Raw genomic sequence first — 144,179 nt, 5'->3', positions numbered from 1 at the left:
ACGTAAGACAGCAAAATCGTCCAGTGGTAAAGTGGTTAAAACGAAGCCGCACATTTTGTCAAAGAGCGCCTATCTAACCCGCAGGCACACTCTGGCAAATAGACGGTGAAAGCTGAACACCTCTTCAGGACGCCTATGTCTCCTGTGACCCAACTCTAATCAGTGAAAGCATCAACAATATACTACAGAATATTCACTCGTATATCTGTATGGTTTGTTTGAACCACTTCCCAATGACCAGAATTTGAATCTGCAATGGTTGATTTGTAAGGGGTAGGTCTGCGTGCTTTGAATGCAGCCCGGCCCCCTCCCCCACGCAAGGCTGCGATTCAGATGACCAGTTTGAAAAGCTGTTTCACGCTAGTTGGGTTAAAAGCACTGACGCCAGCAGAAGAGACAAATGGTGGGGGGGAGTCTGGGTCAGGGCATGGCTGCCTCCAGCCTCCGTCTGCAGGTGGAGAAAGGTTATCTAAAGTGGACCTTGCATGAAAATCCAAGGTCCCCCTATTAGGTTGTCTCCACACTCAGATTATTAATATATATCATTATACATTGTATTATACAGGATTTATATAGCGCCAACAGTTTGTGCAGCACTTTAAAAGATAAAGAGAGGAATACGGTTACAATGGACTTTTACATATTTGTTTTTTTGCAATCAACAAAATTTCTGCGAGCTGCTCATATGTTTATTTATTACCCCTTAGAGCCGGTTCACACTAATCCAACTCAAAGTCTCCCCGACTTCAGGCGACTTGGAAGACGTCCGTGCAGCGCGACTTCATCGCGGCTTGCAAACGACTTCTCATAATAGAAGTAAATGCAAGTCGCTCCGACTTCGCCAAAAAATAGTGCAGGAACCTTTTTCTAAGTCGGAGCGACTTGAGTCGCTCCGATTAGAACGGTTCCATTGCACAGCATTGGAAGCTACTTGTCAGGCGACCAAGTCGCCTGACAAGTCGAAGTAGTGTGAACCGGCTCTTAATGGTTTAGCATGGATATTTGTATATTGTTTGACAGGTACAATACAATTCAAGACGAGGGACCTGCTCGTGAGAGCTAACAATCAAAAGCAAGAGTCTCCAACGTCTCTAATGGAAGGGCAATTTTACTGTCCTTTGAATTTTGAGGGGCCGGACTGTTGGAGTAGAAAATGTCCTGGTGTCAGTGGGAGTAAACAATGTCCTCCGTGCTAATAGTGGGAGGTATAGTGCCCCATCAATGGTGTCAGCAGGAATAGTGGCCCACCGTTGGTGTCAGTGATAGGAAGAGTGTCCCATTGCTGGTGTCAGCAGGAGGAATAGTGCCCCATTATTGGTGTCAGTGGTAGGAAGAGTGTCCCATCGCTGGTGTCAGCAGGAGGAATAGTGCCCCATCATTGGTGTCAGTGGTAGGAAGAGTGTCCCATTGCTGGTGTCAGCAGGAATAGAGGCCCACTGTTGGCGTCAGTGGTAGGAAGAGTGTCCCATCGCTGGTGTCAGCAGGAGCAATAGTACCCCATCATTGGTGTCAGTGGTAAGAAGAGAGTCCCATCACTGGTGTCAGCAGGAATAGTGGCCCACCGTTGGTGTCAGTGGCAGGAAGAGTGTCCCATTGCTGGTGTTAGCAGGAGGAATAGTTCCCCCATCGTTGGGGTGGGTGGTGGGAAGAGTGTCTCATGGCTGGTGTCAGCAGGAGCAATAGTGCCCCATCATTGGTGTCAGTGGTAAGAAGAGTGTCCCATCGCTGGTGTCAGCAGGAATAGAGGCCCATTGTTGGTGTCAGTCATAGGAAGAGTGTCCCATCGCTGGCATAAGTGGTAGGAAGAGTGTCCCATCACTGGTGTTAGCAGGAGGAATAGCGCCCCATCGTTGGTGTCAGTGGTAGTATGGGCGTCCCATCACTGGTGCCAGCAGGAGGAATAGTGTCCCATCATTGGTGTCAGCAGGAGGAATAGTGCCCCATCATGTTAGTGGTAGGAAGGGCATCTCTTCAGTGGTGCCAGTAGGAGGAATAATGGCCCATCGAAGGAGTCAGGAGGAGGAATAGTGGCCCATTGTTGGTGTCAGTGGTAAGAAGAGTGTCCCATCGCTGGTGTCAGCAGGAATAGAGCCCCATTGTTGGTGTCAGTCGTAGGAAGAGTGTCCCATCGCTGGCGTAAGTGGTAGGAAGAGTGTCCCATCACTGGTGTTAGCAGGAGGAATAGTGTCCCATCGTTGGTGTCAGCAAGAGGAATAGTGTCCCATCATATTAGTGGTAGGAAGGGCATCTCTTCAGTGGTGCCAGCAGGAGGAATAATGGCCCATCGCAGGAGTCAGGAGGAGGAATAGTGGCCCATTGTTGGTGTCAGTGGTAGGAAGAGTGTCCCATTGCTGGTGCCAACACAAGGAATAGTGGCCCATCATTGGTGTCAGTGGTAGAAAGAGCGTCACAAACAAACAAAAGATTTCCCAGCACACTTACCAGCCAGCCTGCAAAACAACCAAACTGACCCTGTCTAACAGTTTACGTTAAAAACAGAGGGTTTTGTTTGCACACATTTGCAAATATATGCGTAATCTGCAGTGGCCACGACAAGGCTCCTCTGTAAACTGCGGTCCTAACTCATAGAACATATAGCAGTGGATAGATTAGGGGTAGGTGTGGCTGGAGGGAGTCAAGGCACAGGGAGACGTGACGCCCAGCAAAAGCACACTGCACATGAAGGGCAACGCACATCACAAATTCTTCCATGAGCACCAACAGTGTAAAAATAAAAAAATAATTAAAATTTAAAGTGCCCCCCTACCTCCCCGGGCTTGCGTGCAAAGGCGAATGCACATGTTGGCTCCGCATATGCACATAAACAACGCTCGTCCCAAACATGTGAGGTATCACCGCAAACGGCAGATCATGGGCAGTAATTCTAGCACCACACCTCCTGTGTTAACCTAAAGTGGTAACCTGTAAAGGCTTTTAGAGCGTCGCCTATGGATAGTAAAGTTTTCATTGTTTGTTGTTGTTGTTGCACAGGCGTGCTCAACTTGAAAGCGTGACATGTTTGATATCAGTTGAACATCATCTTTTATATTTTACATAAAATTAAATCTGATTACTGTAGTAATGTCACTGGTCCCCCCAAAAGTGTCAAAAATGTCAGTTAGGGCTCTTTCACACGGGCGATCCGATCAGATCCGCCTGTCAGTTTTTTAGGCGGATCTGATTGGATCCTCCATGCAGCTCTATGGGGCAGCGGATGTCAGCGGAAACACCTCCGCTGACACCCGCTGCTGCCATCCGCATCCGATCCTGTCCGTGAAATCCGGACAGATGGAAACCCTATTTTTCCATCGGATCGGATGAGAGCGGACAGGCGGTCCGCTCTCATCCGATCCCCCATAGAGAGCAGCGGGGGGCTGTGACACCTCCCTCTCCGCACTGCAAGCGGAGACGGAGCTGTCATCTGCCGGCTCAGCGGGGATCGGCGGATCGATCCCCGCTGAGCAGCACGGATCCGCCTACAGAGGCGGACCGTGTGAAAGAGCCCTTAGGGGTCCGATCTGTCCCCCGCAATGTCCAAGTCCCACTAAAAATCACAGATTGCCGCCATTACTAGTAAAAAAAACAATAAAAATGACATAAATCTTTCCCGTAGTTAGTAGACGCGATAACCTATGCGCAAACCAATCAAAATACGCTTATTGCGATTTTTTTTTTTACCTAAAATATGTAGCAGAAAACAAATTGGCCTAAAATGTTAAAAATTTTAGATTTTTACATTTTTTTTTTGGGAATGTTATATAGCAGAATGTGAAAAATATATTTATTTATTTTTTGTCGCTCTTTTTTTGTTTATAGCGCAAAAAATAAAAATCGCACAGGTGATCAAATACCACCAAAAGAAATCTCTATTTGTGAGGAAAAAAGGAAAGCAATTTTATTTAAGTACAGCGCTGCATGACCACGCAATTGTCCGTTAAAGTATCGCAGTGGCGAATCGCAAAAAATGGCCTGGTCATTATCCTTCCGGGGCTGAAGTGGTTAATTGAAGTACTACAAGGGAAGGGAGTAGAAGGATGAAGCGCTGTGTCACCTTTAAGTAATAAAAGCTGTTTTTTCATCAAGTGAGAAAAATCTCAATTAGGCATAGTTCCTTAAACAGCGGCTCCTAATCCGCCCCCAACCACCACCGACCGATGATTCATCCAAGAGAGACTTTCAGTAATCAGCTCTGTGGCCTCCTCAGCCATGACCTGCAAACAGCGTGATTTACAGAAAATGACCCCCCTCCAATGCTAGCAAGCCCAATTTAAAGGGGAAGTACAGCGTATATTCAGTAATCTTCTATATTTTGAATCATCATTGCAATGGTTTCTCTTCTTAACCACTTCTGGACCGGAAGGATTTTCCCCCTTAACCACTTAAGCCCCGGAAGATTTTACCCCCTTCCTGACCAGGGCCTATTTTGCGATTCAGGACTGCGTGACTTTAACGGACAATTGCGCGGTCGTGCGACGCTGTACCTAAATGAATTTGACGTCCTTTTTTTCCCACAAACAGAGCTTTCTATTGGTGGTATTTGATCACCTGTGCGATTTTTTGATCATGCGCTATAAACAAAAAAAGAGAGACAATTTTGCAAAAATAACAATATTTTTCACATTTTTTTATATGAAATTCCCCCAAAAAAAATGTAAAAATCAAAATTTTTTAACATTTTCGGCCAATTTGTTTTATGCTACATATGTTTGGTAAAAAAAATCCCAATAAGCGTAATTTGATTTGTTTGTGCAAAAGTTATCGCATCTACAAACTACGGGAAAGATTTATATAATCTTTATTTATTTATTTTTTTACTAGTAATGGCGGCGATCTGCGATTTTTAGCGGAACTGCAACATTTGTGTAAAGAGTGGTTCCTGCGCTATCTTGGAACATAGGTGTGCGCAGCCTATTGCATTAGGGTGTGCACCCCAAAGTTTAAATACACATGCATGTGTTTGCCTACATGTATAAGGCCCCGGTACATTACTCTCCCTGCTGGCAAAGTGAAATAGAAGTGTGTGGCACTTCTCTTATGACAGAGCAGGTCCGAGGGAGATCTTTCCCATCTCCTCACTGGCAAACAGAGCGATAATGCTAATGTGCCCTAGGTGATTAGGGTGTGCCCAGGCACACCCGGCACACCCTGTGCGCACGCCTATGTCTTGGAAGGGAACTGCAACATTGCGGCGGACAGATCGGACCCCTAACTGACATTTTTGACACTTTTGGGGAGACCAGTGACATTACTACAGTAATCAGTGCTATACATATGCACTGTTACTGTACTAATAACACTGGCAGGGAAGGGGTTAACCTAGGGGTGATCAAAGGGTTAAGTGTGAGCCTAGGGCAGTGTTTTCTAACTGTATGGGGGAGGGACTTACATATACAGATCTGCAGATTCAGTGTAGCGACTACTATGTGGTTGAATTACTAAAAGCAAATAGACTGTGCACTTTGCATAGTGCAGTTGCCCTCTGCAAATGCAGTTGCTTCAGAGCTTAGTAAATGAAGTAAAGCTTCACTTTGCAAAGAATACCCAATCATGTGCAAGGAAAATAAATAAAGAAAAAACAGAATTTCTGCTCACACATCATTGGATGATCAGCTCATTTACTAAGCTCGGAGCAATTGCTTTGCAAAGTGCACAGTCTATTTTTAGCCCGTGACTTTTAGCCCATCTTCGGGCTGCCCGTAAATGCCCTTTACGGGCAGCGGCGCCCGTAATAAAGATGTCAGAACGGGGCCGCCACGCAACTGCGCATGCTCCGTTCCGAAGCCTGTCGGAAAAGCTCGCCTATTTCCGGCTGGACGGGCACATGCACAGTGACGAACTGGCGACGGTTGGCGCCTTTTTTAAAAGACAGTGACACTCATGTGAGAACTGGCTGGGGTCCCGGGGACAGAGAAGGACAGTACTGTAGGGGCTGAAGTGGGGGCAGAAAAGGACAGTGCTTTGGGAGCTAAAGGCAGGGAAAGAGAAGGACAGTGCTCAGTGCTGTGGGGGCTAACGGCAAGGGGCAGAGAAGGACACTGTGCTATGGGGGCTAAAGGCAGGGGGCAGAGAAGGACACTGTGCTATGGGGGCTAAAGGCAGGGGGCAGAGAAGGACACTGTGCTATGGGGGCTAAAGGCAGGGGGCAGAGAAGGACACTGCTATGGGGGCTAAAGGCAGGGGGCAGAGAAGGACAGTGCTGTGGGGGCTAAAGGCAGGGGGCAGAGAAGGACACTGTCCTATGGGGGCTAAAGGCAGGGGGCAGAGAAGGACAGTGCTGTGGGGGCTAAAGGCAGGGGGCAGAGAAGGACAGTGCTGTGGGGGCTAAAGGCAGGGGGCAGAGAAGGACACTGTCCTATGGGGGCTAAAGGCAGGGGGCAGAGAAGGACAGTGCTGTGGGGGCAGAAATGGACAGTGCTGTGGGGGCAGAGAAGGACACTGTGCTATGGGGGGCTAAAAGCAGGGGGCAGAGAAGGACAGTGCTGTGGGGGCAGAAAAGGACAGTGCTGTGGGGGCATAATAGGACACTGTGCTGTGGGGGGCCAAAGGCAGGGGGCGGAGGACAACAGTGCTGTGAGGGGCTAAAGGCAGGGGGCAGAGAAGGACAGTGCTGTGGGGGCAGAAATGGACAGTGCTGTGGGGGCAGAGAAGGACACTGTGCTATGGGGGGCTAAAAGCAGGTCGCAGAGAAGGACAGAGCCGTGGGGGCTGAAGTGGGGCAGAGAAGGACACTGTGCTGTGGGGGGCTAAAGGCAGGGGGAAGAGAAGGACAGTGCTGTGGGGGCAGAGAAGGACAGTGCTGTGGGGGCAGAGAAGGACAGTGCTGTGGGAGCAGAGAAGGACAGTGCTGTGGGAGCTGAAGTGGGGGCAGAGAAGGACAGTGCTGTAGAGGGTATATGAAGGTGGTGTCATGGTCTTACCTTCTTGCTGTTCTCCTTCGTTTGACATGTGCTGGCGGCCATCTTGGTTTCTGGGTTTCTTGTAGCCTCCTACCCTGCGGCTCCTCCTTCCCACTGGGAGGAGCTGGATGCCTAGCTCATATATATAGGAGGTCTGTGGCTTCAGTTCCCTGCTTGGTCCTCCTGAGTTCACATGCTTCTAAGACTGCTGCTGCTTCTGGTTCCTGTTCCTGGCTTCGTCTGACTACCCTGCTGGTTCCTGATCCTGGCTTCGTCTGACTACCCTGCTGGTTCCTGATCCTGGCTTCGTCTGACTACCCTGCTGGTTCCTGACCCCTGGCTTCGCAAAAGACTCTGCATCAGTTTCGCCATCCGTTTGGACTTTTGCTTTACAGCTTGTTTTTCAATAAAGCTTTCTTATTTTCACTTATCTGTTGTTGTACGTCTGGTTCATGGTTCCGTGACATTAGGACCAAGCCATGAATTCTGACGGTACAGGGCCATCCTCGCTACCAACGCTGGTTGCCAGACTTGATCAGCAGGATCACCTGTTGGGTCGGTTCGCCGTGACGTTGCAAACCCTGCTTGAACGCACGGTACCACAGGCCATGAATTCTGACGGTACAGGGCCATCCTCACTACCCTCGCTGGTTGCCAGACTTGATCAGCAGGATCACCTGTTGGGTCAGTTCGCCGTGGCATTGCAAACCCTGCTTGAACGCACGGCTCATTTCGCTCCCGTTGCCGATGGGTCGGTTGTCGCTCCTGGGCCTGCTCCTACTGCCGCTCCGGTTGTTGCGCCAGAGTCTACCCCGACACCTGTTGTTGCGCCTGCGGTGTTTCGGGGTATGTCCGGTTCTGCCCCCCTTCCACAGCGCTTTGGGGGAGAGCCAACTCAGTGCCGAGGTTTCCTTAACCAGGTGGGCATTTATTTCGAGTTGCTGCCACATGCCTTTCCTACTGAGAGATCAAAGGTGGGCTTCTTAATCTCGCTGCTCTCGGACAAGGCCTTGGCCTGGGCCAGCCCTTTATGGGAGAACAACAATCCGGTGGTTGCCGAGTTTTCCGGTTTTGTTGCTTCTCTTCGGAAGGTATTCGATGTGCCGGCTCGGGCTGCCTCTGCTGCGAAGCTCCTTATGTCCATCAGACAGGGTTCACGATCCGTAGCTGAACACGTCATTGAGTTTCGTACCCTGGCAGCAGAGGTGGGCTGGAATAATGAGGCTCTGGTCGCTGCTTTCTCTCATGGTCTCTCGGATGCCTTGAAGGATGAGGTTGCAGCTAAGGACCTACCAGTGGACCTCGAGTCTCTTATTTCTTTCCTGATTTTGATTGACACCAGACTCAGGGAGAGACCTTCCTTTAAGGAGAGTCTGCGGAGGCCTCCTAACAGATTGGCGCCTACCTTTGTTGTCCCACCCGTGCCTCCCTCTCCTCCCACGCCTCCTGGGGATGACTTGTCTGGGGGTGAACCCATGCAGCTGGGGTTTGCTCGCCTGTCCGAGGGGGAGAGGGTACTCCGGAGACGCGAGGGCCGATGCATGTACTGTGGTCTCGGTGGGCATTTTCGGTTGGCATGTCCGAACCGTCCGGGAAACGCTCGCACCTGAGATCCTGTCGGGGGCAGATCTTGGGTGGAGTCTCCTCGTCCCCGGTTTCCCGTGTTGACAAACCACTGATCACTGTTGTCCTCTCCTGGGTCGGGGGCTCGGTGACGACCCAGGCGTTGGTGGACTCTGGTGCTGGTGGTTTGTTCATTGATAGTGTGTTCGCTGCCGCCAATTCCATTCCTCTGCAGGCTCGAGGTTCTCCTCTGGCTCTTGAGGCGATAGACGGCAGACCCCTTCTGCCGCCACACGTGACTCATGAGACCCTTCCAGTGGGGTTAGCCATTGGTGCCGTCCACAGAGAGTCGGTCTGCTTCCAGGTTATTTCGTCTCCACACTACTCGGTGGTCTTGGGGTACCCCTGGCTCCAGAAGCATAATCCGATTTTCGATTGGAGATCGGCCGAGATCCTCTCGTGGTCACCGCAGTGTGGGGCTAGTTGCATCCATGGGCCTGTCAAGTTGCTGTGTACTTCCTCGGACTCTCTGTTGCCCCCTGAATACGAGGAGTACCGGGATGTATTCGATAAGGTGCGCGCGGTTGCCCTACCTCCGCACCGCCCATACGATTGTGCCATCGAGTTACAATCTGGTGCCGTTCCTCCTCGTGGCAAAGTCTATCCACTGTCGGTAGCGGAGAATGAGGCCATGGAGGAGTACGTGAGGGAGGCGCTTTCACGCGGGCACATTCGCAAATCCTCGTCCCCGGCAGGGGCTGGATTTTTCTTTGTGAAAAAGAAGGGCGGTGAGTTGAGGCCTTGCATCGATTACAGGGGTCTCAATCGCATCACGATCAAGAACGCTTACCCGATACCCTTGATTTCCGAGCTGTTCGATCGCCTTAAAGGGGCCACGGTCTTTACCAAACTCGACCTGAGGGCGGCATATAACCTCGTAAGGATCAAGGCGGGCGATGAGTGGAAGACCGCGTTTAACACCAGGACCGGTCATTATGAATCCTTGGTTATGCCCTTTGGGCTGTGCAATGCGCCCGCAGTCTTTCAGGAATTCATCAACGATGTTTTCCGTGACCTGTTGCAGCAGTGTGTGGTGGTCTATTTGGATGACATCTTGGTATATTCTGAGTCCATGGAGACCCACATTCTGGATGTCAAACGAGTGTTGCAACGGTTACGAGAGAACAAGCTGTTCGGTAAGCTTGAGAAATGCGAATTTCACCGATCTCAGGTAACCTTCTTAGGTTACATCATTTCCGCTGAGGGGTTCTCCATGGATCCTGAGAAGGTTTCGGCTGTCTTACAGTGGCCCCAGCCCAGTGGTCTTCGCTCCCTGCAGCGCTTTTTGGGCTTCGCCAATTATTATCGGAAGTTCATCAGGGACTTTTCCATGCTAGCCAAGCCTCTCACGGATCTGACCAGGAAGGGCAGTAATTCCCAGGTCTGGCCGCCCGAGGCCATCCGAGCTTTTGAGGCTCTAAAGTCCGCCTTTGTGTCAGCTCCGATTCTGTCGCATCCCAACCCTGGGTTGCCCTTTGTCCTCGAGGTGGACGCGTCTGAGACGGGAGTAGGCGCCCTTCTGTCTCAGCGTAGAACACCAGAGGGTCCTCTGCTTCCTTGTGGGTTTTACTCCCGGAAACTGTCTTCCGCGGAGTGCAACTACCAGATTGGTGACAGGGAGTTATTGGCCATCGTGCAGGCTCTTAAAGAATGGAGGCACTTGCTCGAGGGTTCGGTGGTTCCGGTCCTCATCCTGACGGACCACAAGAATCTGACCTACCTCTCTGAGGCCAAGAGATTGACACCACGTCAGGCCAGATGGGCTCTGTTCTTGTCACGTTTTAATTACGTGGTCTCCTACCTACCCGGTTCCAAGAACATCAGGGCGGATGCCTTATCACGGCAGTACTCCGACCTGTCCAGGGAGGAGTCGATTCCGACTTCGGTCATACCTCCGAATCAGATCCTGGCTGCCATTCGCACCAGCCTGACCTCTCCCCTGGGTGAGCAGATTTTGGCGGCTCAATCTGGTGCTCCCTCTGGGAGACCCAACGGCAGATGTTTTGTGCCTGAGGAGTTGCGCACTCGGTTATTGCGAACCTACCATAACTCCAAGACCGCGGGGCATCCTGGAAAGAATCAGCTGTCCTGGGCTGTTTCACGTCTGTTCTGGTGGCCTTCCCTACGTTCCGACATCGCCGCATATGTAGCGGCATGCTCCGTTTGTGCCCAGAGTAAGTCTCCTCGGCACCTTCCGTTGGGCCTTCTGCAACCCTTAGCCACCGGGGAGCGCCCATGGTCACACCTGGGGATGGATTTCATTGTGGACCTCCCTGCATCCCGAGGCCATACGGTCATTCTCATGATTGTGGATCGGTTTTCCAAAATGTGCCACTGTGTTCCTCTCAAGAAGTTACCCTCTGCACAGGAGTTGGCCACGATTTTTGCCAGGGAGGTCTTCCGGTTGCACGGTTTGCCCAAGGAGATTGTGTCGGATCGGGGGAGTCAGTTTGTGTCCAGGTTCTGGCGCGCCTTTTGCTCCCAGTTGGGGATTCATCTCTCCTTCTCCTCGGCCTACCACCCTCAGTCCAATGGGGCCGCAGAACGATCCAATCAGGCCTTGGAGCAATTCCTTCGTTGCTATGTCTCCGATCACCAAGACAATTGGGTTGACCTCCTGCCTTGGGCTGAGTTTGCCAGGAACACGGCGGTGAACTCTTCCTCTGGGACGTCTCCCTTCATGGCCAACTATGGGTTCCAACCTGCCGTGTTACCGGAGGTATTCTCTCCCCAGGATATTCCGGCTGTGGAGGATCACCTTTCCGTCCTACGTGCTTCTTGGGTACAGATCCAGAGGTCCCTTGAGGTCTCTGCGCAGCGCCAGAGACTCCAGGCTGATCGCAGACGAGCGCCTGTTCCTTTCTACCAGGCCGGAGACCGTGTATGGTTGTCCACCCGCAACCTCAACCTTCGAGTGCCCACTCCCAAGCTGGCGCCTCGCTTTGTTGGTCCCTTCCGAGTGCTTCACAGGGTAAACCCGGTAGCCTATGCCCTTGCGCTTTCTCCTGGCATGCAGATCTCCAACGTGTTTCATGTCTCCCTGTTGAAGCCACTGGTGTGTAATCATTTCACTTCCTCGGTTCCTCGGCCTCGTCCGGTCCGAGTGGGCAATCGTGAGGAGTATGAGGTGAGCAATATCCTGGACTCACGCCTGGTCCGCGGTCGGGTGCAGTTTTTGGTTCATTGGCGTGGTTATGGTCCAGAGGAGCGTTCCTGGGTTCCCTCCGCAGATGTCCATGCTCCTGCCTTGCTCCGAGCCTTCCACGCACGCTTCCCTCAGAAACCGTTCTTTACTCCGCGGAGGAGGGGCCCTTGAGGGGGAGGTACTGTCATGGTCTTACCTTCTTGCTGTTCTCCTTCGTTTGACATGTGCTGGCGGCCATCTTGGTTTCTGGGTTTCTTGTAGCCTCCTACCCTGCGGCTCCTCCTTCCCACTGGGAGGAGCTGGATGCCTAGCTCATATATATAGGAGGTCTGTGGCTTCAGTTCCCTGCTTGGTCCTCCTGAGTTCACATGCTTCTAAGACTGCTGCTGCTTCTGGTTCCTGTTCCTGGCTTCGTCTGACTACCCTGCTGGTTCCTGATCCTGGCTTCGTCTGACTACCCTGCTGGTTCCTGATCCTGGCTTCGTCTGACTACCCTGCTGGTTCCTGACCCCTGGCTTCGCAAAAGACTCTGCATCAGTTTCACCATCCGTTTGGACTTTTGCTTTACAGCTTGTTTTTCAATAAAGCTTTCTTATTTTCACTTATCTGTTGTTGTACGTCTGGTTCATGGTTCCGTGACAGGTGGGCAGAGGAGGACTCTGCTGTGTGAGGGTGATGTAAAGGGTGGCAGAGGTGGACACTGATGTGGAGGGTGAAGGGGGCAGATTAGGACACTACTGTTGGGGGGGGGGAATGGGGGTGTCTTCAGCCTCCGAATACCTCCTGTACCATGTCCGTGCATCCTCTGACCACCTCCTGTGCCATGTCCGCATCCTCTGACCACCTCTGGTATCATGTCCACAGCCTCTAACCACCTCCTGTATGATGTCCGCAGCTTCTGACCACCCTCAGGTAAGTGACAGCGCCGCCAGGCCAGTCTAACGGGGGGTCACTGATGTAAGGGCTGGGTGAATATAATAATGTAAGGGGGAACTAAGATAAAGGTTTCCCCCTTATAGCAGGGAATCCCTCGCCCTTATCTTAGTGTAATTAATCTGCGGAAGGTGGTCTCTGGTCACCAGATTCCCCCCCCCCCACATCAGAGTTCCTGATATTCTTTTCTACATCAGAGTCTGCAGGATTCTCCCGTTACAGTGCAAGGGGGAACTCTGTGGACCCTGATGTAAAAGGGGGCTCTGATGTAAAGGAGAATGCAGTGGACTCTGATATAAGGTGGTTTCTGGTCACCAGAGCACCCGCTTACATCAGAGTCCCCCTTAAATCAAGATCTGCAGCATTCCTCTTTACGTCAGAGTTACACTGTAAGGGGGAATCCTGCACACTCTCATGTATGGGGGAACTCTGTGCTGGCTGGGTTATATTAATCTGACCTTCATGTAAATGGAGAAATATGGTTTATGACTTTTGTTTAACTTAAACACATTGCTAATAGCACTATCTACATGTTTATAGTTTAATTATTCATATTTGCACGGTTTAGCACTGAAAACGGCTATTTTATGTACATTTTTGTAGTGCCAGTAAAAAATTGGTGCCGTCCGTAAATTTTGGCATTCTGCCAGTAAATTTTACTCTGGGGGGTTGGCAACACTGGGCTATACACTCTAGAGATTGAATGTTATTCATTAAAAAAAAAAAAAAAAACAGTGTGAATGGGCAAAATACACTAGATGGAGCAGAGGAGCATAGTTTTATCCTATGATACTCAGCGCCATCTAATGGCCATAATACAGTATTTTCCCCATTCACAACTTTTTTCTTCAATGAATAACATTTGCTCTGCAGAATATAGCCCGAGAACATTTGATTTTACTCCATATACTTAGAACAAATTTACAGTTTCAATGGACAAACAGCTGTGCAATTGTTTTTTAAAACTCTACCCCCAAGTCTAAGATGGGAATTCTCTCTTTAGAAAAATGTCCTCTTATTTCCTGTTGATGCCCCAGGGATATTTCTCTGGTAGGACACAGACAACAAAAATCCCCAGATAAGAGTTTTAATTTTCCCTTATTAATTTAAAACGAAAAAAAAAAAATAGTTTTGATTATACATACACAATACGGTTGATTTACTAAAGGCAAATAGACAGTGCACTTTGCAAAAATGCACTCTGCAAGTGCAATTGCTCCAGAGCTTAGTAAATCTGCAGAATCTCCGCTGACTTCCATCATCCAATCATGTGCAAGCAAAAATGCTTGTTTTTTTTATTTTCCTTGCATGTGATTGGGTAATCTTTGCAAAGTGAACCTTTATCTCATTATCTCTGGAACAATTGCACTTGCAGAGGGCAATTGTACTTTGCAAGGTGCACAGTCTATTTGCCTTTAGTAAACCAACCCCCACTGTGTTTGTTGTTTCCTTAAAGTTCATTTAAATTTACCCTGGTGACAACATTTCAATGATTTCACTGTTGATCGAACAAGGTTGTCGCATTGTTAAAGGAAGTGAATCAACAGGTAATAAAACTATGTTTTAGGTCAGAGGCGGAAAAAACTGCTGTATTAGCCCCGGTTCACACGCCGCAGGTCGCCTCCCATAGGGAAGCTGCGGACCCGTTCTAATAGGAGCGACACAAGTCGCTCCGACCTAGAAAAAGGGTCCGGAGCTTCTTTGGGGCGACCAGGAGGCGACCGCCATAGACTTCGAAGTTATGAAGTCCGTGGCGGCCGCTCCGAGGTAGCGGCGCGCTGCTCGCACCGCGATCTCGGAGGTCGCCCCTGGAAGTAGCGTCGCAGTAGTGTGAACCGGCGCTTAAAGTGCTGTATAACTAAAGCAAAAAATATAAATATATATTTTTGTTTTGGATAGAGTGGAGAGGGATTAGAACCCCAGTCAAGTTTTTATCTCTGCCTATGCCCCTGTTAGGGAGATTCACCCTCTCTATTTGTTCTGTTCACCATTATCATTGAAAGTACAGTATCAGTACACCCCTAAGGGAAAATGTCCAAATTGGGCCCAATATTTTGTGTGGCCACCATTATTTTCCAGCACTGCCTTAACCCTCTTGGGCATGGAGTTCACCAAAGCTTCACAGGTTGCCACTGGAGTCCTCTTCCACTCCTCCATGATGACATCACGGAGCTGGTGGATGTTAGAGACCTTGCGCTCCTCCACCTTCCATTTGAGGAGGCCCCACAGATGCTCAATAGGGTTTAGGTCTGGAGACATGCTTGGCCAGTCCATCACCTTTACCCTCAGCTTCTTTAGCAAGACAGTGGTCTTCTTGGAGGTGTTTTTGGGGTTGTTATGTTGGATAACTGCCCTGCGGCCCTGTCTCCGAAGGGAGGGGATCATGCTCTGCTTCAGTATGTCACAGTACATGTTGGCATTCATGGTCCCCTCAATGAACTGTAGCTCTCCAGTGCCGGCAGCACTCATGAAGCCCCAGACAATAACACTCCCATCACCATGCTTGGCTGTAGGCAAGGCACACTTGTCTTTGTACTCCTCACCTGTTTGCCGCCACACACGCTTGACACCATCTGAAACAAATACGTTTATGTTGGTCTCATCAGACCACAGGGCATGGTTCCAGTAATCCATGTCCTTAGTCTGCTTGTCTTCTGCAAACTGTTTGCAGGCTTTCTTGTGCATCATCTTTAGAAGAGGCTTCCTTCTGGGATTACAGAACTGCAGACCAATTTGATGCAGTGTGCGGCGTATGGTCTGAGCACTGACATGCTGACCCCCCACCCCTTCAACCTCTGCAGCAATGCTGGCAGCACTCATACGTCTATTTCCCAAACACAACCTCTGGATATGACGCAGAGCACGTGCACTCAACTTCTTTGGTCGACCATGGCGAGGCCTGTTCTGAGTGGAACCTGTCCTGTTAAACCACTGTATGGTCTTGACCACCATCCTGTAGCTCAGTTTCAGGGTCTTGGCAGTCTTCTTACAGCCTAGGCCATCTTTATGTAGAGCAACAATTCTTTTTTCAGATCCTTAGAGAGTTCTTTGCCATGACGTGCCATGTTGAACTTCCAGTGACCAGTATGAGAGAGTGAGAGCGATAACACCAAATTTAATGTTCAATAGTTTTTATTAAAGATTTTACAAAAGAATATATAAAAGTAGGAAATTGGAACAGCCAAAAAGCCAAATAAAAAAAAGGTTATGGCAACATTGTACAAACATGTCAATAACGGATAACACCAAATTTAACACACCGACTCCCCATTCACCCCTGAGACCTTGTAAAACTAACGAGTCACATGACACAGGGGAGGGAAGATGGCTAATTGGGCCTACTTTGCCATTTTCACTTAGGGGTGTACTCACTTTTGTTGCCAGCGGTTTGGACATTAATGGCTGTGTGTTGAGTTATTTTGAGGGGACAGTAAATTTACACTGTTATACAAGCTGTACACTCACTACTTTACATTGTAGCAAAGTGTCATTTCTTCAATGTTGTCACATGAAAAGATATAATAAAATATTTACAACGATGTTAGGGGTGTACGCACTTTTGTGAGATACTGTAAAAGAAAATCCCAAATTTTGGGTTGGCCTCAGAAAAGTAATAGAGGGGAAATCTTCCAATGAGTACATTAGTTCTGGTGACCTGGGGGGGGGGGGGGGGGGGTTCACAGGGAATTCCTTTAAAGGGGTTGTAAAGGTTCATTTTTTTTCTAATAAAAATAATAAATTTGCCTGCTCTGTGCAAAGGTTTTGCACAGAGCAGCCCGATTCCTCCTCTTCTGGGGTCCCCAAATGGCCCTCCTAGCTCCTCCCCTTCATCGGGTGCCCCCACGAAAAGCCACTTTCCATGGGGGCGCCCGTGTGGGTGCGCTCCCAAGTCCTGCTGCTGCATCCTTTTACACAGACAGCGGCACTTGGCCCCACCTCTGCTCCCGTGTCACTGGATTTGATTGACAGCAGCGGGAGCCAATGGCTTCTGCTGCTATCAGTCTGCCCAATGAGGAGAGAGACAGCAGCTGAAGCCACTGGGATTGTGTACATCGCTGGATCGGATGGGTTCAGGTAAGAAAAAGGGGGGGGGGGGGTCTGGGGGACAGCTGCAGCAAAGAAGGGTTTTCACCTTAATGAATAGAAGGCATTAAGGTGAAAAACTTTGAGACTTTACAATCACTTTAATTTGCAAGAATTTCCTCTCACTTCCTGTTTGGCCATGGAACACAGATGGTGAAAAAAAAGAAAAATCTGACAGAGGTTATAACCCTCCCTTGCTCTATCCAAAATGAACAAAAAGGTTTTGCCGTTAGTTCTACTTTAATCATTTGTCTGGAGTTCAGCTCCAACTCTGCTGTGCAAAGTTCAGTTTTGCTAATGACAGTTTGTTTTATTCATACAAACGCACTTTAACCACTTGCCGACCGCTCACTCGAGCTCTACTGCGGCAAAGTGGCTCGTTCCCATCCAGCGACGTAGACCTACGTCGCTGGACTCCTCCCCTTGTGGGCGGCACATGCGCACCGCCGGAGGCTCGCTCCCGCTGTATTCAGTCACAGCGGGAGTCGGGCCAGGGGAGGAGCGGCGGCGATCGCCGCTGCTCTTCCCCGATCGTCGGGGAATCGAGTCTGGAGATCCGCCCGCTTGCGTAAACAGAGCGGGCGGATCTACTAAGTGACAGACAGTGACAGATTGCAAGGTTCAGCATAGCTGAACATGCGATCTGTCCCTGTGTCACTCAGTCACCTCCCCCCACACATGTTAGTAAGCACCAGGCATACATTAACCCCTCCCTCTCCAATAAAATTAACCCCTTCCCTGTCAGTGTCATTTTTACAGTAACAGTGCATATTTATAGCACTGATTACTGCAGTAATGTCACTGGTACCCCCAAAAGTGTCAAAAATGTCAGTCAAGGGTCCGATCTGTCCGCCGCAACGTCGCAGTCCCGCAAAAAAAAAAAAAAATCGCAGATCGCCGCCATTACTCGTTAAAAAAAAAAAACACCAAAAACGACAGAAATCTTTCCCTTAGTTAGTAAACGCAATAACTTTTGCGCAAACCAATCAAAATACTCTTATTGGGATTTTTTTTTACCAAACATGGGTAGCAGAAAACAAATTGGCCAAAAATTTAAAAAAATTTAGATTTTTACATTTTGGAGGGGGGGGGGGGGAATTTCATATATAAAAAAATGTGAAAAATATTATTATTTTTTCCAAATTTACGCTCTTTTTTTGTTTATGGCGCAAAAAGTAAAAATCACACAGGTGATCAAATACCACCAAAAGAAAGCTCTGTTTGTGGGAAAAAAAGGACGTAAATTTAGTTTGGGTACGGCGTCGCACGACCGCGCAATTGTCAGTTAAATTCGCACAGTGCCGAATCGCAAAAAGTGGCCTGTACGTAAGACAGCAAAATCCTCCGGTGGTAAAGTGGTTAACCACACGCCGACCAGCCGCCGCCTTTATACAGCGGCAGGTCGACAGGAAACGCTGTACCTGTATGGCGGTTTGCGGGAGCGAGACGCTGAGAGCAATTCGTCAGCGGGGAAGCTGAGACGCGGGGCCCCGATCGCTCCCTGTGGAGGGAGAACGGCGGTCTGCTGTTGTAAACGCAGCAGATCGTTGGTCTCTCAGGAATCAGCATAGGGCTCCTGTTCCTCCTATTTAGGTGTAGCATGACCCCTTGAGGGCTGCTGGTTAATAGGACTTCCGCTGCACTCCCTGGACCCTGAGAAAACTCCGACCCGCTTGGCACTACAGGTTCACTCTTGACACTCAGATACCAGTGCAACTGTTTACTGGAACAAATCAAATGCAACAGGCACAGGAATAACACACCAGAATATGTGGTCCATACTTGCCAACTGTCCTTTTTTTCCTGGGACAGTCCCTGGAAACAGGATCCTGTCCCAGGTAATTTATATTGTCCCTGGAATCGCCTGTTAATCAGGCTACTCGTAAATGTTACGCAGAAGTAGTGCAGCTGAATGGGAGAATTATTCCAACTCTGCTACTGTGGCCTTAAGTTTGAAATTCCCTATAAACTGATAAGTAGGCGAGATTAATTATGCAGAGTGGGCGGAGCTTCAGGGAAGTGGGTGTGGTAATTGATAGCTGTGCTGCAAATTGTCCCTGGAAATTTTTTTTTGATGGTGGCAACTATGGTGGTCACAGAAATAGGATGTTAGTTTCTTAAATCCCAATAATATATGTGGGATCTGGGAGACAAACACCAACACAGATTAACCACTTTAGCTCCGGAAGGATTTGCCCCCTTTCTGACCAGGCCCTATTTTGCGATTGGGCACTGCGTTACTTTGATGGACAATTGCGTGGCCATGCGACGCTGTACCTAAATGAAATTTAAGTTATTTTTTCCCCCACAAACAGAGCTTTCTTTTGATGGTATTTGATCACCTGTGCGGTTTTTATAATTTTTTTTTTTTTTTAAAAAAACAATAAAAATGACAAAAATCTTTCCCTTAGTTAGTAGACACAATAACTTTTGCGCAAACCAATCAAAATACACTTTTTGCAAATTTTTTTTACCAAACATATGTAGCAGAAAACAAATTGGCCTAAAATGTTAAAAAATTTGGTTTTTACCTTTTTTTGGGGGGAATTTCATATAAAAAAAATGTGAAAATATTGTTATTTTTGCAAAATTTACGCTCTTTTTTTGTTTATAGCGCATGATCAAAAAAATCGCACAGGTGATCAAATACCACCAAAAGAAAGCTCTGTTTGTGGGAAAAAAAGGACGTCAAATTCGTTTGGGTACAGCGTCGCACGACCGCGCAATTCTCCGTTAAAGTCACGCAGTGCCGAATCGCAAAATACCCCCTGGTCAGGAAGGGGGTAAAATCTTCCGGGGCTTAAGTGGTTAAACATTTTTTTGTTATCTTGTTTTACTTTTTTTCTTTTTACGTACTGTGATCAGAGCCGTGTAGTGTCACCATAGTGACCAGGATTTCTTTATTTATCTGACTGCTTATTACAGTGATTACCTGATCACTGTTGTAAGCAATCATTTTTGCGAACGGTATCCATTCATGTGCCACTGTGTATTATTGTGATAGCTGTGATTTCACTACAGCTATCACATGGTGCCATAGGTGTGCACAGCATACTGCAGGGGTCTTCAAACTACGGCCCTCCAGCTGTTGCGGAACTACACATCCCATGAGGCATTGTAAAACTCTGACATTCACAGACATGACTAGGCATGATGGGAGTAGTAGTTCCTGAACAACTGGAGGGCCGTAGCTTGAAGGCCCCTGACCTGGGCCATAGAGACGATCAGAGACGATCTCCTCTTTTATCACCTCTGTGACCAGCCGGCTGCACCGTTTCTTGGCCATGCCAGTAAAAATGGTAAGCACGAGAAGCATCGATGGGAGGGGTGGACGGTGTCAGTAGAGCACTGGATGGTGTCAATAGGGCAGTGGATAGTGTCAGAAGGGCAGTGGATGTTGTCAGTAGGGCAGAGATTGGTGTCAGTAGGGCAGAGATTGGTGTCAGTAGGGCAGTGGATGGTGTCAGTAGGGCAGAGATTGGTGTCAGTAGGGCAGAGATTGGTGTCAGTAGGGCAGAGATTGATGTCAGAAGGGCAGTGGATGGTGTCAGTAGGGTAGAGATTAGTGTCAGTAGTGCAGTGGATAGTGTCAGTAGGGCAAGGGATGGTGTCAGTAGGGCAGAGGATGGTGTCAGAAGGGCAGTGGATGGTGTCAGAAGGGCAGTGGATGGTGTCAGAAGGGCAGTGGATGGTGTCAGTAGGGCAGAGGATGGTGTCAGTAGGGCAGAGGATGGTGTCAGTAGGGCAGTGGACGGTGTCAGTAGGGCAGTGGACGGTGTCAGTAGGGCAGTGGACGGTGTCAGTAGGGCAGTGGACGGTGTCAGAAGGGTAGTGGACGGTCTCAGTAGGGCAGTGGATGGTGTCAGTAGGGCAGAGATTGGTGTCAGTAGAGCAGTGGATGGTGTCAGTAGGGCAGAGATTGGTGTCAGTAGGGCAGAGATTGGTGTCAGTAGGTCAGAGATTGGTGTCAGTAGGGCAAGGATTGGTGTCAGAGATTTTTTTTTTACAATTTCATTTTTTTTTTTTTTACAAATGTTTTAGGAGCCGTTAGGGGGCTTTGCTGAAACATCAGGGGTTTAAACAGGGGGAATCTGCACCAAACAGGGTGCTTAGGGTGTGCCCAGGCACACTCCTATGCATGGTGCAGGTCCACTGTGATAGGCCCCTGTACTATGTGATCACTGTAACCAATCACAGAGATCACAACAGTGCATGATGAATGGCTATGAATGAAAATCATTGTGTACTATTAACATGTGATCACTGTGATTGGTGACAGAGATCACATGGTACCGGGGCCGGCTGGTACAATGATAGGTCTTCCGCTGTGTCTGGTGGACACAGAAGGGTGACAGATTGCACCTGGAGGACGTCTTATTCCCCCCCAGGATAGTAGTGGGTAATACACACCTCCCAACATCTTGAGGTGGAAACGAGGGACAACTATTAGCAAAAACTATATAGGTCTAGGACACACCCCTTCCACACCCCCTTAACCACATCCTGCCTGGCCTACAGCAAAATGACAGCCAGGCGGTGGCTCTCCCCCTCTGAGTGGATGTCATATGATATCCTTCAGAACGAGCCACTCATGCATGATCCCCCCTCCCCCGGGGGCGCACAGGGAGGCGATAGGTAGTGTGGTGTGCCGCTCCGACACACTGCATCTCCAATCATGGTAAAGAGCCTATGAGCCTCTTTACCATGTGATCAGCTGTGTCCAATCACAGCGTAACCAGGAAGTGTTGGTTATCGGCATTCCTCTATTCACACTGACAGGGGGGATCTGCACTGATAATCACTGCATTAATTAACATTGCAGCCCCATCAGTGATGCTCAACAATGATGCCTCTCAGTGATGATCATCAGTGCCAAACATTTTTCATCAGTGCCGCCTATCGGTGCCCATCCGCCCATCATTAGCGCTTATCAGTGCTCATCAGTGCTGCATATCAGACCCATCTATCAGTGCTGCCTATCAGTGCCCATCAGTGCTGCATTTTAGTGCCGCCTATCAGTGCCCATCAGTGCTGCATATTAGTGCAGCCTATCAGTGCCCATTAGTGCTGCATCAGTGCCACCTATCAGTGCCCATCAGTGCTGCATATTAGTGCCACCTATCAGTGCTGCATATCAGTGCCCATCAGTGCTGCATACTAGTGCAGCCTATCAGTGCTGCATATCAGTACTCATCAGTGCTGCATATTAGTGCTGCTTATCAGCACAGGTGTGCACAGCCTATTGCATTAGAGTGTGCACCCCCAAAGCTTAAACACGTATGCGTGTGTGTGCATGTCTATATTTATATATATATATATATATATATGTATATATGTAGCAGGATTTCCAGGCATTGGGCCTGATGTGGGTCTGCCATTGCTAACGGTAACACTTCCAACGCATTTAAGCTGAATACCCCAGTGTGAGAGCTGAGACAATGACCATTCCGGCATCTTTGGTTTGTGTTGTTTATTTTATAATGGGGATGGGAGAAGGGAATGAGTGGGATACTCCTCTGGCTCAACTAGGTTCAACTGGGACACTTTGTAGAAAAAAATGCCTGTTAGCGCTGCCCTGGCGCCAGCTGAATCCCGACCAACGCTTCCTGGCGCTTGAAAATACAGTTTTCCTGAACTGTGCTGAACCTCCGACTTTAACTCCTTGGTTAACTCAGAAGATCCAGGACTGTAGTAACACTTGACTGCTGGCACTCTGTCTAGCTCAAAAGTCATGCAAATGGCTCCCTCCAGCCCTTCACTGACTGAGGTAGCTCCTTGTCACTGCTTGTGCTGCTGCAACCCTTAACTCTGTACACTGCACACTTAACTCTTCAGGGCCCAACCGCTGGCGCCCCCTCTACACTTCAGGGTCCTCTCACTAGGCACCCCCTTTGACACTTGCAGCTCCTGGATCCCTGAGACCTTCACCGGAGTGGTCCCCTCTACACTAGGCAGAACCTCAGGGGCAGTTCACAGTACTCACGACCTTGGAATGGTTTCCTGGAACTGAACCCCTCTATCTCCACTGGTCCTCGGCACACCGGATCCTCTCTGCAGCTCAGCTCTCTCTGTACTCTCAGGCAGCCACCTGATCCTTCTGATAGGTGGAGAGACAGCCGTACTCTTCCTCCTGGACTCTGCTTCCCGCCAAAGACCCTGCGTCATGCATTCCCCTCAAACTTATACCCACTTCCAGAACCCTTTGCAGCAGAATCTGCCTTCTGGGGTAGATACAGGCCTGAATGTGCCTCTGATTGGGTTTCCTCCACTGCCCAATGAGAATCCTCTCACAGAGCCAGTGGGGAGACTCCCCTCTCAGTAACCACACCTGGGAGACATGACAGCCAGCTGAAATCATGGCCCTGCTGTTAGGCAGCCAAGGCCCACTATGCTTTGCCTAGCACCTACCTTGTAGGGTGCTATATATATATATTCTGATAGTGTCAGAGTAATGGACAGGGTCAGAAGGGCAAGATTGATGTCCGTAGTTTTTATTATTTTATTTTTATAGTATTTTTTTACACTTGTTTAGGAACCCCATTCAGGGGCTTTGGTGAAATATAAGGGGTCTAGACGGGGAGTCTGCGCCACATGGGGTGATTAGGGTGTACACGCCTATGCTTATCAGTGCTGCATATCAGTGCCGTCTATCACTGCTGCATATCAGTGCCCATCAGTGCTGCATATCAGTGCCGTCTATCAGTGCCCATCAGTGCTGCATATCAGTGCCCATCATCAGTGCTGCTAATCAGTGACAACATGGGAGTATAACTGGGAGGTAGTTGTCACCCTGTAACAGGAAGTGTCTGAGCAGAGTCCTCTGTGGGAGACTTATTGGTAAATCTAGAACAACTCTGCCATGCTTTTACTGGTCCTCTTCATATACTGCCTATTCCCCACAACCCTGACCCCCTCTATACCCTGACCCCCTCTATACCATGACTCCCTCTATACCCTGACCCCCTCTATACCCTGACCCCCTCTATACCATGACTCCCTCTATACCCTGACCACCTCTATACCCTGGCCCCCTCTATACCCTGATCCTCTCTATACCATGACCCCCTCTATACCCTGATCCCCTCCATACCCTGATCCTCTCTATACCCTGACCCCCTCTATACCCTGATCCCCTCCATAACTTGACCCCCTCTATAACCTGACCCCCTCTACACCCTGATCCCCTCCATACCCTGACCCCCTCTATACCCTGCCCCCCTCTAAACCCTGATCCTCTCTATACCCTGACCCCCTCTATAACCTGATCCTCTCTATACCCTGATCCCCCCATACCTGACCCCCTCTACACCCTGATCCCCCCATACCTGACCCCCTCTACACCCTTATCCCCTCCATACCCTGATCCTCTCCATACCCTGACCCCCTCTATACCCTGGCCCCCTCTAAACCCTGATCCTCTCTATACCCTGACCCCCTCTATACCCTGATCCCCTCTATAACCTGATCCTCTCTATACCCTGATCCCCCCATACCTGACCCCCTCTATACCCTGACCCCCCTCTATACCCTGATCCTCTCTATACCCTGACCCCCTCTATACCCTGATCCCCTCTATAACCTGATCCTCTCTATACCCTGATCCCCCCATACCTGACCCCCTCTATACCCTGACCCCCCTCTATACCCTGGCCCCCTCTAAACCCTGATCCTCTCTATACCCTGACCCCCCTCTATACCCTGACCCCCTTTATACCCTGGCCCCCTCTAAACCCTGATCCTCTCTATACCCTGATCCCCCCATACCTGACCCCCTCTATACCCTGATCCCCCAATACCTGACCCCCTCAATACCCTGATCCCCCCATACCTGATCCCCTCTATACCCTGATCCTTCTATACCCTGATCCCCTATACTCTGACCCCCTCTCTACCCTAACCCCCTCTATACCCTGGCCCCCTCTATACCCTGATCCCCTCTATACCCTGACCCCCTTTATACCCTGGCCCCCTCTATACCCTGATCCTCTCAATACCTTGACCCCCTCTATCCCTGACTCCTGATCCCCTCTATACCCTGACTCCTGACCCCTTCTATACCCTTATTCCTGACCCCCTCTATACCCTGACTCCTGACCCCCTCTATACCCTGACTTCTAACCCCCACTATATTCTGACCCCCTCTATACCAACTCCTGACCCCCCTCTATACCCTGACCCCCTCTATACCCTGACTCCTGACCCCCTCTATACCCTGACTCCTGACCCCCTCTATACCCTGACTCCTGACCCCCTTTATACCCTGACTCCTGACCCCCTCTATACCCTGACACCTGACCCCCTCTATATCCTGACTCCTGGCCCCCTTTATACCCTGACTCCTGACCCCCTCTATACCCTGACACCTGACCCCCTCCATACCCTGACTCCTGACCCCCTCTATACCCTGACTCCTGACCCCCTCTATACCCTGACTCCTGATCCCCTCTATATCCTGACCCCCTCCATACCCTGACTCCTGACCCCCCTCTATACCCTGACCCCCTCTATACCCTGACCCCCTCTATACCCTGACCCCCTCTATACCCTGACTCCTGATCCCCTCTATATCCTGACCCCCTCTATACCCTGACTCCTGACTCCCTCTATACCGACTCCTGACCTCTCTATACCCTGATTTCTGACCCCCCTCTATACCCTGACTCCTGACCCCCTCTATACCCTGACCCCCGAACCCCCTCTATACCCTGACTCCTGACCCCCCTCTATACCCTGACCCCCTCTATACCCTGACTCCTGATCCCCTCTATATCCTGACCCCCTCCATACCCTGACTCCTGACCCCCCTCTATACCCTGACCCCCTCTATACCCTGACTCATGACCACCTCTATACCCTGACTCCTGACCCCCTCTATATTCTGACCCCCTCTATACCGACTCCTGACCTCTCTATACCCTGATTCCTGACCCCCCTCTATACCCTGACTCCCTCTATACCCTGACTCCTGACCCCCTCTATACCGACTCCTGACCCCTCTATACCCTGACTCCTGACCCCCTCTATACCCTGACCCCCTCTATACTCTGACTCCTGACCTCTCTATACCCTGATTCCTGACCCCCCTCTATACCCTGACTCCCTCTATACCCTGACTCCTGACCCCCTCTATACCCTGATCCCCTCTATACCCTGGCCCCCTCTAAACCCTGATCCTCTCTATACCCTGACCCCCCTCTATACCCTGATCCTCTCTATACCCTGACCCCCTCTATACCCTGATCCTCTCTATACCCTGATCCTCTCTATACCCCGATCCCCTCTATAACCTGATCCTCTCTATACCCTGATCCTCTCTATACCCTGATCCTCTCTATACCCTGATCCTCTCTATACCTGACCCCCTCTATACCCTGGCCCCCTCTAAACCCTGATCCTCTCTAAACCCTGATCCTCTCTATACCCTGATCCCCCCATACCTGATCCCCTCTATACCCTGATCCTTCTATACCCTGATCCCCTATACTCTGACCCCCTTTATACCCTGATCCCCTCTATACCCTGACCCCCCTTTATACCCTGGCCCCCTCTATACCCTGATCCTCTCAATACCCTGACCCCCTCTATCCCTGACTCCTGATCCCCTATATACCCTGACCCCTTCTATACCCTTATTCCTGACCCCCTCTATACCCTGACTTCTGACCCCCTCTATACCCTGACTCCTGACCCCCTCTATACCCTGACTCCTGACCCCCTCTATACCCTGACTCCTGACCCCCTCTATACCCTGACACCTGACCCCCTCTATATCCTGACTCCTGGCCCCCTTTATACCCTGACTCCTGACCCCCTCTATACCCTGACCCCCTCTATACCCTGACTCCTGACCCCCTCTATATCCTGACCCCCTCCATACCCTGACTCCTGACCCCCCTCTATACCCTGACTCCTGACCCCCTCTATATTCTGACCCCCTCTATACCGACTCCTGACCTCTTTATACCCCGATTCCTGACCCCCCTCTATACCCTGACCCCCTCTATACCCTGACTCCCTCTATACCCTGACCCCCTCTATACCGACTCCTGACCTCTCTATACCCTAATTTCTGACCCCCCTCTATACCCTGACTCCTGACCCCCTCCATACCCTGACTCCTGACCCCCCTCTATACCCTGACTCCTGATCCCCTCTATATCCTGACCCCCTCCATACCCTGACTCCTGACCCCCCTCTATACCCTGACTCCTGACCCCCTCTATACCCTGACTCCTGACCCCCTCTATACCGACTCCTGACCTCTCTATACCCTGATTCCTGACCCCCCTCTATACCCTGACCCCCTCTATACCCTGACTCCCTCTATACCGACTCCTGACCCCTCTATACCCTGACTCCTGACCCCCTCTATACCCTGACCCCCTCTATACTCTGACTCCTGACCCCTCTATACCCTGACTCCTGACCCCCTCTATACCCTGACCCCCTCTATACTCTGACTCCTGACCTCTCTATACCCTGATTCCTGACCCCCCTCTATACCCTGATCCCCTCTATACCCTGGCCCCCTCTAAACCCTGATCCTCTCTATACCCTGACCCCCCTCTAAACCCTGATCCTCTCTATACCCTGACCCCCCTCTATACCCTGATCCTCTCTATACCCTGACCCCCTCTCTACCCTGATCCCCTCTATAACCTGATCCTCTCTATACCCTGATCCTCTCTATACCCTGATCCCCTCTATAAGCTGATCCTCTCTATACCCTGATCCTCTCTATACCCTGATCCCCCCATACCTGACCCCCTCTATACCCTGACCCCCTCTATACCCTGGCCCCCTCTATACCCTGGCCCCCTCTAAACCCTGATCCTCTCTATACCCTGATCCCCCCATACCTGACCCCTTCTATACCCTGATCCCCCAATACCTGACCCCCTCAATACCCTGATCCCCTCTATACCCTGATCCTTCTATACCCTGATCCCCTATACTCTGACCCCCTCTCTACCCTGACCCCCTTTATACCCTGATCCCCTCTATACCCTGACCCCCTTTATACCCTGATCCTCTCAATACCCTGACCCCCTCTATCCCTGACTCCTGATCCCCTCTATACCCTGACCCCTTCTATACCCTTATTCCTGACCCCCTCTATACCCTGACTCCTGACCCCCTCTATACCCTGACTTCTAACCCCCTCTATATTCTGACTCCTGACCCCCTCTATACCCTGACTCCTGACCCCCTCTATACCCTGACTCTTGACCCCCTCTATACTCTGACTCCTGATCCCCTCTATATCCTGACCCCCTCTATACCCTGACTCCTGACCCCCCTCTATACCCTGACCCCCTCTATACTCTGACTCCTGACCCCCTCTATACCCTGACTCCTGACCCCTCTATACCCTGACTCCTGACCCCTCTATACCCTGACTCCTGACCCCCTCTATATTCTGACCCCCTCTATACCGACTCCTGACCTCTCTATACCCTGATTCCTGACCCCCCTCTATACCCTGACTCCCTCTATACCCTGACCCCTCTATACCGACTCCTGACCCCCTCTATATTCTGACCCCCTCTATACCGACTCCTGACCTCTCTATACCCTGATTCCTGACCCCCCTCTATACCCTGACCCCCTCTATACCCTGACTCCCTCTATACCCTGACCCCTCTATACCGACTCCTGACCCTCTCTATACTCTGACTCCTGACCTCTCTATACCCTGATTCCTGACCCCCCTCTATACCCTGACCCTCTCTGCCATGTTTTTACAGGTCCTCTCTATAGTCGTCTTCTCACCCAGCACACTGACCCCCTCTGCTATGTCCTGTCACTCCCCCCCCCCCCCCATACAATAATACCCTCTGCCAGGCCTTTACTAGCCCTCTCTATACTTTGCCCCAGCACATTGTTACTTCTCTATACTATTCTTCTCCCAGCACACTGATCACCTCTGCCATTCCTTTACTCCCCCAGCACACTAATGCCCCTGCCATGTCTTTACCAGCCCCCTCTATCCTCTCCCCCAGCACACAGATCCCCCTGCCATGTCTTTACTAGTATTCTGTATACTCTGCCCCCCCCCCCCCTCAAACACGTGGTCGGGATCAACAGTTGTCTCCTCGATGACACCCTGAACTTTCCATCCCCCACAATGTGTCCCCCCCCCCCCCCCCCGATGTCGGTGGAATAGAAGGGATCGGATGAAGTGATCGGTAGGCCCCGCCCCTCTCTCCCCTCCCCCCCTGACAATGGGCGCTCCGGGGAGATGTCAGTGCGCAACTTTGCGCAAGATCGGAGCGGCGATCCGGCGGAGTTGCGGAGTATCGTATGCAAATCGGGCGGATGACGTGACAGATCATGTGGCTTTTGGCGTAGATTCCCCGCTGATGGTCGGAGGATTTCTGTGTATTCCGATGGCAATCTCCCGGCCCGGGGAGCACCGACCGTCCGCCCTCCGATCTCCGTACAACCGCAGGTGAGAAAACTTCCCCCGGGGAGGAGGGGGGGAGGGGACACGTGAGAGGAGCGGGGCACCGGAGATCACACCCCCTCCCCCCACACATAACTCACACCACCAACTTTACACGCTGTTTATCGGGTCACAGTGCGGGGGAGGGGGGCTCACTGCGGGGGGGGGGGTGACGCCCGATCGGGTGTAAGTTGGGGGCGGATGAGCCCCGGGAGGGGGAGGGGAGGGGTGAGCGCATCGACGTTCCCGATGTCGACATAACAGAAAATATGGCGACCGACACAGGGCGTTACGTATAGGAGGAGGAGAGCCGGGGACACCGACCGCCCCCCCCCCCCGACACCTACCGACCCCATCACCCACTGACCGCCCCCCCCCGATCACCGATCCCATCCGATCACCCCCGACACCCACCGATCCGGTCTGTCTGCGATCTACCTGCCGAGACCGGAGCGCTGCACCCCCCCCCCCCCCCAGGATCGGCACGGAGTGAGCACAACCCCCCCCCCAGTTTGCATAGAGGAAGCCAGAACACCCCCCCCCCCAGGATCTGCATGGAGGGTGCACCTCCCCCCCCCCAGGATCTGCATGGAGGGTTCACCCCCCCCCCCAGGATCTGCATGGAGGGTTTCACCCCCCCCCCCCAGGATCTGCATGGAGGGTGCACCCCCCCCCCAGGATCTGCATGGAGGGTGCACCCCCCCCCCCTCAGGATCTGCATGGAGGGTGCACCCCCCCCCCCTCAGGATCTGCATGGAGGGTGCACCCCCCCCCCTCAGGATCTGCATGGAGGGTGCACCCCCCCCCCTGGATCTGCATGGAGGGTGCACCCCCCCCCCCCAGGATCTGCATGGAGGGTGCACCCCCCCCCCCCAGGATCTGCATGGAGGGTGCACCCCCCCTGGATCTGCATGGAGGGTGCACCCCCCCCTGGATCTGCATGGAGGGTGCACCCCCCCTGGATCTGCATGGAGGTAGCACCCCCCCCCAGGATCTGCATGGAGGTAGCACCCCCCCCCCCCAGTCTGCATAGAGGAAGCAGAGCACCCCCCAATCACAGGATCTGCATGGAGGGAGCACCCCCCCAGATCTGCATGGAGGGAGCACCCCCCCCCCAGATCTGAATTAGAGCACCCCCAATCTGCATTTTGGTAGCGAAGCACCCCATAGCCCAAGTGACTTCCTCCTGGATGGATGGATGTGTTGCTATGTGGGGGGGGGTCATACACGGGACAATACAAGTAAACAATCAGCCAAGTGGGACGCAAATGATCGGCCGGTGATGTGTGACGGTTTCCACTGACCAAAGTCGATCGGTTGTGGCAGAAGAGAAATGTATATTTCTGGGTGGATGAGTGAATCCTCCATACAATCGTTGTACCGTCTTCATTCCATTATCCCATCCATAACACAGAACATGGGGCGGCTTCAATACACACCGGCCGATTGATGGGGCAGAAACAATATGGAGCGCACAGCGCCATCTATAGGGGATCTGCACATGGCCGGATAAAACGGAATATTCCATGTCTGATTGTATAGAATGATTGGACGTTGGTGGAGGAATGAGCTTCAACTGGCAGTGGGGTCACCGACCAACCCCGACACCCGCCGATCCCATCACCCGCCGACGGCCCCCGGCGCCTACCGATCCCATCACCCGCCGACGGCCCCCGGCGCCTACCGATCCCATCACCCGCCGACTGCCCCCGGTGCCTACCAATCCCATCACCCACCGACCGATCATTGATCCAATCCCCGACACATCCAATCCCATCCACCAACTGCTCCCCCCCATCCCTGACACCATCTTATCCCACCGACCGCTTCTGACACCCACCGATCCCATCACCCACCCACCGACTGTCCCCCCATCCCTGACACCATCCAATTCCACCAGCGACACCCACCGATCCCACCCACCAATCCGGTCCGTCTGCTATCTACATGCCGAGACCGGGACGCTACCCCCCCCCCCCCCCCCCGGATCTGCATGGAGGGAGCACCCCCCCCCCGCTTCCCGCACTGCATTGTAAATCCTCCATGCGATCTGCTGCAGGATTGCAAAACAGCGCGATTGCCAGAATCGAATCCTATAGGTGTGAACACTTATGCAATGTGATTTCGGGGGGTCCTGCACTATTTTAGTGTAGATGTGATTTCAGCCATACAAACCTGTGCGAATCGCTCAGACTTAGAAAAAGGTTCCTGCACTACTTGGGGGCGACTTCACATCGGCTTGCATTGACTTCTAATAAAGAAGTTGTTTGCAAGCTGCGCTGAAGTTGGGCGACTTTGAAGCCGCCGCAGTATAAACCGAGCCCAAGGCCCCTTCACATTTGTATGAGACCTGAAAGTTATGTGACTTTAACATGACCTGAAGCAATGCCTGTGTAATCATGAGGTCTCTGGACCGTAAGTCGCATCAAAGTCGGACTAAAGTAGTGCAGGGACTACTATGAAGTCGCTGAGACTTGAAGTTGCATAGATATGAATGGTACTCATTGGAAATCATGGAGTACGACTTGTCATGTGACTTTACAATCCCAAGTTGCAGGAAAAGTCGCACAAGTGTGAAAGGGGTCTAAAAGACGGGTGAACCCAGGCTCAAATAAAAAAAAAAAAAAAAAAATTCCAGTCTGTACAAAAAACAAAGATTGTGGAGGGGGCGGGAACACAAGTAGTGAGGGTCAGGAAAGGGGAGGGGCCTTTTAAACTTTCTGATTTGTTTCCTTTAGGGGGGCGGAGCCAATCATCTCTCTAAGGCTCCATTCACACCAATGCGTTTTTTCATGCTTTTTTTTTTTTTTGCAGAAACGCAGGACATTTATTTATTTTTAACATGGGTTCCCATGGATCTCTTTCACATCAATACATTTTTGGGCCTCTGCGCTTTAGAAAGGATCAGAGACTTTTTTTAAATGCAAAACAGTCCTTTTTTTTTTTGCATTTTTGATTCAATAGACTTCAATTGAGAAGCTGCAGAGAAGCATGCAGAGGGTTTTTACTGCAATTTGCATTTTTAAATCTGCCCAGCAAAAAAAAAAAAAAAAACGCAAATTGTGTTCAAAAACGCAAAAAGCACCGCAGAAACGCTCAAAAGCAACACGCATAGGAGTGGCCTTAAACTGGATACACGCTATACAACTTTTGTTAGATTTCCTGCCTGATTATATACAAATTGTAAAGCTGGATACACACTATACAATTGTCTTTAGATTTTTTCCTTAAGGCTGCATTCACATGTCAGCTTATAATCGCGGGCAGAACCGCCGCGGTTCCGCCCGCGATTCGGAGATTTATTGCAAATCGCGGGACGCCTAGCGTTGCCCGTTGATTTGCAATAGCCCCCCAAACGCCGAGCGATGTTGCCGCGATTTACGCCCGCCGAATCGCGGCAACATCGCGCAAACAAAATCGCGGGACGCAATTCGCTCCAAAGAAGCTCTTGTACTTTTTTGGAGCGTATTGCGTCCCGCGATTTTGTTTGCACGATGTTGCCGCGATTCGGCGGGCGTAAATCGCGGCAACATCGCTCGGCGTTTGGGGGGCTATTGCAAATCAACGGGCAACGCTAGGCGTCCCGCGATTTGCAATAAATCTCCGAATCGCGGGCGGAACCGCGGCGGTTCTGCCCGCGATTATAAGCTGACATGTGAATGCAGCCTTAGGGTTACCAAAACCAACACTTTCAATTTGTATGCATCTGGCAGACCCTTGCACTACATATTTGAAGATAAATATGACAACAAAAGTTCTGTATTGTTCAGCTTAAGTGTTTAGGTGTGACCTCAATATTATATGGTTTTGGTAAATCTAAAGGAAAAAATCTAAAGACAATTGTATAGTGTGTATGGTCCATTAGTAGCTGGCCTGGAAGATGAAGGGGGAAGTTGCTTGTGTGGGGCCAATCAGTGTCGTCTTTTGTGGTGTGTAGGGTTTTTTTTTTTTTTTTTTTCCTATGCAGCTTTGTATATATAAAATGATCTGTATATGGTGGCCATGCAATAAAACCGAAAGATTGCACATTGGTCAAACAGCAGATAGTGCAGGGTTCAATCAGCTTAATTAACAGGTACTTTTGTGGAAGGATCTGGGGCTCTAAAATACCCCAAACCCCTCCTCTGCACTTAAAAGCATTCAAAACGCCAAGTTTGGCTGTTTTGAATGCTGTCATTTTTTTTAATTTGGCGCCGAGTACGTGGAAGTGGGGGGGGGGGGGGGGACGTCCCCTCCCGCTCCTTGTAATGACAGCCAACCATCAGCTATGGACACCAGTACTGGGGTGATGCCTCTAGCTGCAGACATTACCCCGGTACAGCACTTTCCCGAAATATCGGCAATATTGGAAACCTCCAGCGCCGATTCCAATATATCAGGGAAAGTGCATATCGGCCCTCAATATATCAGCTTTGCCAATAATCGGTCAATCCCTCAAATATGTGGTGTGTATATAATGTGTGTGTGTGTATATATGTTGCAAATTTCTTTCTTGCAACCAAATTTGCACGATTCCCCCATCAACACGGACCGTGCCGACTGGAATCCATCCAGCCAAACCATTGTGTTCTCCCAGAGGGGAGGGAGAAGACGGTGATTATCGCTAGCGGCCGTAGCAGCTACTTGCGATGATCTCAAGGGAATCTGGTGGTTTGGTTGTATCCAAGTTGATTGATCGTTCAGCCTGCCCCATAACGGTTGGAATCTCAGTAGTTTCCTGCTGAACGGTGTATGGCCGACCTCATACCTGCGTGATTTTTAGCACAACTCAAGGAATCCCATTATTGTCTATGGGACCCGTTCACACCTTTGCAATGTGCTTCTGTGCAACTTGGAAAAAGGTGCCGTACATGACAGAGACTCCCCCAGCCAGTCACCATGGTGTAGAAATAGGCATGTGACAGTATCCGATTTCCATGCTGTGATTAATTAAGGTTTTGCCACGGTATTCAATTAAAATTTTTACATTTCTACCTCACTACAATGTCATTGCTGAATTCAAGGACTTTGGTTCACTTTTGCACATTATTATATAGTCAGTCAGTACAGACTCTGTGAACCAGGCCTAATATAAGCCATCAAGCAGTGTCTGGCCTACCTGGTGCTGACTGGTCCTGACGCTCCGATCCGAGGGCCTGGTCATTAAAGAGGAAGTAAACCCTCCTCAGGAAGTTGTACCTATAGGTAAGTCTATGATAAGGCTTACCTATAGGTACTGTAAATATCTCCTAAACTTGCACCGTTTAGGAGATATTTACCTTTAATGGAGCCAGTGACGTCACTGGCGCATGCGCTCTGAAGGAACGGCTGATCGTGCCGTTCCTTCAGAGCCCCGTGCCGTGACCGTCGGCTCCTGCGCGCGTGCGCGGGAGTGACGTCACCGCGGCTCCGGCCAATCAGATGGCCGGATGCTGCGATCCCGGAAGACGGGCGACATGTCATGTCGCCCGTCATACAGGTAAGAGAGCGGCACGGCGGGGGCTCGTTCTAAGGTAAGTATTTCATAATGAGCTAGTATGCGATGCATACTAGCTCATTATGTCTTTCTATTGCAGGTTGTAAAAAAAAAAAAAAATTTTAAAACGAGTTTACAACCTCTTTAAGTCGGCAAATCCTTGCGGTCCAGAAGTGGTTAAACCTGCAGGAGGACCGGTGTCTTTTTATTTATAAATTACTTTACTATTGCTTTAGGCCTGGTTCACATTTGCACAGGCATAGCAGCCCATTGATTCGAATATATATGTGTGTTGTATGTGTACGTGTGTGTATATATGTGTGTGTGTGTATATATAATATATATATTAGAGCTGCACGATTAATCGTATGAAAATCGCGATCTCGATTCACCCCCCCTGACGATCTAAACCTGACTTATGCTCGATTCTTTGCATAGCTGAGGGAGCAGAGAAAACAGCTGTGGAAAACTCCCAGTAACTATAAACAAAATGATTACATTGTATCTTTCCTCCCTCAAACGCCTATCAGCATTAGGCTCCATGTACACGGGACGTTGTTAAAAGTCCCTTTGAATGCTGGAATTTTTAGGACGTTTGAAACGTCCGTTCGGTCGCGTTTGTACCCGCGTTTAGCAGCGTTTGCGGGCGTTTGCGTTTAGAAGCGTTCCTAGAGGTCAAAAAAATTATTCCCCTTTAAAATGGAAAAACGCGAACGCTAAACGCGGGTCATCGCGTTCAGACGCGTTCGGACGCGTTTGTGCGTTTGAAACGCCGGGAAACACACGTTTGAATGCAAATAATTGCGTTCTAAAAACAGTCCCTGAACGCAACTGCCTGCAAATGACTGTAAACGACCTGGTGTACATGGACAGATAAGATAAAATGTAGATGGGTTCAGGGGCTTCTGAAAAAAACGCCCAACTGCTCCTAAACGGCCATTTCCAGCGTCCCGTGTACATGGAGCCTAAGTCTCCCACTAACTATAAACAAAATGATTACATTGTATCTTTTCCTTCCCTCTGCCAGGGAGAAAGGAAGTTTAACCTCTTAAAGACTGGATCTTTTTCTGACATTTGTTGCTTGCAAGTTAAAATCATTTTTTTTTTTTTTGCTAGAAAAGTACTTAGAACCCCCAAACATTTTATATATTTTTTTAGCAGAGACCCTACAGAATAAAATGGCGATTGTTGTAATATTTTATGTTACACTGTATTTGCGCAGCAGTCTTTCAAACGCAATTAATAAACTTTAATGAATAAAAAAACGTAACAGTAAAGTTATCCCAATTTTTTTTTGTTACACAGAGAATCGTGATCTTTATTCCAAGCTAAAAAATCGTGATTCTCATTTTGGCCAGAATCGTGCAGCTCTAATATAGATATATAATATAATCTATCCACAGTATATAGTGGGTAGGTAGGTACTTGCAGAGATTTGCTTGTAGTAGGCAGTGGCTCTGTGGCTGAGCCCAGGGGGAAGCATGCGGCTGCAGTATAGAGCAAAGCCGCTGCTTCATGTGTATGGCTCCTCCTCTCACAGGCGGAGTACATCTGATATCACTCCGCCTGTGAGCCGGCCCTATACAGGAAGTAGCGGCTTCGTTCTAGTGGATGGAGAGCTGAGCCGAGAGTCCAACACAGCGGGGAGACGCGAGGGGAAGCCCAGCAGACAGAAATATACGGTATTTTAAAAATGATGGTGATATGCAATACCGTGGATATGTGATATTGCATAACCATAAACCGGCATATGTACAAATCTAATCAGCTTTAGAGTACAAGTCTCTGACTAGGCCATGCCCACAGATGTTTCACCCCGCCCACCAGGGTTTCAAGTTTAACTGAGGGCAAAACTTAGTTTTTTATTGCTGTCTGTGTCCCCGTTGTGTCCCCGTTGGGGAGATTCTCCCTCTGTTTACCATTATCATTGAAAGTGAAGTAAAAGAGGGGAAATCCTTCCAATGGGGACACTAGTTTTGGTGACCTGGGGGTCCCTTAATTTGCAGGGATTTCCTCTCACTTCCTGTTTGGCTATGGGACAGGAAGTGAAGGGAAATCTCCACAATGGGACACATGAGAATATCAGATGATTGATCATCCAATTTGTTTTTTTCCCATGCTAGTCTCCCATTAAAATGAAGAGGTGACTCAACTCCTGAAAATCCTGGTACAACAGAATACACATCTTCGGAAGTGATGTCATGTGTTGTAATTTGGCCCCTTGCACACTTATGCAACTTTTCCTGCAACTTGGGACTGCAAAGTTGCATGACAAGTCGTACTCAATGATTTGCAATGAGTACCGTTCATATCTGTGCAACTTTAAAGTAGTCCCTCCCTGCACTACTTTGTTCCTACTTTAATGCATTTTGAGGTCCATAGACAGCTTCAAGTCCAGGCAAAATTGCGCAACTTTTAGGTTGCACAAGTGTGAAAGTGGCCTTAGAGGTGCACCGGACATTTTGGTGCTGAAAATGATAGTTTTTAAAAAATATTTATTATTTTGTATTTATAAATTGTATTCTGATCGATTTTTTTTTAAATTAATATCAATTTAAATAAATAGGAATTTGTCGGCCATTATTGGCACCTTTATCGCAAGAAAAGCTGGTCCATTACGTTTCCGTTGTGGTGTTAAAAACCCTGACTGCTGCATTTCGCACCTCCCTGTTGAAATTAAGGGTGCACCGATCCGACTTTCTTGTCCCGATACCGATATCTGGCATTGTGTATCTGCCGATACCGATCCGGAACTACACACATACACAATATGCATGCGGCTGCAGTACAGAGCAAAGCCGCTGCTTCCTGTGTACGGCTCCTCCATTCACAGGCGGAGTGCATCTGATATCACTCCGCCTGTGAGCCGGTCCTATACAGGAAGAAGCGGCTCCCATCCCATACTACTACTACACCAAGTAAGGGACGGCTGAGCCGGGACTCAGCAAAACCAGATCAGTGCAGTGGATCGGCGGCTCCGTGCAAGTAAGGGACGGCTGAGCTGGGACTCGGCAAAACCGGATCGGCCCACGGATCGGCGGCTCCGTGCAAGTAAGGGACGGCTGAGCTGGGACTCGGCAAAACCGGATCGGCGGCTCCGTGCAAGTAAGGGATGGCTGAGCCGGGACTCAGCAAAACCGGATCAGCCCACGTATTGGTGGCTCCGTGCAAGTAAGGGACGGCTGAGCCGGGACTCAGCAAAACCAGATCAGTGCAGTGGATCGGCGGCTCCGTGCAAGTAAGGGACGGCTGAGCTGGGACTCGGCAAAACCGGATCGGGCCACGGATCGGCGGCTCCGTGCAAGTAAGGGACGGCTGAGCTGGGACTCGGCAAAACCGGATCGGCGGCTCCGTGCAAGTAAGGGACGGCTGAGCCGGGACTCAGCAAAACCGGATCAGCCCACGTATTGGTGGCTCCGTGCAAGTAAGGGACGGCTGAGCTGGGACTCGGCAAAACCAGATTGGCAGCTCCGTGCAAGTAAGGGACGGCTGAGCTGGGACTCGGCAAAACCAGATTGGCAGCTCCGTGCAAGTAAGGGACGGCTGAGCCGGGACTCAGCAAAACTGGATCGGTGCAGTGGATCGGCGGCTCCATGCAAGTAAGGGACGGCTGAGCTGGGACTCAGCAAAACCGGATCGGCGGCTCCGTGCAAGTAAGGGACGGCTGAGCCGGGACTCCGCATTGGATCAGCCCCTGGATCGGTTCATTTTACCAATCCCCCCCCCCCCCCGATCCAGCTATTGTGGCAGTATCGGTGCCGATATCCGATCCGAATATCGGATCGGTGCATCCCTAGTTGAAATGCATTGAAAATGCATCATTAAGGCACCCGTGTTACATTTTTTTGATGTCACATGACCTATGAAAAACAAACCATAAGCCCAGTAAAATCGCCGCAAATTTGCGGCTTAATAGTGTGTTTTTTCGGCGCCATTATCAGCACCTTTTTTCTTGTATCGGCAAATTGCCAGTTAAAACCATTGTTTTCCCATATGTTTTGGCAGCCAAAATTTGGGTGCACCTCTGGTTGTAATGTATTCCCTCGTTTCTGAGCATGCTGTTTTGCAATTTGTTCTTCTGATTTTATTTCAGACGAAAACTATACCAATTGGTGCCGGTTCACATTTGTGCGGTGCGGGAACGCTGCAAATATGCAGCGTGTTCTCGCATCGCATCCGCACCCCTGGCAGTTCACACTGCCATATGCGATACGCAGGGGGTGTCAATTAAAAGTTAACACCCCCAGTTGAGATCGCATATCGCAGTGCGATCTGTAAGTTTGCACAGAATCGGATCGCACAAGTGTGAACCACCATGCGGTCCGATTCTGCTGCGGATAAAAAAAGAGTCCGGTGCGTGTTTAGTGCGATTTCGGTGAAAATTCAGCCATACAAAGTGTATGGCTGAATTTACACCGCACATGAGATCACATGTAATTTAGGAGCAGTGCGCTCCGAATTACATGCGATCTCTGTGATCGCACAAATGTGAACCGGGGCTTAGTTGTGTACATGAACGCTGCTTGCGGTTTTCTGTAGTGGACCGGAGCTCACCTCAAGGTTCCATATACTGTCTTATTTCTAGGCACTGTTGCTGAGCCGCCATGCGTAGAAATGAATGAAATGTCATTTAGACATTTTTAATAAAGTTGTCAGAAGAAGAAAAAAAAAGTACATGGTGTCATGTGCTTCCATGCTCATTGCTCCGCCCCCTCGCCAGACTTCACACTGACAGCTGTCTGCTCAGGAGAGCCCTGCGTGTTACCGCATGTGATCGGAGATGTGGTCACATGACCCCGGTCACACCTGTGCCATGTTATGTGTGACTATACACAACAAAAGGCTTACTTTTATTTCTTTGTAGTGTGATCACACCTGTGCATTTCTCATGTGTGCGTCTTTTATAGTGTCAATTCCCAATATAATATCCATAGGGTTCAATGAGTCTATGGAGCTGATAACATTAAAAAGATAAACACCTGGGAGAACATTAAAAAAAAACTGCATGTGCAAGCGTGATCCCAGCTTTACAGTGATTGTAAACCCCAAGTAAAAATATTCTAAGAATCCTGCGCTAAGTGATAAATGAAATTTAAAAATTGTGCTGATAATGAAGAAAAGAAAGCAGCAATACACTTGATCTATAGAAAAAACCAAATACAACAATAATAACGCAATGTTTAGCGCTACACATTGTGTTATTATTGTAAACCCCAAGCCCTGGTTCACATGCGTGCGATTTGTCATGCGATTTTTGAATTGTAAAAATTGTACAGGTCACATCCCGTTACTGGCAATGGAATGGTTCAAATCATTGCTACTTTTTTTTTTTTTTGCGATTTCATTGCGGCTTGCATTGACTTCTGTGAAGTGATAAGCTGCAATGAAAGCAGAGGTCCAAATCGCACTGATCTGCAGCTTTGAAATCGTGCTGAAGTAGCGCAATTTCAAAGCCGCTCTTGCATATACCTATACCCAGTGAAGTGACTGGCCTCAGGTGATACTGAGATGAAAAGAATCCTCCTACTTAAGTTGTACCTGTTTATGTGCAGTTTTCCCATGCAGTCATCCATTCAAAGTCCAGAATCTATGCAGCTTGTCTGAGCTGTCAGAAAACAGTGAGTGGGGAGGTGAAAATTACACTCTGCAGTGTGGGATGGGATAACTCCCCCCCCCCCCCCCCCCCCTTTCAGGCTGGGTTCACATATGTCCAGCTGCGGTTTGCAGTCTGGAGTCCGGTGCGTTTGTGTTTACCGGTTCTGGTGTGATTCAGGGCTGAATTTGTTTCCCTGTACCGGACACAAAAACGCATAGGACCCTTTTCAAAACTGCTCCGGACATGTGAACCGGCTCCATTGGTAACATTCACATGTCATGCGAATTGGATGCGGTCTAAAACACCCAATTTGCATATTTGTGAACTTGGCCTCACACAGGAACAGAGCTGAGGCTGTCAATCGCAGGTTGTGTGTTGGAGATTAATCCCTTGTCACCTTTTTTCTCTTGGTGTCAGAAAAACTTGTCAGAAGTGACTCGTGCTGATAGCCAAGGAATGAAGCAGCAGATATAAATGACACTTAAGCCCCGTACACACGTACTGATCGTCGGCCGAACGATCGGCCGTCTTTTGTCCAGGGCTGTCGTGTCTGCTGAAAACTGCAAAAGACTGCACACAAATTTTGTTGGCCAACAACAGCCGACTGCAAAAGTGATGTCATGTGATGGTTAACTTTCCTTGTCTTTTTTTCTTTTCTGAGCATGCCCAGTCTTGCTCATCTGCTGTCTGTCAGCCGAAATCTGTACTGACTGGCAAACAATCGGCCGTTCTGGTGTTGGCCAACAAAAATTTTAAAGTCTGCACACCCGATTCTGTTCGGCCGAAAATGCGCTGTCGGTTGTCGGAAGCATCATACTAACAAGCCTACAATCGGCCGATCGGTCATCGGCCGAATATTTACGGCCGACAATCGCTACGTGTGTACGGGGCTTATGTGCTCTGGACTTAGACAAATACACACTATAGAGGGATATACTCTGTTCATATTTTATGTCAATATTAATGACACCCCAAACTCCTCTGCCTGCACTGGATCGCATGGTACAAAAGTACCACAAAATCTGGTTGCAGTGCATTTTTTTTTTTTTTTTTTTATTGCATCAATGTGTGCTTTTGGCCCAATGGTATCTGTTCCGTGAAAAATCCATACCCGTGAGAAAACCATACCCTCGTCACTTCCGGTTCCGCTACGGAGGGTATGGATTTCTCACGGTAGTTAAACTTGCGGCGCTTACATTAAAACAGCTCATCTGAAACGTAAATCATCTCCGCTCTTCGCCCTGTCACTGCCCTCATCTCCGGTAATAAATATAAAAGCGGATCACGGAGCCGCGATCGCCGTCACATTTACATCTCATACACCCGCCGCCGCTTTTATATTTATTACCGGAGATGAGGGCAGTGACAGGGCGAAGAGCGGAGATGATTTACGTTTCAGATGAGCTGTTTTAATGTAAGCGCCGCAAGTTTTACATTATACACAGTGCCGTGAGAATTTCATGCCCACCGAGCATGCGCACTTGTCTAATTCTTTAATGTTCAATCACGTATCCGGGGCTCTGAGCATGCGCACTGCTGCACTGCTCAGCTGTTTCAGCCCGGAAGTGACGAGGGTATGGTTTCTCCACGGGGTATGGTTTTTTAACGTTACAGTATCCAATGGGGGTGCAAGAAAATACACAACTGCACAGAGGAGAAATTCTCATCGCATTTGGACCAAAGTCGCACAGGAACCTTTTTTTGGTCCGCACCAGAATCGTATTGCATGGGTGTTCACACCTTTGTGATCCGATTCCTGTCTGTAATGACAGTTCGTACTGCGATATGCAAACTAATCTGGGGGTGTCATTAACTTTGTATTGACACTCCCAGCAGTTGGCTTATGGCAGTGTGAACTGCCTGCGAGTCGTGTTGCGATGCGGGAACCTGCAGTTTATTTGCAGGGAACCAATCTGCTTCCAGGTTTTCTTGTCAAAGCTTAACCACTTGCCGACCGCAATACATTATATATATATATATATATATATATATATATATATATATATATATATATATATACATATATACATACATACATACATACATACATACATCATGGTTTATCGGGATTATGGCTGAAGATATCCACCATAACCCCTGGTGTCGTTTTCTGCAGTTGGCTTTCTCATGAAACCGTTCCAAGCGGCTCATGAGCTGCTGGAATGCTTTCCAAAGCGGCGAGAGGGGACGTCCCCTCCCCCCCCCCCCCCCCCCAAGTCGCAGTAGTGTGAACCGGTGTAACGTTAGAATTACCTACCCCGTGAGAAAAACCTACCCTCGTCACTTCCGGCCAGGAACAGCTGAGCAGTGCAGCAGTGCGCATGCTCCCAGCCCCGGATACGTAATGTATAAGCTGAGGAGCTGAGTAGTGCACATGCACACTAGTATGAAATTATTACTGTGTTCCGTGAAAAAAACCTACCCACGCGGCGGTTACATAAAACATCTCGGCTGCAATACGAGTCATCTCCGCTCCTGTCCCTGTGATTTCCCTCAACTCGGCTAGTAAATATAAAAGCGGCTGTCGGCTCCGTGATTTATCTTTTCATACACCCGCCGCCGCTTTTATATTTACTAGCCGAGATGAGGGAAGTGACAGGGATAGGAGTGGAGATGACTCGTATTGCAGCACAGCTGTTTTAATGTAAACGCCGCATTACACACACTGCCGTGCAACCGGAAGTGACAAGGGTAGGTTTTTCTCAAGGGTAGGTAATTCTCACGGAACACCGGGACTAAATAGTTTTTTTCGGGGGAAAAAATGCTTCCAGGTTCAAGATGGAGAGGGGCCGGTGAATGCAGCGCGAAATCTCGCGCATGCCCAGTACTATGCGATCGGCATAGTATAGGGATGCCTATCATTGCGTTATTTTCTGTTTGCAAATAGCGCGATGAGAGGAGCGGCCGGCCGCCTACATCACTGCCCATTGCATCCTGGGAGTGATGAGTAAGAGCTCCCAGGATGCATTGCGGGACAGGAAGTGACGGCGCGTGCCGTGGCCACAGAGGGAGGAAGTGGAAGGAAAGGTGAGTATATTTTCTTCAATAATAAGGTAAGTAAAAAAAAAATCTTAACTACTCATTTGTTTTTCAGGTAACAAATAAGCAAGCGGATGGCCCCAAAATCGATTAGGTCGATTTTTGTGGCCGGAACTCCACTTTAAGCTGGATACACACTATATACAACTTTTTTTTGTTTGATTTCCTTTAGATTTGCCTTCCACTATGTAGTGCAAGGACCTGCCTGATTGCATGCAAACAAAGTAAAAGTGTCATATTTTATATGATTTTGTAAATCTAATGGAAAAAATCTAAAGAAAATTGTATAGTGTGTACCCAGCTTTAGAAGCTGATTGGCTACCATGCACAGCTGCACCAGATTCACCGGTCAGTCTTCCCTATTGCATTCAATGAGGGCCCCGTCACACTGATCAGTGGTTAAAGTGCTTTTGGTGTGGTTAACGAGTGGACCAAAAATTTATAACAAAGTATAACAAAAGGCAAAATCTTTTTTTTTTTTTTTTTCTTCTTCATTCTTGGATAGAGGGGAGAGGTGTTAGAACACTTGTCAGTTTTTATTGCTGTCTGTGCCCCCATTCCTCTCTATATTTGTCCTGTTTTACCATTATCAGTGAAAGAAGAAGAAAATCCAAAATTTTGGGTATCCCCAGAAAAGGGGAACTCTTCCAATGGGGTCACTAGTTCTAGATTCGCTAAATTTGCAGGGATTTTGTCTCACTTCCTGTTTTGCCTGTGGGACAGGAAGTGAAGGGAAATCTCAGCAATACAATGCAGATGGCAAAAGTAAACCTTACAGGGGTTATAACCCCCCCTTACTCTATCCAAAAGGGGGAAAAAAAAGTTTTGTCCCACATGCCGTATTTTTGGGGCATGTTTAAAAAGCGCATCTAAAACGCAGCTCATTAACCACTTTACCACCGGAGGATTTTGCTGTCTTCCGTCCAGGCCACTTTTTGCGATTCGGCGCTGTGCGACTTCAACTGACAATTGCGCGGTCCTGCGACGCCGTACCCAAACGAAATTTACGTCCTTTTTTTCCCACAAACAGAGCTTTCTTTTGGTGGTATTTGATCACCTGTGCGATTTTTACTTTTTGCGCTATAAACAAAAAAAGAGCGTTTATTTTGAAAAAATAACAATATTTTTAACATTTTTTTTATATGAAATTCCCCCAAAAAAAGATGTAAAAACCAATTTTTTAAAATTTTTTTGGCCAATTTGTTTTCTGCTACATATGTTTGGTAAAAAAAAATCACAATAAGCGTATTTTGATTGGTTTGCGCAAAAGTTATCGTGTTTACTAACAAAGGGAAAGATTTCTGTCATTTTTGGTGTTTTTTTTTTTTTTTTTTAACGCGTAATGGCGGCGATCTGCGATTTTTTTTTTTTTTTTTTTTTTTTTTTTTTTTTTTTTTTTTTTTTTTGTGGGACTGCGACATTGCGGCGGACAGATCGGACCCTTGACTGACATTTTTGACATGACACTGGCAGGGAAGGGGTTAATTTTATTGGAGAGGGAGGGGTTAATGTATGCCTGGTGCTTACTGACGTGTAGGGGGGGAGGTGACTGAGTGACTCAGGGACAGATCGGATGTCCAGCTATGCTGAACAGTCCGATCTGTCACTATGGAGATCCGTCCGCTTGTGTTTACACAGGCGGGCGGATCTCCACACTAGATCCCCGTCGATCGGGGCAGAGCAGCGGCGATCGCTGCTGCTCCTCCCCTGGCCCGACTCCCGCTGTGAATGAAAACAGCGGGAGCGAGCCTCCAGCGGCGCGCAAGCGCCGCCCAGAAGGGGAGTGTCTGACGACGTTAATACTACGTCGTCAGACGATAACGAGCCACTCTGCCGCAGTAGTATTACTGTGAGCGGACGCAAAGTGGTTAAAATGAGTAGAAAATGCATCAAAAGCACAGTGCTTGTAATTTTGGTGGGTTTTTTGAGTCATATGTTCATGTTTTATGCCTAGGAAGTCTGGCAACCAGAAAACGCATAAAAAGTAGTGAAAATGCATATGCGTTTCTGGGGGCGGTTAACACTAGGAATCACACAGGAACTCATTGTGTGTTCCCGGTGGATTTGCAAGCACTTCAGTGCAGTGCAGGTTGAGCCCATGCACGCACTGCCATTGGATCGCATGGTACTTCGGTACCAATTGATTCAGTGCAGGCAAACTTGCTGCGTTTGCAACCTGTGTCTGGGTGTCATTAATATTGACACCCACTGCAGTGTGTTTTGAATGTGGTACAGGAAACTCGCACGGAACGCATGTTTCCCACACTGCTCTCTGGTGTAAACAGGGCTTTACCACAGTTCTTTTCTCCTCAGTGGAGCAATGTGAAGGGGCCCAGAGTCTACACAACTGCGAGGCAAAAACTTCCAATGCAGTTCAGCACACAAATAAAAAATAAATAAAAAAATAAAAAAAAGACAACTGTAGTGCTTCCTGGATGCCTGCCAGCCACTGCTATACCATCATCTGAAAAGTGATCCAACACAGATCACATTTCAGAGGTTAGTAAGCGTTGTTTCCTGTCTGAAAGAGCTCTTAGAAATTTTAAAATATCGGTCACTTAGTATAAGGATAGAATTTTTATTTCTTTTTGCCATGTGAATTGAGCCTTAAGCAGGTGATTGATCCCTAAATTAATGGGAAGTCTCGGGTGTATCTCGTCTATGGTGGATCAGGTCTGTAGGGAGAAGTTTCAGGCGTTTCCCCTCACTCCCCGCGTCCCCCCAATCCTCGTTTCCCCGCGTCCCCCCAATCCTCGTTTCCCCGCGTCCCCCCAATCCTCGTTTCCCCGCGTCCCCCCAATCCTCGTTTCCCCGCGTCCCCCCAATCCTCGTTTCCCCGCGTCCCCCCAATCCTCGTTTCCCCGCGTCCCTTCAACCCCTCGCTCCCCGCGTCCCTTCAACCCCTCGCTCCCCGCGTCCCTCCAACCCTGCGTCTCCCAATTCTCGCTTGCCCGCGTCCCTCCAACCCCTCACTTGCCCGCTTCCCTCCAACCCCTCGCTTCCCCAATCCTCGCTGCCGGCGTCCCTCCCGCCCCCCCAACCTCTCCAACCCCTCGCTTCCCCGCATCCCTCCAACCCCGCGTCTCCCAATCCTCATTCCCGCGTCCCTCCAACCCCGCGTCTCCAACCCCTCGCTTGCCCGCGTCCCTCCAACCCTGCGTCTCCAACCCCTTGCTTGCCCGCGTCCCCCCAACCCCTCCAACCCCCGCGTCCCTCCAACCCCCGCGTCCCTCCAACCCCCGCGTCCCTCCAACCCCCGCGTCTCCCAATGCTCGCTCCCCGCGTCCCTCCAACCCCGCGTCCCTCCAACCCCTCGCTTGCCCGCGTCCCTCCAACCCGAGTCTCCCAATCCTCCAACCCCGCGTCCCTCCAACCCCGCGTCCTCCCAATCCTTGCTCCCCGCGTCCCTCCAACCCTTCGTCTCCCAATCCTCGCTTGCCTGCGTCCCTCCAACCCCTCGCTTGCCTGCGTCCCTCCAACCCCTCACTTGCCTGCGTCCCTCCAACCCCTCACTTGCCTGCGTCCCTCCAACCCCTCACTTGCCTGCGTCCCTCCAACCCCTCACTTGCCCGCGTCCCTCCCGCCCCCCCCCCCCAACCTCTCCAACCCCTCGCTTCCCCGCGTCGCCCCAACCCCTCGTCCCCCAATCCTCGCTCTCGGCTTCTCTCCAACCCCTTGCTTCCCCGCGTCCCCCCCCCCCCCCTCCACTAATCTCATAAATGACATTCAAACAAGCCGAGGCTTCCTGAAAACACAAGCCGACGCTCTTCTCATTCAGCCCACTTGCAGTTCTTTTGTCTCTTCCCCCCCCCCCCCTCTTCAACCTGTTTGAGCGCGGCCGGGAACGCCGGGGGTTAAACATGTATGGAGGGTTTTTTTGGATGAGGAATGAATGAGTTTGGAGTGTCAGATAAACTTGTTTATAGGAAGTTCACTTGTGATTTGCTGTTCTGCTCCACCTGATTACTTGACTTCAAAGCCCTATGGTTGGGGGGGGGGGGGGGGGTCTTCAAGTGTTTCCTGGTAGCTTTTGTTTGCTGTAGCTGCGGGAATCCCAGCATTCCTCCTTATTATGGCTTCTTTTTCTTTTAACCTTCAGTTTGATGGCCGCTGTCTTCTCTAGTTATCATGTACTGTGTGGTGTGTATGGACTGCCGAATCCAACATCGGGCCTCTGGGGGGGAGGGGGGAGGGGGGAGGGGGGGGGGGTTTTATATTAAGTTATCAGTTTCTATATAAATTGTAGTTGGCCTGAAATTCTGTGAGTTTAGATCCCAGCACTTCGCCACACTGATGTGGACTGAAAACCGTGGAGTAGTAGTATGTAGCGCTGTTTCTGAGCGCAGCGTGTTGTGCTGTAGTACGCCATATTGCAACCTGTTATTGTTTAATTAAGAAAAACAAATGAAATGTCACTTTAGGATATTTTGATAAAGTTGAGAAAAAAAAAAAAAAAGTCTCTGACCGGCCACAGCCTCTGGCCGTATCTATTCTTTATCATTATATGTTATTTGTGGCCCTTTAGTGGTGTTAGGGGCCACACTATAAGTAAGTTGGCCACCTCTAGCCCCACCGTCTGCACTCCTTTGGCTATATTCATGATCTGCATAAGACAAGTGGCGGTGCCCCCCATAGAGCAAGATACATTCCAGGATGTATAGAGAATGGGTGATGGCTAATCAGCTGCTGGGGGTCACAGCGCCATGTTTGCTCCAGATTCAGTGAATCGGACCCTGTGTTTTGCAATCTGGTTGGTTACAGTAGTCGGTTCTATGCTATATAATCACCTCCTATGTGAGGTGCAGTCATGGCTCACATTACTGTGATGGCGATTCAGTGATGTATATAGTGTGTATGTAATATATATTTTGTCAAAAGTATTGGGACGCCTGCCTTTACACGCACATGAACTTTAATGGCATTCCAGTCTTAGTCCGTAGGGTGCAATATTGAGTTGGCCCACCCTTTGCAGCTATAACCGCTTCAACTCTTCTGGGAAGGCTGTCCACAAGGTTTAGGAGTGTGTCTATGGGAATGTTTGACCATTCTTTTCAGAAGCGCATTTGTGAGGTCAGGCACTGATGTGGACGAGAAGGCCTGGCTTGCAGTCTCTGTTCTAATACATCCCAAAGATGTTCTATCGGGTTGAGATTAGGACTCTGTGCAGGCCAGTCAAGTTCCTCCACACTAAGCTCGCTCATTCATGACTTTATGGACCTTGCTTTGTTCTCTGGTGCGCAGTCATGTTTGAACAGGAAGGGGCCATCCCCAAACTGTTCCCACAAAGTTGCGAGCATGAAATTATCCAAAATGTCTTGGTATGCTGCCGACTTAGGAGCTCCCTTTACTGAATGGAAGGGGCCAAGCCCAACCCCCTGAAAAAAAAACCCACACTATAATCCCCCCTCCACCAAATGATTTGGACCAGTGCACAAAGATCCATAAAGACATGGATGAGCGAGTTTGGGGTGGAGGAACTTGACTGGCCTGCAGAGTCCTGACCTTAACCCGATAGAACACCTTTGGGATGAATTCGAGCACAGATTGTGAGCCAGGCCAACATCAGTGCCTGACCTCACAAATGCGCTTCTGAAAGAATGGTCAAACATTCTGTGGACAGCCTTCCCAGAAGAGTTGAAGCTGTTATAGCTGCAAAGGGTGGGCAAACTCAATATTGAACCCTACGGACAAAGACTGGGGTGCCATTAAAGTTCATGTGCGTGTAAAGGCAGGTGTCCCAATACTTTTGACAATATAGTATAGATATATTTGTGGGTCGGCTGTGTCACCGGAGACTGTCGGAGACCCTTCAGACCTCCAGGCTGGGTTCTGTTGCGGTGACGTTATTCATATTGTCGCTAAAATTAGCACGCTGCTCAGGAAAGGAAGAATGTCCTCTTCTGATTGCGGCTCCATGACCGGTGCCCTTTATACCTCCCTGTCCTGGGAGCGGCACACTGCGGAGAGGTTTGGCCCATGCCCAGGGAAAGGCTCGTTCCCGTTCAAAAAAATCAATGGAAGATTTCTGGTGTATCCCTCAGCCAGATTCACGTTATTGCGCTGCAGTAAAACACATGTTTCCGCAATAAATGTCAGCGCGCTGCATTGTCATTTGTTCTAAAGGCACTCCGGTGCAGCCTGGCGTCACACCCGTGTTTTCAGCATGGCGCAGAGTACTGCCAGAATTGCTCCATGCATCTTTGTGAGCTTCTGCACACGGGATGGTTTGGTGACAATGGTGGCATTTTTGGGCTCCTGGTTGGTACAGGTGCAGCACATAACTCTATGCCAGGCTGGAATATGCTGCAACTGGTCACTGTTTAGGGCTGCATGCACTGAATGCCTTTGCCCCTGAGCATGTGCAGCCCTATAGGGCTCATTCACACCAGTAGTAAATGCAAATGGTTCAACTACAGTTTTACCGCCCACCATAGCAAAGCAGTAGAGCCACCTATGGCTGTACCCATGCCACGTCGGTGATGCTTTGCTTGGTGGCTGCAACAAAACTTATATTACATGTCGCATTCAGCACGGGGTACTGCCGTTAAATGTTACACAGTCAGTGCACATGGTTGCACTGCACTGGTGCTGAGTTTCCTAGGCACGTGCCCTCTGAAAAGTGATCCATCGCAGTTCTGGCTCATTCACACATGTGGCGTTTTGAGTTTCCTAGGCACGTGCCCTCTGAAAAGTGATCCATCGCAGTTCTGGCTCATTCACACATGTGGCGTTTTGAGTTTCCTAGGCACGTGCCCTCTGAAAAGTGATCCATCACAGTTCTGGCTCATTCACACATATGGCTAGCAGGGCCACTCCTCTGAAAAGCAATCTGTAATGGATCGCTTTTCAGAGGGCATTTGACAGGTGATGACTAGAACCCTCAAAATGCCGCACCACAACTGTGTGCACTGAATAGGTGGCAGTAGGGCCTGGAAATACCTGCTGGGTCGTGCTGTTCCAAGCAGTTCCTGCGTTTTTGGGCTCATTCATGCATGCGGCTAACACAGGCGCTCCTCTGAAAAGCAAATGCAGGTACCCCTCTGAACAGCCCCTACTCATTTACGGCAGTACTGCCACCAAACACCACCTATTCAGTGCACACAGTTGTGGTGCGGCATTTTGCAGGGTCCCATCAATGCCTTCTGAAAAGTGTTCTGCCACAGATTCCTTTTCAGAGGAGCGGCTGTTAACCTGCACATGTGAATGATCCCAAACGCAGGTACTGCTCAGAACAGTGCACAGCCACATCATATTTTGGGCAGTACTGCCACTGAGCAGGCACATCATACATACATATATACACAGATATATATATTATGTATGATGTGCCTGTTTGGTGGCAGTACTGCCTGATAGATATATATATATATATATATATATATATATATATATATATATATATATATATATATATATATATATATATATATATATATATCTATGTCCCTCTCAAAAAATTAGCATATTGTGATAAAGTTCATTATTTTCTGTAATGTACTGATAAACATTAGACTTTCATATATTTTAGATTCATTACACACAACTGAAGTAGTGCAAACCTTTTATTGTTTTAATATTGATGATTTTGGCATACAGCTCATGAAAAACCAAAATTCCTATCTCAAAAAATTAGCATATTTCATCCGACCAATAAAAAAAAAAAGTGTTTTTAATACAAAAAAGTCAACCTTCAAATAATTATGTTCAGTTATGCACTCAATACTTGGTCGGGAATCCTTTTGCAGAAATGACTGCTTCAATGCGGTGTGGCATGGAGGCAATCAGCCTGTGGCACTGCTGAGGTGTTATGGAGGCCCAGGATGCTTCGATGGCGGCCTTGAGCTCATCCAGAGTGTTGGGTCTTGCGTCTCTCAACTTTCTCTTCACAACATCCCACAGATTCTCTATGGGGTTCAGGTCAGGAGAGTTGGCAGGCCAATTGAGCACAGTAATACCATGGTCAGTAAACCATTTACCAGTGGTTTTGGCACTGTGAGCAGGTGCCAGGTCGTGCTGAAAAATGAAATCTTCATCTCCATAAATCTTTTCAGCAGATGGAAGCATGAAGTGCTCCAAAATCAGCTAGCTGCATTGACCCTACCCTTGATAAAACACAGTGGACCAACACCAGCAGCTGACATGGCACCCCAGACCATCACTGACTGTGGGTACTTGACACTGGACTTCAGGCATTTTGGCATTTCCCTCTCCCCAGTCTTCCTCCAGACTCTGGCACCTTGATTTCCGAATGACATGCAAAATTTGCTTTCATCCGAAAAAAGTACTTTGGACCACTGAGCAACAGTCCAGTGCTGCTTCTCTGTAGCCCAGGTCAGGCGCTTCTGCCGCTGTTTCTGGTTCAAAAGTGGCTTGACCTGGGGAATGCGGCACCTGTAGCCCATTTCCTGCGCACGCCTGTACACGGTGGCTCTAGATGTTTCTACTCCAGACTCAGTCCACTGCTTCCGCAGGTCCCCCAAGGTCTGGAATCGGTCCTTCTCCACAATCTTCCTCAGGGTCCGGTCACCTCTTCTCGTTGTGCAGCGTTTTCTGCCACACTTTTTCCTTCCCACAAACTTCCCACTGAGGTGCCTTGATACAGCACTCTGGGAACAGCCTATTCATTCAGAAATTTCTTTCTGTGTCTTACCCTCTTGCTTGAGGGTGTCAATGATGGCCTTCTGGACAGCAGTCAGGTCGGCAGTCTTACCCATGATTGTGGTTTTGAGTAATGAACCAGGCTGGGAGTTTTAAAAGCCTCAGGAATCTTTTGCAGGTGTTTAGAGTTAATTAGTTGATTCAGATGATTAGGTTAATAGCTTGTTTAGAGAACCTTTTCATGATATGCTAATTTTTTGAGATAGGAATTTTGGGTTTTCATGAGCTGTATGCCAAAATCATCAATATTAAAACAATAAAAGGCTTGCACTACTTCAGTTGTGTGTAATGAATCTAAAATATATGAAAGTCTAATGTTTATCAGTACATTACAGAAAATAATGAACTTTATCACAATATGCTAATTTTTTGAGAGGGACGTGTGTGTGTGTATATATGTATATATATGTATGTATGTATGTATGTATGTATGTGTGTGTGTGTGTGTGTGTGTGTGTGTGTATATATATATATATATATATATATACACACACATATAGGCAGTACTGCCACCGAAGGGACCTTTTCAGTGCACCCAGTTGTGGCGTAGTACAGCAGCTTTTTGAGAGTCCTCGTCACCTAATGTGTCAAACTCCCTTTGAAAAGTGATCCACTGCAGATCGCTTTTCACAAGAGCGGCTATGTTAGTCGCACGTGTGAACTAGTTCAAATGCAGATACTGCTCAGAACAACACATGGCTGCCATGTATTTCAGCCTGTTGTTGACTTGCTGCTGGCAGCAGGCATTACGCTGCACCCACACCTCCCAGGCTCCTGTAGAAGCGGGTATTTTATGCTGTACGGGCGGATCCGCCTGTGTGCATGCGCGTTACACAACCTATTCAAATGTGCAGATTGACATGTGTGCGCTAAATGCACTGCAGAGATGTCGGTGCGCCCTAAAACCTTGCTTCGCGCTGCGATCTTCTACCTCTAGATTGCACTCCGCAGAGCCGCACTGAACTCTTCACTTATGTCTCTTTAACTGCAAGTCAGAAAAAAGAAAAAAGGCAGGATGAGTTTGGAAAGTTGGGATAGTTTGTTGTTGCCTAGCAACAGGCAGCCCAGTGCGGGGATATGGGAGCAGCGGATACGTGTGATGCCGCCCGCTGACACCGAGCCCATCCAGTTCTGACTCTGCCGCTGACGTCACCCGGAGATGTAAACAAGTTGATTCCAGCGCTGCGCCGTGTTCATTGATCTGCCGCAGGTTTCACTTGGCAGTTGGAGGTTTTCTCTGATCTGGTGACTCAGCCTGAGGTTGGAGATGTGTGCAGCATCTCTCATGCGACCCGTCAGGTCTGAGCCGGTTGTGGTGTACAGCGTGGTGTGCAGGCCGCCGCATTTCCAGGAATGGATGGGAAGTTCTGCTGAAATGGTGAGGCCAGGAAGTGAAGGGTCAGGTCCAGCTTGATGCAAGGGGGGTGGGGGGGGGGGTGCAAGTTGTTGTTGTTTTATGTTTTTTTTCTTTTGCGCAATTATTGTCTAAATTCACTCATCATGTTTATTATTTCCAGAATTCTGGTGTGATTTGTGTATTTCTCCCAGATATGTGCAGTAATCCAGTGGGAGACCTTCCTGTAATAAAGACCGCTCACTGCTGCTCTCTCTCCCTGTGCAGGGTGACTGGTCTTGTCTCCACCCCCTCCTGTAGTTTTCTGCAGGCAACCTGGAGAGGGTGGGGCCTACTAGGCCCCTCCCACAGCTCTGCATCCGCTAAATACAGCACAGTGATGATGTCACTGCTATTTTTACAAAGTAATAACTTGGTTTGCAAAGGCCTTTGGTGCACACAGTGGATTTCTATCATTTGTGGCTATTATTTAATGCAGGGGTCTCCAAACTTTGTAAACCAAGGGCCAGCTTACTGTCCTTCAGACTTTAGGGGGTCCGGACCCCATTGGGTGTAGAAAATGCCCCAGAGTAAATATAATGCCCTGGTGGTCAATAATTGGTGTCAGTGGGAAGAATAGTACCCCATCTTTGGTATTGGTAGAAGGAATATTGCACCATTCTTGGTGTCAGTGGAAGGAATGGTGCCCCATCATTGGTGTCAGTGGGAGGTATAGTGCCCCATGATTGGTGTCAGTGGGAGGTATAGTGCCCCATGATTGGTGTCAGTGGGAGGTATAGTGCCCCATGATTGGTGTCAGTGGGAGGTATAGTGCCCCATGATTGGTGTCAGTGGGAGGTATAGTGCCCCATGATTGGTGTCAGTGGGAGGTATAGTGCCCCATGATTGGTGTCAGTGGGAGGTATAGTGCCCCATGATTGGTGTCAGTGGGAGGAATAGTGCCCCATGATTGGTGTCAGTGGGAGGAATAGTGCCCCATGATTGGTGTCAGTGGGAGGTATAGTGCCCCATGATTGGTGTCAGTGGGAGGAATAGTGCCCCATGATTGGTATCAGTGGGAGGAATAGTGCCCCATGATTGGTGTCAGTGGAAGGAATAGTGCCCCATGATTGGTGTCAGTGGAAGGAATAGTGCCCCATGATTGGTGTCAGTGGGAGGTATAGTGCCCCATGATTGGTGTCAGTGGGAGGTATAGTGCCCCATGATTGGTGTCAGTGGGAGGTATAGTGCCCCATGATTGGTGTCAGTGGGAGGTATAGTGCCCCATGATTGGTGTCAGTGGGAGGTATAGTGCCCCATGATTGGTGTCAGTGGGAGGTATAGTGCCCCATGATTGGTGTCAGTGGGAGGTATAGTGCCCCATGATTGGTGTCAGTGGGAGGTATAGTGCCCTATGATTGGTGTCAGTGGGAGGAATAGTGCCCCATCATTGGTATCAGTGGGAGGAATAGTGCCCCATCATTGGTATCAGTGGGAGGAATAGTGCCCCATCATTGGTATCAGTGGGAGGAATAGTGCCCCATGATTGGTGTCAGTGGGAGGAATAGTGCCCCATGATTGGTGTCAGTGGGAGGAATAGTGCCCCATGATTGGTATCAGTGGGAGGAATAGTGCCCCATCATTGGTATCAGTGGGAGGAATAGTGCCCCATGATTGGTGTCAGTGGGAGGAATAGTGCCCCATCATTGGTGTCAGTGGAAGGAATGGTGCAGGACTTTTAAAATCGCAGAACACCCACTACATAGTATTTCATGCACTTTTTTTCCCCAACAGCTGGAGGGCCATAAGTTTAAGGATCCCTGCTTTAAATTAAAGGGTTAAAGCAGGCAGTAAGGAGGCAATATAATACCTCCTCACCGTATTCAGAGTGACCCATGTTCGCTCTTCAGAGGGCACTGTATGTGTAAAGTAAACAAGCCCTAAGGCAAATAAAAATTCATGGGTGTGATAGTACCAAAAAACCGACCACAGTCAGCTTTCACGCACTTGTGAACATTCAGAGATGCTATTCCCTAAAGATTTTGGTCATGTAGGCCTCAGGTGGCTTCTAACATTGTGAGGCCTACTATGGATGTGGTGCGCTCTGACTGAACTCTGTGTACTCTCTGTATAGGGGATCAGCACAGTGCGCTCTGACTGAACTCTGTGTACTCTCTGTATAGGGGATCAGCACAGTGCGCACTGACTGAACTCTGTGTACTCTCTGTATAGGGGATCAGTGCAGTGCGCTCTGACTGAACTCTGTGTACTCTCTGTATAGGGGATCAGCGCAGTGCGCTCTGACTGAACTCTGTGTACTCTGTATAGGGGATCAGCGCTCTGACTGACCTCTGTGTACTCTCTGTATAGGGGATCAGTGCAGTGCGCTCTGACTGAACTCTGTGTACTCTGTATAGGGGATCAGCGCTCTGACTGAACTCTGTGTACTCGCTGTATAGGGGATCAGCGCAGTGTGCTCTGACTGAACTCTTTGTACTCTGTATAGGGGATCAGCGCAGTGCGCACTGACTGAACTCTGTGTACTCTCTGTATAGGGGATCAGCGCAGTGCGCACTGACTGAACTCTGTGTACTCTTTGTATAGGGGATCAGCGCAGTGCGCTCTGACTGAACTCTGTGTACTCTGTATAGGGGATCAGCACAGTGGGCACTGACTGAACTCTGTGTACTCTCTGTATAGGGGATCAGCGCAGTGCGCTCTGACTGAACTCTGTGTACTCTGTATAGGGGATCAGTGCAGTGCGCTCTGACTGAACTCTGTGTACTCTTTGTATAGGGGATCAGCGCAGTGCGCTCTGACTGAACTCTGTGTACTCTTTGTATAGGGGATCAGCGCAGTGCGCTCTGACTGAACTCTGTGTACTCTCTGTATAGGGGATCAGCGCAGTGCGCTCTGACTGAACTCTGTGTACTCTGTATAGGGGATCAGCGCAGTGTGCTCTGACTGAACTCTGTGTACTCTGTATAGGGGATCAGTGCAGTGCGCTCTGACTGAACTCTGTGTACTCTTTGTATAGGGGATCAGTGCAGAGTGCACTGACTGAACTCTGTGTACTCTCTGTATAGGGGATCAGCGCAGAGCGCACTGACTGAACTCTGTGTACTCTCTGTATAGGGGATCAGCGCAGAGCGCACTGACTGAACTCTGTGTACTCTCTGTATAGGGGATCAGCCCGCCGTCCCGTCTGTCAGCGTTTTCTAACTTTCTGCGTCTTGCTTGACTTGAACAATGAGGCCTGCGTGTCCGCTGGCTGCTTTTTGGCGGCCCTGAGCTAGCTGAGAAGTTTACTGCGTCTATTGTTTGATGTCATGTAACAGGATCCGGGCTGCATGTGTTTTGTGACTTGGACAGCACTGCTTCAGTGGGTTGGTTCAATGCCATTTGTGCGCTTCATTTCCATTTATATCTACGTGGGAGCGCAGCTGTAATTTTACTTCTCCTTTATTGTAGATTAGCCGGACATACGCTACATGGTGTCCACAGGCAGATCAACGCTCTCAGGCTCCTCTGGTTACGGCTGCCGAGTGTTGGCAGCTGTGCTTTTTGTCCTGGTTTAGGCCAAACATTCTGTTAGGTGTCTGTTTTTTTTTTTTCTGTTTTTTGGGGGTTTTTGTTAAGTTTGAAAAATAATTTTAGGCCTGAAGATTACATAAGGCCCCCAAACATTACACACTCACAGGCCACCTATTAGTTACACTGTTCAATTGCTTGGTAACACAAATTGCTATTCAGCCAATCACATGGCAGCAACGTCCTACGTTTAGGCATCTAGACATGGTGGAGACAACTTGCTGAAGTTCAAAGCAAGCATCAGAATGGGGAAGAAGGGGGATTTAGGTGACTTTAAACATGGCATGGTTGTTGGCGCCTGAGTATTTAAAACATTTCTGATCTGCTGGGACTTTCACGCACAACCATCTCTAGAGTTTACAGAGAATGGTCCGAAAAGGAGGAAATATCCAGTGAGTGGCAGTTGCATGGAGGAAAATGCCTTGTTGATGTCAGAGGAGGATGGACAGACTGGTTCAAGATGATAGAAAGGGAACAGGAACTCCAATAACCACTCGTTATAACCAAGGTTTGTAGAATACCATCTCTGAACGCACAACACATCTAGACGTGAAGCAGAAGGGCTACAGCAGCAGAAGACCACACCGGGTGCCACTCCTGTCAGCTAAGATCAGGAAACTAAGGCTACAAATCGCACGGGATCACCAAAATTGGACAATAGAAGATTGGGAAAAATGTTGCCTGGTCTGAGGAGTGTCGATTTCAGCTGAGACATTCAGATGGTGGGGTCAGAATTTGGCATAAAAAACATGAAAGCATGGACCCATCCTGTCTTGTATTAACGGTTCAGGCTGGTGGTATAATGGTGGGGGGAATATTTTCTTGAACAACAAAAGAATATTTTATATGTTCACATTTTCTTATACTTAGTGTTAGAATCTGTTTTTATGGTTGCATATACTTGCTCTCTTCTGATTGCCCTTGATAATGGGTTATTGCGGCCATTTCCCTTTAAGAACTTATAAGGGGAGGAGCCGCCACATCGCTATATAGGTGTAAGGGCATTCTTTAGGGTGGTGAGACCTGAAGGAGGCCACGCCTCCGAAACGCGTAGTCCTTGGCAACCATAGTGGTGTCATGCTTGTGGACCCGATTGTAGATCTCCCCTCTGTGTATCCGCACTGGTGTCTCTATTGAGCGGCTACTCGATCCATCCCTGCAGTGTGTGTGCGGCAATGGCTGGACCGTGCGCAGGCGCACTACACAGTCTCCTCGAGGCGGAAGGTTCACTCCGGATGTCACGGGTTGGTTTGTGCAGGACGAGCGGCCGAGCCGGCGGAACGGAGAGGAGAGTGTTAAGCCCATGGAACATCGGGGATCTGATTGCTGTGCATGATATCTCTTATGCTTGTGAGTACCCGTCTTTATGGCTTCATAATTCATCAATAAACGGTGTTATGCTAGGGCTAGGGTTGCACCGAATGTTCGGCGGCCGAAATTATTCGGCCGGAAAATAGCCAAAAAAAGCACTTTCGGTCTTCGGCCGAATAAGTAAATAGGCCGAATAAATTTTGCCGAACAAATTTATTGCCGGTATCACGGTTATTAACATGGCCCGATATCGTCGTGGTGGGTGCACGGTGTATTCTGGCTGGTCTGGGCCGCCGTATCTGTGTCTCATCGGCTCCTCCTGCTGTCTGTCACGGTCACCCACACTGTCTGCTACTGGCCGAGCCGAGGCGAGCGGCTGCCAGTTGGTTTGGAGCAGTGTGGGTGGGCGGGCTTGTGGGGCGGAGGCAGAGCCATCGAACGAGAGCGGCGGAGTCGGACTCGGCGGAGCAGCTTCAGGCACCACGTGAGTTAGTTTTATGATGACTCAATAGCGGTTCATACTATGATGACACCTATTATTCATTTTCCTGTTATGTCTTATCTGCCAAATAATTTGCCATTATGCCCAGCCATTTTTGGGATTTGTGCAGTTTGTGCACCTCTGCCAGGCAGCATAGACAGTCACTGACTGGAGTGTGATTGTAAAGCAGTGTGGGGAACTACTAATACTAAGTGCACAGAAATCACTGCAAATCCCAGACTGCATCAATGTTAATCTAGGCTCAGGGCCCATTACATTAACCGAGGACAACACAAATGCACCTGCATTTCATTACATTTCCGCACATTTATGTGTATTGCTATGGGCACTTCTATGCATTTTTATACATGTGTGTTTTTTTTTTTTTTTTTAAAAGGTATTTTTCCTAAGACTCAACTGTTGTAGGCAAGAGGTTTGTTGCCTTTATGCACATTTATGTGTGTTCTTGTATGCAAACGTCTGCATAAAATCACACATCTCTGGAACACCGATACAGTGCTCTGGTGTGAACATGACACATAGAAAACAATACAATTTTTACCATTTAATTATTGTAATGGTGAAAAAATTGGCAAAATAAATGGAAAAAATGTGAAACACCGCGTTCGGTATTCGGCCTTCGGCCAAGCATTTCATTTCGGTGCATCACTAGCTAGGGCGGTTGTGCACTCTGTCCTTTTTGTTTCTTCAGATATTTTCTTGACACACTTTGGACCACTTAGTACCATTGAGCATCGTTTTAAAAGCCACGGCCTACCTGAGTATTGTTGCTGACCATGTCCATCCCTTTATGACTACACTGTACCCATCTTCTGATGGCTCCTTCCAGCAGGATAATGCACCATGTCACAAAGCTCCAATCATCTCACCACTGGTTTCTTCACCGTGATAATGAGATCACTGTACTTCAATGGCCTCCACACTCACCACATCTCATCCAATAGAGCACCTTTGGGATGTGGTGGAAGATTGGCATCATGGGTGTGCAGCCGACAAATCTGCAGCAACTGTGTGATGATATCCATGTCAATATGGACCAAAATCTCTGAGGAATGTTTCCAACACCTTGTTGAATCTATGCCACGAAGAATGAAGGTAAAAGGGGGTCCAACCCGGTACTAGCAAGGTGTACCTAATAATCAAGTGGCCGGTGAGGGTATATTTTCTAAAAGCAGCAGACACCCTACCCTAGACCAGATTTTCAACACAGAGGAACCCTTGAAATAATTTTTGGTCTCAGGGCACCCCTGCTAAAAATGAGTAGATCTATAACTCAAAATACATTAGTGCAGGCGTCTTCAAACTATGGCCCTCCAGTTGTTCAGGAACTACAATTCCCATCATGTCTAGTCATGTCTGTGAATGTCAGAGTTTTACAATGCCTCATGGGATGTGTAGTTCCGCAACAGCTGGAGGGCCGTAGTTTGAGGATCCCTGCATTAGTGTGATGGTCAGTGGGAGGAATATTCCTTACATGTGTGGTCATTAGGAAGAATTCCCACCTTACAGATCGCTAAAAAGATGAATGGTGTCAGAGGGAACTTATTTGAGAGGCCGAAATTGCTTGTTGCTCCAGGAACCCCGAGCCTCCTCTGGAGGAACCCTGTTCTAGAGGTTGTTGGGAGTTTTTTAGCTGTGGCTGATTGACTTCCCATCGGATGGGGTCTTCTGGGGTCGGTGCCACTTGGTAGAGTTAGTTGCATGAAGTCAATGATCTCTTTGGTGTCTGTAGAGATGGCGATTTTTACCATCATTGTACGGCGGGGTTCACACCGGTGCAATTCCAGAAGTGACTCGGTTCGCACAGAATTCAATGACAATTAAAATCGCATTGATTTCAATGGTGCCCACTCATGTCAATGCAACACAACTGTGATATGACTGGGGAAGGTACAGGTGCTACTTTGGTGTGATGCAGTGCAGTTTTGTGCTCCATAGACTTCAATGGAAATGCACCAAAAAGGCATTTTTTTGGCAGTTTTTTTGTATAGCCTCCTTCTCTTACAAAAAAACGCATCTGCATGAAAAACGCACTACAAAATCGCCCTGAAAATCATATCAAGTTGCAGCTGCATTAGTATGAACCTAGCCTAAAGGTTGCATTCTTCTCACTGACCACCTATGTAAGGAGCATTCTTCCCACCGATCACCAATGTAAGGGACATTCTTCCCAGTGACCACCAATGTAAGGGGCATTCTTCCCACCGACCTCCAATGTAAGGAATATTCTTCCCACTGACCACCAATGTAAGGGGCATTCTTCCCACTGATCACCAATGTAAGGAGCATTCTTCCCACTGACCACCAATTTAAGGGACATTCTTCCCACTGACCACCAATGTAAGGGACATTCTTCCCACTGATCACCAATGTAAGGGGCATTCTTCCCACTGATCACCAATGTAAGGAGCATTCTTCTCACTGACCACCAATGTAAGGAGCATTCTTCCCACTGACCACCAATGTAAGAGGCATTCTTCCCACTGACCACCAATGTAAGGGGCATTCTTCCCAGTGACCACCAATGTAAGGGGCATTCTTCCCACTGATCACCAATGTAAGGGGCATTCTTCCCACTGACCACCAATGTAAGGAACATTCTTCCCACTGACCACCAATGTAAGGGGCATTCTTCTCACTGACCACCAATGTAAGGAGCATTCTTCTCACTGATCACCAATGTAAGGGGCATTCTTCCCACTGACCACCAATGTAAGGAGCATTCTTCCCACTGATCACCAATGTAAGGGGCATTCTTCCCACTGACCACCAATGTAAGGAACATTCTTCCCACTGACCACCAATGTAAGGGGCATTCTTCTCACTGACCACCAATGTAAGGAGCATTCTTCTCACTGATCACCAATGTAAGGGGCATTCTTCCCACTGACCACCAATGTAAGGAGCATTCTTCCCACTGATCACCAATGTAAGGAGCATTCTTCCCACTGACCACCAATGTAAGGGGCATTCTTCCCAGTGACCACCAATGTAAGGGGCATTCTTCCCACTGATCACCAATGTAAGGGGCATTCTTCCCACTGATCACCAATGTAAGGGACATTCTTCCCACTGACCACCAATGTAAGGGGCATTCTTCCCACTGACCACCAATGTAAGGAGCATTCTTCTCACTGATCACCAATGTAAGGGGCATTCTTCTCACTGATCACCAATGTAAGGGGCATTCTTCCCACTGACCTCCAATGTAAGGAACATTTCTTCCCACTGACTGCAAATGAATCCATTTTTGCAAGAGTCCGCAAAGGCCTGACAACGGTTTCAAGGGTCCCTTTGGTCAAAAACGGTTGAGAGAGAGACGGGCTGTCCATAATACACACAGAGAAAACATGAGCCAAGTAAGGGGAGGCGGCCTGTTTTGGGTGGACCTGCTTGGCTCCTCCCACAGCTCTGCTCTCTGCACAGACTCTGTACAGCACAGTGATGTCACCACCACTTTTACATGGTAATATCTGTGTTTGCAAATATGATTGTGTACACAGAGTGGATTTATATCCTCTGTGGCTATTAAGAAATAAATTTAAATGAAAAATGTTTTGACTGGAGTCTAGATTTAAAACGGGGTAGACGTTGCTTTTTTAATTGGAGGTGGGGGGGGGGGGCTCCTTGGCAGGGAATCATTGTCTTTGAATCACTTTAATTATGTTTTTCCAGTCGTCGGTGTCCTTTTATAACTTTAGGTTCCTGTATTTACCACCCCCCCACCCCCCATAGTGTGCGATCCCTCTACTGTTCACTCCGGTTGTCCTCCTTCAGTATGAGCGGACCCGAGGGCTCCTCAGGCTTATTAGTACACGCTGTAGTACTGCAGTGACTTATTAGATTCCAGGCACATTGCAGTCGTGGAGCTGTGGGAAGTTGATGCTGCAGCAGATGAAAGTGGATGGGCATTCTAATCAATGGGAGAGCGGAGGAGACGCAATGAAAACCAGCCTCCCTCCGTGCGTTTAAGTTTTATGGCACTATCACATTCAGACCTTCGATTTTCTCAACCGGCCAATAGCTGGAGAAGTGGGCTTAAAGTAGACAGCGATCAACAATGTTTATAGACATGCAAGTTTTGATAAAAGCAATTTATTGTAGGCCAAGTACAATCCCCCCCAAGGGATGTACTTCATGTATCCGGTGCATCAGAGTAAAATGTCTGCTAAAGACTAGTTTGTCTTCTTTATAAAGCAGACACAGCTGCTGGGTAGAAGATCCTGTCCCATGCCAGCATGCTGCAAGGAAGAACCCTTGTTGTTTGGAAGCAGGAGTCTCTCTCCAGAGGTCAAACGCCCCTTGCTATGTTGGTAAAAGTCAGTCTACCTCAAAGTGATATATAATTCACATCCAACTGAACCTTTCAGGTAGGGTTGCACCGGTATCGGTATCTATGCTGATAACAAGTATTTGCACTCGTGTTCATGCAAATGCTTCAATACCCAAAACTGATACCTTTGCAGTGCAATTTGAGCCTATACAAAATGAATGGGCTCAGATTGCACTGCAAAGAATTGCATGTGATTTGAAGAGGAATGAGGTGCGATTCTTGAATCGCATGCAGTTTCCCCCACCGCTTCCGTGTGACCCCAGGATGCGGTATGGTAAACCGCATACGATGCAAGCTGGGATTGCACTGCTCTCCTGTTCAAATTGCATGTGATTCTTTGCAGTGTGATTTGAGCCCATTCATTTTTGTATGGAGGCAAATCACACTGCAAATTATTGGTACTCGTACTCACCGATTAAAAAAAAAATCGTGGTTGGTGTTTTTTTTTTTTTTTTTTCCTCACCAATAAAAAAAAACTCTTGGTGCAACCCTAATTTCAGGTGCATCAAAGTTAAAAGATGTGCCAAGTCTTGTTTTTTCTTTAGAAAGCAGCTGCAGCTGTTGAGTAGAAAAGCCTGTCTCCTGCCAGCATGCTGCAAGGAAGGACCCTAGATCTTTGTTTGGAAGCAGGGGTCTCTCTGCAGAGGTCCATTATGCCCCCTGCTAAATCAGGCCTATAGCGCTGTAATCTGCAAATATCTTACTGCCTACTGGTTGGAGAGCTCTGGGTGTTAGACCTGTGCAGTGGGACCGCTGCTTCCATAAGGGTTGTTCTTTGCAGGAGAGAAGGCTCACACTTCCCACTGATTGAAGAGCTCTGACTTAGTAGATAGGGGTGTTGGACCTGTGCAGAGGGACCGCTGCTTCCATAGGGGTTCTTTGCAGGAGAGGAGGCTCACACTTCCTACAGGTTGGAGAGCTCTGACTTAGTAGATAGGGGTGTTGGACCTGTGCAGAGGGGCCGCTGCTTCCATAGGGGTTGTTCTTTGCAGGAGACAAGGCTCACACTTCCCACTGATTGGACAGCTCTAGTTCTGACAAAGGCTATAGGGCAGTGATGGCGAACCCTGGCATCCCGGATGTTTTGGAACTATATTTCCCATGATGCTCACGCACTCTGCAGTCTATTGGAGCATCATGGGAAATGTAGTTTTCAGCACATTTTTGAGATTCATCTAAAAAAAACACTAGCCGTGATAGTGCGAGAATCCATACAATAGAAACCCAACACGCGACGGCATCTGGAAAGCATAATCGAACAGGACGATAACGCATCAATAACGCATGTTAAGTGGATGTAAATCCCCATTAATGAAATCTGACCTGGGCACATATATCTGTAGTGTTTATTTATCTCTGTCCAAAGCTCTAAGTCCTGTGTCTTTCTGCTGCTCTGTTCCTATGTTATCAGTATGATAACTTCTGACAAGCTCCCCGACGCAGGAGATAAAAGCAGCTGGAAATTTGTGTTGGGGAGGTAACTTGAAGACAAATAAGCAGAGAGCTGGTCTATTCACAGCACAGCTTGCGCCGATGACGTCATCGGGGCAGTATACAGCAAATATCTCCTAAACGCTGTAAGTTTAGGAGATATGTACAGTACCTATAGGTAAGCCTATAATAAGGCTTACCTATAGGTACAAACACTACAGGGGGGTTTACAGCCTCTTTAACGCAATAATCAGCGTCCATGGTGTATATCAAATGTTACAGCATGTTAAAAGGATGCCTAAAAGAAAAGCAGTAAGACTCGGTTCACGCCATACAGGTGCAACCAAGCGCATGCGTGTTTTGGGTAGGGCAGCAGTGGACTACCCCTACATGTGTGCAACATGAAAATGAAGTCCATAACTTTGTTCCAAAAATGTGCCGCCGCACCAAACTGAATAGTGCTGCAGCACCATGTGGTTTGGCACACCTGAAAATGTATGTTTGCAGATGTGTGGGGGTGCCATTAATAAATCATGGTACGTTTTGAGTCTGCTAAATGGCATTGCATTTCTATGGGTTCAGGAAAGCGCTTGGTTTTGCGCACTTTCCCAACACGCTGTAATGTGAGGCTAGCCTAAAGCTATGGGAACACAACCTTTTGTAGTATGGGTTGTATATTTTTTCATTATTTTGTTCATATTGTGCCTTTTTTTTTTTTTTTTTTTTTAACCTCTTATGGCATATTTGAGATTTTCCAGGGTTTTCCGATTGTGTATTCACAGTTATTAGGACTTCAGAGGCGATCGTATGCGAAATCTGCGCTCATTCTTCTTTAAGCTGGGAATTGCCTGTCACCGGATCCTGTATTCTGTTAAACAATTTCCTCCATTGCTTGCTGTGAGTGGCGTTCTGAAAAGCAATTTTCACTTTGGAGGAGACACTGTGTGCGTTGATTGGCCATTTGACCATCTAGTGGGGTGTTTGTACACCAGAGCTGATTAATGAGAAAATTGGTGGGCCGGGGACGGTTATTGAGAAATAGAAATATTACCGCTCTGGGCTCTATGGGGGGCTGCCAGGAGCGGGGAGGTTTTCAGTGTGTTTTTTTTTCTTTTCTGGGTTTAGAATAGCAGTCGGCCAGGTCCTGTTATTGATGAAAGGTCCTGGAAAATACTATTTAGCTGTTGGTGACAAACGGGTTGTACTGTAAATAGGGTTGTTTGCTCCAGGGGCCAACCAGAAACCAGCTGACGGCCCAGTCCTAGGGTCATTCGTTGCACTTACCTGATTTGCACAATGTTAAAGTGAACCTGACGGGCATGTTAAACCTCTTAAAGCAGGGTGGCAGATATTTTCTTATATATATTTTTTTTTCCTTTTTTGTATTTCAATTTTGTTTTACCCCAAATCTTCATTTGCACAGGCATCCTCAGGCGTAGAGTACATCCATGTGAAGGGCCATCATTGGCTGTACGGGATGCACGTGTGTTTTCCAAATCCAGGCAGTCCCATTCATATCTATTGGGACTCAGCGGCCGAACGAACACAGACGCTGCTCCCTATTTGACATCCATGCGGGTGCCTGTCCCCAAACGCAGACAGTAAACTTTTGGGGACACGACTGCACATGCTATACGGTAGGTACAGACCGCTGTACTGAGTGTCTGCAGGAGCCTGACAGTGCACCTGCTATCTGCTGATCGTGTCAGCAGGTTTCAGCCAATGATTCATGACTGAGACCTGGTGATTGGCTGTGTTGGCAAACACATGGCTCTGTACTGAGGAAACGATCTGTTTGTTTCTTCTCTCTGCAAATCTGGGAGAAGGAACAAACCGATATTTAGTAAAAAGCAGCACATAATACACAGGCAGGGATCGGGATAAAGGGGCAATTACAGCGGCCCTTTACGCTGTGATCGCTCCGTCCTATGAAGTGATTACTTGTCAACAACTTGGGATAATACCCCGTTCAGCTCGCGCTGCTGTAGTATTTCTCTCTCCTCTCCCCTCCTCTCCTCGCATGCTGTATTGGTTGGGGAAGTGGGGACAGAAACACCACAGCAGCGAGTGTTGGCACGATCCTGAGTGCCACTACAGTGCTCATCAGTGCCTTGCGATGCCACTACAGTGCTCATTGGTGCCCTACGGTGCCACTACAGTGCTCATCAGTGCCTTGCGATGCCACTACAGTGCTCATTGGTGCCACTGCATTGCTCATCAGTGCCCTACGGTGCCACTAAAGTGCTCATCAGTGCACTATGGTGCATGCTTATCAGTGCCCTACACTGCCATCAGTAAGTGCTCATCAGTGCCACTAAAGTGCCCTATTAGTGCCCATCAGTGAGTGCTTATCAATGCCACCTTATCAGTGGACCCTCCTCAGCGCCCATCAGTGCCATAAAATGTTGTGTAAAAGATGCGTTTTCGTTTTCTTTCCACATTTTTCAAAAACTTGCGGAAAACAATGACATGTTCGAAAGACTCATTATGCCTCGTAGAATATACTTTGGGGTGTTTGCTTTCCAAAATAGCGTCAGTTTGTGGGTGTTTCCATTGTCCTGGTCCTCCAGGACCTTTAAAAATTTAATGGGTAGTCAAAAAATAATTTTATGTTCCTAGAACGCCTGACAGTGCTTCCTGAATGTTGGGCCTCTGTATGTGGCCAGGCTGTGTAAAAGGCTCACACATGTGGTATCTCCATACCCAGGAGGAAAAGTAGAATGTGTTGCAAGTATGCCTATGCCATGTGTGAGAAATAACCTGGTAATATAACAATTTGTGGGGAAAAAAAAAACTTTGTGCAAAGAATTGTGGGAAGAAATGGCTTCAAAAAGCCTGCCATGCCTCTTACTAAATAACTTGAACTGTCTACTTTTCAAAAAGGGGTAATTTAGGGGGTATTGGTAATTTCCTGGCTTGTTAGTGTCTCAAGAAATGAGATAGGCTGTCAGTACATCAGGTGTGATTAATTTTCAGTGATTGGCACCATAGCTTGTAGACTCTATAACCTTCACAAAGACCAAATAATATACACTGTCACTGATTTGGGTTTGGGTTATTTTTACCAAAAAATTTAGCAGTACAAATTTTGGTAAAAATTTATGAATAAACATTTCTAATTTGCAAAATTTTATAACTGAAAAGAAGAAAATGCATTTTTTTTATTTTATTTTTTTTTTTTTACAAAATTTTCAGATTTTTTTTATTTTTTATTTCTAGTGCCAAAATAAAAAAAAGCCAGAAGGGTAAATAATAACACCAAAAGAAAGCTCTATTTGTGTGGAAAAAAATGTCATATGGGTGCAGTGCTGCATTGATGGGTAGTTGTCACTCAGAGTGTGAGAACGCTGTAAATTGTCTTGGTTAGGAAGAGGGTATAAGTGCCCAATGGATAACTGAGTTGAGCTTTAGGCTCCTTTCACACTTGTGCAACCTAAAAGATGCGATTTTGACTAGACTTGAAGCAATGCCTGTGTAATTTTGAGGTCTATGTACCTCAAAATGCATCAAAGTCGGTATAAAGTAGTGAAGGGACTACTTTGAAGTCGCACAGATATGAATGGTACTCATTGGAAATCATGGAGTACGACTTGTCATGCGTCCCAGGTCGCACAAGTTTGAAAGGAGCCTTAAAGCCCAACTTCAGCCAAAAATCTATTCACAGGGTGGTTAGAACCTCTGTAGGTTGTTTGCTTTTTTGTGATTTTTCTTTTGCTTTTGGTTTAGTGACACCAGAGCACAAATGCCAGAACTGGTGTTACAGGGAAAATCCACAGCAATGACAAACTGATGGGAAATTCCAGACCTGCATCTTTACAAGAATTTGCAAAGAATTGTGGCTACCTCTACCAAGGTTTGCTTCCCGTACCCCTGACCCCGTCATTGGGATAGAAAGGTGTGAACAGTAATGTTAGTGAGACATAAAACCAGCTTATATCGTCTGATGAGTTCCTTTCTAGTTACTGAAGATGACTTTGTTTGGTGGCCATGTGTCGGAGCTTGGCATTGGTGGTTTCCTGGAATTCTCCCTGAGCTGTATCTGCCTTGTAAAAACAATTTAGGAGTAGCTTGGCTCTGCTTGTCTTTGGAAGATGTGCTTCACCAGCTGCTGAGGTGATATCCTATCGCCACACTTCCAGAAGTCATCGGGTTGTCTCTATATTAAAGGCCCACCACTCTATCCAACATGGATGTCTATTTTGGATGGACACCAATAGGTTGAATCGGCTGTCCATCTCTGGGGCCCTGAGTGGTCAGATTTCCCCAAGTCTTTGTCTCCATTCAGAGAAGGGAGCCTCTTCCACCACGACATGATGATGATGATGATGGTCTCACTCTTACCTGCAGGTAACTTTCTTCTGACCTGCTTTAATTCACTTTTGCATTCCCATAGACTTGTGTGGAGTGAGAATGACATCCAGACTTGAACAAAAGCCCGCTGACACATGACCTTAACCACTTAAGCCCCAGAAGATTTTACCCCCTTCCTGACCAGGACCTATTTTGCCATTCGGCACCGCGTTTAACGGACAATTACGCGGTCGTGCGACGCTGTACCTAAACGAATTTGACGTCCTTTTTTTCCCACAAACAGAGCTTTCTTTTGGTGGTATTTGATCACCTGTGCGATTTTTATTTATTTTTTTTACTTTTTGCGCTATAAACAAAAAAAGAGCGTCAATTTTGCAAAAATAACAATATTTTTCACATTTTTTTATATGAAATTCCCCCGAAAAATGTAAAAATCCAAATTTTTTTAACATTTTAGGCCGATTTGTTTTCTGCTACCTATGTTTGGTAAAAAAAAAATCGGAAAAAGCGTATTTTGATTGGTTTGCACAAGTTATTGCGTTTACTAACTAAGGGAAATATTTTTGTCTTTTTTTTTTTTTTTTTTTTTTTTGCGGTACTGCGACTTTGCGGCGGACAGATCGGACCCTTGACTGACTTTTTTGACACTTTTGGGGTTACCAGTGACATTACTACAGTAATCAGTGCTATACATATGCACTGTTACTGTAAAATTACACTGGCAGTGAAGGGGTTAACTTTTTTGAGAGGGAGGGGTTATGTGTGTCCCTAGGGGCGTGATTCTAGCTGTGATTGGTTGTGGCCTGAGGTGTAGGAACAGTGATCAACGGTCCTACATAGTAGAACTGTATGATCATCATTCATACACCGGGGAGAATTACAGGCGGCTTGTTTACATTAGCCGCCTGCCTTTCTCCCCCTCTAACGGACGATCGCAAGTGAACGGCGGACATTGGGTCCGCCGGGCACATGCGCGCGGGGGGGGGTTCGTGAGCGCGCGGGAGCGCGCCCCCCTAGACCCTCACGTCGCTTTACCTGTGAGGGGCTGACTGCCGCAGTAAATATACTGACGGCAGTTGGCAAGTGGTTAAAGCTGTATGAAACCTAAAACCAAAAATGGAATATATTGCAGCTTCCCAATCGTTAGATGTGGTGGCTGCATTCGTTTTCTATTTTCTCTCTGTGTTCACCTGGGAATCTGGTTAAACACCTGCTGTATTAGAGTGCCTCCCACTATGGATGAAGGAGCACAGGGGGAACCTTTAGTCAGCAGCATTGTCAGTCAAGTGTAAGATGGATTAGCAGATTTAAATACACTAACTAATTGAAGCTAAAGCTGGCCATCCAGTACATGGATCGACATTTGATCAGTTCAGCAGAGACCAGACAAATTTAGATCCATGTATCGCCACTGACCGGGGGTTGTACAGAAGTCAATCTACCGTTCCCCTTCTGTATGACCGTCCTGTCGGATTTTCCCCACTCCATCAGTGCTGCAGGCTATAGCCTGCAACACTGATCAGTGTATTGTGACAGCAGGGAAGTCCCTCGTTCTGCAGCCATCACATCTAGGAACTGGTAATTTGTAATATATTAAATGTTTTGATTTGGGTTTAATACTTTGAATTGAAACGCTCAAACTCATTTGATAGCGCTAAACCCTCTTCACTGTTACTTCTCTTCCTGCACTCCCTTCTGCTTAACAAGGCCCTGAGTCTAAACGCTGTGTGATGCCTGTGTCCGTTTGTGTCAGGGCTTACAGAGGGTTAATATTTACTGTATCGGAGCTTCCACAAGGTTAGTGGTTGCTGGGTTGGAGCTTACACAGGCTTAATAAATGCTCCATCAGTTTGTGTTGGAGCTTACACTGGGTTAATTGCTGTTTTCGGAGCTTACACTGGGTTAATAAACATGGTGTAGTCTTGTGTCAGAGCTTCCACAAGGTTAATGATCGCTTAGTCTGAGCTTACACAGCTAAGTTGTTGGAGCTTACACAGGGTAACTGCTGTCAGGTCCTACACAGGGTTAATAAACATGGTGTCATGGGGATAATGACCTCAGTGTTGGAGCTTACATGGGTTTATGATCGCTGTGTCAATATGTGTTGGAATTTACATAGGATTATTAAATGTTTTGTCAGAGTTTACACAGGGTTTATTTTGTTTCTGTTAAAAAATGTGTGTGTGTGTGTGAGCTTACACAGGATAATGACTGTGGTGACCGAGTTTACACAGGGTTAATGATCAATGTGTTCATTTATGTTGGCGCTTACACGGGGTAAATGAAATGTGTCGGTGCTTACACACAGGATTAATGACTGCTGTGTCAGAGCTTACACAGGGTAATGACTGCTGTGTCAGAGCTTACACAGGGTAATGACTGCTGTGTCAGAGCTTACACGGGGTACTGATTGCTGTGTCAGAGCTTACACTGGGTACTGATTGCTGTGTCAGAGCTTACACTGGGTACTGATTGCTGTGTCAGAGCTTACACGGGGTACTGATTGCTGTGTCTGAGCTTACACGGGGTACTGATTGCTGTGTCTGAGCTTACACGGGGTACTGATTGCTGTGTCTGAGCTTACACGGGGTACTGATTGCTGTGTCGGAGCTTACACGGGGTACTGATTGCTGTGTCGGAGCTTACACGGGGTACTGATTGCTGTGTCAGAGCTTACCCAGGGTAATGACTGCTGTGTCGGAGCTTACACAGGGTAATGACTGCTGTGTCGGAGCTTACACAGGGTAATGACTGCTGTGCCTGTTTTTGTTGGAGCTTACAAGGGTTAGGGCTCTTTCACACAGTCCGCCTCCGTAGGCGGATCCGTGCTGCTCAGCAGGGATCGGTACACAGATCCCCGCTGAGCCGACAGGTGACCGCTCCCTCTCTGCTCTGTGCGCGGAGAGGGAGGGGTCAGAGCCCCATGCATCTCTATGGGGGAATCGGAGGGGGGACTGACTATCCGCTCTCATCCGATCCCCTGGACGGATGGAAAATAGGGTTTCCATCCGTCTGGATATCATGGACAGGATCGGATACGGATGGCAGCGGGTGTCAGCGAACATGTCTTCGCTGACATCCGCTGCCCCATAGGGATCGGATGCATAGAGGATCCAATCAGATCCGCCTAAACAAGTAACAGGCAGATCTGATCAGATCGCTCGTGTGAAAGGACCCTTAATAATGTGTCGGTTATTAAATGTGTATGTTGGAGCTTATACAGGATAATGACTGCTCTGTCGGAGCTTACACAGGGTTAATCATTAATGTTGGTTTGTGTTGAAGCTTACAAGGGTTAATGATGGCGGTGTCAAAGCTTACACATCAGGTTTTTGGGCCTGGTGATTGGCCATTTAGGCGGAAGCTCTTCATCCTGGGGGGAAAGGTAAAAGGTCAGAGGTACTCCATACCTGAGAGAATAAGAGGAGGAGGGAAGTATTAAAAAGGTGAACGTTCTGACACAGTGCTCTTATTTTTATCCCCATTGCTCTAACCTAAGCTCCCCCTCCCCAGACTCATACTTACCATGACTGTGGCCTCTGGTGACGATGACATCCAGTGCCTCACCTCTCACCCTCCAGACTTCTGTAAGGCCTTGTCCTGAGGTGGGAAATGGTCAGGATGTAAACAAACACCGGAGGCCTTGGTCATTAGATTGAGGTAAATATGCGTCTGTGGAGGGGGAAGGGTGAGGTGGGTTAAAGTCAGCGTAAAGGGGCCAAAAGTATATAAAGGCAATATGTCTGCCAGTGAACTCCTCCTCTAAGAGAACCTGTCTCTGCTGTGCTTGTCCAAAGTGACAGGATCCTTTTCAAAGTTACCCCTCACTCCAATGAGGACTTCGTCTCTATGCTACATAGTGAATGGGCCTCTATCGGGAGACAAAATGGCTGCCGCCCCGCCTGTGGAAATAGGGAGGTTTCACATTCAGGATAGCTGAGGGCGAAGGCTGGAACTGCAGCAATCAGAAGAGATTCATTGCGGCTCTTTAACGAGGATGGAAAAAAAAAAAAAAACCTGTTTAATCAGTATTTTTCCACAGCCTTTAAACTACGCCGCAGCATATGGTCCTGCCGGCTTCTCTGGCAGGGAACGGATTTGTCATGTGGGACCTTCCTGGCATTCGCTGCATGAAAGCGCAGTTCAATGGTCAAGTGACTTCCTGTGCAGCGCACCGAGCGTCTCCGACGGTTTACTGGACTGAATCCTTCTGAGTTTACTCATTAAACCTGCTGACTGGCTGCCCTTTTGTGCTCCGCGGTTTAGGTTTTAGCTTTATTTTTATACCAGTTTCAGCTTTTTTGACGTTGTGAACATTGTTAAGCAGAATGGGTTTTTAGAAGAGCGCAATGCGTGTGGGGTTTAACGCTCTTACTGCAAGTGTCTGAATGTGTGTGGGTTTGTGAATAAATAATGGCCAATGGAATTGGAATCCATTAACGCTCAACACGCCTAAACGCAAGTGCAAACCGCGGCTTTAGGCGCCAGGAGAAAGAGGATGAGAAAATGCCAAACGTGCATGAGAGACCCACAGCTTTCATTAGATTGCAGTGATTGGATATCAGTGCATACAAGGGGCAAAACTGTTTTTTTTTTTTTTGTGCGTTAACGTTCAGACGCGTCTAGCATTAACCAATTCACACTTCTGCGATCACAGACATTGCATATGATTCGGAGCGCACTGCTCCTAAAATCACATGCGATCTCTGTGAGGTGCGAGTTCAGTCATTCAGTTTGGCTGAATTCGCACCGCAATCGCATTGAACTCGCACAGGACCCTTTTTTTTTGGCATGGTGGTTCACACCAGTGCAATCTGATTTCTGTGTGAACTGTCCGATCGCACTGCGATATGCGATCTGATCTGGGGGAGTTGTTAACTTTGAATTGACACCTCCAGCGTATCGCATATGGCAGTGTGAACTGCCTGTGCTGCGGATGCGATGCGGGAACACGCTGTATATTGGCAGTGTTCCCGCATCACAATAGTGTGAACTGGCACTTAGGCTCCGTTTCCACTATTGCGACTTGTTGTGCGACTCGACTCGTGTCAAAAGTCGCACAGCAAGTCAAAAGCCATTCATTTCAATTTGGCCCGTTGTAACTGCTGCGACTTGAAAATTTGTTTTTGCACTACTTTTGGGCCGACTTCAGTGCGACTTGTCCTTCATAGAAGGAAGGTCGCACTGAAGTCCCCAGAAGTAGCCGCAAACAAGTCACACTACAAAGTAGCCGCAAACAAGTCACACTACAAAGTCACGCTAGAAGTAGCGCGACTTTGTAGCCGCAATAGTGGAAACCTAGCCTTAGACGTTTTTTCTGTTCAAATGCTCCTCTCCTGAACACGCTTGTGATGTTTTTTTCTTTCTTTTTTTTTTTCCCAGCCTATAAACTAGTGGTGCACCAAAATGAAAATTCAGGATGCACTTGGCCGAAAACCGAAATTGACGTTTTTTTAAAAATACAATAATTAAAAAAAAAAAAAAAATATATATATATATATATATATATATATATATATATATATATATATATATATATATATATATATATATATATACTAATATGATTTTAAATTCGTCGTCTATTATCAGCACTTTTTTTTAAGCTGTATTAAAAATCCCTCTTGCTGCATTTTTGGTGCAAATTTGGCAAACCGCACCAAAAACGCACCGCCACATTGAAATGCATTGAAAACGCAGCAAGAACGCATAAAAAAGCACCCCTGTTGCGTTTTTGATGCATTTTCTTCAGTCATATCACCTATGAAAAGCACATCATAAGCAGTGTAAATCGCGGGCGTTTTCGGCAGTGGTTATCGGCACTTTTTTTTTTTTTTTTTCCCTGAAAACCCTATATCTCATTTGCACTTTAAAGCAAAAAAAAAAGTAATTTTACTTTAATTAAAAAAAAAATTGTCCCTTTTAAGGCCATTGGGTGGAAGTGACATTTGATGTCTTTCTGGTCCTCCAAGGGCATAGAGTTGAGTGGGGGCCGTCTTGTCCATCACTGCACAGGGTGGGATCATTGTCGCCGATACCGTCAGCTCCGGTAAGCGAGGAGAACCACCGGAAAGCGTTAGAAGGGGCACCTCTCCCGCTGCACATAAAAGTAATCCCGTGGCAGCACCGCTTTTATGTGAAAGAGGCTGTATTAAAAAAATACCGGGGTTCTGCCAGAGCCCCAGTATTTAACGTCAAAGTAATGAGGTGTATATATATTCAGTGGGCAGTCCTGAAGTGGTTAATAAAGTGTTTGTTTGTGGAGCTGCACTCCAACCACACTGCAGATGTACGATGTGCGTGGCATCTGTGCCTCCTCCATCTGTGCCGCCTCATACTTGATCTCGGAAGATTATTCTCTAAAGTGTATTGATGTGGAAGAGATGGAGGTGAACTCCGGGCAGGAATGAATTTTAAGTTTGCAGTGGGAGTCCTCGGTCTGCTGCTTTGCAATGTAGAATGGGGTACGCTCGCTGTTGGGCAGATTTGAAATTCCAGCTGGTGTACTGACAAGATGGGACAAATGGCTGCGTCCGTGCAGGAACTGCGTCCCCACCTGGCAGTTCAAGCCGCATAAACACAAAGCCTATTCAAAAATGCCACTTTTAGGGATGTTTAACCTCCTTTTTTTTTTTTCTTTTTTTTTTTTCTCTTCCAAAAACATATACAAAAGTGTTTAGAGGCAGTGGAAAAACCCAGTGCCAGCGCAATCAGGAGACACCCAATGCGTCTAAATGCACTTGAGAATTTATTGGGGATGCACTGATACCATTTTGTTTTATAGCCGCTTGTGGACCTCCCCACGCACATATACTGCAGCAGGGCTGCCACTCTGTGCCTGATCACATACTTAGTACGTGGTCTGACACTTCCAGGTCTGGGGCGTGCGTGCGCACCGCTGGCAACCCGCTTATGCTGTGATTGGACACAGTGGGAGCCAATCAGCATGGACATCGTGTCCGCCGGAACTCGCCTATCTTTCAGAAGGCAGACAGAACGGCTGTTCTGTGAGTGGGGAATGTACTGATCCTGTGCAGTGGTGTATTTTGGTTTTGTGCTGCCCTAGGCAAGACTAAAATTGGGTGCCCCCCCCCCCCCCATGTAAATTTGCCCCACTTCTTTTTTTTAACGGATGTGACTCCCTCCAAAATTGAAGGACTACAAGTCCCAGCATGAAACCCTGAGATCTCACGAGGGGTGTGGGTGAGGGGGAGAGAGAGAGGGGGGGGGCTGAAAGAGAGAGAGGGGGATGAGAGGGAGAGAAAGAGAGGGGCGATGAGAGAGAGGGGGGGATGAGAGAGAGGGGGGGATGAGAGGGGAAGAGGGAGGGGGTGAGAGAGAGAGAGAGGGGGGTGAGAGAGGTCGCTCTAGCAACCAGTGGCCAATAGAGTCTCAGGTGGAGGGGGGGGTGTTTTTTTTGCTGCCCCCCTGCAAAGTGCCGCCCTAGGCCTGGGCCTTGTTGGCCTAGGCCAAAACACAGCACTGATCCTGTGCTTCTGCTAAGCAGGAACACAGATCTTTTACCTTGCCCCAGTCAAAGCACCTCCCCTACAGTTAGTAAGCACTCCCTAGGAACACATTTATCCCTTTGATCGCCCCGGATGTTAACCCCTTCCCTGTCAGTGTCATTAGTACAATGGCCGTGCCTATTTTTAGCACTGATCACTGTGTTCGTGTCACTGGTCCCCAAAAAAGTGTCAGGTATCCGATTTAGCCGCCACAATGTTGCAGTCCTGCTCGAAGTCACTGATCACTGTGGTTACTAGTAAAAAAATAAATAAATAAAAATATCCCATAGTTTTGTAGACGCTATAACTTTTGCGCAAACCAATCAATATACGATGCTAGGATTTTTTATTTTTTTTTTTACCAAAAATATGTAACAGAATATATCTTGGCCTAAACTGATGAAGAAATGTGACTTTTTTTTTTTTTTTTTATAGCATCTACAAAACTATGGGATATTTTTATTTATTTGTTTATTAGGAATGTTTTGTAGCAGAAAGTAAAAAATATTGTGGTGTTTTTTTTTTTTCTTTCAAAATTTACAAAATGCGTGATTCTGCTCTTGCGGGTAGGGGGCCAGCGTGCCGCTTGGGCTGTGATTAGCCAATGGATGACCGCCACCACCTGCTAATCGGTGAGGAGGAAGGCAACGCAGAGTTCTGTCCTGTCAGCAGGGATGTGCTGGATTTTGTTTCCCTGCAAAGCAGAAAATAAAAACCAGAATATCCCTAAGGGCTCTTTCACACACTCCGTCCGTTGGACGGAGTCCGTTTTTCTCAGCGGGGGATCGAGCCGCCGATCCCCCGCTGAGCAGCAGGAGGACAGCTGTGTCTCCGTGCTGTGTGCGGAGACACAGCTGACAGTTCCCCATGCATCCCTATGGGGGAAATCGGATGTCAACGGACCGTCAGTCCGTTCTCACCCGATCCCATCCGATCCGATCTGCTGGACGGATGGAAAATAGGGTTTCCATCCGTCCAGATTTGACGGATCGGATCGGGTCGGATGTCAGCGGACATGTCTCCGCTGCCATCCGATGCCCCATAGGAATGCATGGGGGGACCGTTCAGATCCGCCAAAAAAACTGACAGGCGGATCTGAACGGTCCGCTTGTGTGAAAGGGGCCTTAGTGAAAGCAGCACACAGTAACACTGGTTAGGCACACATTTAACCCTTGGATCGCCCTAGATGTTTTACCCCTTCCCAGCCAGTGTCATTAGTACAGTGGCAGTGTATATTTTTAGCACTGATCACTGTTAGTTTCATTGGTTCCCACAAAGTGTCAGTGTCAGATTGTCCTCCGCAGTCCTGCTATAAGTCGCTGATCACCGCCATTACCAGTTTTAAATAAAAAAAGAAGGAAAAAAAATCCAATATATATCCCAATGTTTGTAGATGCTATAACTATCAATATACGCTTATTGGGGTCTTTTTTTTTTTTTAACCAAAAATAGGTAGCAGAATACATATTGGCCTAAATTTATGAAGAAATGTGGTGTGTGTGTGTGTGTGTGTATGTATGTATATATATATATATATATATATATATATATATATATATATATATATATATATATATATATATATATATATATATATAAATTTTTTTTGATGATTTTATAGCCAAAAATAATTTTTTTTTTTTTTGTTTAGCACAAAAAAAATAAAAAATGCAGTGCTGATCAAATACCAGCAAAAGAAAGCTCTATTTGTGGGCAAAAAAATTACATGAAATGTATTTATGTAGCGTTGCAAGTATAGCCTGGTTATGAAAGGGAGGTAAATCTTCCAGAGGCTTGTGGGGCCCCTCATAGACCTCTCTTCTGGTATTGTCTGAATACTGCCTGTGCTGGCCCAGCTCCTCCTCCCCTTATCTTACCATCCTACAAAGCTTTTCATATGGCAGCTGGAACATGGAGCAAAGGGGATTACTACTATATGGTAGATGTGTCTCAAGGGATATTGGCCAAACAGTGAGCGCATCCTTACAGATGTGGTCACTGTTCAGGTATTCAGACAGCTGTGGGCGGTGTGGCTGTCTAAATACAATATTCATCAATAGGGGTCCTTTTTGACTTTTTTTTTTTTCTTTTGATCACTTTTATTGCTATCACAAGGAATGTATACATCCCTTGTGACAGTAATAAGCAGTGACAGGTACTCTTTATGGAGGAATCTGGGGTCTATACCCCTCCTCTGCACTCAAAAGTATTCAAAACGCCAAGATCGTAGTTTTTGAATACTCTCTCTTTTTTGTAAACTGGCGCCTTTAGGATGCCAGTAAACAAGAAGTGATGTCACTTCTGGGTTACCAGATCCGAGACCCAATCAAAGCCTACTGGCGCCTTTAGGATGCCAGTAATCGGGAAGTGATGTCGCTTCTGGGTTACCAGGTCTGGGACCCGATCAAATCCAACTGGCGCCCTTTAGGATGCCAATAAACAGGAAGTGATGTCGCTTCTGGGTTACCAGGTCTGGGACCCGATCAAATCCAACTGGCGCCCTTTAGGATGCCAGTAAACAGGAAGTGATGTCGCTTCTGGGTTACCAGGTCTGGGACCCGATTAAATCCAACTGGCGCCCTTTAGGATGCCAGTAAACAGGAAGTGATGTCGCTTCTGGGTTACCAGGTCTGGGACCCGATCAAATCCAACTGGCGCCTTTATGATGCCAGTAATCAGGAAGTGATGTCGCTTCTGGGTTACCAGGTCTGGGACCCGATCAAATCCAACTGGCGCCTTTAGGATGCCAGTAAACAGGAAGTGATGTCGCTTCTGGGTTACCAGGTCTGGGACCCGATCAAATCCAACTGTCGCCTTTAGGATGCCAGTAAACAGGAATTGATGTCGCTTCTGGGTTACTGGATCCGAGACCCGATCAAAGCCAACTGGCGCCTTTAGGATGCCAGTAAACAGGAAGTGATGTCGCTTCTGGGTTACCAGGTCTGGGACCCGATCAAATCCAACTGGCGCCTTTAGAATGCCAGTAAACAGGAAGTGATGCTGCTTCTGGGTAACCAGATACGAGACCCGATCAAAGCCAACTGTTCGGGCCTCTGGCCGGCTGGTTGCTTGGGCCTCCTTGTGGGACAAAAGACCCGGGCGAAGGGTGGTTGCCCCCCCCCCCCCCCCCCCCACTGCTTGTTATAACAGCCGTTAGCTGCATCGGTTGTTATTACAAGAAAGCTTACTGTCTCCTCTAAAAAGAACTACCAGGGTGACCCCTTGAAGCAATATTGGTACAGTTTGTGGCCGATACTTTGAAAATTCTTGATTATCAGCCATAATATTCGGCCGCTCCGATTACCGGTCCACCCCTAGTCATCAGTTGAGATTCCTCTATCTACATTGTTTAGTATTGATCATCTCTGGTTTAGCCCGTCTATGATTACCTTCAGTGCAGTATAATAAAAAAAGTCTGTGCTTATGGTAAGAAGCAGCTAATTAAAGGATGGATAAATAAAATCCTAGTATTCAGATAGCAGCTGTTATTAGAATATTATCTTCAGTGTGCATTTGTTGTAAAAATCTAGGGAATGGAGTTAATAGCCCAGATCATTGTTAGTGACGCGGTCGGCCCGGGGCAGGTCAGAGATGAAAGCGCAGTTCTCGGCGGTGGAAATGAGCACAGCAGGGCCTAGCCGAGGCCCGAATCATAGTGACAGATTTAGCCGAGGCATTTTGCAGCGCGTTTGCTGGCTGCGTCACAGCACTTGTGATTTTTTGAAGGTCACGGAATGGAGTGCGATGACGGAACAGATTTAATCTCTCTGGACTTGGAAGTGTTGCTTCATGTTAACCGTCAATGAAACCATCAAGCTTCGATTAGGCAATAAAACCTCCTCCCTGCCAAACCGAAGAGATTTCAAATCTAAGAACTGAACACACGTCTGCTGTGCCAGGCGCGGCCGGCGGGGTTCTTCTATGCGTCTCTATAAGAACCAGCCTGATCCTTCTCCTTCCTCCGTACTGCAGTAGGAGAGTCTTATTGAATGCCTAATATATCATTCCCAACACTTATCCCTGCTAGCCACCAAAGAGGACCTGTTACCTTCCAATAAAAAGAGGTCTCCGCTGCATGCCTTTGCAAATTCGTGAAAAATGCTCATAGCTGCTTTGTGCTCCGTGCTGTGCAGCCTTCCCCTGTATAGGAGTTGCAGACATTGGGGCAGTTAACTACTTAAAGCCGTGTTCCAGCCTCACCCCCTCCCCCTCCAAAAATGAAATGTCAGCAGCTACACATACTGTAACAATGTGGGCTATGTGGGACTTTAGGCGAGACACCAGCAGGTATGCCCAGCGTCTCCATCCCTGTATCGGAAAAAACGAATTGAAAAGGATTAAGAGAGGTGCATGGAAGCCAGACAGCCCCCAGTCTGATGTACTCACCCTCCAGTCTGCCACCAACCAAGTAGACCTGTCTCATGATATAAATAAAGAACAGGGGTTTAGTTGACACGCATTTGCAAACGCATGTGTAATCTGCAGGGCCACTACACGGCACTCTGTATTACCAGCAGTCCTAACACTTAATTTGAGTGTCTCCACACTGGGAGCACATGGCTGCTAATGGATGGATACCACTGTTCTTTATTTATATCATGAGACCGGTCTACTTGGTTGGTGGCAGACTGGAGGGTGAGTACATCAGACTGGGGGCTGGCTGGCTTCCATGCACCTCTCTTAATCCTTTTCAATTCGTTTTTTCAGCTACACATACTGTAGCTGCTGACTTTTAATATTAGGGACACTTACCTGTCCTGGAGTCCAGCGATGTCGGCACCGGAGCCGATGTTTCCATCGGCTGTCGGGTGCTGCCGCCGCCATTGCCGGTGAGGGAACCCGGCAGTGAAGCCTTGAGGCTTCATGTGCGGGTCCCTAATGCGCATGCGCATTTGGATTGGCTCGGCGTTGGGGGGAGGAGGAGGGGGCCAAACTTCCAAGGGTCAGCGCTGTCTCCCGGAAGTAGGCAAGGGTACCTGTCAAAAACAGGTACCCGTTTCCCCCCCTGAAAGGTGGCAAATGTGGCACCGGAGAGGGTGGAGCAAATGAGCAGAAGTTCCACTTTTGGGTGGAACTCCACTTTAAGTAACGCCGGCCTCAGCAGGAACCGCCCGAGATTCAAGCCATTAATTGGTAGGCTCAATGTACTAAATTGATCGTTTGATCATCTTGGGTACAACCAGCTTGCCAGATTCTCTTGCAATTACTACTAGAGGCTTCTATAGCCGCTAGCAATAGTCACTGTCTTTTGGCGAGGACGTCTTCCCCCCCCCCCACTGTTTGTGGCCTACCTAACACCCTTTCATTACCAGACTGTTTTTTGGGTTTCGCTGCTGAGATAGTTTGACTGACAAGTAGTCAGCCATGCAACACTACTTAAATTAATTTATATCATTTTTGGGACCGGTAGAACTTTTTGGGTGTTAAATAACCATTGGCCTTGTGTTTTTTTTGCTATATAGTACAACCTTCTTTTTTTTTTTTTTTTTTTTTCAGATCCACCTGTCCGTTTTTTTGGCGGATCTGAACGGATGCCCTATGCCCTATGGGATCGGATGTCAGCGGAGACATGTCCACTGACATCCGATCAGTCAAATCTGGACGGATGGAAACCCTATTTCTCTATCGCTCATTGACAGACGTAGTCCTCGGTGATACAGCACCTTCGGGTTATGTTGCCTCCACAGGAGTAGGACTAGACAGGAAATAAAATGCTCTGGCCACACCCTAGGGGCAGTCCCAGAGGGTATATCCTCTCTCTCTCTCTGCCTCAGCAAATCAGTTTTTTTCTGTCTAGTCAGGAGTAAGGACCTAGATACCTTGCTGGGATCTTCGGTCCTGGCAGGATTTTTTTCTTAGAAAAGAATTTTTTAAGACAGCTTTTTTTCTCCAGTGTTCCTGTGAGATCTTCAAGCAAGAAAGCTGAACTGGGCGACGGGCTGGATGTTGAGATCCAGTGGTCACCCCAGTTCAGCCTACGAGCGCGTGCAGGCCATAGCTCCGCGCTGGGTCGGCCGCGACATAGTCCCACTGGACGGGGACTGACCCTGCGAGTTAAACGTCTCGCTGAAACGCCAAAGACCATGAGTCACGGCGCCCGTATTGGTCGACAGCCCTCCTACCTCGGTGGAGAGGGGTACTGTCAGGAGTTGGCGCCCGCCTGGTTCCGGTATGGTGAGTAGTATGTTCCCCCTTTCCCCCTGACGGGTCTTGTGGTGAACGCGGGCCCCTCTCTGTAATGGTAAGGATGGGTTCCCCTCTATCCTATAACATGTCACAGATCCCCCTAATTGAGTGTGATTTTTGTGTACAAGAAGCCAGGAGGCTTGGTTTGGGAGCTGACAATCTAATTGTAAAGATGTGTAAATGATTGTAGTCAGTGGCAGTACTAGAACTTTACTGTGATAGTATAAGGTATCCTACCTGTCAGTAGCCACAGGGCGATGTCTATACATGTATACTGCATTCCAGATCATTCCTCCAGCTAAGCTGCGGACCGCATACGGCCCGCTAGGGTCCGGTACCTCCGACCACGCTGACCACCATGAGGGTGAAGGGTTGTGAGGCCGAGATTCTTCTGCAGACATGCCGCTATTCTGTGCAGGCATTGTCTGGTAGATCGCACGAGGCCGCCATTTTGGTGTAGCCTCGTGTCTCCAGCATGGGGGCGGCCATGTTTGAGGTGACTCAAACACCTCATGGAGCCAGGGGGAGGAGCCGGCAGGCGTGTTAAGGGGCGGAGCCGCCTCTTTTACCCAGGAAATAGGGCCAAAGACTTCCTGTCTGTAACAAGACAAGCACTGAGCAAGCTGATGAAAACTTCTGTGCATCAGGGATGAGCCTTGGGGTCTGTCTCTCTCTCTGTGGGATCCGTCCATCGGATCGGATGAGAATGGACCGACGGTCCGTTCCCATCCAATTTCCCCCATAGAGATGCATTGGGACCTGACAGCTGTGTCTCTCCACACAGCGCGGAGACACAGCTGTTGTTCTCCTGCTCAGCGGGGGATCGGCGGATCGATCCCCCACTGAGAAAAACAGAGTCCGTCCGATGGACAGAGTATGTGTGAAAGGGGCCTTATGGAGATACGGATTTCATTTTCCAGCAGGACTTGGCACCGCCCACACTGCCAAAAGTACCAATACCTGGTCACATGATCATGGTATCACTGTGCTTGATTGGTCAGCAAAGTTGCCTGACCTAAACCCCATAGAGTCATGTGTCGTGTGAAAAACTCACCGCGAATGTGGTGGTAACGCAGTGCAGTCACTCAGTCAGTGTATGTTAACAATACTCACAATCAGTTTGCAAAACGCAGCACGATTTGCAGGATCGGATCGCATGGGTGTGAACAAGGCATGCCATCCGATTCTGGTGCGGACAAAAAAAGGGGGTCCTGCACGAGTTTGGTCCGAATGCAAACTGTATGGCTGAATTCACATCGCACAGACATCGCATGTCATCTGGCTGCAAATTGCATGCGATGTTTGCCATCACAGTAGTGTGAACCGGCCCTTAAGTAGCAGCTGTAGACAATCAGCCGCAGCACTGATCAGTGTATAGAGAGAGAGGAGGAGTTCCCGCTGTCAGAATACTCAGCGGAGAGGATTCCTTTATTCACCTCCCTTGTGTAGATGAGGGAATCGGTTTGTTTTGTTCGATCCGTCTATGGCCAGACTTAGCCCGGCTTTACACATTTAGATTTTTCATATTCACTCGTGTTCCCCCAATCCCTGAACTCCTTCCCCTCTGAACAGTGACTGCAGCTGATTGGTTGTTCAGCTGGCGTCTTTGGTGCCGGTTCACACTGATGCAGTGCGGAATTCACAGCGTTCATAGTAACCGCTGCGGATGTGTAGGATAACGACACCTGGAATTGGTTTGCAAAACAGTGGGAAAAAAAGGGTCCTGCACAATTCTGACTGAGTAGGCTCAATTTGCACTGCTGCAGAATCGCATTTGGATTTGAACAGGAATGCAGGGTGGATATAAATCGATAAAAATTAATTTTTTTTTTTTAATCAGATTTTTTTATTTTAAATCAAATTTTATTTTAATGCTTTTGAGGTAAAAATATATCTAAAAATAGTTTAATATTTAAGATACATTAATAGTGTAGTTTATTCAGCATGAAGTGGAGCTCGGTTATGTAGCATGAGGCGTTATATTCTGCAATATTTACATTTTTAGTAAACCTCATTCAATGAATCCAGATAACATGCACTGCAATGATGCATTTATATAATATCACACTAACTTCCAGAAAGAACGAGTCCTTAAATTTAAAGAGCACCTGTCATTTCAGATCCAACATGGCAGCGCTTGTCAGCGGGCATCCACTCACCTGCTGCCACCATGTCCCTCCCCTTGTTGTGTCACTGCCTCATCACCAGCCATCCCATTAAAGTGAATAGGACTGTCGGTGAGTCAACAGTGGGTCAGAGGAGGAGCCGCTGCGGGACAGAGATGAAAGTTGCTCTTTAACAACTTGCGAACCGCCCGTCGCTGATTTACTGCGGCAGGCTGGCTCAGCTGCGCAAAACGCCGTAAAGGGTATGCCGTTCGCAGGAGTGTAGCTGGGGGGCGAGGGTGCGCCAGCGACGGCACGCTCCCACCCCCACTAGGCAGTGGGGATGCCAATCCACGTGACTGGTGGCTGCGATTTCCGCCGGGCACCTGCAATCGTTCCCTGCTCAGAGAAGAGGACAGTCGGCTGTTGTAAACACAGCTGACCATTCTTCTCTCTGAAATGAACACAGATCTCTATAGTCATTTCGCAAGCCCATCCCGCACACAGTTAGAAAACACCCCCTAGGCACACACTTAACACTTTGATCACCCCTAGTTTAACCCCGTCCCTGCCAGTGTCATTATTACAGTAACAGTGCATATTTTTAGCACTGATTACTGTAGTAATGTCACTGGTCCCCCCAAAAGTGTCAATGTCAGTCAGGGGTCTGATCTGTCCGCCGCAATGTCGTAGTCCCACTAAAAATTGCAGATCGCCGCCATTAGTAAAAAAAATAAAAATGACAAATCTTTCCTCTAGTTTGTAGACGCGATAACTTTTGCGCAAACCAATCAAAATACGCTTATTGCGATCTTTTTTTTTTTACCAAAATTATGTAGCAGAAAACAAATTGGCCTAAAAGGATGAGAAATTTTTATTGATTTTTACATTTTTTTTTTTTTTTTTTGTGAATGTCGTATAGCAGAAAACAAATTGGCCTTAATTGTGATTTTAACATTTTTTTTTTTTTTTTTTTTTTGTAAATGTTATATAGCAGAATGTGAAAAAAAAAAAAAAATATATATATTTATATATAATTTTTTTTTTTTTTTTTTCAGAATTCTCTCTTTTTTTGTTTATAGCGCAAAAGATAAAAACCGCAGAGGTGATCAAATACCACCAAAAGAAATCTCTGTTTGTGGGGAAAAAAGGACATCAATTGTATTTAGGTAAAGTGTGGCACGACCGCGCAATTTTCCGTAAAATAACGCAGTCCTGAATCGCAAAAAAAGCCTGGTCATTAGGGGGGAAATCTTTCCGGTCCAGAAGTGGTTAAAAATTATTTAAAACACATCCACCCTGAAGGAATGTGGTGCGATTCCTGTCCAAATCGCACCGCATCAGTGTGAACCGACACTCCATTTTCTAGGCAAGTTTGATGAGCCAGGTGGTGCCAATAGGGCCAGTAGCACAGTAGCAGCTCAGATAGTGATTGGTGCAGCAAGAATCGGCTGAAAATTGAGCCATGTATGGCCAGCTTCAATCCATCGATACAATTTCATTCCCATCTCCTTGTGGTCGATGGAAAGCAGCGTTGTTTGTCTTCATTTGCTTTGCAGTTGAGTAAAAAACAATAAAGTTGAGTTGCTGTAATAAATTGTCACATGTATTCCCCGGCTTTATTTCTGTCCCAGAGTTTCACTTCAGCGATCCTGGGGGGGGGGGGATGGGAGAGGTGATCGTTGCATACTACAAAAGCTGGCGTGGGATTGTTAGCTGGCTGCGATGATGACATCAGTTTGGGGGGGTGGAGGGTGTTTTTGCACTGTGGAAGGGGGGGGGGGGTGTTATTACACTTTAGGGCGTTGAGGGGTGGGGGTTGTTTTGGAAATGGCGCTTTAGAATTGAATCAGACACTCCCTATACCGAGCTTTATAGTGCAGAGTCACTAATTAGCACATCACAGCCCAGCAAATGGCTGCATACTGAGATCGGAAGGGGGGGGGGGGGGGCTCTTTAAAGGCCGGCAACAGTTTTTTGTATTTGTTTTTTTAAAAGATCATTAACCCCAAAATGGAGTTGGATCCTAGGAAGACCTGATGACGCTCACGCTGCATGCGGATATTCCGGAACCTGTAGGGATTTGGAGATCTTACATTGCTGTATACTCATTATTATTACACTAAAACCTTGGTTTGAGAGCGCTTTGCAAGACAAGCAAATTTTTCAAATAAATTTTGACTTGATATACAAGCGATGTCTTGATATACAAGTAGCCTCAATTCACAGCTGAGTATAAAAGAGAAGAGAGGCGCCTCTAAGTGTAGCAATATGGTCACATTTATTGAAGGTACAACATTTAGCAACTCACATGGTTGATGATTGGAACAGGCACATCTAAGGATGCCGGCATCCGGGGTAAAGCTGTCCACATAGACCATCCTCCGCACCGCCATCTACATCATCCCTTCCATGCTGCCCCTCGCTTTCAGATCGCTTTACTGCAGGGTGGTCTTCCCGGTCAGGATTACAGACTAGCAGCCGGCGGTGCAGAAGATGGAATATGTGGACAGCTTTACCCCGGATGCCTGCATACTTAGATGTGCCTGTTTTATTCATCAACCATGTGAGTTGCTAAATGTTAAAACTTTATTAAATGTCTCCATACTGCTACACTTAGAGGCGCCTCTCTTCTCTTTGATACTCTGTAGCTTCTGCTGGATTTTGCTTCTAATCCCCTTGTGGAAGCGGCTATTTGGGGATGGACATTTTATGGTTATATAACCTATCGCAATGCTATAATCTTTTTATATGGACTATAAACTGAAGGATTTATGAATAAATGGTTGTGGAACGAATCATCTGAGTTTCCATTATTTCTTATGGGGAAATTCGCTTTGATATAAGAGTGCTTTGGATTACAAGCATGCTTCCGGAACGAATTATGCTCGCAATCCAAGGTTTTACTGTATACAGGATTTATATGGCGCCAACAGTTTGTGCAGCGCTTTAAAACATGAGAGCAAACAGTACAGTACAATTCACATCAGGAGGAATCAGAGGGCTCTACTCCCAAGAGCTTGCAATCTAATCCTTATTATTCAATTCAGGAGGAATCGGAGGGCCCTACTCCCAAGAGCTTGCAATCTAATCCTTATTCAATTTAGGAGGAATCCAAGGGCCCTACTCCCAAGAGCTTGCAATCTAATCCTTATGATACAATTCAGATCAGGAGGAATCCAAGGGTCCTGCTCCCAAGAGTTTGCAATCTAATCTTTATGATGCAATTCAAATGAGGAGGCCCTGCTCCTAAGAGCTTGCAATCAAATCCTTTGATACAATTCAAATCAGGAGGAATCAGAGGGCCCTGCTCCCAAGAGCTTGCAATCTAATTCTTATGATACAATTCAAATCAGGAGGAATCGGAAGGCTCTGTTCCCAAGTGCTTGCAATCTAATCCTTATGATACAAGTCAAATCAGGAGGAGTCAGAGGGCCCTGCTCCCAGGAGCTTGCAATCTAATCTTTGATTCAATTCAGGAGAGGTCAGAGGACCCTGCTCCCTAGAGCTTGCACTCTAATCCTTATGATACAATTCAAATCAGGAGGAATCAGAATGCTCTACTCCCAAGAGCTTGCAATCTAATCTTTGATTCAAATCAAGAGAAATCAGAGGGCTCTACTCCCAAGAGCTTGCAATCTAATCTTTGATTCCATTCAGGAGAGGTCAGAGGGCCCTGCTCCCAAGAGCTTGCAATCTAATCCTTTATGATGCAATTCAAATCAGGAGGAATCGGAGGGCCCTGCTCCCAAGAGCTTGCAATCTAATCCCTATGAAAACAGTTGTCCTGTGTCGGTTGCCATGTTGGGTAAAAAGCGGCACCAAATCAGCAGCGGCTTGTTCCTTGCGATAAGATTGCTGGGCTGTGCGTTTTTATATAAAGGCGGTATGGTAGGGAGCAATCTTTTGGACATCCGTCTAATGTAAACCCTGATCTTCTGTTCACTCCCTCATTCACACCAGTATGATTTGTCATGTGATTTGACAGTTCAAAATCGCATTACAAGTCTCACACTATTTTTGGCAGTGGGAACAATCAAAATAGTTTTGACTCAAGTCACAGCTACTTTGAAAAAGGTCCCTGCACTCACTACTTTCCTGCAATTTCATCGCGACTTGCATTGACTTATGTTAAAAGTTGCAACCCGCAATGAAATTTCAGATGCAAATCGCACTAATCTGCGGCTTTGAAATCCCACTGAAGCAGGGCAATTTCAAAGCCACAATAGTGTGAACCAGGGCTCAAGTGATCTAAGGCTACTTTTAAACTTGTGAGACAACAATCCTGTGACTTTGCAGTGCGACTTTGATCTGACTTTATATTCTCCGGACCAAAGTCGCATCAAAAGTAGTGCAGGAACCTTTTGTGAAGACGCGGCAGGAACAACTCTCATAGAAATACATTGAATGTCGCATGTCCTGCGACTTTGGGGTCTCACAAGTCCGATCACAAGTGTGAAAGGAGCCTGAAACTCCAAACCAAAAATGTTATCATATATTGCAGCTTACCAATCATTACACCTGATGACTGCATTCCTGTTTATTATTTCTTTGGCTTTTCCCCCTCTGTGTTCACCTGGTGATCTGGCCAGTAACACACCACCTATACTAGTGAGACACAACTCTGTATGAAGGAGCACAGGAGGCGCAGCAGGCCACAGCATTGTCAGTCTGGGCGGAGGGGAGTGGTACATGTATTAGCAGATTTAATTACACTAACAAATTGAAGCCAGACTCCAGCTAACACTTTGTAATGTTACAGCAAACTGTTTTTTTTTCCCCCTTTTGGAATAAAGGTTTTTGCATGAATAAATAAAAGCTGATCATTGCAAGCACCCCTGCCGGTGTTAAGTGATTTGGTCTCATCCATAAACTGATACGTTCTGCTGGAGAACTTGTGCTTTTGAGAAACAGACTTGCTGGCTGGATTAGCAGATGAAAGTAGCAGCCTAAGGGCCAGTTCACATCATAGAAACGCAGTCCGGATGTTTTTTTGTATGTGCATTTTTTATGCATCCCAGTGCATTTAAGTTTTCCTGCGCTTTTTTTCTTTACCTTAACTCCTTTACGACCGCCCACTGCAGATCGCTGTACATGTACGGCACTCGCTCTCAGGAGTCTAGGGGGCTGGCACCCTCCTACCCCCGCTCATCAGCCGGGAAGCCGATGCAGGGGTCAGACAGCTCCAATTGCCGCCTGACATCCACGATCATTCCCCGCTGAGAGAGAACGGTCAGATGTTGTAAACAGCCGACCATCCTCCCTGGGATAATCATAGAGCCCATGTGATCCTTCTATATAGGATCACAGGTCTCTATGGTCAATTGAGAAGCCACGCCCCCCCCCCCCCCAGTTAGAATCACTCCCCTAGGCTCACATTTAACCCCTTGATCACCCACAATGTTAACCCCTTCCCTGCCAGTGTCATTTTTTACAGTAACAGTGCATATATATAGCACTGGTTACTGCAGTAATGTCACTGGTACCCCCAAAAGTGTCAAAGATGTCAGTCAGGGGTCCGATCTGTCCGCCCCAATGTCGCAGTCCCGCAAAAAAAATCGCAGATTTCCGCCATTACTAGTAAAAAATAAAAAAATGACATAAATATTTCCCATAGTTTGTAGATGCGATACCTTTTGCGCAAACCAATCAAAATACGCTTATTGCGATTTTTTTTTTTTTTTTTTTTTTTATTTTATTTATTTTTACCAAAAATATGTAGCAGAAAACAAATTGACCTAAAATGTTAAAAAAATTGATACTTTTTTATATATATATATATTTTTTTTTGTTTTGAGAATGTCATATAGCAGAATGTGAAAAATATATATATATTTTTTTTTTCAGAATTGTCGCTCTTTTTTTGTTTATAGCACAAAAAATAAAAATCGCACAGGTGATCAAATACCACCGAAAGAAAGCTCTGTTTGTGGGGAAAAAAAAAGGACGTCAATTATATTTGGGTACAGCGTTGCATGACCACAATTATCTGTTAAAGTAACGCAGTGCAGAATCGCAAAATGGGGCCTGGTCAGAAAGGGGGTAAAATCTTCCGGGGCTGAAGTGGTCAAATAAGGATGTGTTTTCGATGCGTTTTCCTGCATTCCAGTACAGTCCATTGCAGAAAAAATACAGCATGTTTGACTTTTTTTTACTGGAACTGACCGCACTGGTGTGATCGATGCCATTGAAAACCATCTGACCTACTATCCATGTGTTTTTGATGCAGAAAAAAAAAGCACTGGACCGCATGTGGTGTGAACTGGCCCTAAATAAGGACGTGTGTTCCAGTGCATTTAGGTGCATTCGGTGCGTTTTTGATGCATTTTACCACTTTCCAATGCAGGAAAAATGCAGCATGTTGTAATTTTTTTTTTTTTCTGGAACGCACCAAAGAGACACCGCTCAAGGTAAATAGTCGTCAAATAATCCTTGCTGAGCACAGAGAAGGGGTGCTGGCTGTGCATGCACAGCATAGTAGCACAAAAGCACTAATGTAGGTGCGAAATGCGTCAGATTTCTTGATTCCTGTACCTCTACAATGCTGTATGGACTTTATTCATTCCAATAAGTGAGAGTTGCATTGGAGTGCGGCAATCCAGACATTTTTTGTTCTCTTATGGAACGCACTAGAACTGACTGCACTGGTGTGTATCCTGCCATTGAAAACTATATAACTGACTATGCGTTTTTGATGCAGAAAAAACACGCATTGGACTGCATGTGATGTGAACTGGCCCTAAAAAAGAAAATGAATGCAGCCATCACATCTAAGAATTGGTCATTTGCAATATAATGTTAGCTTTTGGGTTTAATACTGCTTTACCAAGTGCAAAAAAAAAACAGTTGATCCTGCCAGCAATCCAATGGGCTGATAATTGTCTGTGCTCTCTGCCACAGTTTGCTTTATTCCTGGCTCTCTGTAGACTACAGAACACCTCCCTATGTGATGGAGATGAAGGAGGGGGAGGGGTTTTGTGGGTCTAATACACATCCTGTGACAAGGATGACAACACTGCTGCTTTGTATATGGGGGGGGGGGGCTCCTCTTCTTCTGAATTCAGCTTGGCCCCTGTTGGGAGTCTTGCACCCTGGGGGGTCAGAAAAGGGACCATGTGACGCACATGCATGTTTGTTTGTTTTTTTGTTTTTTGTGCATTTTCTGGTGTTTTGCAGTTTTGATGTGTTGTTGTTGTGTTTTTATTTATTTTTTTTTTATTTTTTTAAATGCGTTTTTTTTTGGGAAGTATTGAGGTTGCTAGGAGGAGGTTTCGGTTGTCATGCAGGAAAACGCACCAAAAGCAGAGTGTGGTCACGGGCTGATGAGCTGCTTCAAACCAGATACTCCAGTGACAAGCGGAGGTCTCTTACTCATGCCCCTTGTGGACGCTGGGGGTGCTCAGGATCTTGGCCAGTGGCCCCGCTCTGGTACTGACTGTTTTCAGCTTTGTATGAAATACTCTGGCTTAGTTCTTTTAAACTTCATTCCAAAACACCAGAGCATCTGTGATTGTAGGAGTGGGGACTCCTAGGCATTCCCTGTGGAGCAGTTTGAGGATACTTACCATTATCTATGATCCAGTGACGCTGCTGAGGTTCCTATCATTCGGTACCGAGGATATCTACACATTCAGCTTGGATCACCCACCCATTTGCTGTACAGTATTTTGGGTCTATACCATCTGGTGAGCTTTTTGTGTTTTTGCATTTGCGCATCACGGGCATAAAAAAAAAACATTTATGCATTTTTCACCCTGGGGCAGAGAATAAGGCCCCCGTTCACATAGGGGCAACGCTACGCAGCGACGAGCAGCGCGCCGCGACCTCTGAGCGGCCGCCACGGACTTCATAACATTGAAGTCTATGGCGGTCGCCTCCTGGTCGCCCCAAAGAAGCTCCGGACCCTTTTTCTAAGTCGGAGCGACTTGTGTCGCTCCTATTAGAACGGGTCCGCAGCTTCCCTATGGGAGGCGACCTGTGAGGCGACCAGGTCGCCTCACAGGTCGCCTTAGTTTGAACGGGGACTTACTGGCAGGGTCACCAGGTGAAAAAGGAAAACAAATGCAGCCACCACATCCAAGGACTGGTAACCTGCAATAGATGGCATTTTTGGTCACAAGGTTTATAGATGCTTTAATGAAAGGTGGATGTCTGCGTCCAGGGGTGTACATCCATACCTGTGAGCGTGTATAGGCTTTGATCTGTTTGGATTAATACTATCGGATGTATTCAAACTCCTCCCACTTCCGGGTGTAGAGATACGCAGGTTTTTTTACCATGTTTAGCCTTCTGCTCTCCCATGAATGAGCCCTTTAAGTGTTGCTAAACCCAGGAGCCTGCATTTACTATATCTGGTGTCCAGTACACAGAAAATGGAAATTACATTATTTTAGTAAATATAAACTGCTTAATACTAGAGTTGCACGATTAATTGTTAAAAAATCGAGATCTCAATCCCCCCCCTCAGTATTGTAAATCGGCGTGTCCTCGATTCTTAGAGATGTTCTCTGCTCACTCACAGCTGTCAACAAAAAAAACCCTGCAGGACAATGGCATAATATTATAAAAGTTTTTTTTTTTTTTTCAAAAAACTTTGGGTTTATTGTCAGTTCACACTATGGCGATCCAACTTAGGGGGAGACTTGTGAGGTTGCGTGCACCGTGTCTTCGGTGCGACTTCATAAAATTAATAAACAGGCAAAAAATTTGGGGGAGCATACCCATGTATTTCCAAAGCTGCTGCAGCTATGAACCAAGACATGTATATTAAAAAAGAATAGCGCGCAAATGCAAAGGAAATTACTACCAAATCTGAAGAGAGTCCATAAATAAAAATGGGGGTTTGGTCCCACCATATGGCCATATCGTGCTCAAGCTCATAGCTGCAGCAGCTTTGGAAATACATGGGTATGCTCCCCCAAATTTTTTGCCTGTTTATTATGTATTCGGTCTGAGCAGACTATCGAGGTTGAGCAACCCTCCCCACCCCCCCACACACACCTGTACTCAATCAGTGTCCACCATCAAGTGGATATAGGAGGAGTCCCCTGTAGTGCATTTGCACATCTCTCCCAGCAAGGAGTATTATCTCCATGGGTTAGAAAGGCTGGATTCATCTCTTTTTCATGGATAGTGTAGGACCCACTGATAATGGGGTACTTTGACGCAGTAGTGGGCTTGAGCACGATATGGCCATATGGTGGGACCAAACCCCCATTTTTATTTATGGACTCTCTTCAGATTTGGTAGTAATTTCCTTTGCATTTGCGCGCTATTCTTTTTTAATATACATAAAATTAATGTCTATGCAAGTCGCTCCGAAGTCGCCCCGAAGTAGTACAGGACCCTTTTTTCTAAGTCGGAGCGACTTGTGTCGCTCCTAATAGAACCGTTCCTGTACTACACTATGGACCGCGACGGTGCACGACTTGTCAGGCTGACCAAGTCGCCTGACAAGTGGTATTAGTGTTAGCCGGCACTTATAAGATCGATGCGCAAATATGGTGTAACATAGTATTGCAATGATCTCCATTTTATTCTCTAGGGTCTCTGATCAAAAAAAAAAAAAATGTTTGGGGGTTCTAAGTAATTTTCTAGCAAAAAAATACTGATTTTAACTTGTAAACAACAAATGTCAGAAATGGCTTTGGACCGGGCCTATTTCTGACTTTTGTTTACAAGTCAAAATCAGTATTTTTTTGCTAGAAGTGGTTAAAGTATAACGAATGGCAAAAAATAGTTTTTTGTGTCCATGCACGTGTAAGGTGTTTAGTGGCACATTCAAAAGAGGAGCGGTTGGGCACAAAACAAATGCGAAATGTGCATAAAAGCGCTTTAACGCGAGATGTGTTTAGACGCAATTATGCATTCAAATGGCCAGAATAAATGAATATTCTGGGCAGTAGGATGCATTAATGCCCAAGGCATAAATGCACATGCAAAACATGGCTTTAGGCACGTTTTTTTTTTCCTTTTTTTTTAAGCTGCGCTTTTCTCCAGGGGACACAAAGGCATGCGGGGAGAGAAATAAACTTGCCCCGCCCTGCTTCTTATTTATTATTTTTATTTCTTTTTTGGTTAGTCTTTTTCCACCTCAACGTCTTAAAGATGCAAAGGTGCCTTTTTATGTTTCTTTCGTTTTTAATGTAAAACGGTGGCTTGCCTTATTGTTTGGAATGGTAAACACACCAGAGGAGCCACATCAATAGCTTCACAGGCCAGCAAAATGGCCGCCCGTCTAGCCTCATCTAAATGCTAATGAATAATTAAAAGTTGCAGCTCTGCATATGAAATGCGTGGACTGAGGCGCAATTAGAAGCAGGCGGGAGCCCACGAGAGAGGCTGAGGAGTGCGGCGTCACTGGAAAGATGATTAATTAGGGAGAGGAGCTAAATAAAAACACCAGAAAAGACGAGCCCTGCGTAGATGGCTGACTGGAGGGAGATGTGGAGAGAATCTGCGCTGTAGGCGGATACAGCTTTATACGATGGATGTTCTGCGAACATATTTGTGATCTGGGATGTAAAAAAAGAAATCCTTTTTGCTGTTTTGGGTGTTGTAGTGTAATTTGGTGAAATGTATATGTAAAAATGGCGGTCTGCAGCATTTCCGGGCCTTGTGTGTGTGGTGAAGCCTGCCCGGGTGTGATGAGGGCAACATTGTACAGACTTCTGAGGGGGAGGAATACAGTTTAAAAAAAGTTTTATTGCTGCTGTAAACCAGCAGTCTAAGACCTCAAAAATGCCGCTTTTAAGAGCGTTTTCGTATCTTTTTATTTATTTTTTGCCTCCGAATCCCCCTTCATGTTATCCTGTGTGTCTAGGCATTTACTGGCACTTAAAAGCGGAAAAGAAAAATCGCTTGCACTTTAGGCAGAAAAAACGCTTGACGCGTCTAAACGCGTTTTTAACGTACGTTTAGCGCTTGAATGTTCATTTCAGTGGGCAGAACAAATTAATATTCTGGCCAATGAAATGAATTAACACCAAAACTTGATGGGCCTAAGGGTGTTTCGAAGAAGTTGGCTTCAGGTGCGTTTTTTTTTTTTTTGTTTTTTTTTTACGCTGCTTTTGGCGTTTAGAAGAGCTGAGCAAACGCCTAGAGCACATCAGCCCTAAGGGCTTATTCACACCAACAGTTGAAGGGCAGAACATCCTGCGTTTTGAGTCATGTTTTTACCCCCTCCCTAAATCACTGCCCTCTTTAGCTGCTGAAGCAGCTGGGGGGTGGGGGAATGCCACGATGTGTTGTGACTGCGGAAGGAACTCTACTCCATGTCGGTGGGCATAGCACCTTCCAAGTGCCACCCATTCAAGGGTATGAGGCCACTTTTCATGGAGTGTATGCTTTTGTCACACTAGTGCAGGGTTAAAGTAGGAATACTGCCTGTAAATTGCTCTCTGAAGAGCAATCTGAATACAGAGATCTCTTCAGAGAGCAAAGCACCTGTTACTAAGCTCCAAATAGTCTAAAACACATATGTCAAACACAAGGCCCGTGGGCCAAATCCCGCCCTCCAGGCCCCCTCGTCTCCACACCCACCTTGTCTCAGCAGTCAGCAGCAGAGAGGACAGACCTCCTTCATCAGATCCTGCACTTATCCATGCAGCTGCGGAGAGGCTCATCTCTATCTCGCCCCCCACCCGTCTCGGCTGTCCGCAGCAGAGAGGACAGAACTCCTTCACCAGATCCTACACTTATCCATGCAGCTGCGGAGAGGCTCATCTCTATCTCGCCCCCCACCCGTCTCAGCTGTCCGCAGCAGAGAGGACAGAACTCCTTCATGAGATCCTACACTTATCCATGCAGCTGCGGAGAGGCTCATCTCTATCTCGCCCCCAACCCATCTCAGCTGTCCGCAGCAGAGAGGACAGAACTCCTTCATCAGATCCTACACTTATCCATGCAGCTGCGGAGAGGCTCATCTCTATCTCGCCCCCAACCCATCTCCGCTGTCCGCAGCAGATAGGAGGATAGAACTCCTTCCACAGATCCTGTGCGCCTCTGTGCGGTCGCAGCACCCGCTCATCTTCATCTCTCCTGGTCTCGGCATTCAGCAGAAACTGGCTGCTGACACCCAACCCTCCTCTGGTCCTCCTTCAGATTCTGCACTTTATACTTCATAGTGCCACCTCCTGCTTCTTCCCAGCAGCAGCACATGATACGGGGGGGGGGGGGGGGGGTGCACTGTGATGTAAGGGAGGATAGGGACTCTTGACATCTGACTTAAGGGGGTGGGGGAGGGGGTATATCTAGTCTTAGGCTGGCCATGCACAGTGCAAATTCCTTTCCTGCAACCACGAGTGCTGACGGGAATCTGCAACTGTCTTCTTCCGGCGGGGAAGCCATCCCAGCTGGGAGAAAGACAGTGATTATAGTAAGAATACGGCAGGCTGGCTGTACCGATCGATTAACTTGGCACTTTCAGCTCGCACATTAATGGTTCGAATCTCTGAATTAGCCGAGATTTGAACCGTGTATGGCCGACCTTACAGATACAAAGATACAACTGGCCCTTTGAGGGCAACCATAATGCTGATGCGGCCCGTGATGAAATTGCGTTCAACACCCCTGGTCTAAAGCTTTACAGCTGCACCTTGTCATCCCTGAGGGATTAAATCTGATTGGTAGATGCAGGATACTGGAAACCGTTTTTATTTCAAGCATGTTCATGCACAATGCTCATAAGCCGTCTACCTAGTGGTGGCCTTATACGTTTCAATAAATGATCGATATATGGTAGCATGTATGTTCATTATACCAGATCTGACAGTTTTGGACGGTGTTGTGGGTGACTACACAGAATAATTTTATATGCAATCGCAGTTTTGGTCGGTAAAATATTTGCATGCCAAAAGCAGATTGAAAGATTTAATTTTTTTTTTGACCGCGTGTTTGTAGCACGAGAAATGCTTGGCAAAATGTGTGTCTGCTACCCGCGATTAGGCTCTGTTCACACCTGAGCGTTTTTCAGCTCATAAAACGCTCATCTGTGAAAATCCAAAACGCCCGACAATCAAAATCCCATTCATTTCAATGGCCCCTGTTCACATCTGAGCGTTTTGTCCCCTGAAGCAAAACGCCTGTAGCTGAAAAAAGTACAGGAGCTTCTTTTTGGGCTGATTACCAGCGTTTTTGTTAGATGTCAATGCCTGCCTCCAAAAACGCTGTAAAAATTGCACGAAAACGCTACGCTCAAGTGTGAATGCAGCCTTAGGGTCTCCTTAACAATAAACGGCATCGCAAGCACGACACACGATTGCAGCGCGTTCCAAAACTTGCGGCAAAACGCATATTTTCATGTTAAGATGCGCGTTTAGCCTGAACACCTATGGGTCCCATTCACACCAGCCAAGTGCACTGCGGTGCGTTAAATGTGTGCGCATTGTTTGCACATTAACGTGCAATGGATCAAAGGTCGCGCTTGCTGCATTTTCGTGCGCTGCAACACGTGTCCTGAGCAGGCAGTTTGGGCTGATCTTAATGAATTGTGTAGGATCCACGCATTTGATGCATTCAACTCTGCATCACAATGGTGTTAAAGTCTCCGGGTTTAACCCTTGCTTTTTTAATTCTGTTTATAGTTTAAGTGCAAAAAGGAAGTCTTGGTGTGACAGGTTCACTTTGAAGTGCAGTTTTGTTGTTGGGGTGGGGGGAGGGGGGTTGGCAGCCTCATTCCCCTCCCTCTTCATCAATTTCAGCGATAGAAGTGTAGATCTTGGATTCAGACCAAGCGGAGATTCACTGCCAGATTACTCGGGGCCGGAGCTGTGATTGCGGACTTGTTCATACAGGTAAACTCTTTAAAGGCACAGTCCGCCTTCTGCAAAACAAATTGTTTTATAAGAGCGTGCAAAGCTTTACAACCGTGATCAGTGGATTGTGGGTGCAATGCTCTGACTCGTTCTTCTGCAGATGATTCCTCCAGGCTCAGGTCCCTACTGAGATCCAGACTTTCAGCTACGGGACTGGAGGAAGTATCGATGGACTGCAATATGATGACATCACTACATTGAGGAGTACTCAGATGGGACATGTAGTTTTCTCATTCAGATTCCTGTGAATCTCTGATGTAACTGAGTGGATCCATGCACAGCTGCTTCAAAGTCAGATGACTAAAGTAGGCTGCAGGTAGGAGAAGCCCAGATTCTGTAAGGGGGCAGTTTGAGGAAAATGGCTTTGGATTTTGAGCTTTTTTCATACTGCACCCTAAATATGGGTGAAACCTGGATGAACTTGTCTTTAACCACTTGCCGATCACCCCACGCAGATTTACTGTGGCAGGGCGGCTCGGCTGCGCATATTTGCGTAGATCTACGTGATTATGTGCACGTGGTCTTGGTGGCGTGCGCCGTCGGAGCTGCGCTCCCGCTGTGATTGGATCGCCCGCTCCTCTCACGATTTTCAGGGAAACTGACAGGAGAGCCACCTGCCTATGTAAACAAGGCATGCGCCTCTCCTGTCAGACAGGCACAGTGAGATCGTGTGTCTCCGCTAAGCTGAAACACTGATCTCTGTGTGCCTTTCACAGAGCTCCCCCACAGTTAGTAAGCACAATTAGGCTCACACTTAACCCCTTAATCACCCCAGTGTTAACCCCTTCCCTGCCAGTGTAATTTATACAGTAAGTCCCGGTTCACACTATTGTGATGCGGGAACACTGCGAATATACTGTGTGTTCCCGCATCGCATCCGCAACACAGGCAGTTCACACTGCCATATGCGATACGCTGGTGGTGTCAATTCAAAATGAACCACACTCCCAGATCAGATTGCGTATCGCAGTGCGATCTGACAGTTCACACAGAATCGGATTGCACTAGTGTGAACCACCATGCGATCAGATTCTGCTGCAGACCAAAAAAGGGTCCTGTGCGTGTTCATTGCGATTGCGGTGTGAATTCAGCCATACAAACTGTATGGCTGAATTAGCACCGCACAGAGATCGCATGTAATTTTAGGAGCAGTGCGCTCCGAATCATATGCGATGTCTGTCATCGCATCAGTGTGAACCGGCACTAACAGTGCATATTATTTAGCATTGATCACTGTATTGGTGTCACTGGTCCCCAAAAAGTGTCACTAAAGCCCCGTACACACGTACCGAATGTCGGCCGAACGATCGGCCGTCTTTTGTCCAGGGCTGTCCTGTCGGCTGAAAAGTGCTAAAGACTGCACACAAATTTTGTCGGCCAACAACAGCCGACTGCAGAAGTGATGTCATGTGATGGTTAACTTTCCTTGTCTTTTTTCTTTTCTGAGCATGCCCAGTCTTGCTAATCCGCTGTTTGTCGGCCGAAATCTGTACTGACTGGCGAACAATCGGCCGTTCTGGTGACGGCCAACAAATATTTTAAAGTCTGCATGACAGATTCTGTTCGGCCGAAAATGCGCTTTCGGCTGTCGGAAGCATCATACTAACAAGCCTACAATCGGCCGATCGGTCGGCGGCCGAAGATTTACGGCCGATAATCGGTGCGTGTGTAACGGGGCTTTAGTGTCAGGTTTGTCCACCGCAATGTCGCAGTCCCGATTAAAGATCGCTGCCAATACTAATAAAAAAAAAAAAGTCCAAAAATCTATCCCATAGTTTGTAAACACTATAACTTTTGCACAAACCGATTAATATACAGTGGGTACGGAAAGTATTCAGACCCCCCTTACATTCTTCACTCTTTGTTATATTGCAGCCATTTGCTAAAATCATTTAAGTTCATTCTTCTTCCTCATGAATATACACATAGCACCCCATACTGACAGAAAAACACAGAATTGTTGACATTGTTGCAGATTTATTAAAAAAGAAAAACTGAAATATCACATGGTCCTAAGTATTCAGACCCTTTGCTTTGACACTCATATATTTAACTCAGGTGCTTTCCATTTCTTCTGATCATCCTTGAGATGGTTCTACACCTTCATTTGAGTCCAGCTGTGTTTGATTATACTGATTGGACTTGATTAGGAAAGCCACACACCTGTCTATATAAGACCTTCCAGATCACAATGCATGTCAGAGCAAATGAGAATCATGAGGTCAAAGGAACTGCCTGAAGAGCTCAGAGACAGAATTGTGGCAAGGCACAGATCTGGCCAAGGTTACAAAAAGATTTCTGCTGCACTTAAGGTTCCTAAGAGCACAGTGGCCTCCATAATCCTCAAATGGAAGACGTTTGGGACGACCAGAACCCTTCCTAGAGCTGGCCGTCCGGCCAAACTGAGCTATCGGGGGAGAAGAGCCTTGGTGAGAGAGGTAAAGAAGAACCCAAAGATCACTGTGGCTGAGCTCCAGAGATGCAGTCAGGAGATGGGAGAAAGTTGTAGAAAGTCAACCATCACTGCAGCCCTCCACCAGTCGGGGCTTTATGGCAGACTGGCCCGACGGAAGCCTCTCCTCAGTGTAAGACACATGAAAGCCCGCATGGAGTTTGCTAAAAAACACCTGAAGGACTCCAAGATGGTGAGAAATAAGATTCTCTGGTCTGATGAGACCAAAATAGAACTTTGTGGCCTTAATTCTAAGCGGTATGTGTGGAGAAAAGCAGGCACTGCTCATCACCTGTCCAATACAGTCCCATCAGTGAAGCATGGTGGTGGCAGCATCATGCTGTGGGGGTGTTTTTCAGCTGCAGGGACAGGACGACTGGTTGCAATCGAGGGAAAGATGAATGCGGCCAAGTACAGGGATATCCTGGACAAAAACCTTCTCCAGAGTGCTCTGGACCTCAGACTGGGCCGAAGGTTTACCTTCCAACAAGACAATGACCCTAAGCACACAGCTAAAATAACGAAGGAGTGGCTTCACAACAACTCCGTGACTGTTCTTGAATGGCCCAGCCAGAGCCCTGACTTAAACCCAATTGAGCATCTCTGGAGAGACCTAAAAATGGCTGTCCACCAACGTTTACCATCCAACCTGACAGAACTGGAGAGGATCTGCAAGGAGGAATGGCAGAGGATCCCCAAATCCAGGTGTGAAAGACTTGTTGCATCTTTCCCAAAAAGACTCCTGGCTGTATTAGATCAAAAGGGGGCTTCTACTAAATACTGAGCAAAGGGTCTGAATACTTAGGACCGTGTGATATTTCAGTTTTTCTTTTTTAATAAATCTGCAACAATGTCAACAATTCTGTGTTTTTCTGTCAGTATGGTGTGCTATGTGTACATTCATGAGGAAGAAGAATGAACTTAAATGATTTTAGCAAATGGCTGCAATATAACAAAGAGTGACAAATTTAAGGGGGTCTGAATACTTTCCGTACCCACTGTACACTTTTTGGGATTTTGTTTTTATCAAAAATATGTAGCAGAATATAAATTGACCTAAACTGATAAAAAAATTTAGATTTTTAAAAAATTTTATTGGGAATGTTTTCTAGCAGAAAGTAAAAATTTTTTTTTTTTTTTTCAAAATTGTCGCGCTTTTTTTTTTTTTTTTTTTTTTTTTATTTATAGCAAAATCTAAAAACCGCAGAGGTGATCAAATGCCACCAAAAGAAAGCTCTATTTGTGGGAAAAAAAGGACATCAATTGTATTTGGGTACAGCGTCGCACGTCCGCTCAATTGTTAAAGTAATTCAGTGTCCAGTTGCAAAAATTGTCCTGGTCATTAGGGGGTAAAACCTTCCGGGGCTGAAGTGGTAAAGGCATAATGTACACTTGGCTGTCTCTTACTGCGGCTGCTGGAAAACACAAAACCGCCGCAAAATGGCAGCGCATTTTGCAGCGGTTTTGAGTTTTCTCGCAGCTTGTGGTCAAAACATTTCTATCCTGAATGTGATTCTTCGGCATTCAGGAGAGGGAGGTTGAACCTCGCCTAACAGCAGCAGCTTCTAAACGCTGCAAAAAGCCTATGTGTACATTGACAGAAGCTTTTATGGAGTTGAGTTTGGGAGCTTTTGGCATTTTATTTTTGCAAAAACTCTCAGCTTTAGGAGCTGCTAGTGTACATGAAGCCGAAGTTCATTCGTTTTGTTTGCATCTCTACTTAAATGGTCACTACCCCATAACGACCGCCCAAAACCTGATATGTGCATGCTTGTTCCAACACAATATTAATAAAAGTGCAATGCTGATGGGGCTTGTACATTCTTATAAGCACAGGACTGTTCTGGCAGACTCAACCTCTAAGATTTTAGTGAGACCCCCTTCCATTATTCCTGATTGTCTTCCTTTTCACCTGGCTGTTTGGGGTGTTCCCGCTCTCCATTGTGTGTCCCAGCTCCTCCTATTACATACAGTGTGAAACCCTTATAATGGCCACAGCAGGTGTCCAGGAACTATTCAGAGATCTCATCAGTAGAGTTCTCGAGAGGTGGAGAAATTTATCAGGTGATTTCAACTCTCCAGCATCTAACAAACACTAAAACATCTGTTTTCAGGTAGACTGACGTTTTAATTATTTCATTCATGGACAAATGTGATTTATATTATTCCCTTCTTTTGTTTGCAGGCTATGGTAAGACCATGGAACATCGTGTGACACATCGAATAGGGATCCATTATGACCAGGATATGATCTGAGGTAAGTCAGTATTGGATGGTGGTGATGTGTTCACAAGCATGATCGGATCGTATTTTTTGATACGCTGTGTAATATGGATGATTGTTTCAATGAGCCGAAATACTAAGGCTACGTTCACATGTTAGCGTAGCGGACCGTGGGCAGAATCACTGCGATTCTGCCCGTGATCCGGAAATCATTGCAAATCGCGGGACGCCTGTGCGTTGCCGTTGATTGGCAATGGCACCCCAAACGCTGTGCAATGTTGCCACGATTTCCGCCTGCCGAACCGCGGTAACATCGCGCAAACAAAATCGTGGGTCACGTGACTCCAAAAAAGGTACAAGAGCTTCTTAAAATGTTATTTTTAAAGGGCATTTTCACTTTCTTGTGTTCCTAGAGAGGACTTTCAAATGAGTTGACACAAATGTATATGTTGCTCTAGCTGTGGCTATCCTTACAGCGGCTTACTTAAAGCGGAGTTCCAGCCACAGAAAAAAAAATTTCAATGAACATACCCCCGGGACAGTCAGGGCTAGTACATTCCACAATGGCTAGCCTCTGATCTGTCCCGGTTCGCACTTACCTTTTAGAAGAAATACTTACTTTTAAAATTTCTTCTCCAGCGCTGCCATCTCGGGTGTGGGCAGCTTGAAGCCAGCGCGATCCTCTTCTGCGTCCTCTTCCGTCCTCTTTGGTCCCACGATGCACTGCGCCGTCCCGGCCATCACTTCCGGGTCTGCAGTGTCATCCCTGCACAGCTTCTAGGCATGCCCAGAAGCTGTTTAGCAAGGTATGACGCGCCTACACCGGAACTGACGTCGGGGCCAGTGCAGGCGCATTGATTCCTGGGGAGCGATGACGTTCAGCTCCCAGGAATCATTGCAAAGCGGAAGTGACGGCGTGGGCCGGTGCAGGTGCATTGATTCCTAGGGAGCGATGACGTTCAGCTCCCAGGAATCATTGCAAAGCGGAAGTGACGGCGCGGGCCGCGGCCAAGGAAGGAGGAAGTGGATGGTAAGGTGAGTATATTATCCTCTCTAATAAGGTAAGTAAGCAAAAAAAAAAAGCCGGGAATATCCAATTCTTGCTCAGGTAAGGATAAGGAAGCGGATGCCATAAAATCTACAGGCATGATTTTGTGGCTGAACCTCTGCTTTAACTAAGCTTGGCAGCCATTTCCAGACAGTGTTTATACCCCATGGCTGAAATCTACCTCGCCACTGGCAGCTCCTGAAAGTGAACATCTCCTCAGAGACTTTTATGGAGCAGTCTCTGGTGGTGGTTCCATAGGAAGTGTTTTCTAAGCATCTCCACTCTGGGGAGATGGTTCCATAGGAAGTGTCTTCTAATCTCCACTCTGGGGAAATGGTTCCATAGAACGTGTCTTCTAACCATCTCCACTCTGGAGAGATGGTTCCATAGGAAGTGTCTTCTAAGCATCTCCACTCTGGAGAGATGGTTCCATAGGAAGTGTCTTCTAAGCATCTCCACTCTGGGGAAATGGTTCCATAGGAAGTGTCTTCTAAGCATCTCCTCTCTGGAGAGATGGTTCCATAGGAAGTGTCTTCTAAGCATCTCCACTCTGGAGAGATGGTTCCATAGGAAGTGTCTTCTAAGCATCTCCACTCTGGGGAGATGGTTCCATAGGAAGTGTCTTCTAAGCATCTCCACTCTGGGGAAATGGTTCCATAGGAAGTGTCTTCTAAGCATCTCCACTCTGGAGAGATGGTTCCATAGGAAGTGTCTTCTAAGCATCTCCACTCTGGGGAGATGGTTCCATAGGAAGTGTCTTCTAAGCATCTCCACTCTGGGGAAATGGTTCCATAGGAAGTGTCTTCTAAGCATCTCCACTCTGGAGAGATGGTTCCATAGGAAGTGTCTTCTAAGCATCTCCACTCTTGGGAAATGGTTCCATAGGAAGTGTCTTCTAAGCATCTCCTCTCTGGAGAGATGGTTCCATAGGAAGTGTCTTCTAACCGTCTCCACTCTGGGGAGATGGTTCCATAGGAAGTGTCTTCTAAGCATCTCCACTCTGGGGAAATGGTTCCATAGAACGTGTCTTCTAACCATCTCCACTCTGGGCTGATGGTTGCAGAAGAAGTGACTTCTAAGCATCTCCACCCTGGGGAGATGGTTCCATAGGAAGTGTCTTCTAAGCATCTCCACTCTGGGGAAATGGTTCCATAGGAAGTGTCTTCTAAGCATCTCCTCTCTGGAGAGATGGTTCCATAGGAAGTGTCTTCTAACCGTCTCCACTCTGGGGAGATGGTTCCATAGGAAGTGTCTTCTAAGCATCTCCACTCTGGGGAAATGGTTCCATAGAACGTGTCTTCTAACCATCTCCACTCTGGGCTGATGGTTGCAGAAGAAGTGACTTCTAAGCATCTCCACCCTGGGGAGATGGTTCCATAGGAAGTGTCTTCTAAGCATCTCCTCTCTGGGGAGATGGTTCCATAGGAAGTGTCTTCTAAGCATCTCTTCTCTGGGGAGATGGTTCCATAGAACGTGTCTTCTAACCATCTCCGCTCTGGAGAGATGGTTCCATAGGAAGTGACTTCTAAGCATCTCCACTCTGGAGAAATGGTTCCATAGGAAGTGTCTAAGCATCTCCACTCTATTAGTTAGGTTTAGCATGGAATTCTACTCTAAGGTTGGGACCACATCTTTGTGTTGAGTTAAAGTGTGGTTCAGCACCATTCATATGTTAGTGCATTGTTGTGCCATTCCTTTTTAATACCACCCAAAGCACTAAGTTAACAAGTCTGCTTCTCTTCTCATCTACGCTCCAGTAGTTAGTTGCCCTTTCATGTCACAAGGTCCAATGCAGAGCCTTGAATTGGATGTGAGAACACCAAGGGACCATACACTGCCAGAGCATGGGGGGGGGGGGGGGAAGCACCCTCTGGTGGGGAAGCAGAGCATTGGGTAAGAAAAAGTGCTTTTTGCTGCCCCCTGCATTGAAATGAGCTTTTAAGCACTTGCTGTAGAGGACAACCCCCACTGCAAGGGAGCATTTTTTGTTCTCCCCAGAGATGGGCTTTAAATTGGATTCAAATTCTGTGGTGGAGGTATTTAGGAAATTTGATTTGGCTGGGCCCTTGTTTATGGTTCTCAAAGGAGAGAAAATGGCACATCGTTCGATCTAGATTGGGCTCAAGTAAGTATTAAGAGGGAGCTTGGGGTGGAGCAGCATGCAGATTTTTTACCTTAATGCATATAATATATTAAGGTAAAGAAACCTTCCTTTAGAACTACTTTTAAATACTTTAGTTTTTGTGGAGCATTGTAGCAATGCTGGCTGGACTTTGCCTTTTTAAATCAATGCTTTGCTTGTAGCACATAAAATGGTTCTGGTCCTGCTTGGTCAGCAGTTTCATTAGGGTTAACCATCTGTAATAATAGGAAAGGAGGAAAGGCTTGTGTTGTAACCTTTTGAAATGCGTCTCGAATGCCCTTCAAAGTACCAGTCTGACATCACTCGGTCAGACTGCGATGATGTCATGGAAATTTCCAGGCAGTGACTCAGAGCCGGTGACTTTCAGGAGACAGAGTGGGTTGTGCTTTTATACATGTCCCTAAGGCCCCTTTCATTTCATCAGTTCAGTCACGTCAAAATGGATGAAGTATTCATCCGTTTTTCATCAGTGCTCATCCGTTTTCTATCCGTTTTTCATCAGTGCTCATCCGTTTTCTATCCGTTTTTCATCAGTGCTCATCCGTTTTCTATCCGTTTTTCATCAGTGCTCATCCGTTTTCTATCTGTTTTTCATCAGTGCTCATCCGTTTTCTATCTGTTTTTCATCAGTGCTCATCCGTTTTCTATCTGTTTTTCATCAGTGCTCATCAGTTTTTCATCCGTTTTTCATCCGTGCTCATTGTGACGGACGCTAGTATCAGATCCCTGTCCTTCTCACTAACTTGTGACAAAGGACCAGCCAATCTCACACCGCGCTGTCACTTGCGTAACAATGCCAGTCTCCGCTGCACCCTGCACAAAGATTTTCCAGCTTGCGGGACCACAATCTAGGTGCCAGCAGGCTGAGAGCGGTTGTCACTGGGCTAATTAACCCTTAACTGCCACCACCTCCGTTTGGTCCGAATGGGAGGAAGCACGAAATTTTAGACATACCAATTATGATTTTAAAATGTCTGTAACACACTCACCATTGACAGGAATGTTCAGAGGATTTATTCTATACAGTAGCACTCTTCAAGAGACAGGTTCTTTGTTAGCTTGCATTAAGAGCTTAGGGACAAGGTTAACACTTTTCAAAATAAGGTTTTAATAATGAAAAGGTCAAAATTGGTGCAAATAAAATATTTACAGAAAAAAGATGTTTCAAAGAAATAGAGACTTAATTCAGCAATAGAAAAATTAGGTAGAATTGAGGAGGAAAAATACTTGCAATCAATGTTATCAGAGTTCAATCGATGAGCCGGGTGTGATCGGTTCTCAAACTTGATAGGTGTTCCTGCTTCGATGTTACCATGAGAATTCCTCACTGGTTAGGGGTCTCTTTTTCTTTGGGATCAAAGTGGTGTTGACAGATGCCCCTGATCAATTAAAATGGAGTGGCCATGGGCTGTCCTGGGGTTATGACCGTATCAGGTCCCTCCTCTTTTTGGACAGTTTTATACCACTATTCATATCTTGAAATGTGTACCGGTTGCATTCTTGAAACTCATAGATCATGGTTTGGCATTGAATCTCGCATCCAGGGACACCAAACACAAAACATCTCGGATAAACTTGTCACCCAGGGAATATCTGACAGCTTTTTTCCCTTCTATGTGTGATAGTTTGGTCATGTATGACCTTAATTCGTTCAGTATGACATTTCCCATCCAAATATATACTTATTATCAATGTGTCATGTTCCTGTCTGAGTTTATGAATCGTGTGTGTATTTAAGTTTTAAATTAGGCAGGGCTCTATGATTGCCTTTTACCATCCCCATTAGTTCTAGTTATCCTTAATGGATTTGGTCAAAGTTTTTCGATAGGCCTGGACAGAAGAAACAGACATCCTGTCAGGACTCAGCGGTTTACAGCTCTGCACAGGCCCAAGTGCTGGTTTTGATGTCTCTGAGTTGAGATAACGGCTCTTTTTGAAGTGTAAAACCTATGCATTCCATGGATTAAAGACGGTGGGGAGGGGATTATATCGCTACGTGTATAACTGTTCTGCAAGACTGTCATGGCTGACCTATAATGACTGAACAACATGGCTGCTTGCTACAAATTTTCGTGTGTCCAGTACGGGACATCATTACACTCATCAGCTTTCCATCTGTTTTTTCCGTCAGCGCCCATGAGTTTTCCGTCAGCGCCCATGAGTTTTCCATCAGCGCTCATCAGTTTTTCCTCTTTTTTTTTTTTTTTTTTTCTTTTTTTTTTACATCTACTACCAATGCAAAAACGGATGAAAAACTGACAATTTTCTCAGTTTACAAGCCATTTTTTGCCCTATCCTTTTTTTTTTTTTTTTTTAACAGAAGAAAAATAGAGCTTTGATGTAAATAGATGATCATCCTTTAACAGCCGTGTTTCTATAGAGATGCATTGATGTCTGTTTTTCATCCGTCACCGTATGGATGAAAAACGGACAAACGAACAGCATGTGTGAAAGGGGCCTAAAGGAGAACTCCAAGCAAATCAACATCAATAAATTTATGAAGTGAAAATCTATTTGCCTGTGTTAACCCTTTCAGCGAAACAAAAAATCCCTAAGGTACCATTTACACCTCTGCTTAATAAAAATAAATTAATATTGAAAAAAAAAAATAAAAGCTAATGGAAAAACTTAAAAAAGCTATAAAACCTAGCCACAAATGATGCAACAGATGATAGTTTTCGCTATTGACTAATAAACACCAAAGCTCAAAAACACTGTATGAAAAAACACGCAAGTCACTCATAAAAATGCGGCAGAAAAACACTCAAACTCTACGCTCGGGTAAATGCAGCCTTAAGGCCCATACACACGTACGGATCATCGTCATACAAACGTCGGCGGACGAAAGATCTGCCGATTGTACGCGTGTTAGTATGGTGCCTCCGACAGCTGTCTGCGCACAATCCGCGGACAAGAGTATTTCTTGCAAACATGAAAATTTTTGTCTGCGGACACCAGAACGGACGATTGTTCGCCTGTCAGTACAGAAATCAGCCGACAGACCGCAGATTTGCAAGACTGGGCATGCTCAGAAAATAAAAAACACAGGGAAAGTTAACCATTACATGACATCACTTCTGCAGTCAGCTGAAGTCTGCGGACAAAATTCTTGTGCTGTCCTTGTGCTGTCTTTGCACTTTTCAACAGACACCGACATCCCGGGGAGAAAAGACGAACGTTTGTATGACGATGATCCGTACGTGTGTACGGGGCTTTAGCCTACTGCTGTAGCTGAAACCTTACCATGTAGTACCTCTGTGGGCTTCTGACACCAACTAGCCATTACACTTATTGCCATTTCACCCAGCAGTGATATATTTTTTTTTTTTTTCTTGCATCCCGGGAAAGGAATGGGCCTCTCGTCTAAGGCCTGCAAGTTTCTTGGCAAGCTATGCAGCTTTTTTATGGATGTGGTGCCTGTATTGGTTTCTTCTGCCTTTTTTTTTTCCTGGTGATCCTGCCAGTAACACACTTCCTGTGACAACACTTACAATACTTTCTTCCTATATCAGGAAGCCTCAGGGCTAGAAAATACCACCACCCCAGCTCCATCACACAGAGGAAGTGTTCTATAGTCTAAGAGCCCATTCACACTGATCCGACTTGGACCGCGACTTGTCAGCCTGACAAGTCGCGGTCCGTCGCGCTTCCATTGTTCGGTACAGGAACAGTTCTAATAGGAGCGACACAAGTCGTTCCGACTTAGAAAAAGGGTCCTGTACTACTTCGAGGTGACCTGGAGTGACTTGCATAGACATTCATTTTATGAAGTCTGTGCAAGTCGCGCCGAAGTCGCAGTGCACGCGACTTCACAGGTCGCCCCCGAAGTCGTGCCGCTGCAGTGTGAACCGGCACTGGATTCTATAGTGACAGCAGGGCCGCTGTCACTATAGAATCGGACAGTACTGAATTTCTGGCAGGATCAAGGAGTTTTTTTATTCACTTCTTAGATGCAATTAAACACTTTCAGTGGTAAATCTAAAGTGTAACTAAAGGTAAAACTTTTTTTTTTTTTTTTTTTTTGATAGAGTGGAGACGGATTAGAACCCCTGCCAGTTTTTATTGCTGTATTTTTCTTAGTGTGGAGATTCACCCTCTCGGTCTGTCATCAAAAGTCAAAGTAAGAGAAAACCACAAATTTTCGGTTGTCCCTGGAACAGGAATAGAGGGGAAATCTTCAAATGGGGACACAACATGGGATTCCCATACTCTGGAGGGATTTCCTCTCACTTCCTGTTTTGGCTATGGGACAGAAAGTGAGGAAAAATCTCCCCAATGGGACACAGCTGGCAAAAAAATAAAACAAAAGAAACAGATGGGTTATAATTTTCCCTTACTCTATACAGAATGATGGGGGAAAAAGTTTTGTCTTTAATTACTTTAACAGACCAAAAGTGAGCAAATAAAAGTTCACCGTTAGGGTTTACATACTTTAAAGCTTTACTCCAGAAAAGTTTTGGAACCGCTTGGACCATTAAAAGCATGCATATTGCATGTCCGTGGGACCGCTATGTGAGCAGAAAAATGCTGTTCTCTGATTGATTAACCAAGGAAGAGATCATGACGTCACCACCCGCCTCCACACTTCATCCAATTAGAGAACGCCTTTTATTGAGAAACAAAAAAAGCAAGGAGTTTGGTAAATTTCACCCTTGATTAGTGTCTGCTATATTGCATAGTGACTGTAGGGGTTCCTCACTTGGCACGGGCCAATTTTTTTTCTGTTTTATTACAAGGCATTCTGTAATTGGACAAGGTGTGGAGGGGGGGGGGGGGCGGTGACATCATGATCTCCTCCTTGTCCAATCATAGAACAACGATTCTGCTTTTATTGCAGTCCCATGGTCATGCAATGTGTATGCTTACATTGGTCCAAGCTGGACAAGTGTAACTATGCTATAAAACCATAAATGGAGCTCAGATCCAGAAGACTGCAGCAATCTCTGTAGTAGCACCGATCACTACCATGATTATCCACTTCCACATCAGCCCCTCTGCTATGGAATTGGTATATCTATACTGGTTCAAGTTGGACCAATATAACTATGCAAGAAAACCATTTGCCGACTGCCTAACTAAATTTACATCATTACTTTAATGTTCAATACCAGGATAAAGAAAGCGGCTAGCTGCCGTATAACCCCTGTATCTTTATTTACAGCAGGCAGCTGGCTTTCTTTTTATAGGTGGCGGGAGAGGTGTCCCCATCCCCCCACCCCCCTTCCGCTTCCCGGTGTCATCGACCGGCGCCATCGGTAAACCAGGAAGCGATCCGAAATGTTGCTGAGCAGGAAGTCCAGTGAGGGCAAGATGGCCTTCACTTGGCTCTCTGCCCTTGGGAGGAGTGGAACAACCTCTGACATCATTTCTGGTTCTCGGCAATCAACTTTTTTTTTTTTTCCAAAAGTACCTTTTTTATTTATTTTTTAAAGGTAAATGAGGGATTTGGGATATTTTTGACCACCGATCTCTCCCTAAAGAGGAACAGTCATGCTTGCTTCTATAAAAGGGATGTTTCCATTCCTTGCAATAGGAAAAAAAGTGATTTAAAAAATAAAGGGACAGTGTAAAAATAAAAAGTACAACAAATAAAAAAAAAAAAAAAAAAAGTGTCCCATCCCTCTGAGCTTGCGTGCAGAAGCAAACGCATACGTAAGTTGCGCCCACATATGTAAACGGTATTCAGACCACAGGTGAGGTATAACCGCAGTCTTTAGAACAGCAATAATTCTAGCACTACACCTCCTCTGTAACTCTAAATCGGTAACCTGTGACAAATACATATGAATAAGGTTTTTCAAACATAAGCTGTTCCAAGATTTAAAAAAAAAATAACTTTTAACGTGACTTTACCAACTCCTTTTTAACAGTTTAAACACAACCTGGTATTACACTAGGTCTGTCCCATTCACCTATGCCTGGGTACCTAGGTCTGTCCCATAATCCTTAGCAGCTGGAAAGGCTGTTTTCTCTCCAGTACAGTCTGTCCCTGCAGCTCTGCTCTACCCAGCTGAGGAAGTAGAGTGTGCGGAGAGCCCTCGGCCTGGAATGGAGGCAGATTCTCAGCTGAGGAAGTAGAGTGTGCGGAGAGCCCTCGGCCTGGGACTGGAGGCAGATTCTCAGCTGAGGAAGTAGAGTGTGCGGAGAGCCCTCGGCCTGGGACTGGAGGCAGATTCTCAGCTGAGGAAGTAGAGTGCGCGGAGAGCCCTCGGCCTGGAATGGAGGGAGATTCTCAGCTGGTGAAGTAGAGTGTGCGGAGAGCCCTCGGCCTGGAATGGAGGCAGATTCTTAGCTGAGGAAGTAGAGTGTGCGGAGAGCCCTCAGCCTAGAATAGAGGGAGATTCTCAGCTGAGGAAGTAGAGTGTGCGGAGAGCCCTCGGCCTGGAATGGAGGGAGATTCTCAGCTGGTGAAGTAGAGTGTGCGGAGAGCCCTCGGCCTGGAATGGAAGCAGATTCTCAGCTGAGGAAGTAGAGTGTGCGGAGAGCCCTCGGCCTGGAATGGAAGCAGATTCTCAGCTGAGGAAGTAGAGTGTGCGGAGAGCCCTCGGCCTGGGACTGGAGGCAGATTCTCAGCTGAGGAAGTAGAGTGTGCGGAGAGCCCTCGGCCTGGAATGGAAGCAGATTCTCAGCTGAGGAAGTAGAGTGTGCGGAGAGCCCTCAGCCTAGAATGGAGGGAGATTCTCAGCTGAGGAAGTAGAGTGTGTGGAGAGCCCTCGGCCTGGAATGGAGGGAGATTCTCAGCTGAGGAAGTAGAGTGTGTGGAGAGCCCTCGGCCTGGAATGGAGGGAGATTCTCAGCTGAGGAAGTAGAGTGTGGAGATAGCCCTTGGCCTGGACTGGAGGCAGATTCTCAGCTGAGGAAGTAGTGTGCAGAGAGCCCTCGGCCTGGACTGGAGGCAGATTCTCAGCTGAGGAAGTAGTGTGCGGAGAGCCCTCGGCATGGACTGGAGGCAGATTCTCAGCTGAGGAAGTAGAGTGTGCGGAGAGCCCTCTGCCTGGACTGGAGGCAGATTCTCAGCTGAGGAAGTAGAGTGTGCCGAAAGCCCTCGGCCAGGGACTGGAGGCAGATTCTCAGCTGAGGAAGTAGTGTGCAGAGAGCCCTCGGCCTGGGCTGGAGGCAGATTCTCAGCTGAGGAAGTAGTGTGCAGAGAGCCCTCGGCCTGGGCTGGAGGCAGATTCTCAGCTGAGGAAGTAGTGTGCGGAGAGCCCTCGGCCTGGACTGGAGGCAGATTCTCAGCTGAGGAAGTAGTGTGCGGAGAGCCCTCGGCCAGGGACTGGAGGCAGATTCTCAGCTGAGGGATTAGTGTGCAGAGAGCCCTCGGCCTGGACTGGAGGCAGATTCTATCAGTCACTGCCTGCCGGACCTGTCAGGAAATATATTCTGCTCTACTGTCACTAGCTCAGGCTCTGACCTACATTTCTCCACTTTTCATTTTGCTTCATTTCATTTTGCTGCGGCCGCAAACTGTTTCACCTGTTCTCCTGTAATTCCCAGGATATGGGTTACTGTCCTATTATTGGAGTCTGAGAAGAAAAGGTGTGCGGGTGCAAAGTTGGGTTGCTGCCCATATTAAGCAATAGGAGTCCCTTTTCATTTTTAGGCCTCGTTCATGCCAGCGATGAAGGGAGTGGTAGTGATACATTGCAGATGATGCATCACACATTGTTTATTAAAATGTTGCAAACTGATATTTCATTTATCTTTATTCACTGCAGCTGGGTGCGATGTATTATATTGCATTGCAACACGCTGCCCTGTAAAAGGTACAGCGTGTCCTACTTTATTCAGTACACATCACTGCAGCAAAGTGGATTTAAAAACAAAAAGCAGAGCGCCTCTAAGACCCCGTTCACACTGGGGCGATCCGACTTGCTGGGGCGACCCCACAGGTCGCGGTGCGCAGCTCGCACAGCGACCTCGGAGCGGCCGGCACGGACTTCATAACATTGAAGTCAATGCAGGTCGCCCCTAAGAAGCTCTGGACCCTTTTTCTAAGTCGTAGCGACTTGTGTCGCTCCTATTAGAACGGGTCCACAGCTTCTCTATGGCAGGGGACCTGTCAGGCGACCAGGTCGCCTGACAGGTCGCCCCAATGTGAACGGGGTCTAAGAGTTATCAGTTTAATTAACCACTTAAGCCTCAGAAGATTTTACCCCCTTCCTGACCAGGGGGTATTTTGCGATTCGGCACTGTGTGAATTTAACGGACAATTGCGCGGTCGTGCGACGCTGTATCTAAACGAATTTGGCGTCCTTTTTTCCCCACAAACAGAGCTTTCTTTTGGTGGTATTTGATCACCTGTGCGATTTTTTGATAATGCGCTATAAACAAAAAAAGAGCGTAAATTTTGCAAAAATAGCAATATTTTTCAAATTTTTTTTATATGAAATTCCCCCCCCAAAAAATTTAAAAATCAAAATTTTTTAACATTTTCGGCCAATTTGTTTTATGCTACCTATGTTTGGTAAAAAAAAATCGCAAAAAGCGTATTTTGATTGGTTTGCGCAAAAGTTATCGCGTTTACTAACTAAGGGAAAGATTTTTGTCATTTTTGTTGTTTTTTTTTTTTTTTTTAACGCGTAATGGCGGCGATCTGCGATTTTTTTTTTTTTTTTTTTGCGGTACTGCGACATTGCGGCGGACAGATCGGACCCTTGACTGACATTTTTGACACTTTTGGGGTTACCAGTGACATTTCTACAGTAATCAGTGCTATTCATATGCACTGTTACTGTAAAAATACACTGGCAGTGAAGGGGTTAACTTTTTTTGAAAGGGAGGGGCTATGTGTGTCCCTAGGGGCGTGCTTTCTACTGTGATTGGCTGTGGCTTCAGATGTATGAACAGTGATCAACGGTTCTACATAGTAGAACCGTATGATCATCCTTCATACACAGGGGAGAATGACAGGCAGCTTCCGGCGGTGCGCGCTCGCTCCCTAGACCCTCACAGGCTAGCGACGTAGACCTACGTTGCTTTGCCTGTGAGGGGCTGACTGCCAACGTAGATCTACGTTAGGCAGTCGGCAAGTGGTTAAAAGGGTAAGGCAGGTATAGGAAAACTGCTCACATTTAAAACAGTATAAAATAGCTCATCTGTTAGGTGGTCTGCAGGGACACAGGGGGTCCACGGCTGGATGTTTGTGGCTCCAAGAGGAGGTGCAGGGGATGGTGAAGGAGGGAGATGTCTGGAGGGCCAAGAGACCGGATAGTAGGATGGCAGGCGGCTTCGGGAAGGTGTTCTGTTCCTCAGGGAGACACCTGGTGAGCCAAGAGACCGTTTGGTAGGATAGCTGGCGGCTTCAGAAGGGCGCCCTGATCCTGCTTGTTCACTGCAGCAAAGTGGTGGGAACTGAGTTGTAGGACTCGTGACAAACTGCCTCTTCTAGCCTGTACTGGGCAGCCTTGTCCAACATACAGTCCATATGGTGTGAACAGGCCTTGCGCTAATGGAATGGCGGCTGGAATGTGGTTTCTGTTGGCTAACACTACCAACCTGATCAAGGAGCACTGAATATAAATTCCACACTGTTCTTTTTTCTATGAACAAGTTTTGATTATATCATTATTGTATATTTCATTTGGGACATTTACTGTATAGCATTGACCATTTACAGGCAGTCCCCAGTTTACAAACATCCAACGTACAAATGACTCCTACTTACAAAGGGAGGGAGACAACAGGAAGTGAGAGGAAATCTCCCCCTAGGAAGGGAAATTCACTCCTGTAAGAGTTCTCATGGGAAAAAGGTGTCTCCACTGAAGCTTTATCACCAATCCTTGTTTCCACAACAACCCAAAATTTTCAAATTGTCATAGGGACAGAAAGTGAGGTGAAATCTTCTGAATAGGGGTACAGACAGCAAAACAAATCATACGGGAGTGTTAATACTTCCTTATGCTGTCCAAAAAACTTAAAAATTATTCTTTTGGCTGGAGTTACACTTAAAAATGTACCTGTTCCGACTTAAAAACTAATTTGACTTAAGAACAAACTTACAGTCCCTATCCTGTTTGTAACCCAGGGACTGCCTGTATGCAGCACTTTACATTCACATGGGTCCCATGGAGCTTACAATCTAAAGTATTCACCTTACTTTAGGGCCAATTTAGATGGCGGCCAATTAACCTACCAGCATGGCTTTGGAGATAACCAGAGTACCCGGAGGAAAAAAATCTATGGGTGCACAAGAAGAACATGCAAGCTCCATGCAGATAAACAGATGACCCTAGTGCTTCAAAGCAGTGCTAATCACAAAGCCACTATACTGCCCATTGGGCATGTATATTTCAATATTTTAATAGACAATATGATGCAAAATATTTTTTAACACCCAACAGAATTCTGATTCTACCTTATTAATTGAATGTTTCATGATATACCTCAAAAAATAAAAGCCCTGGTTAGGAGCAGATACTGCAAGATGCACGCTATTAATGAACCTCTCTGATTAAGGGGATTTTTAGGGTCCATTCACACTAGCGCGACTTGGTCGCCTGACAAGTCGCGGACGGTCGCTCGCCATTGAATAGTACAGGACCCGTTCTAATAGGAGCGACACAAGTCGCTCCGACTTAGAAAAAGGGTCCTGTACTACTTTGGGGCGACCTGGAGGCGACTTGCATTGACTTCAGTTATATGAAGTCCCTGCAAGTCGCGTGGAGGTCGCGGTGCACGCTGTGCACCACGACTTCACATTTCGCCCCAGCAAGTCGTGTCGCGCCAGTCTGAATGGGCGCTTAGGGGGGGAAATGGGGGATTTGGATGTAATTTAGTGCAAGAGAAATAAACATGTTTCCTTTTTTACTTTATCACATAACCGAGCAATGGGCTACCTTTTGCTTCTCATTTGTAGAACTTTTGATATTTGATGGATTTACTTTTGACATCTGGAGTGTACTTGTTCTGCCGGTTATCATCATGATAAAGGACATGTTCCCATTGTGACTAGCGGTGGGCATATGTCTTCAGGGAGTGCTTTAGTCACCATTGGTTATGACATTTTAAAGGATGCTGTCACTTTGTCTCTGAAAAGCACCCCCACCACATGTGACTTATTGCTCCTTTCTCAAGTGATCCCTTTCCATGTGATCCTCAATTGCAGCCGGCACATAATACTCAGTGGTTAGTTTCATACATTTAAGGGAGCCAAGACCTCACCCTCTCTGTTAGGTGACAGTGTTCAAGGCTGCTAGAGCCAAGCACTACTTAATGGGTGTGTGCCATAGGAAGAAGTGCCAGTTATTTTACAATTGACATAGACTCGTAGAGGGTGGAGTAGCAGGAGATCAGATCATTGGCGAGGTGAATATAAATGGGTTCGGGAGGCGGTGGGTCCTTTTTATAGACACTGTCATTTTGCCCTGAATGGGCTAACTCCTCTTTTTTTTTTTTTTTTAGGTCCCATTCACACATGTGCAGTATGGCAATGCACCTTCTCTGTGTGTGTTGGGGTGCCATTTATTGTGAATGGAACTCCCAATGTAGTGTACAGTAGAGCACACTACAGCATGCATATGCCATGTGTTGTGGTGCACTGCGTTTCTGACCCCTTCCTGCCCTGCACCGGGCATTCCTTTAATGCTCAGAGGCTGGAATGACTGCCTGATCATGTGACCACTGATTGGCTGCCAGAGTGGTAAAATGATCAGGAGCTGGTCCTGCCAGCTCCTGATCATTACTATACACAGGGAGCAATGTATGACAGCGCAGTCCTGGTGCTGGGAGCATGCTGAGAGAGTGCACTGAGCACAGAAAACACGGCTGTCCATAGATGCATATGTGCAGTATGTGGGTATTAAAGCCCACCCCCTTTGTTGTCGCACATATGCGTTATGTGAACGGTAAGAGGTTAAAAAAAGGGTCATGTATGTTTTTTTTTTTTTTTGGCAATTGTGATGCATTGGCAGCCAAGACAGTTCATATTAATCGGACTACCTTTACCCAGAGCATGTTATGCATGTGCATCAGAATGCTTAAGTGAAAGAGCCCTAAAGCACAAAAATAAAAACAAACTTTATAAAGCTAAGCTGGCTAACATGTAGTATCAATGCCTTGGGTGATCATTGGGTTTTGTCTTAAATTTCCTCCCTAAACAAGGTAGTGACTTCTATTTACCAGTGAAATTCTGTAGCAGTCTGTGGAGAGCTGGTATTTGTCTCCAGGCTGGAAATAAGCACATGATGTGCCAGGATTCTCTGTACAAGGATCTTGACGCATATTGATTGTCAGCCTTACAGAGGATGGTGTGCTTGCTGCAATGTACGTCTCTTTTGTGTGCATCCTTTGCCTACTAAAAAAGCTGAGAAACTGCAAAACCAGCATTACCGGCCTGTTACAAGGGTATATATAGCCAGGACTTTGTTTGGTATTGAGTAGGGAAGGGTTAGAATCTCGGTCAAGATTTTTTTGCAGTCTGTGTCCCCCATTGGAGAGTGTCATTCTCTCCATGTTTCCTTGAGATGATTGTCCCTGGGGCATAGAAAGCGATAGGAAATCTAAAACTTGTCACTAGAGGAAGCAAAGCGAGGGATCTTCCAATAGGGACATTGGTAGAGATGTCCTCTTACTTACCTGTTGTATCGTTCAATGGGACCATCAGTACGTATTTCCTCTTATTTGTTGTATCTTCCAATGGGGACATTGGTACTGATTTCCTTGTATCTTCCTATGAGGACGTTGGTACAGATTTCCTCTTGTTGTATCTTTCAGTGTAGACATCGGTACAGATTTCCTCTTACTTAACTGTTGTATCCTCCAATGGGGACATTGGTACAGATTTTCCTCTTACTTGTTTTATCTTCCAATGGTGACATTGGTAGGGGTGTCCTCTTACCTTTTGTATCTTCCAACGTGAACATCAGTAGAGATTTCCTCCTAATTACCTCTTGTATTTTCCAAAAGGGACATTGGTTCAGATTTCCTCTTATTTACCTCTTGTATCTTCCAATGGTGACATCATTGGTAGAGGTGTCCTCCTACTTGCCTGTTGTATCTTCCTATGGGGACGTTGGTACAGATTTCCTCCTTACTTGTATCTTCCAGTGGAGACATTGGTACAGATTTCCTCTTACTTACCTGTTGTATCTTCCAATGGGGACATCAGTACAGATTTCCCTGTATCTTCCTATGGGGACGTTGGTACAGATTTCCTTTTACTTGTATCTTCCAGTGGAGACATTGGTACAGATTTCCTCTTACTTACCTGTTGTATCTTCCAATGGGGACATCGGTACAGATTTCCTCTTACTTGCATCTTCCAGTAGGGACATTGGTACAGATTTTCCTTTTACCTGTTGTATCTTCCAATGGGGACATCGCTAGAGATTTGCTCTTACAAACCCCTTGTATCCTCCAATGGGTACATTGGTAGAAATGTTCCCTTACTTGCCTCTTGTATCTTCCAATGGGGATATCATATCGGTAGAGATTTCCTCTTGCTCCCCTTTTGTATCTTCCAATGGAACTATGGTTGAAATTTCCTCTTACTTACCTTGTATCTCCATGACAGGAAGTGGAGAGTATTCTCCCCAAAGCCCACCAAGATTCAAATCAGAATAAGATCTTTTTTTTTTTTTTTTTTTATTTAGACCATGTTTGTTTATCCTGGAGTTTTAGCTTCAAATACGTGTTAGATTTTTTTGGGGAGGGGTCCTCTTGTACACAGAAGGCAGTACAGAAGGCAGTGGAGTTTAGTCAGGCACAGTCACAGCATGTGGTCAAGTAGTATATTGACTAAAGCATGTTTTATAAGATTGGCCAATATGACATTGCCATCGTAAAAGGCTGAGTGTTGCAAGTTTATAAAAAAATCAATTATTTCATAATGTGTTGGGTCATCAACAACAACAGCACAAGTGTGATTAAATGATTAAAGAAATAGTCTCGAGGTGTGTCACCAGCTTTGTGAGTTGAGTTTCCTGAATATAACTATACAGAAAACCAAAAACCGAAGCACAATTCAGAAAAGGAACAAAGCTTGATAGGCAGTTCGCTCAGCCGTACTATTCGCTCTTGTGTAGCCTGCGCGGTCTCCATAGAGATGCATTATCCCGTCTCCGCTTCTGCGGAAAATCGATTTGTGGTGCATTCACGAGTATTCGCCAATAACTGAGTCAGCCATGGTTTAGGTGTGACCACAACATTTGAATCATTATTTTTTTTCCTTGAAAAAGAGAGCGTGTTACTTTAAATAAAACTCTCCTCTCCCCAAAGGTAGCGTCCTTTTCCTGGAGTCTGCGTCATTTGGTGACTGAGCCCTGTGGTGGTTAATTGCAGGCGGCTCTCTTCTGCAGTATGACCTCATTCTCTGCTCACAGCTTGTCTGCTGCTAGGCTCATTAGTGCGTCGATTACGTGACTGTCTTTAGCCGCTCCCGAGTTCTGCTATGTACGGATGAGTAGATCCATACTCTTCTCCCTGTGGGGGGTCGTTTTAAAGTGTGCACATTGCACGTAAACAGAGGCAGCCATTTTGCGAGCTTCAGGCAATGTTACGCCATGCCACACCGTGAGGGAAGAAGTCGTTCCGTGTGCTCAACTGAAACGTTTACACTTTTTAAAGAGGAACTTTAAGCTAAAATCTTAGTGTGGCTTCTAAAGGGGAACTGTTCAGATCGCAAACTCTTTGCGTTTATTGAAAGGGAGCAAGGAAAAGCTCTTCACTCCAGCCATGTTGGGCAGCATTGCCCAACACAGTCCTAAAGCAAAAACCAGGCAATTTGCCTTCTGTCTTATTTCAGTTCACACCATGCCCTGTATTGGTGTGCACTTGAAAAAAAGTAGGATGCAATTTTTGTGCAGAGTATTGCAGTGTGTTGCACTGGGATGTAGAGTTAAATGAATTGTCATTTTTCATCTTTTAATAAAGTTAAAAAAAAACAAAATATCAATGCATTACACTGTGCCGACAGGGGTAGACACACCAGAGAGCGTGCATTACACCAGAGAGCGTGCATTATGCAAAGCATAATGAGTGCCTGCTTATATGAATGGGCCTGATCTTGAAACGCCTTTTTAGGATTTTACATTTGGTCAGCATAACGGCCTGGATGCTGGCAATTTTTTGTTTCCTTAAAGTGGGGTACACACTATAAGAAAATCGGGCGAACGATTGTCCGATTTTTTCCTCGTTTCACAGCAAATCGGAACCAATAAATTTTCTTACGAAAATTCGTTCCAACATTCTCGTACGACAAAGGCTTTTTGTGTTGTTTGTTTCTGATCATGCGCAGTCTTTCTTTTCTGATTTTTCTTGTACAAAAATTATACGAAAACGGTACACATTAAACCAAAATCGTTAGTTTTTTCCTGTGCGAGAAAAGTTTTGGAGTCTGTCCCTTCGAGAAAGTTCTGTACACACTATACGAAAATCGTACGAAAATGTTCGCCATCCGCTTGCTGAGTGCAACCTGCAAAAGAAATGGATACTGGCGATTTTTTTTTTTGGTCACTTACCTTATTATAAAAGAAAATATACTCACCTTCCTTCCACTTCCTCCCTCTGCGGCCACGGCCCGCGCCGTCTCTTCTGGTTTGCGATGACTCCTGGGAGCTGATCGTCATCGCTCCCAGGAGTCAATGTGCCTGCACCAGCCCCGCTCGTCGCTTCTGCTGCAAGCGCGGCATTCCCTGCTAAACTTCTTCTGAGCATGCCCAGAAGCTGTGCAGGGATGCCACGCCTGCACCGGAAGTGACGAGCGGGGCTGGTGCAGTGCATTGTGGGACTCTGAAGAGTCACGGAAGAGGACAGGAAGAGGGACGCTGCGGCTTCAGCTGCCCACACCTGAGATGGCAGCGCTGGAGAAGAAATTTTCAAGGTAAGTATTTCTTCTTACAGGTAAGTGCGACCCGGGACAGTTCAGAGGCTATCCATTGTGGAATGTACTAGCCCTGACTGTCCCGGGGGTATTTTTAGCTAAAATTGACCCCCGAGGCCGGAACTCCGCTTTAAGGCTTGCATGACATGCACAGGTACCCCACAGTTTCCCTTTACATGTCTTCCTCTCAGTGGCAGCCACCTACCAAAACACTTGTCTCTATCCCAGTTTCTGTGTTCTGTACTTTGCAGCCCTGCCCAATAATGCCCAGTCTATGCAGAAAGGGCCTGTCTATGTCCTCCTGGCCCATTAGCTCCTCTGGCTGCTCCATAGGATCTAATGGGCCCAGCCAAAGAGAGGAGTATGGTTTCTATCGTAGGAATGGATGGACTAAGCAGTGTATGTGTGCAGCAAAAGCTGGGATATGGCTTTGGGCTGAAGTGAAGTATACAAGGTGGCTGCCTATTAGGCGGAATATTTCACACTTCCGCTGCAGTGAACGTAAGGCTGAAAGTGGAGTTCCACCCTGGGAAAGTTTTTTTTTTTTTTTTTTTTTTTTTTTTTTTTTTTTTTTTTTTAATAAAAATACCCCCGGGACAGTCAGGGCTAGTGCATTCCACAATGGCTAGCCTCTGATCTGTCCCGGGTTGCACTTACCTTTTAGAAGAAATACTTACCTTGAAAATGTATTGTCCAGCGCTGCCATCTCAGGTGTGGGCAGCTTGAAGCCAGCGCGATCCTCTTCTGTGTCCTCTTCCGTCTTCTTCGGGCCCACGATGCACTGCACCGGCCCCGCCGTCACTTCCGGTGCCGCAGCGTCATCCCTGCACAGCTTCTGGGCATGCCCAGAAGCTGTTTAGCAGGGTATGACGGCGCCTGCACCGGAACTGACGTCGGGGCCGGTGCAGGCGCATTGATTCCTGGGAGCGATGACATTCAGCTCCCAGGAATCATTGCAAGCCAGGAAGTGACGACTCGCCGTGGCCGCCGAGGGGAGGAAGAGGAAGTAAGGTAAGTATATTTTCATCTAAATGAGGTAAGTAAAAAAAAAAAAAAATTGCGATTTATCCATTTGTTTTTCAGGTGACCCGGAGCAAGAAGATGGAGGCAAGTATAATTTTAGGGTGGAACTCCGCTTTAAAGTATTGTTACCTAAAAAAGAAAAATGGATCCTGTTCCCCTAAAGCATGGTACACAGCACAGTGCTTGATCACAGTGCATTAACCCCTCGCTACCAGAGGACCCATCATCTTTCCGGTTAATCCCGCTTAGCGCCTGGTTGCTTGTAGCTTCCTTCTTGGTAACCCATAGCAACTACGCTCTTCTACTTACAAAGTTAACCCTTTTGTAGTAGTGTTACTTCATACCCCGTAGTTCTTTTGATAGGCCAGAACCCACATGGACCCCTTGAATAACTTTGGACCAGGATCAGAACATTTAATTAACTTTACAGAAGAAATGCAGCCTATGAAGCATGTCCTTTCCCTAATCCTATCTAGAATAATGTAGTAGCCCTAGCATATCTCCTTGTAGTGATAGTCCATACTGGCATTGTCCATGGCTTTGATGTCTTCCGTCTCCCCTGCTTCTTTCGTAGCGTCAATGACTGCTCTCACAGGAACTCACTGGACCTACCGAAACCCGCGCTCTCTGGGCTTCAGCCCAAAAGCCCAAGAACTGGGCTAAAATCAACCCTTTTCCAAACCTGGGCCGCTTGCTGACTAACTAAACTATACACATTCTTAACCTGCCTACAGGTTTATAGGACATTTCTTAAAGCTCAATATCCCCTCTTTGTACTAAAATTCTTCTCTGTGTGCTGAAATCATCTAACCCTTTTTTTTTTTTTTCTTGTGTTCACCTACTGGTTTCCTTTGAAGGTTCTGATGATGTAGTCCTGGCCTTAGTGATACCCCCTTGGGAGGCAATGTCATCAGTGCCTTCAGGGAGATTGCGTACGTAGTCTGTGTGATCTGTTCATGGATGAAACCAAGTACATGACGATATATGGCTCACCTGGCACATGTGCTGCATGATGTTACATTCATCTGTTTAAAAAATAATAATAAAAAATTCCCTTCCCTCCAAGGTTTTTTTTTTTTTTTTTAAACGAACAAATGTATTGTTGTACGGCACATGCGCAAGATGAGCCGCATCATGACGTCACGCGGACCATCTCATGCATGCACACTATATTGTGAGCCGACCCAGAAAGAACTTTCCAAATGGTGACATTAGGGCACAGGAAGCAGGGAGGCAGCATGTAGTATACTTATTTAGGTTGTCTTCATTATTATTACAGGTACTTATATAGTGCTGTCAATTTGCACATATTTATATTGTACATTCACATCAGTCAGTGCCTTCAAGGAGCTTACAATCTAAGGTCTCTAACTCGCATACACATACACCTACTGGGGCCAATTAACCTACCAGCATGTCTTTGGAGTGTGGAAGGAAACCGGAGTACCCATAGGAAACCCACACAGGGAGAACATGCAAACTCCAGACAGGTAGTGTTGTGGTTGAGCTTTGAACCAGCGACCCTGCTGCTGCTAGGCAGAAGTGCTGACCACTTAGCCACTGTGTCTTCATGTCTTTTTCTGTAAGCTTTGGAGGGAGGGGGGGGGGGGGGGCTTTTTAAAGTAGAAGTATAGGCAAAACTTTTTTTAATTTTTGTATAGAGCAAGCAAAGGTTATAAGCACTGTTGGATTTTTTTTTTTTCGCCATCTGTGTCTCATTGTGGAGATTTTCGTTCACTTCCTGTTCCATAGACAAACAGGAAATGAGAGGAAACCCCTGCAAAGTAAGGGAATTCTTTGGGGACCCCCAAATCACCGTAACTAGTGTCTCCATTGGAATATTTCCCCCTTACTACTTTTCTGGGGATAACCCACATTTTTTTTTTTAACTTTCAATGATAATGGTAAACAGGACGCCTGAACGGATGGAAAAATAGGGTTTCCATCTGTCTGGATTTCACGGACCAGATCGGATACGGATGGCAGCGGGTGTCAGCGGTGATGTCTCTGCTGACATCCACTGCCCCATAGAGCTGCATGGAGGATCCGATCAGATCCGCCTAAAAAAACTGACAGGCGGATCTGATCGGATCGCCCGCGTGAAAGAGCCCCTAAATTGACAGGAGTAATCTGTGTACCTCATGAGCACAATCTGTAGCCGTTCTGTGGCAGCCAAAACTATTGGTTGGTAGGGGATCAAATACTTATTTTACTCACTGATCTGCAATTCCGTTTATAACATTTTGTATCGTGGTTTTTTTTTTCTGTATTTTAGGTTGATATCCTGTGTTATTTACAATACACCTATGATATAAAATTATAGACCCTTCATTTCTTTGTAAGTGGGCAAACCTACAAAATCTGCAGGGGATCAAACTAATATCTTCCTCCTCACTGTACCTGCGGTACATTCAGCTGTGTTTAAAGAAAACAGAAAGGACAAGCAAGTATTAAGCTTTTTATAAAAAAAAAAACTACCCATTGGTAAAGACTGTAACTTAAACACCCATACTGGCCATAGCCTGCAACCCTCTACAGCAGGGGTCTCAAACTGGCGGCCCTCCAGCTCTTGTGAAACTTCAAGTCCCATCATGCCTTTGCCCATAGGAGTCATGCTTGTAACTGTCAGCCTTGCAGTGCCTCATGGGAGTTGTAGTTCTGCAACAGCTGGAGAGCCACCAGTTTGAGACCCCTGTTCTATCTACAGACTCTACTTCGGCTAGATTACTGCAGTGATCTATAGCCGTATTAGGGATTCGGTGCATTCGAGGATCTAAATCACATAAGGCAGCTCTTTCACCAAAGTGACATTGGAAGAAAAATATTTTTATGTTAAAGGATGTCCTTGGATGTTTAAAAGTTGTAGCTCTCTAGTGTGTTGGAAACGCTGAAAGATTTTAAAGCGAGAGGTTTTTTTTTTTACCAATCAGTCAGCCACACATAACACGTTTTCAGTGGGTGTCAGTAATCCAGATGTTGGTCTCCAGTAAGGTGTCGCAGTGCCATCTGTCGTGTATTTATGACTCGGAGCCTTACGATTGCATACAAGCTGCACCAAACCCATTTTTTATTCTGATGAGGATAAATGCAGCTAAAATATGTAACAAGCTTTTAGTGCAGGGGTAGAGACTACGCTCTTGTGTGCGGCAGAACAGTAATTAATTCAAGACCTATTTCTTAGGAATTTCACAAAATATAATGCATGTGGACTTGTTCCTGCAAAATATAATAATCTGAAAGAGAGGTGTACCTTCTGTTAATTGCTGATCCTGCAGTAGTTGCATAAAATAGAGCAGTGCTCTCCAAACTGTGGCCGGGAGCCAGATGCGGCACTTTACTTGCCTTTAGTCGGCCCTTGGGACAATTTTCCTCCAGCTGACACCAATGTTGGGGACACCATTAATAGGGCATTATTTCTCCCATTTATACAAACAATGAGGCTCTCTTCCTCCCACTAACACCGTTTACTCCCACTGATGCCATGTTATTTTCTACTACTACTGGCCACAGTCCGGCCCCCCCTAAGCAAAAGTAAACTGACCCTTTGGAAAGTTTGGAGACCCCTGATGTAGAGCAAAGCTGGACATATCATAGGCAGACAGCCAATGCACCTCAAATTTTTTAAGTTCTTGAGGTTCTGTTTAGTTGTCTAGAAGAAAAAAATTGCTACTGGGTTGGGCACACTGGCTACTGAATTCAATATTTGCCCACCCCTGATGTGGAGGTGAGATTTCTGTCAGTCCACTAGAAAATCAATTGATGCCTCCATCCATGCTGGACCTGCACTGCTGGCTATTGTGTTGAAGCATCCTTAGCGCTTATGGGTGCTTGAATACCTAAACAGTGTCTGCATTTTATAAGATGTAGTCACTGGTTGGCTGATAATTTACTCATTTACTTATTTTTTCATTTGAGTTTTCTCAAGCCAGGTGGTGGCTACAGGGCCACCTTTGCTTGGATTTTGGCTGATATAACAGAAAGGAGCTGAAATTAGAACTGTGTATGGCCAGCTTTAAGCCTAGTACATACTATGAGTCGGCCAAAGAAAAGTGACCGATCCAGTTGGAGCTGCTGTACTAACAATCCTATGTTAGCACAGCGATCTACCCCACTGAGCTGTCGTGTTCTGACAGCGGGAAAGCCCCCCCCGCCAGAACACTCCGGTCAGCACTATCAGCCATTGTCTGAGAGCTCTGATCGGCAGCCAGTCAGCTGCTGGTTTTCCAGCATGCACATGCGACAGAAGCCGGCCGAACGGCCCACTTCCGCTGGACCAGCTGCCATTACACACGGGCCGAATGTCGGCGGTTTTTTTTATTGAACCTGCTGATGTCGCCAGACATTCTACCCGTGTGTACTAGGCTTTAGATATCAGATTGATGAAGCAATTAAATTAATAATCAAATGAAAAATCAAAGCGTGCATGAACACTACTGCCATTTTAGGTGAGGAATGGCCTTGTAATTTTATGGTTTTCCTAAACAGAGCAATGACTGTCACTAGGACAGAATTCAAGTAATAGCCACATTGGCCTTGGTGGCAAGGGGTGGGCTCAGTCAAAGCCTGAAAAGGAATCCACATAATACTTGCCTTATAAGAGGCTCTCCCCTGCTCCCAGGATGAGGTTAGGCCCTTAAAAACCCTGTTGGGGCACAGCATTTACTGTGATGACATCTGAGAGCTGCGACTGGTCAAGCAGTAAAGAGAAGCTGGAAGTTAATCTTCTGGTGTAAACACCCTTCAGCCCAGTTGGAGTTTGATGCTCATTTTGTTTAGTGGGTGTCAGGAATAAGGTAAAATATGTATTACTTTCGTAGGCTTTGTCGTCTCCAAATGACTGGTCTCCCAGAGCTGCACGACCAGTCGCAGCTCTCAGCTATCATCACATGCAATGCAGGGCCTGTGGTCCTTTATTGTATGCAAGGATGCAAGGAGCCTGCCTTTATCCTGTTAGTAGGAGAGCCCTAGGAGTGAGGAAAAAGAGAAGTATTGTATTTATAACTATCTCTCTAGACTAAATAGGAAGAGTACGTAGAAAGGAGTGCCCAGTAAATGCAAGTTGGATGGTGAGTTTGAAGGTGTTTATTGGAGATTGTAACAATTATGACAAGCCAATGCATTTCGGGGGAACAAGTACTCCCCCCCCCCCCCCCCTTCTTCAGGGTTGTTACTGTATGCTAATAAATGGGGAAGAATCGCAAACAGGTGTCTGTAGCACAAGGATCAGACGGATATATGTCGGAGCTGCCTTAGCGAGCACAGCCGACACGCTGACATACATCCGACTGATCCTTGTACTACATACGCACCTGTTTGGGATTCATCCTCATTTATTAGCATACAGGTGCAGTCCTGAAGAAGAGGGAGTCTTTGTTCATCCCGAAATGTGTTGGCTTGTCATACTTGTTAGAGTCTCCAATAAACTCCTTCACACTCTCCTTCCAACTTGTATTTACTGGACATGGGGCGTTCCTTTCTACCTACTCTTCCTATTTCACAAGTGGAAACGACTTTGAGGCCTTACCCAGAGGTAGAAGCCCAGGCCCCCAAAAAAGGGCTGACCGTCCCCTTCTTTCAAGTTGGGCACAAACCATTGGAAACAAAACCATCTTCTCCCTCACCCACACATGACCATTGACTTGAGTGAGTCAGTCCAGCATGGTCTCCAACCCCCAACGAGCTACACTAGACTAAATAAGCATTGCATTGAGCACTGCAAAGTTACCTTTTCTATTAAGAGTTCCGCTGTAACACTTCTTCACTAGAAATTGGTAAATGGTCAGTCTATCTCAAAGTCAAATCTCATAAGTGGTGATTAGAGCATCAAATGCCCAGTAGTGTCTCTTATTTCTTGAGGGCTCCAACCTGCAGTTGTCCCCAGCTTTGTTAAAATCCTACCTTGGAGTCCAAAGCCTTCCACTTGATGGGTGTTAGCCATTCTGTACTCCCATGGTGCCTAATCTACGGCCTCTGGTCCTTATAGTACAGCCCTCAGGCACATCAGCCAGTTGTGGGAGCATTCATTTAAAAGGGAACTATAATGGCTGTGATCTCGAGCAGTTTGATGTAACCTGTCACTAAATACATTGAATATTATACATTCCCCCCTTGGGATGTCAGGACTGCAATTGAAGCCCTGTGTTGGTAACTACTGGTCTACCATACTCTATCCCAAAAAAATGTACAATTATCCAAGAGCAAGGCAGGCAGGTTTGCATCTTTTAGGATTCTGAAAGAATACAAATATGACATGTCTGATATCCGTGCTGGAAGCTAAATACCAACTTATTCCATTTTTTTCCACAGGTGTAACAAATTCCAAACCTATGCAGATTTGGGAAGTACAATACAATTCATCCTGGATAATCTGTGGATTATAAATTCATTAAAGTTATTTTATTCAACCTACTGAAGAAGTAGTAAAGGAGCCAGCATGGCTAGTAAAAGAAAGTCTACAACACCATGCATGGTACGGGCCTCTGAGCTCGTGGACCAAGATGATCAGGATATGGACATTGTAAGTAATGCCAATACACCCAGTCCTGAAACTAAGAAAGACTGGGCTGGGGACAAGGAAAATGCAGCTGAGAACAATGAAGTGGTGGAAAGTAAGCCTCCTGAAAATCAATCCAGAAGGCTTCAGGGTGGTTACGAGTGCAAGTATTGTCCATACGTAACACAGAACCTTAATGAATTTACTGAACATGTCGATATGCAACACCCGAACGTCATTCTTAATCCTCTTTATGTTTGTGCTGAATGTAACTTCACAACAAAAAAATATGATTCTCTATCCGACCACAATTCAAAGAATCACCCCGGAGAAAGCAACTTCAAATTAAAACTCATGAAGCGCAATAATCAGACTATCTTAGAACAATCTATCGAGGGTGGTGGTGATGTTTCTAGCACCCATGACAACACTGAGACTGATGATAATGCGTCAGGCATATCATTACCTAAAATGCCCATTATAAAATTTGGAAAAAGCCGATTGGATGGAAGGAGGACATCAAGGAGGAATGAAGAATCTTTGCTGGACTTTCAGTTTGGCATCAGTGCATCTCTCCCGGAAATGAACGGAATTTCTGGGAATGGTCTAACTCATGTGATGCCTTCTGTTCAACTTCCACCTAACATCCACCTTCTTCCAAAAGTTGCGGTGCCCCTGAACAGCAACAAATATAACTCTGCTCTTGACACTAATGTAACTTTGATCAGTTCATTTAACAAATTTCCTTACCCAACACAAGCAGAGCTGTCATGGTTGACCGCGGCTTCAAAACATCCTGAAGAGCAAATCAGAATCTGGTTTGCTACCCAAAGATTAAAGCATGGTATAAGCTGGTCACCAGAAGAGGTAGAGGAGGCCAGAAAGAAAATGTTCAATGGGACTATCCAGTCTGTTCCTCAGACCTTTACAGTATTACCAGCCCCCTTAACTACTACGGCTAAAATTGCACAGCCGATTATCCAGACTGCAGTACCGTGTCAAATCATCGGTCAGCCAGGTCTAGTCTTCACTCAAGTAACAAATGCACCTGCGGTTACGGTTCCTTCAGTCCCTGTTAGTATTGGCACTACTCCAAGTCAAACCCAGAAACGCACCATGCAGAGCCCCCAAGAGGCTCCTGAGCCAAAGCGTCAGAGTACAGGACAGGTTCCATCTCCATCAACTCACAGGTTACACTCTGTGTCCTCACGGCATGAGCGCAAAAAGACCCATGAACAAATATCGCTTTTGAAAGCTAGTTTTGTCATGAGCCAGTTTCCTGATGATGCCGAAGTTTACAGGTTAATAGATGCCACTGGCTTGCCCAGAAGTGAAATTAAGAAATGGTTTAGCGACCATAGGTATAGAAGTCAGAGGGGTCTTGTTAATATCACCAGTGAAACCTTAATCAAAGACCAGCTGTCTGGCCGGACCCGTCGCCCTTACCATTACAGGGATTTGGGCCGAAAGGTTGCACTGACAACAGAGGATCAAATTCAGTGTCTTGAAAACAGTTTTACGAAAAACCCGTATCCCACGCAAGCAGAAATTGATCGTTTACGATCGGAGACGAAACTGCCCAGAAGAGACATCGATTTGTGGTTCTCCGATAGAAGAAAGATGAAAGATTCTGTGGAGCAAGAGGTTTTAGACTCTATGGGCTCTGAAAATGATGGATTTATTAACGGGGCAACAACGCATTCTGGGGGCTCTTCCCCACAGATCAAATCAAGACAAGAGCAGCTTCACCTGTTAAAAAGTACCTTTGCAAGAACCCAGTGGCCATCTCCACAGGAGTACGACCAACTAGCAGCACAGACTGGGCTCGTTAGGACGGAAATTGTAAAATGGTTTAAGGATCACCGCTGTGTTCTCCGAACTGGCAGTTTAAGATGGATGGAGCAATACCGCAAAAATTACGAACGCTCTTTAGAAGAGCGGAAAAGGTTCATCAAAATGGTGTCGGCCACAAAGGCAGGCAAAGAGATTCTAGTGGAGTATTTCCAGGAATATGGCCAGCTGCACGAAGAGGACCTTGATCTTCTTATGCTCAAGACTAAAATGAATTCTGAGCAAGTCAAGGTTTGTTTAGGAGAAATGCAGGAACAAGCAGCTCTAGATCAGCTGGACAATGATCCGGATGATAAATACGATACAGAGAGTGAATCCAAGGACTGGAATAGGTCATTACATGATGATGAGGACATTATTTCAGATGGTGGGGACAGCTGGAGCCATACTGGACAGGATACCCTAGATGACACGGTGGACTATGAGTATGAAAATACTCCCAACGAGGACTCTAACCAGGTAATTAACACAATATTTTGAAAACCGTAAATTTTGTGTGCTTTTTGCTTCTCTCCCTTATTGGTGCTAATAAACCATGTCCTCTTTAAAAAAAGGAAACTGTCTATGGTTATGGATTCTAAAAGCATTTAGTGTTCAGTGTAGGTAACCAAAATCTGTCTTCTGACTTCATTGTCCTATTAACCACTTGCCGACCGCCGCACGACTATTTACTGCGGCGGTCAGCCCCTCACAGGCAACGCGACGTAGTACTACGTCGCTAGCCTGTGAGGCTTCTAGAGAGCGAGCGCGCGCCGCCGGAGGCACGCTCCCGCGCGGTCACGGACCCCCACGCGCGTATGCCCGGCGGACCCGATGTCCCCCGTCACTCGCGATCATCCGTGACACCGGAAGAAAGGCAGGCGGCTGATGTAAACAAGCCACCTGTCATTCTCTCCTGTGTAAGAATGGAGATCAGACGGTTCTACTATGTAGGACCGTTGATCTCTGTTCTTACACCAGTAGCCACATCCAATCACAGTTAGAAGCACGCCCCTAGGACACACTTAACCCCTCCCTCTCCAATACAGTTAACCCCTTCACTGCCAGTGTCATTTTTACAGTAACAGTGCATATGTATAGCACTGATTACTGCAGTAATGTCACTGGTAACCCCAAAAGTGTCAAAAATGTCAGTCAAGGGTCCGATCTGTCAGTCGCAATGTCGCAGTCCCGCAAAAAAAACGCAGATCGCGCCATTACTCATTAAAAAAAAAAAACAACAAAAATGACAGAAATCTTTCCCTTAGTTAGTAAACGCGATAACTTTTTGTGCAAACCAATCAAAATACGCTTTTTGCTATTTTTTTTTTTTTTTTTACCAAACATATGTCGCATAAAAAAAATTGGCGGAAAATGTTAAATTTTGATTTTTACATTTTTTTGGGGGGAATTTCATATAAAAAAAAATGTGAAAAATATTGTTATTTTTGCAAATTTGACGCTTATTTTTTTGTTTATAGCTCATGATCAAAAAATCGCACAGGTGATCAAATACCACCAAAAGAAAGCTCTGTTTGTGGGAAAAAAAAGGATGTCAATTTTGTTTAGGTACAGCATCGCACGACCGCGCAATTGTCCATTAAAGTCACGCAGTGCCGAATCGCAAAATAGGCCCTGGTCAGGAAGGGGGTAAAATCTTCCGGGGCTTAAGTGGTTAACTGAAGTTGAAATCCGGCTTTAAACGTGAGCATCTGGTTTGCAGTCTGAAAAGTAATGTATTACATGCTGAATGGGTGTTGTAGTGACAGGATGGATGGTGTCACCCCAGGAGGCAGATGAGCAGTATATGTCACCAGCACACTTAGGGCTCTTTCACACGGGCGTTCCTTTTTTTTTTTTTTGCCCGATCAGGTCCTTTTTTTTTTGTAACGGACACGGATGACACTTGTGTCCGTATGTCCGTTTTTCATCCCATCCGTTTGCGGATGAAAAACTGACATAATGCATGTCTATGTAAATACGGATGTCTGCGGATGACACCACTGACATCCGTTTTTGCGTCCGTTCCGTTTTTTGAAAGGAAGAAAAAAAGAGGGTTCTCCTCCGTTCAAAAAAACTGAACTGAACTGACGAAAAACGGATGTCAGCGGATGATCATCTGATGACATCCGTATTTACATAGAGATACATTATGTCAGTTTTTCATCCGCAAACGGATGGGATGAAAAACGGACATACGGAACGCCCGTGTGAAAGAGCCCTTAGTGTTTGCGTAAATAGTTCTATTTTTTTCCTTTTTTTTTTTTCATAAGTTGCCATAAGAAATTCAGTATTTAAAATTACAACATCAACTTATCCCCAATTCAGTAGGGTCAACGCGTTTCATGAGACCTCGCTTCTTCAGGACCTTATTGACCTCCCTCATGTTTACATGCTTTATGTGCTTTGTAATCTTAAGAGGGGTTACATAGGTGGTCTCTGCAGGAGGAAGATTAGTACAGGTGCCCTTAGACATGCTATAGAACTTCAATCAGATGATCCCAGGCATGTGGGCAGCCGCTGCCAGATCTGGATATAAAAAGCCGCTAGATTTAAAGTGTTTGCAAGCTTACATATACTCAGTGAAGTGACTGGCCTCAGGTGATACACAGAGATTAAACCAATCCTCCTACCGAATTTATAAAGCCTCTCTGAGCTGTCGGTAAAAAAAAAAAAGGTGGTGGAGAGCTCTGCAGAGCTCAGTAAAGAGAGAAGTGAGAGCTGATTGGAGGGAATATGCACGCCCCTCTTCACACAGGAACAGAGCTGAGGCTGTCAATCACAGCCTGTGTGCTGTAGGTCCCTCCCTTGTCACCTTTTTCTGTTGGTGTGAGGAAGACTTGACAGAAGTGATTCGTGCTGATAAAAGAATGAAGCAGCAGATAGAAATGACACTTATAAGAGCGCTATAGAAGGATATGGTTTGCTAATATTTTATGTCTGAGGTTTACAACCACTTTAAAGGCCTTTGTGCTATTCCCTAAGCAGTCTTCAGTATGTGCACTGCGCCTTCCCTACTACCATTGCGTGGACTGATTCAGTCAAACCCAATATTGCCGTCAAGCTTGCAGAAAAAAAAAAATACTATAAAATGGTCGGACCTCCACACTTTAATTCTTGTTTGATATCTATGGACAGTTTTTAAAGGCCAACTGTAGGCAGCAGATAATCTCCTTGCAGTAGGGCTTCACTCTGAATGCTGATCCCCACTGAGCAGGCGCATGACAGGTCCGTGCTTGCTCCGCTGTGCAGAGCGGCCATAGTCCCGCTCTCCTCTATGGGGAAATCAGATGGAAATGGACGCATGTCCGTTTACATCTGATATTCCGGACAGATGGAAAATAGGACCACCATCCGTCTGTTTTTTGTGGACAGGATCGAATGGGACATGTCTGACATTCATCGCTCCATAGGGGAGAGAGGAGGGTCCGATCTGGTCTTCCTGAAAAACTGACAGGCGGATCTGATTGGACAGCCCGTGTGAAAGAGCCCTTGGGGTTCTTTCACATGGGGCTTTCTGCCTGGCATTCTCCGTTTTTGCTCACTGGGGATCGATCCGCCGATCCCTGCTGAGCAGATGGATGACAGATCCGTCTCCACTTACTTTGCAGAAACTGAGCTGTCAGAGTCCTGCTCTCCTCTATGGGAGATCGGATGAAAATGGACCGCCTGTCCGTTTTAATCCGATTCTCCAGATGGATGGAAAATAGGGTTTCCATCCGTCTGGATTTCACGGACCGAATCGGATCCGATAGCAGCGGGTGTGAGCGGAGAGGTCACCACTGACATCCGCTGCTCCATAGAGGTGCATGGAGCATCCGATCGGGTCCGCCTTAAAAAACTTGACAGGCGGATCTGATCAGACAGCCCATGTGAAAGGGGCCTAACAAGTCATGTTTTCAGGATTTCCTTCAACTTGCAAAGGTGCTTTAAATCAATGACTTGTTGTTTTATTTAAGGGAAATTCCAAAACATGTCCTGTTTGGGGGTACTTGAGGAATGGGGTATGGAAGTACCAGTCCAGGGGGGGTAGGAATATAGTCAGTAATACTTGGCTCTTTAGGTTTTACTTTGATATACTTACCTTTTGTAGGGCAAATTGAAAGTCTCTGTAAAAGAAAATAAAAAAAACACTATGGGGTAGCTTGGCAGTGATTCCCCTGTCACTCCTTTCCTTCATGGCAATGGCCACCAAAATACCCAATGTTGGCTATTGTCGGAGCCTAGGGGGAGCAGTGACGACATCCCTCTGGCAGCGCTCGGGCCTAGTACCTGTCTGCTAGACTCTTGCGCTGTCACATGGAAGGAGGTCACACATACCCAATACCCGGGAGCACTGGGTTATTTTGTGTCTGTTGAGGAAGGAGCAGCCAATGGGGGGGGGGGGGGGTATACTGGACTGGTATGTCACTTTCAATATTCAGATGTATCTTTACGTTCATCCTTTGGAACATGTTACATGTTCCACCCGTATTTAGGGCTCTGCCCGCCCTGCCATGTCATTCATTCACAGTCCTCTGTAAATGGAAAACAAGAAGTCCCTGACAGTCTTTGCAGCTCTCGGCTTGAAGTTTTAATGAACTACAATGGCGCTGTTGAGAGCACTGGTAGTTTCTTTCTTCCTGTCATTGTGTATCTGTCTGCCTGTACGAGGTATGAGAAGACCGATACACGGAGAAGTCTGTAGGAGCCCTGCATGGCACCCGCGATTTGCTGATCATGGATGTGCTGCTTTACAGGTTCCCAAAACAAAATATAATAAATGCACATTTTTTTTTTTTTTTTTTTTTTTTTTTTTTACCAGCAAAAAAAAATGTGCATTTATTTATTTTTTTTGTTAAAAGGTGAACTTATCCTTTAATATGGTGTCACTTGTGTCCATAAAAGGTGCAAACATTGCTCGACCATAATAACGTAGAGCTGGGATCCTCAAACTACGGCCCTTCAGCTGTTGCAGAACTACACATCCCATGAGGCATTGTAAAACTCTGACATTCCCAGACATGGCTAGGCATGATGGGAATTGTAGTTCCTAAACAACTGGAGGGCCATAGTTTGAAGACCCCTGACGTAGAGGTTTTTAGGTAATAGTTTAATATGGCATTATTTTTTATAGATTACAAGGGTCAAATGAAAACCAAAAAGTCTCCCTTTTATTTCTAAAACCGTTAACTACTGGAAGATTTTATTTAGAAGGGCTGTTCACGAAAACGAAAAAAAAAAGTTTCTCTTCTCAGCCTTTTATGCCATAGGCTTCCATGTGAACGGCTGCTCGGTTTCAGTGGGCATAGGCAGCTGGATTTTGCTATTGCCTGCAGTGCCACCTACTGCCGTAATCTAGAATGGCAGCACAAAAGGAACGAACAAAGGTGTATATATAGAGCTAGTGTAAAGTCCAAAGGACTAGCCGCAACATCCCTGTTAATGGAACATAGAAAAAGGAAGCAACCCCCCCAGATGGCACTTTATAGGCAGGCAATAAGTACCATAGAATATTAATGTAGTAAAAATATAGCATTAACCTAAAAAAAAAATCACAATACAGATCATATAAAAGCAAACCTAGTGGACCATCTGTATGAGTACAGGTATATCACCGATTCAATTAAAGGTAAACAAATGGGGGGGGGGATCCAAGCCAATGGTCACACTGACCTATCCATAACCAACATGTTTCGAAACAAAAGCAATTCCTTCTTTGGGGGATGGTCTGAACACAGTATTTAGGTATTGCTACATGAGCATTCAGGAATGTATAGAAATATTGAGTCCTGACTGCCTGTCTCACCAGGAATACAGCACAGGTTGAGGCCCTGAATATTGGGCTAACTAGGTGTGGGTTCATCAGTTCAGTCACGTCAAAATGTATCCGTTTTCCATCCGTGTTTCGTCAGTTGTCATCCGTGTTTCGTCAGTTGTCATCCGTGTTTCGTCAGTTGTCATCCGTGTTTCGTCAGTTGTCATCCGTGTTTCGTCAGTTGTCATCCGTGTTTCGTCAGTTGTCATCCGTGTTTCGTCAGTTGTCATCCGTGTTTCGTCAGTTGTTGTCCGTTTTTCATCCGTTGTCATCCATTTTTCGTATGATCCGTTTTTTTGACTGATGAAAAATAGGGTATTCATCCGTTCAAAAAAACGGACATTGACGGAAGCGGATGAAAACGGATGTTAACTGATGATCATCCGTTGTCATATGTTTTTACATAGAGATACATTGATGTCCTTTTTTTCATCCGTCAACGGATGGATGAAAAACGGACAGCATGTGTGAAAGGGGTCTTTATAGTACACTTCTAAAACACTCATATATGCTTGTAAAACACTCAAAAATGCCTGAAATTCAATCTGCTCAGGTGTGAATGCAGCCTTATAATCGATTCGAATGTAAGTGAAACAAACTTTTTTTTTTTTTTTTTCCATTTTTTAACCACTTAAGCCCCGGAGGATTTTCCTGCTAAAAGACCAGGGGGTATTTTGCGATTCGGCACTGCGTGACTTTAACGGACAATTGCGCGGTCGTGCGACGCTTTACCTAAACGAATTTGGCGTCCTTTTTTTCCCACAAACAGAGCTTTCTTTTGGTGGTATTTGATCACCTGTGCGATTTTTTTGATCACGCGCTATAAACAAAAAAAGAGCGACAATTTTGCAAAAATAGCAATATTTTTCACATTTATTTAATATGAAATTCCCCAAAAAAAAAATGTAAAAATCAAAATTTTTTAACATTTTCGGCCAATTTGTTTTATGCTACATGTTTGGTAAAAAAAATCGCAAAAAGCGTATTTTGATTGGTTTGCGCAAAAGTTATCGCGTTTACTAACAAAGGGAAAGATTTTTGTCATTTTTGTTTTTTTTTTTAACGCGTAATGGCGGCAATCTGCGATTTTTTTTTTTTTTGCGGTACTGCGACATTGTGGCGGACAGATCGGACCCTTGACTGACCTTTTTGACACTTTTGGGGTTACCAGTGACATTTCTACAGTAATCAGTGCTATACATATGCACTGTTACTGTAAAAATACACTGGTAGTGAAGGGGTTAACTTTATTTGGGAGGGAGGGGCTGTGTGTGTCCCTAGGGGCGTGCTTTCTACTGTGATTGGCTGTGGCTTGAGCTGTAAGGACACTGATCAACGGATCTACATAGTAGATCCATGTGATCAGTGTCTTTACAGCGAGGAGAATGACAGGTGGCTTGTTTACACAAGCTGCCTGACATTCTCCCTCTCCCCCGACGATCGCCGAGTGACCGGCGGACATCGGGTCCGCTGGTCACACGCGCGGGGGGGTCCGTGACGGAGCGGGAGCGCGCCTCCGCGGGCGCGCGCTCGCTCCCCAGACCCTCCCAGGCTAGTGACGTTAATTAACGTCACTCTGCCTGGCAGGGGCTGACCGCCGCAGTAAAAAAAAGAATCAAACATAAAAAAGGTAAAATTTCTTTCTCAGAACAATGAAAAAAAATTTGAATATGGTGGAGTAATTATCAGTCAAACTATTGCAGCGCTGAAAATCAGAAAATGACCTAGGTAAAAAGAAAAGATGATGAGACTTCTGTTAGGCTTTAAAGCCCAACTCCGGGCAAAAAAAAGTTTTCCCTTGCTGTGGGGCTGTGCCTGCACTGCAAGGGTTAACTGCTCATTTTTCCCAGGGACGAGCAGAAAGCTGTATACTCACCCGATCCTCCACTCCAGCGGTGGACTGTTCCTGACATGCTCATGTCCAGAGCAGGTCTATGGGCCTGATGACATCAGGGACAGTCCACTGCACAAGACTGTAGGGGGGGCAGGAGCCACAGGGGGACTGGTCTTGTGCTGGGAGGATCAGAGGATTAGGCAAGTGTATAGCCCCGTACACATGTACCGATTGTCGGCCGTAAATATTCGGCCAACGACCGATCGGCCGATTGTAGGCTTGTTAGTATAATGCAGCCGACAGCGCATTTTCGGCCGAACAGAATCTGTCGTGCAGGCATTAAAATTTTTGTTGGCCAACACCAGAACGGCCGATTGTTCGCCAGTCAGTACAGATTTCAGCCGACAGACAGCAGATTAGCAAGACTGGGCATGCGCAGAAAAGAAAAAAGACAAGGAAAGTTAACCATCACATGACATCACTTCTGCAGTCAGCTGTTGTTGGCCGACAAAATTCGTGTGCAGTCTTTTGCAGTTTTCAGCAGACACGACAGCCCTGGACAAAAGACGGCCGATCGTTCGGCCGACGATCAGTACGTGTGTACGGGGCTTATCTCCACTCTCCGAAGAACTAGAAAAAAAAACGAGAAGTTAACCCATGGAGTGCGGACACAGCTCACCAGAGGCGGCTCTAGGCTTTGTGAGGCCTAAGGCAAAACTTGGACATGAGGCCCCACTCACGCCCATAATGGGAAAATAATTCAAGCAATAAAAATTAACTGTATAAATTGCATATATTAAGAGCCTTAACCTTTGTAGTATGAATTCACAGTTTCTAGAATTTTCTCCCCCAGCCACCCAGGGGCCCTCTCCTCCTCTCTCAGCCACCCAGGGACCCTCTCCTTCTCCCTCAGCCACCCAGGGGCCCTCTCCTTCTTCTTCAGCCACCCAGGGGCCCTCTCCTCCCTTAGCCACCCAGTTGCCCTCTCCTTCTCCTTCAGCCACCCAGGGGCCCTCTCCTCTTCCCTTAGCCACCCAGGGGCCCTCTCCTTTTCCCCTAGCCACCCAGCGGACAACAGACACCTGTCAGCCGCAGTGAAGGGACTGCAGCACACTGCTGCAACTTTTATATCCGAGGATTTAAAACAATCTTTTACTTAGATTTCCCTGATTGCGCCCTTCTAAATGTTGTCGCTCTGCCACTGGCCGCGAGGCCTTAGGCGACCGCCTAATTTGCCTAATTAGAGAGCCGCCTATGCAGCTCACTGCATGGGAAAAATACGTTTTGCCCGGAGTTCAGCTTTAAAATAACCCACAGGTAGGGAGTGGAATCAGTGGAGTAATGAAAGCAGCAAAATTGAAGCCGTATTATGGAAAGCAGATGGTGTTTATTACTGTTTATTTATTTTGCAGCTCATTCATTTTTGTTTTTTACTGTTTTTTTTTTATTATTTTTATTTTTTTTTTGCAGCTCATTAATTTTTTTTATTCTTTTTCCCCCAGGTGTAAGGGCAAGTGGAGAAGAACATGAATACTGACGATATCAGCAGAGATTTATTTTCCTACTGTCAATAAGAAATCATGCTGGGTTTTTTGGGATCAGCCCCCTGTCCATGCACTCGTCTTGGTTTATAAAACTGAAAAGTTCTTTTTTGCCAAAGAACTAAAATCCTATCCGACTTTGTACAATGCCCCCTGCCCTTATCCTCTTTACTGGAACTGCTTTCAAGTGTGGGATTCATTGGATACGCAATTTATTTTATTATTTTTTTTTTTTTTTTTTTTAATTAAAATTTGCATTGTTTAGAATTAGTAACCACTAAGTTGTCTAATTTGTTCCTTTTTTTTGTTGTGTATATAGAACATATATATTTAAGTCCTTGTGGAAGAGCCATGGAATAATGGGACCACTGCCTTTGTTGAGCTGGGTGGGTCTGATTCTTAGCCGAAGAGGGGGGGGGGGGGGTGCAAAACGTCCAGCTCAAGGAGAGTGCCTGATATATCTTAATATCTGCTGTTTTTTATTTTATTCCATCTGAATGAACTTCCTTCTCCTGAAAAAAATCAACCATTGGCATATCAGGGTTTCGACATTCGGCCAATTTGGACGCAAACTTCAAATTTGAAAAGGGCTTCCTGGGGTTTTTAGGTTTACCCAATCGTTCAATTACTAAAGAGAGACAGTAGAAAAGGGGTCACTAATAATGTGTGTGTGGAATAGTTTAATTTTTCAGAAAGACTAATTTTTTTTTTTTTGTATTTTTTTAATATATAAAATTGATCTGAAAGACGTGAGCACAACGAAAGACTTGTTTGTCGCGTTTTAGGCCTAGGTTATCCTACCCTGTGAGTGCACTTTCGAAATAACTTTTTATTTTCTTGGTTTGGATCCCTCATCTCCTAAATGTATATGATTAAAAAAAAAAAGAATAGTTCTCATTTCAGTACACTGCACAAATATACTAGGAGGTTTGAATAAAACTTACGAAAGATAATTTAAATAAAACCATTTTTATTGCTTTGTTTATAAGATTTAGTAGCATTTCTTTCTTTGCAATTTTTTTTATTCCTGCTGCTTTTGAAAAATATTTATTTTTTTTTTTTTTGTGTGTGTTTTTTTTTTTGTTAATTTGTGTATATTTATAGGTATTTGCCTATAACCTTGTGTTTGCTCTCATTTTAAAAATTGGTAAAGATCAAAAGTTCTAAAGATTCCATCTTCTTCCATGAACAAAAGAAGAGCTTTGGCCTCATTTACAAGGATGTACTATACATACGCTCATGCAAGCAGAACCGGATCTTTGCCGATCTCATCTGGGGGTGCCGGTAACACAAAAATTGTGGGGGGGGGGGGATGGGGCATAATTTTTATTATTATACAGTATTTATATAGCGCCGACAGTTGCGCAGCGCTTTACAATATGAGGGAAGATATACAGTTACAATACATTTCAATACAGGAGGATTTAGAGGGCCCTGCTCTTTAGAGCTTACAATCTAGAAGGGGGGGCATAATGTCAGTAGGGTGGCAGAGCTGCATGGAACCAGTATTCCCTGTTTACTCAGCACACTTCTGTACCACAAGTCAGAACCCGGAAGTAATGCAGAGTGCAGGAGAGAACAGAGATTGCTAGTATGTATTATGCAGGCCATACATGGATTGAATTCTGAACAAATTTTCTTTAAATAATTGGAAATTTTGTGCTTTTTGTGATCCGATGATGTCACCATTGATTTCAAAATTCGACCAATCAATCCTTCTAATTTCACCTCATGTTGCTACAGAAAAGAAAATTATTGTGGCCGGGAATATTCTTTTCTTTTCAGGAATTGTATTTTCTCGCACGATTCTCCCACCATTAATTAGAAAATCGTTTGATTTTCAAAAAATTTCCAACATGTCCGATCACTCAAATTCAATGGCTGCACAAAAATTGCCTGTTGCTGCGGCCCACTAATGGTGCAAAATTAGAACGAAAAATTCTTAGATAACACTTTTAAAAGAAAACTATTTCGGAAATCGACCCATGTACGGCCGGTCCTAGGCTGTCATTAGATTAGGATGATTTAACAGAACCTGTGCTCTTATATCAGGTGTCCCTATCAGAGTCCTTCTTACATCAGGAGTCCTCATAAAAGTCCTAGAAGGGTCAAGGGGACAATTTATGTAAGGGGTACTCTGATGACACCTGATGTAAGGGAGTTACATCAGTGGTCCCCATTAGTGCCCCCCTTTACATCAGGGGTCCCCATTAGTGCCCCCCTTTACATCAGGGGTTCCCAGGAGTGTGCCCCCTTTACATCAGGGGTTCCCAGGAGTGTGCCCCTTTTACATCAGGGGTCCCCAGGAGTGTTCCCCCTTTACATCAGGGTCCCCAGGAGTGTGCCCCCCTTACATCAGGGGTCCCCAGGAGTGTGCCCCCCTTCAGGGGTTCCCAGGAGTGTGCCCCCTTTACTTCAGGGGTTCCCAGCAGCGTGACCCCCTTTACATCAGGGGTTCCCATCAGTGTGCCCCCTGTACATCAGTGGTTCCCACCAGAGTGCCCCCTTTACATCAGGGGTCCCCGGCAATGTGCCCCTGTACATAATCTGTGTGATTAGTGGATGCATCTTCAAAGCTCTAGCTCACCCCAGCACCCCCCCCCCTTGATGTGGGCCTGGGTGCAGCATTTACCTACATGGGGCTTGCACACACACAGGTGTTCTGTACATCCCCATGCAGGTGGTCCCATTCATGTTCATTGGAATGCAGCTGCTGCATAAACACGGCCTCTGCTACAGTGTGTGTCCAGGGCCTTGCACCCACATGGCTCTCAAATTGGGAGCAGCTGCTGCGTCCCAATTGACATAAATAAGACTGCCTGCACGGGGATGCACGGAACACCTGACTATCCCCATGCGGGCATACGTGGTCCTCGCTAAGGTAAATGCTATAATAAGCATGTGTGAATGAGGCCTAAGGGTGAAAGTGGTTGGTGCGAATAGCAATTACTTTCATGGTGCAAAGACCCTGCTGCACTGGTTGAAAGTCCAAGTACCATCCATATTTAAGTCTGTATGGATCAATTTCATCTGAGAAATGCAAAAGTTGGCCACAGGCCACAAAAATGACCCCCACTTGAACTTGCCAAATAGGCATTGTAAATGAAGCTCAGTTCCAAACATGTTTTTACAGGTACCTGTTGAGAAGACTTCACACCACTTCCTGTTCTGGTGACACATCAGGAGGTAAGGAAGCCTCCTTGTGGGGTGAGCACAGACAACACAAACCTTTGAGGTTCTAAACCTTCATCCATTTACCAATAGAGGTGCTTTTAGTCATGTCAGTGTCACCTTTGGATAGATTCACCTAACTTCTGTAACTTAACAGAAAATGAGGAGATCTCACCGAATAAAAACTTTAAAGAAATTCTAATGCTTCTCTGCTCTACCCCCCCCCCCCCCAAAAAAAAAAAAAAATTTGACCATAATTTAAATTTTTGGTTTTATTATTAAAGTCAAGATAAGCCAAAAAACAAGAACCTCACAATGTTGCTTTGTGTGAATTTGTAAAAAAAACACGTGGACAGGACATGTCTGAAGCCTCTGGAAGGAAAATCAGATTATTGGAGTTTATATAGCTGTTCTGTGTTTGGTGATGGGTAATGTATAGAAGGAAGCTAAAGTCATGGCAGTTATTCTTTAAGACCGGAAACATAGGCAACCTTTAGAGTGTAATGCGC

The 144,179-nt window shown here is 46.6% G+C and overlaps 1 protein-coding gene across 2 annotated transcripts; it reads left to right on the top strand.

The window, feature by feature from the left end:
- The first annotated feature begins 28,886 nt into the window (after positions 1 to 28,886).
- Positions 28,887 to 140,967, top strand: ZHX2 (zinc fingers and homeoboxes 2). Of its 2 annotated transcripts, none has more exons than XM_082258224.1 (4): positions 28,887 to 29,131; positions 102,936 to 103,007; positions 129,311 to 131,807; positions 140,461 to 140,967. In XM_082258224.1, the coding sequence occupies exons 3-4, from the start codon at positions 129,438 to 129,440 to the stop codon at positions 140,464 to 140,466; spliced, it is 2,376 nt and encodes a 791-aa protein (XP_082114350.1). In that variant the 5' UTR covers positions 28,887 to 29,131; positions 102,936 to 103,007; positions 129,311 to 129,437; the 3' UTR covers positions 140,467 to 140,967. The 2 variants fall into 2 exon arrangements, with proteins under 2 accessions (XP_082114350.1, XP_082114351.1); XM_082258225.1 differs by lacking the exon at positions 28,887 to 29,131 and adding an exon at positions 53,198 to 53,251.
- The last annotated feature ends 3,212 nt before the right edge of the window (positions 140,968 to 144,179 follow it).

The sequence above is a fragment of the Pelophylax lessonae genome (genome assembly GCF_965119305.1).
Source record: "Pelophylax lessonae genome assembly, chromosome: 5".
NCBI lineage: Eukaryota > Metazoa > Chordata > Amphibia > Anura > Ranidae > Pelophylax > Pelophylax lessonae.
Note: the sequence above shows the minus strand (reverse complement) of the source record. Positions and strands in the feature narration are given on the sequence as shown.

Excerpts from the sequence above, each read along its gene's own strand:
- ZHX2 (XM_082258224.1), top strand. The coding sequence starts at position 129,438 with ATGGCTAGTAAAAGAAAGTCTACAACACCATGCATGGTACGGGCCTCT.